Source organism: Betta splendens, chromosome 15 (genome assembly GCF_900634795.4).
Source record: "Betta splendens chromosome 15, fBetSpl5.4, whole genome shotgun sequence".
Classification (NCBI taxonomy): domain Eukaryota; kingdom Metazoa; phylum Chordata; class Actinopteri; order Anabantiformes; family Osphronemidae; genus Betta; species Betta splendens.
In genome coordinates this window covers 1,533,388-1,653,960 of record NC_040895.2, presented here as the reverse complement: position 1 = coordinate 1,653,960, position 120,573 = coordinate 1,533,388, and the positions used below count along the sequence as shown (strand labels likewise).

Below are 120,573 nucleotides of genomic sequence, written 5' to 3'. Positions count from 1 at the left end.
TGTTGATCGTGCACATCAACAAATCAAAAACCAGCTGTGGAGATCAGTGCACACACCACAAAGGTGTGATGCAAAGAGCCCACGATCCTCAAGTTGCTTCTGCCTTTTAACCCCTTTCTCTGGCTCTGGTGGAATGTCTCTCTGCAGCAATGGAATTGTTTGCGCCACCTTATCTTGGTGTGAGTGAGAATGTTTGCTTTCTCACTTCTGCATCGTCATGTCTTGTTATCCAAAGGAAGGAACACCGAGCTTCAAGATGCATTCGCTTTAACAGCCTTGGGTCTGGTGGGGAGTCAGATAGAATGGAGCCAGAGTCCGGGTGTAAAAGACAAACATATATCATAAATTATTAGTCAGTCAAATGGAACATCAGATGTTTAGACTTGATGTACGTCAGGGCACAAGAGATTATTTGTTTGTGTAAGAATGTTCAGTATTGTACCTAACCAGCACATGACGAGTGTGTTGGATAAGAAATAGCACAAAGGCAAAATTTTTTTATTACATCGATGCTCTGAGAATTGTTGCCATGCAGAATAAGATGGTGTTAGATTTGCTCACAGCTGGTGAGGGAGGTGTGTGTGTGAAAATTTGTATTGCATGTTGCACTTACATTCCAGATGAAGTTAACACCAATGTTTCAGCAGCCATTAGAGTGATGAAGAATCTGAGGAAGGCCATGTCAATTCAACTGCTATGACTGAACTCGACTTCAACTTTGAATTTAATTCTAGTCTTTAAAGGGTTTACAAAACATCTTACAAGGTTGATACAATGTTTTGACGTTCACATTGAAAACTGATTCAGAGAGATGTGATACTGATGTTTAATTGTCCTTGTAATGACAAACAGGGGGGATGTTGGAGAAAATATATTTTCATCTATTATTAATCTCATTTATCTTGTTTATTCATTATCTTTTACATTTAATCACATATATCATTTAACACATATAATCATTTACTCATTTATATTCATTTCATTTATATTCATTTATCTTTTTATGTATCATTTACCTTTTTTACATTTACCATTTATGGTTTGCATTTGCTGTGTCTTATAACTACATTGACCGTTGCACAGACTTCTAACCACATGCTCAAGGTCTTATACAAGTATTGTCATGTACTGTACGAAGAACAATTTTGTCACATTTGCTCTGTGCTCCTATTCAGGCGTAGGTGTTCAAAACCACAAGAGGTTTTGGAGGAGTATTGCTATGCCTAATTGTGTGTTTCTGCATGTTAACAAGTTCACCAGGGATGTGATGATGAAAGCGTGTACAAGCATCAATAAAATGTTATGCTTTGGGGAAGTTCGTTGGAGTTGGTTGGTTTCTGAGTGAAGCGCTTACAACGCTAATATCTCAGGCGAGCTTCCCTTGGCCAAGTAATAACTGGTTGGCTCTCAGTTGTGCTTTATTGTTCTCGTCTCTGTGTGTATCAGTGCTGTTGTGGTATTTTCAGATCCAACAACTCTTACAGTATCTTCTGGTGAATCGCAGCTTTGTCTCTATGGAAGGGAGTGAAGCTTACACGTTGTGTTAAGTTACCTAGGTCCAGACGTGGATTGCTACAACACCTTTGTGGTGTGTGCACTGATCTCCCCAGCTGGTTTTTGGTTTGTTGATGTGCACGATCTGCTTGATTTGCTTTCCCCATTACTTTTTATTTTCCTTTATTTTCATAATAAATCACACAAAAGAAAACTCTCTCATCTGCCTCCTTATGGGAAATTTCCACCACACAGATTAAGATCAGACCAGCTCCGAGAAAGAAGTTACTGCAACTCAGCACTACAGTTTGTTCAGTGGTCTCACATAGACATTTAAGATATAGTAAAATTGAACTGAGTTCATATCAAAGCCTAGAGTTTGCTGAGCAGTAATTCAACTTGAACTGAATGTTTATAGAAGATCATAAAATTGAGGGCTATTTATAAAAGGTTTTAATTGGATGCAAGCCTCGATATTTTGTCAACATATTTGATCATTAAATGTCTATTTGGACGTTCAAACCAACATTGAAAGAAGCAGGATGTGGGACGAGCGATTATCAGGACCTCGCGGACCTGAACAGCTGTTTGGCCACCGAACAAGGCACTTGTAAGGTAAGCAGTTCATTTAAGGAGGTACTACTTAATGCAGCAGATTAATCAAGTGTCATTGGTATGTGTATATCTGCAGTGCACGGAGGCACGCGGATGTGTGCGAATCAGAAGCGACAGTACCTGTGTTAGTGCATCAACAAAAAAGCTCATCGTTGCGATAAGCCAGGCGTGGTTATTACGACATTACAGCACTAAGACAAGTTTCAGCTCAGTATATAAGCTGCGCCGTACAGTACTCAGTGTGGCCTCATTAAATGGTATGTCTATCTACCAAACGATGCGTGAGTTACAGATCCCTGCAGATTTAGTTCACCAAGCATTTAAACACAGTTTTAACACAGAGTTTTTTTCAGCTTTCTATCCTAGCACCAACCGCATCATTCGGTCTCCAAGCAGGTGTAAGTGGCAGCGATGTTTCTCGATAAAATACTTTGTTAAATAGCCCTTAATATTTTAATTAGCGCAGAATAGCCCCAGATTTAGCTCACAGGTAAAAACAGGAAATAAAATTTAGACTTACTTACTGTAGCTTGTGACCAATCAGAAACAAGACCTGGTCCCTACCCTTTCTGTAATGTTTAAATGTTGTTGTGTTTTCTGTTAATGTCATTGTGTTTCTTGTTAATGTTGTTGTGTTTACTATTGATGGTCTGTGTCCAGAGAAAACAGCAAAAAACAGCAGTACTATGTTCTGTGGCTGAAAATGGTCAAATCCTACAACACACAGAATGTACAAACCTCCCGAACTGTTGTGATTGGAAAGTACCTGACTGCTGGGCGTGTTACTCCTCCAGTTTACAGACAAGAGAGTCACCGATTCTTCATTTAGCCCAAACCCTCTTGTTAGTGGCTGGAAAAATAAGACTTTTCCAGAAGTCTCTCTGATAATAGAGATATTACATACAAAAGGATTAAATGCTCCAGCCACATACTGCACGTTAGCAAAGTAAGCTAACGCTAGTACTACCGTGTCTAAAACACGGCTCAAAGCAGCAGCTCATAACTGTCGAATACATTTCGACAGTGCTCATTTGACTGTTCTGTCCCTGCAGTTTTTTTTCTCACTGTCCATGGCATCTGTAATGGAAAAATTGTGCCTTTGTGCTTTTTCTTATCCAACATAGTCGTCATGTGCTGGTTAGGTGCAACACTGAACATTCTTACACAAACAACTGATCTCTTGCGCCCTGTCGTACATCAAGTCTAAACATCTGATGTTTCATTTGACTGACTAATAATTTAAGATATATGTTTGTCTTTTACACCCGGACTCTGGCTCCATTCTATCTGACCCCACCAGACCCAATGCTGTTAAAGCGAATGCATCTTGTCTTGGAAGCTCGGTGTTCCTTCCTTTGGATAACAAGACATGACGATGCAGAAGTGAGAACTTAAACATTCTCACTCACGATGAGATAAGGTGGCGCAAACAATTCCATTGCTGCAGAGAGACATTCCACCAGAGCCAGAGAAAGGGGTTGGGCTCTTTGCATCACACCTTCGTGGTGTGTGCACTGATCTCAGCTGGTTTTTGGTTTGTTGATGTGCACGATCAACATCCATGTTTTGATTTGCTTTCCCCAATTTTATTTTCCTTTATTTTTTATAATAAATCACACAAAAGACAACTCTCTCATCTGCCTCTTTATGGTAAATTTCCACCACAGCATCCTGAAACGTATGTCTTTCCACCTCTTGAGACGTGCAGACATGTTTTCTCACTGCTCCCACTCTACTTTGCTTGTAGTGTCCTTGTCATGTCTTTTTCTGAGCACTCTGATCTGCTATTCTGGAATAACTATTTTTTGAACATGAAGCTAATCAACTGGTCACTCAACGCATTGGATCAAGTTTTCTTACAAAGAAAAGAATCTCAGAGACAGCTACTCTGCCCCTCTGGGCCTCCAGCTACATGCGGGACGCTTGGAATTCCTCGTGCCCCATGTGTCTGGAGCCACTGTCCATCGAAGATGTGGAGGATCTATTAATATTTTGGAATTTGATAACAGGGCAAATCATAATTGGTTTTGGATCTGCGGCGGGCTCATTGGCACTTGCCGTGGGGCCCATGGTTACTCGGCTGACGTAATTAACCGGAGGATGGCTCGGATTGCAGGACTGACCAGTAAGATCTCAGCCTGTTCGGAGGAAGACAAGAGACAGACGGATAACATCTGCAGACAGACTGAACACTTGGTGAATATGGTGACAGCCTTGTCTGACAGGCGAGGAGATGTCACGGGTACCACATGGACCCACAAGAGGCGATGAAGCCCTGAATCCTGACTATTTGGATGATTGATCTGGACAAATTAGTCATGGATTGTTAAACTGCTTTTAGAACTGGCTGTGTGTTTTCTGTCCCTTCTCTCTCACCCCTCCCTTCCCGGGTCCAATCTAGCTCACCAGCTGTGCCTCTATCTTCTTTCCCTTATTGTGTCTCCGTTCAAGGACAACTGTTGGACTGACCTGTAAACATCTTGGTCGGCCTCGGTCCCCCCCCACTCACACACACAAACACACACGCCTTACAGACTCACCGTCTGCTCTCCAACCTTATCTTACCTTATGTCCAACTCACAGACAGGCTGATGAAGCTGCCTGGTTTGCTCATCAGTCTCAGTTTTGATTTGAACTCACGCTTGCTTATTTTCGATCTTGTTGCGATACTGGATGAAAGCTGCAACTGTAGCAGCTGCTGATGTGATTGACAGAGGTTAGAAGCCAATCAGCTACGAGTGAAAACAGTTTCTGGTGATGTGTGCGTCAGTCAAAATGAGGTGTAAAGATGATGAACAGCAGTGTTAAAATTCCCGTGCTACGATATCGTAGAATATACAGACCCGAAAACTATAAATATATTGTATACATATTATAATTATTGTATGTCTGCAGCACAGATTGGCCAAGCAATGTAGTGGGATCATCTGTGGTTAATGATCACCAAGCGGGGCTTGTCATCATGAGTCATATGAGTCAAATGCGTATCTCCATTTTAATTCAATTCAATTTTATTTATATAGCACCAAATCACAACAAAGTTATTTCAAGGCACTTTACAGGGTAAGGTTTAAGACCTCACACAACTAAACCCAACAAATCTCACATACAGCAAGCATTTAATTTGACAGCAACAGTAGAGAGGAAAAACTACCTCTCTAACGAGAAAGAAACCCCTAGCAGAACCAGACTGGATGTGGGCGGCCATCTGCCTCGACCGGTTGAGGTGAGTGGAGAGAGAGAGAGAAAGCACAGCAACAACGTGAAGCAACAACAAGCAACAACACAGCACAGGCAGGATGGTAGGGCCAGGGACTGGATACAGGCAGGATGGTTGGATCCGCAGCTGCCCATCACAGACACCAAACTTAGAGTTCAATGATACCTGTAGGTGAGGAGAGAGAGAGAGAGAGAGAGAGAGAGAGAGAGAGAGAGAGAGAGAGAGAGAGAGAGAGAGAGAGACCTTTAACAAGACGTTTAATTCACACGTAAATATTTACAGGAAAACATCACTTTAAAAATGTGATCAAAATAAGGAATCAAAAAACACTTTTCAAAATAAAAACTAATCATAATAACAATCATAATAACAAATAATCTGTCAGTTTCTCACCCATTCAAATTTTGTCAAAATTTAAGGACAAGGAGGCCTTGATTCACCGAACACAACACACCCTTATATCCCCAATGAAAAACAAAACTATCTAAGTCTGACACCATCTTATAATAGGCAAACTCAACTTTTAACCTTGAGGCCACCAGGCTTTTAAACAAAAGTTCAACGTCTGAACATCCCACCCCTTTCATTTTGTTCCTTCTTGTAATCCAAATGCTCATTTTTGCCTGTCCAATGAGGAAATTTAACAGACAGACCCTCTGTTTTTGGGAAGCCCTGTATACGGGACCAAAGATGAAAACTTCCCTCTCTAGATCTTGCTCCATCCCCTCGAACCACCGTGCTAATAGGTAAAAAACAGAAGTCAGTCTGGGACAGTCGAGCCAGAGGTGCTGCAAGCTCTCCTCTGTTGAACAAAAAGAACACTCTCCACCCACTGTCCTATCAAAATGTGCCACATGTCTGTTCGTAGCCACAGCCCCGTGTATAATCCTCCACTGTAGATCTGCAGTGCGCTTCTCTATAGGAGGCTTATACAGGGACCTCCAGCTGCCTCTAGGAGAAGAACCTGGCGGCAACACACCCGACCACCTCGACTCTGGCAAATTCACAAGACAGCCTCTGTTGTTTACCTTCACTGCTAACCAATAAAGGGATTTCCTCAGTGTCGTTGATAGTTCTGTAAGCTCAGGTGCCCGAAAGGACAACAATGCCCCCTCTCCCTCACCTCCTTCCCCTGTGGCAGCACTAACTCCCAATGGAGGAAAGTCTGGCCAGTCGATCAGTTCGTCCTTCGCCACAGATCTTCCTATGGCTTCTCTAAAAGGACCAGGCAGACTGGCCCTCACCTCTTCCATCAACTTCTGCAGAAACCTTGTTGATCTGGACCCTGTCTTCTGGCTCAGCGTTGTGGCAGCGATCCAATTCCCATTCCATCAGCCCCTGCAACTTTGTCACCCCGGCCGACACCAGCATCTTCTGTACAGTTACTGACAAAAGGCTCCTGCACTGGATTAGCGGGTTGAAGAACAGGGGCTCCTCTGCCACACATCTATAGAACATTTCGCAGTCTCTTAATCTTTATTGTCTTCGTCCACACCCGAATCATTGACTGATAAAAGGGTGAAGCCCGGAAGGATCAACTTTACTCAAATCCAGTAAAAACAAGTGTCTATCATATTGTAAATCCATTACTCTGCGGAGGAGTACCGTCGCTGTTTCCGTCCACATTTGCGGATCGTGGTATAAGTACCGTTGAGCACTCTGCAGGCGAAAGGCTGCCACACGACTCTTCAGGTCCACCAATCCCTGGCCTCCTTCTGACAATGGCAAATATAGCATGCCGCCGAGTCCAGTGCACACCTCCCCAGAAGAAATCCACTAGCCTCTTCTGGATTTCTTTCACTAGTGTTTCTGGAGGCTCCATCACAGTGAATTTGTGCCAAAGCATGAAAGCAGCCAGGTTATTAACCACCAGGGCTCTTCCCCTGTAAGACAACTGAGGGCGGATCCAGGTCCACTTAGACAGTCGGGCACTAACTTTTTCAATCAACCCTTCCCAATTCTTTTTCTGAAAGCCTCCACTACCAAAAAAAACACCCAGGCTTTTTATCCCCTCTGTGCCCCATTGCAGCCCTTCAGGTAAAACTGGCTGCGCTTTACCTCTCCAACCTCCCAAGATGAGACCTTCACTCTTGGCCCAATTTACCCTGGCTGAAGAAGCTTGTTCGTAAACTGCCAATTTCTGTTCGAGAACCTGAATGTCCCTCTGTCCTGTTATAAAAATGGTGACATCATCCGCATAGGCTGATAAACTGACCCTGGATGGAAGGTCCTTGTGAAGACACACCCCCTCAAGATCCTGTCTAAGATGATGCAAGAGGGGCTCAATTGACAGTCCGTATAGCAACCCCGATAATGGGCACCCCTGTCTTATCCCCCTCTGAACCGGTATCGCTCTGCTAAGACCTCCTCCGACCTTGATAAAGACACTAGCCTCGCAATAGAGTATTTTTAGCCAAGAGATAAATTTCTCTCCAATTCCGAACGCACCTAAAAAAGATACCCATGGTCAACTCTATCAAAAGCCTTCTCCTGATCTAGTGAAAGAACACCCACATCCAAATCATTTACTTTAGACAGGTCAATAATATCACGCAGTAAAAACAAATTGTCCATTATAGTCCGATTGGGTACGCAATATGATTGGCTCTTATGCACAATCGACCCAACGCACTCTTTTAGTCTGTTTGCAAGGCATTTGGCAAATATTTTGTAATCAGTACATAACAGTGACACTGGTCTCCAGTTCTTCAACAGCCCAAGGTCTCCTTTTTTGGGCAGAAGTGTCACTATGGCCCTTGTGCAACTGGTCGGCAGCCTCCCAGAATCCATGCAGTCTACAAAGACTTCAACCAAGTCTTTTCCCAAAACATCCCAAAAGCACTTGAAGAACTCCGCAGGGAGACCATCTATCCCCGCTGATCGACCGCTGCCTAGCTGTTGCACTGCTTTAGCCATCTCATCCAATGAGATTCCTTGCTCCAGCACGGAAGACTGGCTCTCTGTCAGCTTTGGCAGTCCCTCCTGGAGCGCCTTTGCACAGTCCGGTCTGCAACTGCCTGCCCCGAACAGCTCCGTGTAGAAGTCAATGGCGATTCTTCTCATCATGGCAGGCTCTGTAGTTATTGATCCATTCTGTAGTTTTAGATGTTTCATCACATTTTCCTCCCGCACTTTCTTTTCCAGATTAAAGAAAAAAGCTGTCGGGGCATCCATATCTCTAACAGTTGAAATTCTATTCCTTATTAAAGCCCTCTTAGCTTTCTCATTCATAAACTGGCTTAATAGGTCTTTCGTGGTCTTCAAAGTTTTGCTGTTTTCTCTCGCCCCACCTATTAACTCTTCCTCCAACACCCTTATCTCTTTCTCCAACTTGTTTATGTAGTTTCTTTCTAGATTTGAGGTATGCATCATATATTGTTCACAAAAGGTTTTGATCTGAGACTTCCCAACCCCCCACCATAGGCCCAGATTCTCAAATTCTCCCCTCCTCAGCTTCCACTGACTCCAAAACTCAGCAAAAGCTTCACAAAAGACTTTGTCATGTACTAACTTAACATTGAACTGCCAATAAGGACATCGCTTACGTTGTGCAACCAGCGACAGGTCTGTTATCATCAAATGGTGGTCCGAAAACCCCACTGGTGATATTGTGGATGCAGTCAGTAGATTACAGTACTTCTTGTCCATATAAATCCTGTCTAATCTGGCCGCCCTAACACTTCCTTCAGTCACCCTGACCCATGTGTATTGTTTAACATCTAGGTTAAAAACCCTCCATACGTCCACCATATCTGCTTCAGTCATTACCTCCGACAGCAGGGAGGCAGATGGCAAATGTGGTTCCCCCGTATTCCTATCCATCTGAGGGTGTGTGGTACAGTTCCAATCGCCCCCTAAAATGACTATAGAACTGCCATCTACCTGCTTCAGGGTGTCACGCAGCTTCCGAAACTGCTCCAACCTGCGTGAACCGGAATTATGTGAATAAACATTTATAAACTTCAAAGATAACCCTCTAATTTTTGCCTCCACTACCTGAACCCTGCCAGACTCAACCTCACTTACTCCCACCTCTGTTAATTTTACAAATGGAGAAAAAAGGATGGCCACCCCTGCACTTAGATTGGAGCCGTGGCTCAGGAAAAGCTGCCCTTTCCACTCAGCTGCCCAATCGGTTTCATTTTCAGTTGTGCTGTGTGTCTCTTGTAAAAAAAGCACATCCATGCTTTTGGCCTTGATTAGCTCAAAAACCGTGGCCCGCCTCTCCCTGTCCCTCCCTCCATTAATGTTGAGTGTTCCAATCCTAAGCCTCTCCATGAAGAGTAGGAAAAAACAGAAACAGAAGGAACAGAAGGAAGCAGTGAATCCAGTGGGAATGCAAAATTTAGCCATGGCAACTAGGGTCGTTTAAGAATACTTTATACTGTTTTATTTATTTCGAAACGCTTGTCCCTCTTCTCTTTCCTTAATTTTGTCAGTAACTTTTTTAATCGGAATCTCTTTTGTTTACTTAGTTGATCGTAAGTGGCCTTTCTCATCTCTTTCATGACAGAGCGAATAAAAACGTCCACATTAGAGAAGAATTCGGTCACCTCTACCGACTGTCTGCCATAGGTCTCGTCCAAAAACTCATTAATCTCAGAAAATGAATACGATTGCACATCCTCCTGCGAGGCTACGTCAGAGAACTGTGACATCGTGTCAAGGTCAATCATCTGTTCTTCCTCGTTTTCCACTGTTCCTTCCCCCGTTTCATCCAACCCGACAACCTGATCCCCTGCAGCTTCCGCTTCCTGTTTACTGTTTGTTTCGTTCAGCGCCTCTTCGCTGCGCTCCTCCCCCCCTGTTCTGGATGTACCTGGGGTGCAGTTTCCCTGCTCCGTGTCACCCTGCGTTTCGCTGCTCTGACTCCCACCAGCACCGACGTTCTCCTCAGCAGACTGCTGCTGACCATCTACGTCTTCTCGCTCCCCATTGCGATCATTCTGCTCCTCCGACTGTCTGTCCCTCGCTCTGTGCGGACAGGACGTCCGCTTATGTCCCACATCCCCGCACTCAAAGCACTTTAGGCTCCCCGAGCTCGCATAGACCGTATAAAAACCTCCGCCGAACATGACTCTGAACGATACGTCCAGGTTTTGTCCGGGGCAGGTACATGAGCGCCTGTCTCCGCAGCGACTGGACGTGCTGCAGCCTCTCGTCCTTGCATCCTAGCCGAACCACTCTGAACTTGCTAGCGAACTTCCCACTCCGAAGCAGTTCCTTCTCCAGCAGTTTGTCGGGAACGAACGGGGGAACGCCTGATACGGTGACTCTAGTGGCCGGTGCAAAAAGCGGCGACACGCTAACGAACTCATCGCCGAGCACAACGCCACTCTCCACCAGTTGGTGCAACATCCGCTCCTCCCTGATAAACGCCACCACCGCTCTGCTCATCCGTGATCCATACATGATATTACAAAAGCCAACCTGTTCTCCGATCGCCAGGAGGACTTGTTCCACCGTGTAAGTGGGATTAGCCGCAACGCGAACCCCGTGTTTCAGCGACAGGGGAGGCGATCCCTCCCCTGGGAGGGACGCCATGACCACCTGCAAACAGCCGACTACCGCTCACACCTGATCCTCAAACAAGTTAGAAACAAGTTTAATTACCTTGTCACCGAAGAAAGAAACATAGAAAAGTATCCAGAAAGGTCCCGATCTCATTCACCAACTCCACACGCTCCACACACTCCACACCTGTTCGAACACTCGCGCTCTCACCACGCTCCCAGCATGCACCGCAGAGGAGAGGAGAGGAAGAGGGAGAAAAGCACAGCAGCAACAACAAGCAACAACAGAGCACAGGCAGGATGGTTGGACCAGAGACTGGACACAGGCAGGATTGTTGGATCCGCAGCTGCCCATCATGGATACAGCTTTGAGTCCAATGATAACTGTAGGTGAGGACAGAGTGGGGGAGAGAGGGGGGGCACAACTATTGGAGAGAAAGAGACAAGGTTAGTTGAACATAGAACAATGATGGGAGGCTATTGGACAGAAGAGGTAGAAAAAAAACAGAGGAGCTCAGTGTATAAATTAAGTCCCCAGCAGTCTATGTCTATTGCAGCTTAACTAAGAGATGGTTCCTGTGACTAACAATCACTGCCAGTGACCTGAACCATCTCTAACTATAAGCTTTATCAAAAAGGAAGGTTTTAAGATTAATCTTAAAGGTGGAGAGTGTGTCAGCTTCTCGAACTTGAAGAGAGAGCTGGTCCCAGAGGAGAGGAGCTTGGTAGCTAAAAGCTCTGCCTCCCGTTCTACATTTAAAGACTCCTATCCATCCTATGAGTAAGCAGTTACAATAGTCCAGCCTAGAGGTAACAAATGCATGGATCAGTTTCTCTGCATCGCTCTGAGAGAGGATGCTTCTGATTTTAGCTATATTTCTAAGATGAAAGTAGGCGGTTCTGGAGATTTGTTTAATGTATGAAGTAAAAGAGAGATCCTGGTCAAAGATGACACCAAGGTTCCTCACAGTAGAATCTGAAGCTAATGTTATGCGATCCAGGGTGGCTATCTGACTCAATAGTGTCTCTCTGTGATTTTCAGGGCCAACAATAAGAATTTCAGTTTTATCTGAATTTAGTTGAAGGACATTTTGGGACATTCAGGATTTGATGTTTTTTAAACAACTTTAAACTTTGACTAGTTGATCTGTTTCATTTGGTTCCAAGGACATATATACCTGAGTATCATCTGCGTAAAAATGAAAATTAATAGAATGCTTTATAATAATGTCACCTAGAGGAGACATGTATAGGCTAAACAAAATTGGACCAAGCACAGAACCCTGTGGTACTCCATAGCTAATCCTTGTGCATGTGGAGAATTTGTCGTTAACATGAACAAACTGGAATCTGTTCAACAAATAGGATTTAAACCATCCCAGTGCTGTACCTTTAATTCTGATGCTATGTTCTACTCTCTCTAATAGAATGTTGTGATCAATTGTATCAAATGCAGCACAAAGATATAACAGCACAAGGACAGAAACTAGCCTAATAGAAGATCATTAGTGATTCTAACAAGAGCTGTTTGTGTGCTATGATGTTTTCTAAATCCTGACTTAAAATCTTCGTACAGGTTATTCCCACTCAGGTGGTCAGATAATTGTTTAGCCACAATTTTTTCAAGAACCTAAGAAATGAAGGGTAAATTTGAGATGGGCCTATAGTTGACTAGTTCTCCAGGGTCCAGGGTTAGTTTTTTTCAATAGAGGTTTCACCACAGCCACCTTAAAAGCCTGTGGTACATAGCCTAAATGTAAAGATTGGTTGATTTGATTTAATATGGACGAGCTGATTAAAGGTAGAACTTCTTTGAGTAATCTGGTTGGTATTGGATCTAAAAGGCAAGTGGACAATTTGGATGAGTTGATTATTGAGGTTAACTCCATGTGAGTTATGGGGAATAAGCTGTCTAGGTAAGACAGAGGATTTGGTAAATTTTAAGTTGATGGATGTATGATTTCTGTCATTCGGAGGAAGACGCTGATCAATGTTTTCTCTAGTTGTGATAATTTTATTAGTGAAGTGGTTCATAAAGTCATTGCTGCTGAGACTTAAAAGGATAGTAGACTCAATACAGCTATGACTCTTAGTCAACCTGGCTACAGTGCTGAAAAGAAACCTGGGGTTGTTTTTATTTTCCTCAATTAGGGAGGAATAATATGTTTTTCTAGAAGCACAAACTGCTTTTTTATATTTTATTAGACTGTCCTTCCATGCAATGCAGTTTACATTTATTTTGTTGGAACGCCACTGTCTTGTGTCTTGACCTCCAACAAACCCGAGACTGATTAACTGAACTTCTAGGGTTTGATCGAAACCAGGTTAAGAAACGCTGCTCTAAAGAAATCTTGTTAGTTGATCATGAGTCAGAGTTTAGATTTATCAGTATAGAATGTTCTCATGGCTGTTTTTTTTTACCTAGGGTCACTGACCTTAACCTTGCTATATATATTATAGCTCCTGAGTGGAGATACCAATTATGTTTATAATTTATATTCACAAAATGTGGTTATTAGCTTAAATATCTAACTATATATGACAAAGGTATAGAGTTTGGTAAGTGAAACACAATTATTAACACTTATTATTACATGCTCAGACTTAAAGAATGCCTCTGTCGCAGTTCACGTCATTCAGTCACTGTTTCCATTCATTTACGGTTTTATTTTGTTACCTATATCCTGTTCCATCACCAGCAGATCCAGCTTTACTTTCGTTTCTAGTTAACTCATTTGTTTCTCATTAGTAATCCCCTCACCTGTAATGCATCAGCATATCACCTCTGTATTTAAGCACCAGCTCTTGCCCTGCCCAGTTGCCAGATTGTCTGCGTTGTACTAGCCAGACTCCAGCATTGTATTCCTATCTTGATCCGTGAATGACCCTGCTTTCCCTGACCTTGCCTCCCGCCTGCCTTTGATCCTGCCGTGCTGTAAATCTGACCCAAGCCTGTCTCTTGACCACCGACTGTCTGATCCGTGCCTGTACCGTAACTGCCTCCTTTGTGTATCGACCCTTGCCTGTCTGACCACGAGTACTATTAAACTGACTCATCCACCAAGTCTTGTCTCCGCTGTGCATGTGGGTCCCCTACCTCGAGCGTCGTGACAGCCTCTGCCCTACTGCTCAATCCTGGCGAGAAGATCCGGCGTTGTTGCGTGCGCGCTTGCGCTGTTGCGGTCCGGTTCGGTCCGGTTCAGGTGTGCGTTGCGGGGATTACGTCATGATCAGCTGAGGCTGCAGCGGGTGAGACGGTTTAGCTGGCGGTTTCCTGCCGGGTGGCTGGAAGTAGATGGGTGATCAGGCAAAAAAACTCATCATTATAAAAACAATGTATTGCTACAATGATATGAACCAGTCTTAACACTGAATAGGAGTTAATTTTTTTATAGCGCTGAACGCAGCAGGCTGAAGCAGGGGGAGAAAACTGAAAAATCAGCTAAAAGATTGAAAAAATTTGATGATGGAAGTGACTGAATGAAAAATAAAGTGAAAAGTGGAGAAGACATTGAAACTATTGGACAAACAATCTTCTGTAGTAAAAGGCAAAAGTTAGACATCATGGATGAAATGGATGTTATTGAATGATATAGGTAAATGTCTTTGAATGAATGGGGTCTGTATGTTGTGGATATTGAACTCCTTCCATTTACTACTGTTTTTTCCCTGTTCTAAGAAAAGTTGCGTGTCTTCAAAAGTAGAAATATTATAAAAACAAAACTCCTTCACTTGCATTCGTATCTTCCTGGACGTTATGCTGACACAGTCACTTCAAATGCTCAATACTACAGACTCAAATAATGACTGTAACGAAAGAAAGAAAGAAGAAAGGAGAGACAGGAACCACAGCATGGACCATAGTAGAGATATAGTAGTAATTATTATTATTATTATTATTATTATTATTATTATTATTATTATTATTATTATTATTATTATTATTAATGATAATAATAATAATAATAATAATAATAATAATAATAATAATAATAATAATAATAATAATTTATTCTTTCAAACATGTAATAAACTGTTGGTATATCAACACACACAATTTCACACATATACAAGAAAAAAATGCTAATCAGCTTTCAATTTGCTTGAACGGAGAGGGAAAAAGTTAACCTTATCTATATGACCTTACGTTTTAATGGATGTTTAAACCCATAATTATTAACCCACTCAAGAAAACACACTCATTACCATATTTACATATCATTAATTGTCTGGTGGTGAAGACTTAGTCTGGCCCGAACCCTAGATTGCCTGTATTGTGGAAATGTCCCATATAGTAGCTGAAGAGAGAGTTATCTTTTGTGTATTGTAATAACAAAGAAAGTACAAATAATGGGGAAAGCAAATCAAAACCTGGATGTTGCTCATGCACATCAACAAACCAAAAGCCAGCTGGGGAGATCAGAACAAACACCAAGAAAAAAGATCCCAAAAGTTGTTTCTACCTTTTGTCCCTTTGACTGCAGGTTGGAATGTCTCTCTGGTCCAATCAAATTACTGCTCTCACTCAGAAGTCATAATTTGTGGTGCTATTCTAATACCATCTGTAAGAGGCTGAGATGAAGGCAGCAGAGATGATGATGTTGAGGTTCTCCTTGGGTGTGACGAGGTTGGACAGGATCAGTAACGAGGTCATCAGAGGGACGGCTCACGATGCCTGTGTTGGCAACAAAGTCAGAGAGGCCAGACTGAGATGGTTTGGACATGTGCAGAGGAGAGTTAGTGAATATATTGGTAGAAAGATGTTAAAGATGGAGCTGCCAGGCAAGAGGACGGCCAAGGAGGAGATACATGGATGTGCTAACAGAAGACTTGAGGTTGGCTGGTGTGAGTGTAGAAGATGCCCAGTGTAGAATGAGGTGAAAAGGATAATTCGCTGTGGCGACCCCTGATGGGAAAAGCCGAAAGAGAAGTAGTAGTAGATTCTAATACTATCTGTACTGCTGGAGTCTCTGAGAGGGAACACAAATGTCATAAGATAGAGAGACATAGCTCCTTGGCCTTGGGGTCGGGTAGCAAGATAGGAGCCAGTTACAGGGACAGCCAGGGAGGAACAACCATAGAACCTCCCCGCAGCAGTCACAGAGACGACACCCTGATTGATATGTATTGATACAATATCAATTCATAGAGTATAATTTAAACACATCACAAGTACTCTAATAAAGAATTATTACAGAATGGTAATATTTGTACACCACTCCCACAATGTTCTATCTAATTAATCATGAGCCTGTTCTTGCCTATATCTTGATTGACACATGCTTTTATACTTGTGTTTAAAAACATTTCACAATTATATTACTATTTTTATGTCAACAATTTTCAATGGGGGTTGACCAAAACGATGTTGGGTAGTATTTAAGAATGTAGGGACACTCCGTACCCTCCATATTAACTATGCAGAGAACTTATCATTCCTTCCTCCTCCAACACAGCCTGGTGGATTATTTGCCTTGTGCTCACAGGCTACAACTAGTGCTTTCTGGTTTTGTCTGTTCCTTCCCCTAGCAATGGTTGAGCGGAGAGGGAGGGTGGAGCCAGGCGGAAAGAAGGCGGAGCCAGGCTGCTGGAGCTCAAATGCTCTGTCCACCAATGTTTTCCTTGCATACACGTACAGGACTAATATTCAATGGCCAAACAAACGTTCAGACATTGCTTTACATTGTTGGGGGACCTCATCTGTATAATCTGTTATTAACAGAATTATTATTAATGTCCCACATGCTCAAACAAAGGAGGTACTGCGGCCTGCATGTAAAGTCCTCATCCTGATAGTAGTGAGTGGGAACAAAGACATTTCAAATCTGAGCGCCAAAACCAGGCGCCAGGCTGGGGAACATCCATCCATCCATTTTCATCCGCTTATCCGGGGCCGGGTCGCGGGGGCGGCAGTCTAAGCAGAGAGTTCCAGACTTCCCTCTCCCCGGACACTTCCTCCAGCTCTTCCGGTGGGACCCCAAGACGTTCCCAGGCCAGCCGAGAGACGTAGTCTCTCCAGCGAGTCCTAGGTCTTCTTCTGGGCCTCCTACCGGTGGGACATGCCCGGAACACCTCCCCAGGGAGGCGTCCAGGAGGCATCCGAACTAGATGCCCGAGCCACCTCAACTGGCTCCTCTCGATGTGGAGGATCAGCGACTCTACTCCGAGATCCTCCTGGGTGACAGAGCTCCTCACCTTATCTCTAAGGGAGCGCCCAGCCACCCTGCGGAGGAAGCTCATTTCAGCCGCTTGTATCCGTGACCTTGCCCTTTCGGTCATGACCCAAAGCTCATGACCATAGGTGAGGGTAGGAACGTAGATTGACCGGTAAATTGAGAGCTTTGCCTTTTGGCTCAGCTCCCTCTTCACCACGACGGACCAATACACCGACCGCATTACTTCAGCCGCCGCACCGATCCGTCTGTCAAACTCACGCTCCTTCCTTCCCTCACTCGTGAACAAGACCCCAAGATACTTAAACTCCTCCACTTGAGGCAGGAACTCTTCTCCAACCTGGAGAGAGCAAACCACCTTTTTCCGGTCGAGAACCATGGCCTCAGATTTGGAGGAACTGATTCTCATCCCAGCCGCTTCACACTCAGCTGCAAACCGCACCAGCGCACGCTGGAGGTCCTGGTCTGATGAAGCCAACAGGACAACATCATCTGCAAAAAGCAGAGATGCTATCCTGTGGTCCCCAAACCAGACCCCCTCCGGCCCCTGGCTGTGCCTAGAAATTCTGTCCATAAAAATAATGAACAGAACCGGTGACAAAGGGCAGCCCTGCCGAAGTCCAACATGCACCGGGAACAGGTCTGACTTATTGCTGGCAATGCGAACCAAGCTCCTGCTCCGGTTGTACAGAGACCGAACAGCCCTTAGCAAAGGGCCCTGGACTCCATACTCCCGGAGCACCCCCCACAGGATGTCACGAGGGACGCGGTCGAATGCCTTCTCCAGATGCACAAAACACATGTAGACTGGTTGGGCAAACTCCCACAAACCCTCAAGCACCCTGCTGAGGGTATAAAGCTGGTCCAGCGTTCCACGACCAGGCCGAAAACCACATTGTTCCTCCTGTATCCGAGGTTCGACTATCGGCCGAATTCTCCTCTTCAGTACCCTGGCATAGACTTTCCCAGGGAGGCTGAGAAGTGTGATCCCCCTATAGTTGGAACACACTCTCCTGTCCTCCTTTTTGTAAAGAGGGACAACCACCCCGGTTGTCCAGTCCAGAGGAACTGTCCCCCTCCTCCACGCGATGTTGCAGAGGCATGTCACCCAAGACAGCCCCACAACATCCAGAGACTTGAGGTACTCAGGACGGATCTCATCCACCCCCGCTGCTCTGCCACCGAGATGCTTACTAACTACCTCGGTGACCTCAGCCTGGGTGATGGGCTAGTCCACCTCTAAGTCCCCTGCCTCTGCTTCCTCAGCAGAAGGCATGTCGGAGGGGTTGAGGAGATCCTCAAAGTACTCCTTCCACCGACTGATAACATCCCCAGTTGAGGTCAACAGCTCCCCACCTCCACTGAAAACAGAGTTGGTAAAGAACTGCTTCCCCCTCCTGAGGCGCCGGACGGTTTGGCAGAATCTCTTTGAGGCCGAGCGATAGTCCTCCTCCATGGCCTCCCCGAACTCCTCCCAAGCCCGAGTTTTTGCCTCCGCAACGGCACGGGCTGCAGCACGCTTGGCCTGCCGGTACCCATCAGCTGCCTCAGGAGTCCTACAGGTCAACCATACCTGGTAGGACTCCTTCTTCAGCTTGATGGCGTCCCTTACCTTCGGCTGGGGAACATGCCTGGCAACCCGCTGAGACATTGAACTCCTGCCATCCTGATTGGATCACACAATAGGACGGGCGTGACCAAAAACACGGTTATAAAAGCCGCCGTGTGTTGTGTTGTTTTCTTTTCCGGAACACGCGATCTGATCACTGTGTATTTCTGCGATCACATGACTGTAACGCTGTTATAGATCTGCGTGAATCTACTGTAAAAGATGCACGTTGAAGTGCTGTAATCTGTGATTTTGCTAGCTTAAGTGCTTTATTGTGTTACTGTGCGGTGCTCTGTTTCTGCTGCGACCACGCCAAGCGCACGTTTCAACCACTGCACACTTCCGTGATCACGTGACTATATCGCCGAATATAGCCCCACGTGTTTGTGCGACCACAAGCCTTATTCACGCTAGTCCCACTTCACACTCCTTTACACGCTTCTTTCCCTGTGAGCGCCAGACACGCGCGCTCCATTCAAAGTGCTCACCGGCACACGCGCGCAGCTGTGCCACCTCACCACGCCCCTAAAGGGGGGCGCGCTCCTCCTCCTCTCTCTCTCTCTGTCTCACTCACACACACACACACACACACACACACACACACACACACACACACAACACACCTCGTATCTCAGGTAACGCGCATACACATACAGTACGTCCAAACGAACACACCATACGATTAAGTTATGCTTTGCTGAGTTATTCAAGATAGTGTTGACACTGGAGTTAATATTAATTGTTTAATAAAGCGTTCATAATTTAATTAATCGGTCGTTGTCTGTGATTATTTTTATATGGTTTTACAGCACTGGTGAATTGAGTCGGCTATGGTACGGAGCTCATCCTTCAACCAACCTAAATACAATTGAGACTGTATTGGCTATTCCAAATTGGTTATTGTCAGGCTTAGGCAGAGATCGGACCCACATGCACAGTGCGAGTACACAGAGTAGGTGGTAAAATCAAGGTTTAATCCAGTAATTCTTGGTACAAACATCCAGGTCATACACAGTGAATCTCGGATTACCGTACAGAGGGAGCAGGTTGAGTCAGGTCCAAGGACATACAAGGGTTCGGCAACAGGATCGACAAGGCTACAGTACCGGTGAGGAGCAGGCGATCTCGAGGTCAGATGATCAGATCAGTATCACAAATTCTTTCCAGGCAACGGTATCGTTCTGGAGCAGACAGGAATCGGAGGTCAGGAACAGGAAACAAGATCATGAACACGGTAAGCAGAATGACGGAACGCTGGAATGTGATGACTGGCATACAACAATCTGGCAACTGGCTGTTGTGACTAGTGGTGGTTAAATACACAGGTGAGTAATGACTCATATGAGACAGGTGTGCGTAATAGAACCGGGACGTGAAGCGGGAACTAACATGGCGTGACCAGAAACGGATCTCTTTTCAAAATAAAACAGGAAATAAACCCAGATCATGACAGTTATTGGTCCCTGGTAACAGGGTGGTGCCCCGTAAATTAAGTATTTATTAATTCAATTAATAATTTTTTAATCAATAATAGTTAAGTATTTCACTTATCAAACTATAGACCTTTGTCATATTATTATATATTTAAGCTAATAACCAAAATTTGTGAATCTAAATTATGAACATAATTGGTATCTCCACTCAGGAGCTATCAATCCAATTATTATAATTTGTGCTCCTCGCATATCCCCAACATAATTGGTGCAAACCTGTGTGAGGTTAATCAAACTCAGCCCTTTCTGAGACTAGGTGGTGTTGCTAATTCACTTGGCACTACCACAACCCTCACACTGCCCCAACAACATTTTAAACAAAAGGTTATATTTGACTGTGTGTTTGAATAAAACACGTTAGCAACGTAAGCTAGCACTTCTCCCGACAGTCCAAAACACAAGCAACAGGTCATAACTGTGCACAGTGCTCATTTGATAATTCTATCCCAGCTGTTTTTTTCTGGTCTGTCCGGAGAGAGACACGGTGCATCTGGGCTTTGGCTCTGCTCGACGCCGGGCTCTCTGCTGCGGGTGCCAGTTCCTTACGGGCAGCCTCGTTCTACTCCAAACGTTGTAACTCATTGGTGCTGTACTTTGGCTCATACAGTAGGAGTGGTGCATTGATCCACCAGGTGGAGCAGTGATGTGTGATACAGGCATATAGATATACAGTCGTAGCACTTCAGAGCGACCAGATACTAAACTGTATACTGTACAGATAAATATGTGTGGCGATTATTAAGCACAAAAAACTTCATTTTTATTGTATCATTAAATGTAGAGTAGTTCATTTTTAAATATTATAGATTATTAGCGTCTTTGCTCGCTAGTGCGCTAGTGTTTGTTGTCAATTGCCGAAGCTGCTGATGTTTTTATACAGTTTCCAGGCCAGCCGAGACACACAGTCCCTCCTCCAGCCAATCCAATAGAATAATATAAGTATAATAACATAAAATAGGAATCTATATTTATTCATCAATCTGTGTTATAAATGTATTTTATATGTATATCTGTACTTGTCTTCTGGTTTGGTTGGTCATGAAGAAAAAATACAAAACAAACTGGATTTTCGCTTCTTTGAGCGACAAGCGTAATTTAAGTGTTTTTTGTTTACACAAGGCATGGAAATGGACTTAAACTGTTTTTTCTTTTTGAGAAAAAAGCAGAGTACGAAAAAATTAGTCGTTCTCTTTTAAGTTGGTGGAGAAACCAAACTCTTAAAATTTACACAGAGCGCAATGACAGAGCGCAATGAGCGCAGAGTTTGCTCTGACTCTGAACGTAAGAGCCCGAATGACAGATGATGTGTCCAGACAGAGCTTAACCAGAAATGTATGCATGTGATAATGCAGGCAACGACAGAATCGGGGAAGTGGCGTCACCGTCTGAAGCAGAGTGATGTGACGTTCCAATGATGGTGCTGAGGAGCCACTTATTCATAGGCGGATGACTTGGATCAAGTTGTCAATACGCGCTAGTGTTTGTTGTCAATTGCTGCAGTTGCTGCTGTCTTTCTTTCAGTATGTCCTGGTGTTTAAGTACTGTGTCCCGTCTTTGTTGATTGCACACAATAAAAGAAGAGGCACACAGTGTGTTTCCAATTTATTTTGACTGTGGGTGTCAGTGCAACTGAATGGGGGGCTGGGATGACTTAATGGCCTATAGTTTCAACAACCAATCAATGACTCTGAATAAAACGTAGGGGAGAGCGCCAATGACATTTGATGTGTTTTGAAATGATATGTCCAGATAGAGCATGACCAATACACAGAAATGTATGCATGTGTAAATGCAGGCAACGAGAGAATCAGGGAAGTGGCGTCTTCGTCTGAAGTAGACAGTGATGTGACATTCCAACGATTTGGTGCAATTTCCGGACCAGCTGGCTATTGTTGTGCAGATCTGTAGTGGGTCTTCTTCTGTGGTGGATTGCATTCTCAATGTCCCACTACTGCCACCTATTGTATCGTAACCGTGCGGTGGCTCGTATCCATGGAGCCAATTAAAAAAAAAAACAACAAAAAAGGTGTGCGCTTCCGCACAGAGGTGTAGCGAGCAGCTTCGCTTGCGACACGCCCAGAAAACAGTGTTTACTGATGGGGAGTGAGAACCACATATTGACAGGGGCAGTGTGGACGATCTAAAGGGTTTTATGGAATGAAAATTTAACTTACTGAGACATTGAAGTCCAATATTCTGTAGAATGAAAAGTATGATCAGTCCCCTTTAATGGGGAGTTAAGTTGTTAAGTTAAATAGAATATTTCTGTGGCGCCGGTGGAGAATTAGTTGGCTAACTGTACTAGCTAGCCGAAGTTACGTCCATGCTAAAAACAGTTTCCAGGTCAGATGTGGACGGGGTTTGCGCTGTTTGAGGTGTTTGATTTTGCATCTCTGATCTGAGACCAGCGCTGTTTGAGGGTAGGGGTACTTACACATTCATGAATATTCAGTCTTACACTCGGCGAACATTTAACAATTACATTTAACATTTAACATTTACATTTACATTTAACATTTACAATTAACATTTAGACTTTTGCACATTTAACTAAATGTGAGAAAACATGTGTCATTTAGTTAAATGTGGGAAAGCTATTTATTATTTAGGTGCTCCTTTTACATTCGGCGCCCCATATGCATGATGAGCATAGGTGGTAACAGGAAGAGTCATGAACCAACTAAAGAAGAAACAGGAACCACACTAGAGACGGGAACCACAGTAGGAACAGGAACACAGGAGGAACAGCAACCACATTAGAGATAGGAACCACAGTAGGAACAAGAACCATAGCAGAGACAGAAACTACAACAGAGACCTTTAACAGGACGTTTAATTCACCTAAAAATATTTACAGTAAAACACAAAGTTAAAATACAGACACCAACTATAAAATCTGACACCAACTGCTGTCATCAGCACAAATTATTCAAAACAAATGCTTTAATTCCTCTAAGGCCAGTGATTATGTCACAATAATAACACTCATTAAAAACCTTTGGTTAAACCCTGTGTTTTCAGTAAACAGACCGACCACCATTAATTCAAAAATGATTTTATTATTAAGGTTGATTCTCTCCCCCATTATTAATGCAAGTGTGAATGGATGTGGATGTGCCAATCATACCCTTCTGAATGCATTAAGTAAAAAGCTCAATTGAACAGTGTCATGTTTCAGCTGCAAGCTTGTACAACTGGCTGAGCTGCTTGGAAACTGATCTCAGTCAGTGTGAAAACAGGCTGAATGAAAGAGCAGATGCAGGAAGATGAGAGCTTCTGCAGGGTCACACAGGCAGAAACAGGAAATGGCTCTACTGTATTGCATTATTCTATTTGTGGTCACACACACACACAAACGCACACACACATCCTTTTACTTACATGGAAGTGAGGACCTTCATTGACATAACGCCTTCCCTAGCCCCTTACATCACAACTAAAGGCAGACGTCTAACCGTTGCTCTAATCCAAATCAAACCTCAATTCTAACCTCAGCACCAAAATCACATCTTACATTAAAATGTCCTCCCTTTGTTAAAATGTCCTCCCTTTGGTAGGAAAATACATTTTGTGGTTCAATTACAAATACACACACACACACACACGCATGCACACGCACACACGCACACAAACACCAAACAAGCAACAGGTCTTGTGACACTGACTTGTGAAACATTGAAACGTTCCATCACTGACACTAACAGATTTTCTGCAGCAGTTATGTAAAGGACTACTTTCAGCAGCACATTATTTCACATTATGTGTGTGGTCAAGTCAATTCAAACTACAGACTGTATTAATGGTAACAAAATCAAATGGTCTAAATCAGTGGGGAGTAAGGCTCTTAGATGCTTGGTTTCTTTTTTAAGCACGAGCAGTGTCAGTGTTCTCTACCAGCAAAGCAGTGATGGGAAGTCCGGCTATTTTCACAGATTCAGCTCTTCTGACTCGGCTCTCCTAAAAGAGGCTCTCAATCGGCTCCTAATTTATTATCACTTTGCGCCTTATCTTTTAGCTGAATTTAGCAATTATCAATGGTTGGTGTGTTCCTAAGAATTTGTTTATTTTGTGTTTTCATAAAAGCCTTATTTTAATGCAGTCTTCTATTTAAAAAAATACACAGTCACGACTGTTTGACATTTTATTTCAAACCTTCAGGTCTTAACATTATAACACTTAATAATAGATAATAGTGTTAAATGGAGGTTGACAGATATTTGCATTTTACAAAGTCTGCGCTTATGTTTGCTGTCTCCAATATCGTTGAAATTCACCCAGATGCTGTTTCTTTTTCGACTGTCGGTCATTTTTTACTTGCGTTTGAACCTGGCTCCCCGTCTGTGTGACCTGACCAATGGTGTCTGAAGATTTGGCTCTCTCCAGCGGCAGTCGGCTCTTCTCACACACATCACTACAGCAAAGCTCAAGCTGAGCAACTGATTCTTACTGGATTTGTAGAAATAGTTTACTATATTAGTCTAGGCAGCATGTTAAAAAACATGCACTATTCTGTCTGTGCTGCCCATAAGAAGAAATGTCCTCATGTTAGAAATGATGCTTAAATACTTAAATGGCACCAAAAGAAACGTCATTTTCATACTTCTGAGTCATAATTTACTGTGATGTCAGGGTCAACTCAATAACTAACAACAAATAAAACTACCGTTATTGAGCTTTATTGTAATAATTCTTAGCTCCAAAATGTTCCAGTTTCAGGGCAAATTCGTAAAGAAATGAAGTGATATACAATACATGCATTGAGTGTTTCAGTTCTGTAACAAGTGAGGCATGTATTTACCACCCATCACAGCAGATCGTACAGGTTGATTAGACGTGTAAGGCGCCAGCAGATAAAGGTCGAGGCGTTCTTTTGTGCATTTGAATTTAATGAAATAATGTTAAAACACTCAGTAGCAGCAAACCAAGCGTCACACTGACTGTCTGTAGTGTAGGCTGAGCCCCCTCTCTGATTGACAGCTGGGAGAGGCTCCATCCTCCCGTGACCCTCAGAGGGCTAAGCGACGGAGAGCTTCACAAACATTCATTAATGTGAATCGTTAACGTTACCGACTTCGTGCCTCCCTCTAAATAACACATCCCACAAAAGCGCACGCTTTTTTCTTATACCCCGCATTTTGAATGTGTCATTACCTTGCACACGTTCCCATCTGCAGACTCCGCAGAACGTAACGTGAAGCACTGTCTGTTGACGCATCAGCACCAACCAATCGACTGTCGTATCCAGAAACCTCAGGACCAAACGGACCAATAGGAAGAAAAGGGGCGGGATGCGTTCAGTGCCCTCACACCTTTACATAGAAAATCAGTGGCGTAGCTGAACGGAGAGAAAGAAAAGGAGGCAGAAAGAAATAGCAGATAAACACGAAGACCCCGAGACCCAGAGGCTGCCTTTCAGGGTGTTAGGGTGCTGTCACTGAAATGGACGCGTTAGTCTGATGTCCGATCCACACACGGTTCCGCTGTCCAGCATTATGTCGACGGCAGACGCAGCCGGTCAACGCGAGGAAGAGGAGGAGTACGGAAGGGCAGCAAAGAGACTGAAGACTCACGACGGGGAGACGGAGGCAGGCGAGAGGGAGGAGGGGGAAGAGGAGCTGGAGGAGGGGGAGGATTCCGACTCTGGTTCGCTGCCCGGTAACGGGGAGACTGCGACGAGCAACCGGGCAAGATGGAGCGCGAGCCCCTACGAAGCAGGACGACGGGTAAGAAGGAGAAACAGAGCACCGTGTGTGTGTGTGTGTGCGTGTGTGTGTGTGTGTGTGTGTGCGTGTGTGTGTGTGTGCGTGTGTGTGTGTGTGTGTGTGTGTGTGTGTGTGTGTGTGCGTGTGTGTGTGTGTGTGTGTGTGTGTGTGTTGCTGCTGTCTGAGCATCTCCCACAGACCCACAATGTTCTGGAGCCAAACCGCGCTCACCCAACGCTGGCTCCATGTGTTGTGGGTCGATGGAATCAGGCCCCACATTAATAAAGTATATCACACTCACAACACCTGGACCAGAGCCGCTGGTTCCTGTCTGCAGGAACGTTCTCAAGTTCCCTTTGGAAAATGAAATATATAAAAAGTCTTTCTCTTGGCTTTGCAGCATAGCGTCAGTCCACCTGCACTCAAAAAAATAATCAGGCCCAAAACATGGACTTTATGTAATTTAATTACATGTAAATCTCCATATTATTTGACTTTAAAGGTAAAGTCTTTTAGTCAGGTTAGGTGAATGACATTCAATTACATAGCTTAAGAATTTACATAAAGCAATGCAATTTTACACAAAAAACTTTGTTGTTTTCCAGATACCTCATGCACAGATAATGAGGAACTTCCTATTAACTTTAACTATTTCATCAGTTTATGATTATGTGGTATAATTACATAAAATAAGACAGAATGTAATTTGATTCTTGCAGGGAAATCATGTTTTCTGCATTTGACCTGTTCCCTCACTGGCGTAGTAAGCAGCCACATACATACATACACTGTATGGGGCACAGTGTATAGTGTCTTACTGAAGGACGTGGTTGAACTAGCAACCGCTTGCTTCTCAGACTAACCCTAACCCACTGAGCCATCACATGTGAACATTTTTTAAATGTTAAATACATATAAAAGTTTAAATGTATATGGTTGATTGGTTATTTATTAAGACTAAAATATAATATGTAAATACAATACAAATACAAGTGCTAGTGCTTTTGCAATCAAGTACCAACTCCTTGGACACCTCTGCAAGTAGTGTGCAGTTGGCTCAGTGGGCTCTCATAGTTCTGAGAAGCAGGAGGCTGGGGTTAGAGCCCAGTTGACTCTACTGAAGTTCTGCTGGTTCTCTTTAATCTTGTTTTATGTAGCTATTTCACAAAACCATAAACTGATGAATTAGTTAACATTTATGAAATTAGGTATTTGAACAAAACATTAGGTTATAAATGCAGTAAAATTGCATAAACTTGTAATCCTTTATTCTTAAATTATATAATAATTAAAGGCATAACCTAACTGTTCCAAAGATTTCAAGTAGGTTTTTTGATGTTTTTTATCTAGTATATTTTTGAGCATATTTGCATTATGTTTATTTGAATTCCTATTTTTCATGTATACAATACTTGAATGTTATAAACAAGATTTATTAGGGACAAGAATTTTTGTTTGATTGTTTGAGGACAGAATATTTCTACGTTGATTGAGTTTTACGGTCTGTCACACAATCTTATTATTAAGCTTGTTATTTAAGGTGCACAACAGGCTGGAGACACGTTGACACTAAAGTTTGTGGTTCTTTTTTATCAGTGCTGCAGTGATAAGATGTTTCACAATAAACAAGAGGGAAGAGACACCAGTGTAAACACCTCTCAACTAAAGGAGTGACTATTACAATTAATGTAATGTTAATAGTGTTATGTTTCTGCACAACGAAGGCATTAGGACAGGATTACAAGATGAATAGGAGGTAGAAGTTATTAACTGGAGGACACACGACTCAGCAGGCTGCACGGAGGTGACCCGCTGTGCTAGCAGTGTCAGCTGCTGCTGATGGTTGGACCTCCTGGATACTTTCCATTTAATCTGTGTTACCATCTTCACACTCACAGCACCTTTACAAGCACATGTGGTATGGATGGTGACACATCAGTTCACAAGTGGGCTGTTAGATTTGCTAAATAGAAAGGTCGCACGGGTAACATCATTGCTCAGTGAGCCTGATAAGGCAGATACTGTGATAACTAAGAAATCCGGTAAAGTTCACTGTAAAAACAGGAAATTAATAATAATAAAGGCATGATGTTATAATGCCTTTATAGCGTTATTGTTGTATTTGTTTGAACATTTATATTGCAGACAGTGGTGTGTGCATGGTCATTAATTATACAGTAATTGACAAATAAAGTTCCAAAGTACCAATCCACTGAAAAAAAAGAACATGGACCCATGATCATGATGGAAAAGTATCCTAGACACTAGAATTTGATTGTGAAGACCTAAACCTATTCTTTAAAGTGACAATATTATACCTTGTATAATATGTATTTATGTATTATTATATATGTATCTATATCTATATTTATGTGATTTAATCAGCCAGATTAGTGTTTTGAGTAATTGAATGAACACGATTGTCTCACTCCTCAGAAATACATCTTTTTGCAGTTGCAGTGGAGGGCACATGGTCACCGACTGGTGCCAGACTCTCTTTGATTTATGCGTTAACACCATAAACTACCTCTGTTGCAGTAGTGTAGTCACACTGGTGACCCAGAATCAGACTTTACATGTGTGCCACAGGCTATTTCTCTGTAGTTAGTACTTGTTCTATTGACAATGATCAGATTAAGACAGATAATTAATTATTAATTAATTATATAAATACATTGACCTTCTTTTTTAATGAGTGTGGTAGAACAGACTTCAGTTCATCTTTACAACCAACAACTCCGCTTCGCTTCATTAGCTGCCATGTTGTGGAAATCAGTATCTAGTGGTCTACTGGTAAAGGAACTGTGGCCAAAAGCAAAGCTGTAAAGAGAGGTTTCGTGCTAATGCTAATTGGGGAAGAGGAGGAGTGACTGACACTACCCTTGCTGAAATAACATCTTCTTTGCCACAAGAAACAAATAAACTGTCCATGTAATTAAATAAAAGAACATAATTTATTTCATGAAAAAACTCTACAGCTCTATTACTCTATTCCATCCTAAGAGTCAGATGCTTGTTACACACAAATGGTTGAGGGTGTTTAAATACAGTTCTGAATAAGACAAATTACCAACAGGAACTATTTTTTTTGCAGTCATTCAACACAGCAGTTTTACCCGCTGTATTTTCTAACGGTGTGTATATATAATAATATGGTTGAAGATCATTACCACAATTATATTCTATATATCCAGGAGGGATTTGTTTTCTCATGTGTTAAACCTTGTAAAGTCCCTCGATAAAACTGTTGTGAATTGGCGCTATTTGAATAGAGTAGAATAGGATAGAATGAAATATAGCTTAATTCCGTTTTAGAATGTAAAATGATATTATGCTAATAGAAATAGAGAACAGAGTGTGAGGGTTTATATATTTTTGAGCGTGTGTCCTGAGATAAAACACCAGGATAGTAAAAAGAGAAGTGACCATTGGAAGAGTGTAACATTATAGCAGTGGCTTCATTATCAAGCACACGGGTAGTTGACTGTAGTTTCCTTCTCACTGTCTCACCATTACAGGATACACACACACACACACACACACACACACACACACACACACACACACACGCACACACACACACACACAGATTCCTGAGTGAACATGGTATGGTATTGCATGCATGTAGTCATTAATATTACACGTCTTCACACACGTCATCTGATCATTTGAAGGTGATTAAGCTGATGGATGCTGCATATACAGATACATTCCTTTAGAAATTATTCATAGTCAGACACATTGCCCAATCCTATTTGGTCTGGCTAGTAACAAAACATATACTGCCTATTGCATTGTGCTTTTCTTTAGCACCCAGGTCTTCTGTCCGCTGTCATGTTACTCTGTTCGCCTGCCCTCCAAGGCCTCGGCAGAATGCTGCGACTGCTATGCTTCACGTGGGGATTCTTTAGGTTTTTAGGTTTGTACCCACTGTAATCGTGTAATGATTTAAATTTTTGGTGTTGTCAGGCCGTAGAACCTTTGTCCAGTTGACTGGTTCTTACTGATTCCAGGTGGGCCCTGGTCCTAGTGTTTTATAACTGTACTGTATGTTTAGTAACATCTTTGTTTCTTACATAGGCGTGTCCTCATGTACTCCCTGAGTACTGATTTGCCAGATACAGATATATTTTTACAGCTTTAACTAATTTGCACTTAAATTTATTTTACTAGAGCCTAAGCGAGAAAAAAATAGGTAAACTTTCTCGGGATCTCGACAAACTTTTGCGAGATCCCAAGAAAATTTTGCAAAATCCCGAGAAACATATTGTCTCTATGGAAACCACAGCACATAGCACACACGTGATGTTTAGAATTTAATAGACAAAAGGTTGTAATATATATATTTTAGTTTAAATAAAGACATTGTTTCACAGTCGACTTTTTATTTGGAATCATTCATCAATCATGGTCATTCCACTGTTCTGTCCCGGCTGATTTTTCTGGCTTGTCCTTAGTTTTTTTTTTTTTTTTTTTTTTTTTTTTGTTCTGTCCAGCAGTTAAGCAAGCAGCATATATTACGCTGAATGCCATATTGTGATGGACAGCTTTGCTTTAACAAGAAGAGTATATATAGAATATATATACTCTTCCTGATTTATGGTTTATTTAATGGTTTATTTAGCTAATCCAAAATGTGTGTGATGTTGCTGTGTTGGTGGACAGGTTAGGTTTCTGCTTTAGGGTGTGTATGCGGGAGGGTGGGGGGGGGGGGGGGGGGGGGGGGGGGGGTTGGGGTAAGGAGTGCAACCAGCTGCTGAAACCAAGCAAATCTGTTAAGTAAACAATCGGAGCAAAAATAAATAAATAAATAAATAGAATAAATAAATAAGAAGCATGGATGTACCTTAGGCTAACACATTCATAACTAAACAATTTTTGTGCTGTGGTTTACCTTGGAGATTAATACCAATACCAATAATAGTGCTAAGGTATGTGCACATACTAATACAAACATATACATACAATATACATACATATGTGCATTATTATACATATCCCATACTACTTAATAAAGGTCATGACATACAACACCACAAATTCCATATTCACACATTATTCATATTGGTAGTGATAAGTATCAATAATACTTACAGTTGGATTTGGAAAGTGTCCCACTACAAGGTTAGTAAGGCTGTAGCTTAACATTATTCACCCAAAGGGTGAGGCAGACGTTGGTGCATGAACAATGCCACTTGTGGAAGCCAGGGTGATGTGAGGGGCTCCGCCACTACGCCCATCCAGCAAGCAGAGGAATGAATCCCAGCAGCCAGGGAGCACACACACCTTCAGTTCCAGGAGGGCAGGTGTTGCGACCCAAGCCGCCCACACAGAGCCCCCCAGGCAGAGCTGCAGCAGCCACAGAGACAGCACCCGAGGCCAGAGTGGGCCACCGGGGGTCAACGCTGTCCGCCCCATGAGAACCAGGGGCAAACACTCCCCCCGGCGGGAGGGTCGGCCTGAAAGAGTAGAGCCCGAGGACCCACGGTCCGTAGGGAGCCCGCCAGAAGATGCCCCCGCGCCCAGAGTGGGGCCCGCCCCCCAGTCCACCACCCCCGCACGGGCGGAGCGGGGCCTACCCCATCGGCCCGACCTCATCCCCTGGCGCTACAGCGGCCTGCAGCACAAGGCCAGCAATTGGTGGGGTCAGCAGAAAAGAGACCACCCAGGCAGACGATCATCGTACCCCGGGCGAAAAAACCGGACCCCCCACACTTCAACCGCACCACACGCATACCAACTCACACAAACACAGACGCATACACCCACCCACATGTGCAACACACATCATCACATCAACACACACACACACCATAGACTCTCTCACAACAAACTAGTCAATCATACGTGAACCAATGCACTCTCAGATACATTCTCCCACCCCACACCATTCGCTTGATCACATTCGTGGGGAGGGTAGGTCTCCGGCCTGCCGTCCATGTGGCCCCAGGCAGGGACCGCAGCTCCTCCCGAGCCCCGACCAACCCCCCCAACCCGGGGGAGGCAGAGGGCAGTAGAAAAAGGCACCCCAGAACCCTGCAACCCAGCTTGGACGTGAGTGTGTGGAACTAAAGTGCACTGAAGGTGGGTGACACCTCCAGGAGCACAACCGCTGGCTGACGGTGTGTCCCCCGGACAGTGCCCCCCCTCGCCCTAAATGTCTTTTTGCAGTTAAAACTGGGTGGTGATCTCTCCATCAGGGCCAGTGGCCGAGGCCACAACTGGCCTCAGCCCCAGGCCCCAGTGAAAGAGCCCACCCCCGGCCCTAAATGTATGTGTATGTAGCTAAGTATGAGGAACTTTGGGAGATACCCAATTCTCCGGCGGGTCCAGCAGACAGAGCCATCAATGGGAAGTCTACTGGCCCCCCCGAGGAGGAGCCCCCAGATTCCTGGACAAGTGTGTATGACTAATGCAATTAAAACTGCAGAGCATCCCACTTGGAAGGGACGGAACCACTTCCCAGTAGCCCTGGTCCCTCCATCAGCAGGACGCCCCTTGCAGACCTAAGTGGATGAATGCGGAGAAATGTAGTTGGGAAGCAGAGCTCCAGGGTCCGCAGAGCCAGGTTCCCGACTGGCTCTGCTACCTATCCCACCACCCCCCACAACCCCCAGCCAGGAAGGGACAGCCGAGACCCAGGGACCGCAGTACTACTGCCCAGGCGCCACACGCAGCACAGCCAGAGCCATCCTCACCCTTCTTTCACACTTACCCATTCTCTCGCTCAAGTATGCCCATGCTCGCCCCGTGTAGTGTGACACTCAAACCCACACACATACTCTGCGGTTGTGCATTGAGGGCCAGCCTCCGCCCAGGGCCCAATGAAGGTTCTAGCCTGAGTAGTCCGCCAACCCCCTCCTGCAACAGGCCCGAGCAGTTACCAGAGGGCGTCGGACCGCTAGGGCAGGCAGCGCCCCACCCGAGCAGGGGCAGCGCCCCAGGGGAGAGACACCCCTCCGGGCACAGGCAGGCACCCCCAGAGGGAGTCCCCCGGACGCAGGTTACCCAGGTCTCCACCCCCAGGTCCGCCCCCGCACACCGGCAGGGAGGCCCGCCTCCGGCTCCCCGGAGACAGGCACACGCCAACCCTCAAAATGGTCCCACCCCGGCACAGGGCCGCCGGTCCCAGCAGCCACCACACCCCCGCCGCAGGGGACCCCTGCGGCCAGCCCTGAGTCCACCAACCCGTTGTCCCGGTTCCTTAGGCAGGCAGGCACCACCAACCACTAGTCACCCCCCACCACTGTGCCAGACATGACGCAGCACCCGAGCCCCACGCATCCTTACCTGGAAATGGAATCAATCAGAGTATAGTTTTGGTCATTGATTTGATGAAGCAGACAATGTGTCTAAGGTGGTATAATCTAACAAGCTGTTCAGGTATTGAGTAATGCTTAATTTTTTTTTAGTTTTCCAGTTCATGAGGATGATTTTCTTTGCGACACAGAGGGCAGAAAGAAGTGTGTGTGATGAGTTTGTCTCTAGATCAAGCCCACTTAGATCTCCTAGAAGACAAAGTGCAGGGGCTGCTGGGATTGGACAGCTTAACTGGGTTGACAGGTGTTCACATACTCTTTGCCAAAATTGCTGCACAGGTGAGCATGACCAGAATGCATGTAGGAATCTATCTGCTGTGTTATCTTTACAGTGAGGGCAAATATTTGAGTTTGTGAGACCCATTTGGAACATCCTTTGTCCTGTATAGTGAGTTCTATGAAGAATTTTGTATTGTATTAGTTGTAAATTTGTATTTTTGTCATTCTGAATAAATTAGAACATATGTTATTCCAGAATGTGTAATTAGTGGTGATATTGAGATCAGCTTCCCATTTAGAGATCGGAAGGCTCACTGTCTGGTCTACATTGGAAATTAAGATATAGATTTTGGATACTGTCCTTTTCCCTGATATATCAATAAATCGCTCTATTACTGGTGGTGGTTGCATGTGGATGGCAGTATTCTTACTCTTTGCATTAAGTATTGACTTTAGTTGTTGGTATTCTAAGAAATTGGCACTAGTGATTTCATAGTGAGACACTAGTTCTTCAAAAGAGGTAAACTTGTCTCTTGTGAAAACATGTTTCAGATGTGTTATCCCTTTGATATGCCAAGTTGGAAAGTGTATTGCCTTTTTGTTTTGTATGATGTCTGGATTGTTCCAGAGAGGTGTGTTTTGGCAAAGAGTAAGCGAAGACCCATTAATTTTAAGAAACTCCCACCAGGCTTGCAGAGATGCTTTTATGCTAATGTTCTGGTAACAACTATGATGTTTGATTTTGGTGCTGATAAAGGGCAGATCTGCAACTTTAATATTTCCACAAAATGTTTGTTCAATGTCTATCCAGGAGGAGTCTGCTGGCATGGGTTTTATCCATTTGTGGACATGGTTCAGTCTATTGGCAAGAAAATAGTGGTGGAAGTTAGGTAGTTCTAGGCCGCCGCAGCGTCTGGATTTTTGAAGAGTTTTTAAACTAATTCGTGGTGGCTTGGTTTTCCACAAAAACTGTGAGATGTAGGAGTCTAATGTCTTAAACCACGCCTGGGCTGGCTGAGTTGGAATCATTGAAAATATGTAATTAATTTTTGGCAGGATCATCATTTTTATGGTGGCAATTCTTCCCATAAGTGAAATGGGTAAGGACTGCCATCTTTTGAGGTTGGCTTCTATTTGTTTTAATAATGGATTGTAGTTTAGATCAATAAGCTCTGATAGCCTAGACGACAATTCAATGCCCAAGTATTTAATGTTTCCTGAATGGAGTGTGGTAGAGGAGATGTTAGTCACCTTAAGGTTAAGTGGTAGCACTATAGATTTGGTCCAGTTAATAGAGTACTCTGAAAGTCCTGAGAATTCATCTATGAGGCTGATAGTTGTAGGAAGAGACGTCTGTGGCTCAAGGAGAAACAGTAACACATCGTCAGCATATAAACTTATTTTATGATTTACTGATTTGGTCGATATTCCAGTAATTCCTTCATGCTGTCTTATTGCTGCGGCTAGAGGTTCAATAAATATTGCAAATAGTGATGGGGACAGTGGGCAGCCCTGTCTTGTCCCTCTATGCAGATTAAACCTTGGTGAGATCTGGTTGTTTGTTCTGACTGCAGCGTTTGCTGAGTTGTATAATATTTGGATCCAGTCTATGAATGTTTCCCCAATGCCGAATTTGTGCAGAGTGGCTAAAAGAAACTTCCAGTTTACTCTATCGAAAGCTTTTTCTGCATCTAAGGAGACGATGGCTGTCTCTAGTTTATGGATGGTGACATAATCAATTAAATTAATTAGTCTGTTCATATTGTTTGTTGACTGTCTACCTTTAATGAAGCCTGTTTGATCAGAGTGAATTATATATGGAGTGATTTTTTCTAATCTTCTAGCAAGTGCTTTACACACTATTTTTAGATCTACATTTATTAGTGAAATTGGTCTATAACTCGATGGGAGTGTAGGGTCTTTCCCTGGTTTTTGGAGCAGGCTTATGAAGGCAGAATTCATATTTGTGGGTAATGAATGTTGTTTTTTAATTTCAGCTAACATTTTGTAAAAGCTGGGTGCCAGCATGGACCAGAACTCTTTATAAAATTCAGTTGGGAATCCATCTGGTCCTGGAGCTTTTTTATTGGGCATCTCCTGCAGAGCTTCATGTAGTTCTGCCAAAGATAACAATGAGTCTAGAGTTGTAGATTGTTCTTCATTTAGCTTTGGCAGTTCTAGTTTATTCAGAAACGCCTCTATGGCTGAGGTGGGTGGATCTATTTGGGACGTATATAACTCTTGGTAAAAGTTTTTAAAGGTATCATTTATTTCATGGGGATCACGAGTAATGTTGCCTTCCTTATTAGTTATTGAATGGATGATTTGTTTCTCTTTATTATTTTTTAATTGGTTAGCTAGAAATTTACCACATTTATTAGCATGGTCAAAGTTCTCCCAGCGTAATTGGTCTATCTGAAACTGAGTTTTGCAATCAATTATATTATTTAATTTCAGCTTTAGATTCTTTAGGTCTTCTAGGACATCATTGGTTGGAAAGGCTGCATATTTAATCTCTAGAGATTTTATTTTTTGCTCTAATTCTAATTCAAGTAACATGTCCTTTTTTTTCTTGTGTGATGAATATGAAATAATTCTACCGCGCATAACTGCCTTCCCAGTCTCCCAAAGAACACAGGGTGAGATTTCCGGTGTATCGTTGATTTCTATAAAGGTTTTCCATTCTCTCCTGACATAACTGATGAAGTCTTGATCATTGAGTAATGATGTATTAAACCTCCAATTCCTGGTTGATGGTGTGGCTGTCTTAATCAACGAAATCGACATTGGTGCATGATCACTGATTGTGATAGAGTGAATATTGGTGTCAGAGACATCTTGTAAGACTGAGTTATTTACTAAAATATAATCTATACGGGAGTGAGAGTGGTGAACTGGCGAGAAAAAGGTATATTCCCTGGATGTAGGATGAAGAGAACGCCATGTGTCACAGAGACCAAAGTCATCCATGTACTGTTTTAAGGTCTGTACTGATTGCCAGTTCCTGTTGCTCACAGCTTTGCTTAGCCTGTCCAACTCTGGGTTAAATACTAAATTAAAGTCCCCTCCTACTATAAGTTTGGAACCAGAGTGAGCAGACAGTGATGTGAAGAAGCTGTGAAAGAAAGAGGGGTCGTCAGCATTAGGGCCATACACATTAGCTATGCAATATTCAATGTTTCCTATCAAGATATTAATGATTATATATCTCCCATCTGGATCTACAATGGTATCGTTATGCGTAAAGTTAATCTTTTTATTTATCAGGATGGCGACCCCTCTTTGTTTAGAATTGTAACCGGCTAAGTAAGCATGTGGGAACTCTGCTGATGCCAGAGTGTAATTTATAATTTTGGGAATATGAGTTTCCTGTAGTAAAACAATGTCTGCTTGTAGGGTTTTCAAATGGTTAAATATTTTAAATCGTTTCTCCTTCTTATTGATTCCACGTACATTCCAAGTGACAATCTTCAGTGGTGTCATATCTTACCTGACTGCTGTGGATCACTAGTCTTGTGTGTATATAGTGTGACAGACTTTAGGTGTGTGGCTAACCTTAAGTACCTGTGTATTCTGAGTTGTGTGTTATCTATGTATGTGCACGTGATTCCCCTGTGCAGTAGATGTTTGTGTGTGGCTGCTGGAGGGCTACATAACTGGCTGACTACGTGGGAGACGAATAGAGAAAAGAAGGATGTAAACAGTGTGGAGTGAAAGTAGGTGAAGGAAAAAGAGTAAAGGGAAGGAAAATTAAAGTGAAAGGAAAGTGAGTGATTACGTATGGTGAGCGCTTTGCAAAGTGAGTGAGTGAGTGACATTAGAATGACAATAAACATTTATCTGAAACATCTGCGAGAGAACGAGTTTGAATACTGGATGTAAAGTTATAACACATAGTTGCATTGCATCTATTGTTTTTTTTAACAAACCTTTTATATTAAACCATTGTTGTTACATACCACCTGCTAGTAGAGCCACGGAGTTGCTTCCCGGTCCCGGTAGAGCTCTCCGTTGACGTACAGTTTGTCGACGCTGATGACAGCCCTGCAGCCTTCTGCCATGAACCTCTTACGGATGGGGAACAGTCGGCGGCGGCGGTCGAGGATCTCCTTGGGGAACTGGTCGTTGACGCTGTAGTCGGTTCCCTTCAGCTGTCTGCCCCGGCTCTTAACCAGTTCCTTCTGCTTAAAGTCATGAAACTTGGCAACGATGGGTCGAGGACGCTGGCCATCCGGTCGTCTTCCTCCAAGTCTATGCGAACGGTGGAACGCCATCTTGTCGACAACTTCCGCTGGGATCTTCATCTGTTGTTTAATGAAGTTTTTAATTGTGGTTTCCGTGTTTTCCTCCGCCTGTTCTGGAATCCCCGAGAACACCAGGTTGTCCCTCATGCTGCGGGCCTGCAGATCGATGATACCTTCTTTTATTTTTTTATTTTCGGCCGCTAGCTGAGCCACATCCTCCGTCAGGGACTGCACCGTTCCTTTCAGGGCCTCGTTCTCGGTGGCGAGAGAAATCACCTGCTGCTGGCTAAATTCCAGGGAGTCGCGGAGGGCCATAAACTCTTTGTGGAGGAGTTCCACTAGCGCCAGACGTGCGTCGAAACTTGTTATTTTTTTTTCGATGGACTCCAGGATGTCCGTGATGTTTTTGTCCGCCGAGCTAGCTCCAGGTGACTCAGGTGAGTCAGACGGACGGGAACGCTTGTTTGGAGCCGTCTCCTTTTTCCCCATTACCAGACGCTCGAAGCACTCGTCGATGTACTCGAAACTTTCTTCGGTGTTATCCAGAATGGTAGGGTGGTTGATTATTTTCCGTAAAATAAGGTAGTTATTTATTTAAATTGGCGGATAGTTTGTCGCGCTGTTGTTTACTAACGGTGTCGCGCCGCCTTGTTGAATTTCTCGTGCTGTTCTCGCAGAGTCTCGCGTTCTCTCACAGCATCGCTTGGCGCTGCTCTTGGCTCTAAGGCTTGTCCTTAGTTTGACTGCTGCTTGTTTGAACTAATGATCCATCACACACACATGTTCTCTCATCAGCAGATTCCCCACTTCACCCAAGATGAATCGGCAGCGATGAAGCTGATATTACCTACAAAATGAAGTAGTAATATTGAATTAGTTGCTGCCAGCTACTCAGAGCTAATACACAAGCTAGCGTTAGCAACATAAGCCATTCTTCCGGGCATCCTGAAGCTACTTTTTAGCTCCTCTGTCCAGTCCACATTAAGCAAAACCTTCTCGGGATCTCGCAAAACTATCTCGGGATCTCGCAAAAGTTTCTCGGGATCTCACAGATTTTTATTCACCAACAGCATTACTGCTGCCAATCTGTGTGTTAATCTTACATTTCCTCATGTGCGAACAAGACCTCAGTATACTGCATCTGAGGCAAGAGCTCTGCCCCAACCTGGAGAGCAGGTGAACAACCTTGGCCTCACACTTAGAGGTGGGGGTTGTAGCTGCAAACTGCCCTGATGAAACCAGTAAGACCACATCATTAGCAGACGAGCCCACCTTGAAGTTTCCTGCCTCTCCTTCCCTCTACTGCTTGAGAGCACACAGCTTTCCACCTACAACGTAATCGATGCTGTTGGATGGCTCCTCTTGCTGAGGTGCCTAATAGTTTGACAGAACCTCTGAGTGATATTTTTCCACCATTGCTTCCTGCAACCACTCCAAGGCCTGGCATTTAAATGAGATCCATCCAAATGAAGCCTCACACAGAAACAGAAACCACAAAAAAACACTTCACTGGCATGTACAGGACCCCAGGCCCTGTTTTCTATACAAAGCCATCCCCATCTTATATATTGCATGAATCCTGTTTAGATAAAATTGTGTTTAAGCGGGCCGAACATGAAAAATCCACTTTTTCAACATTTTGGAGCATTCCTATGACTCTATTGGTCACGTTTACAAACACTGAGCACGGTAGAAGTGCATTTCCTCACATTTTGAGACTTCATCCAATGGAGACAGAACTCCTCCTGTTCTGAAACCATTCCTCCCATTTCATCACAGATAAGGGACTCCTCCCTGCAAATCCTGAACCACCACCCCCACAATGACACCGAACCAAAACTGGACTTCCGCCATTTCCCCCCTCTCACTCACCGTGAACAGACGAGCACAGCAGCACCCAAGTCCTCCCATAGAAATATTTCAGTTCTTGGGTGTTAACCAACACCAAAGCCTATTCACTTTACCAAGGGATCAACAAGTGAGGACTTTGTAGGTCACTTTTATTTTAAATGGACCGGTGCCAGAAACACTGCCTCAGCACTTATACGTATGTGCATTTTAAACAAGGGTGCGTACAATGCTGGATTTGTTTCACGGCTCCTGTTGGGAAAAAAAGGATCTATTCCTACAGTCCGTCATCCACTCACTGAAGTAAGTACATGCTTGATACTTATAATGTTTTAAAATGTTAGTTTGTCTGTTTAAAATGTAGTAAACCACATGTGACGCAGGCTAATAGCTAGCTATGCTACGGCTACAGCCATTCGACCAAGCCTTTGTTCCCTTGAAATGTGCTCATGTGGGCTCCTGCAGCCACACACCTGTGTGGAGAAAAGCTAATAGCTATCGGCCTTTGAGCGGCTACAGGCAGGGAGCGGTGGATCTAGCTCACTGTAGTAAATACGTGCTTAATACTTGTGATGTCTTAATATGTTAGTTGGTCTGTGTAAAATGTAATATCCCACATGTGAGGCAAGCTAATGACTAGCGTTGCTAATGGCTACAGCGAGTCAACCAAGCCTTTGTCTCTTTCAAACTTGCTACTCTGAGTTGGTGCAATCACACACCTGTGTGGGGAACAGCTAATAGCGATGGGCCTTCGATCGGCAACAGGCAGGAAGCGGTGGATCAAGCTTTTGTCCTGTTGACATGCTTCCGCTCCTATTTGTGTGTTGCGTTAGCCATTAGCGCGCCATTAGCTCTTTTCATGTTAGAGCTACAGCTGGTAAATGGCTACAATAAGAAACTGCAGATGAACGCGGTTATGTTTATTACCCCGGCCTGTGTCACAGCCTAAATCAACTTGTGATTTGGGGTTATGTCATTGTTCTATCAAATTCTAACATGATTAGTTGGAATGATTACTGTGTTGTGTTGCAAGCTTAGTTGCTAATTAGCCACATCTCTACAATAACTGCTGCTTATCTGGTCAGTTACCTATAGCTTGTACCATAGCCATTATATTTGTAGGACCAATACAATTTACAGTAAATTTAACATTGTCTTTTCTATACTGTAGGGGGACACATCCCAGTTATCCACATGCAAGGAGGCTGTCAAACAGAGAAATCACTGCAGACTGTTGGTACAGACATCTGCTGCCCAGCTCAGGAGTGAAGGTATGTACGTTTGTATGTACTAACAGTAAGATAGGCAATAGAAGATTTTAATTGGTATATACTGTTTAGATTTTATATTTGAATTGTAACAACTGTTTATCTGTTGTTTTTGCACAGACAGGCCTGTCCTCTTGTTTGATTTAATTTTTTGTCTGGTATTGTGTATTCTTACATTAGAGAAGGTTTTGACTTACATAATACTGAACATGTCACTAATCTACAATTCTGATTGCAGTACCTTTGTTTTGATGAGGTGATGGTGAGGACAGCCACAGCTTCCATCTGGTAGAGGACTGCTTTTGCTCAGTCTTCCAAATAGTGATGAGAAAAAGGATCACCACATGTCCGTGGTCATCTGTCTACAACTATACCTGTCCTGCTGGAGAAACAAATCTGCAAAATAACCAAGTGTACCCCCTACCCAGGACATGGACTGTTTACCCTACTTTCATCAAGCATTTTATATGCAAGGCCCTGCAAAAACCCATACATTGCACATTGGAGTGTGAAGGTAACAGTTTGTTCTAGCTTTGGAGTAGCGGTGCATTTTTTTGGTTGACAATAAAGTTGGCTTTAACTATTATGTATTTCACTGAACTCTGTTTTTCTGAGGGGAAAACACTTTTATTCAGGAAATCATAGTATTGCAATTACATGTTTTTCTCTTTCTAATATGGTAAGCAATAAAGTTGAACCGGCCATAAATAAAAAGCACATAAATTATATATAAATTTAAAATGAGTATTGCACTCACAAAAAACACATTTTTACTCAAATGGTAAAGGAGTTATTCCACAGGTGGTCTACATCCATCATACAATGAGTGTTTTGGTGTTTTATTCATCAAGAAACTCCGCCTTCATCTACAACCCAAGCATGAAGAGATGGCAACTCAGATTCTTCAACCCAGGAATCCCCAGCACCAACTCACTAGCCTCTGTAGACTAGATACCTGTAACAACTTCAGAGACAGAGACATATTACTGTCAGATTTATCAAGAATGATCAAAAAACATAATTAAAAGCAGTAAAAATACGTCAGGTCAATATATAATTTGAACCAATGCTTTTTGTTCCCAGGTAGGTCATGCAGTGATTGCTCTGAATATTAATGCACATTTTTTAAATAAAATCATGTCAGAGCAGCAGCACAAGTAAGACAAAAACATTGAAATGGGTAAATGTAAAATGTATTTATATTATTTCAGCTATGCTCTCAAACTTTTATTTATTTGTATAATGTAAGCTAAAGCAGTGTTTTCTATTAGCAAGAGTTTTCCAGGTAAGTCGTGTTGTGAATATTCAAGCTGCACAGGCCATTTAGCATTCGCATTAGCAACCGCTAGTCGCTTTGCAAATTACATAAATCAATTAAATTGAAGTAAATGCGACATAACCAATGAGACACATCTTGCATCAGCTGAAATGTGGTGACTTCAACAGCCTCCTCTTCAGCTTCAGGGTCAGATTCGGAATCGTAGACGTATGGTTCTACTACGCTACGAACCAGCTGGCTAATGTTGCACATTGTGCAAGTGGGTCTTCTTCCGTGGAGGATTGCAGTGAATTGAATTCTCAATGTCGCACTACTGCCACCTATTGTATCCTAACCATGCGGTGGCTCGTATCCATGAAGCCAATTAAAAAAAAAAAACACAACAAAAAAGGTATGCGCTTTCGCACAGAGGTGTGGTGAGCAGCTTCGCTTGCGACACGCCCAGAAAACACAGTGTTTGCTGATGGGGAGTGAAAACCACACATTGACAGGGGCAGTTTGGACGATCTACAGGGTTTAATGGGATGAAAATTTACAGAGACCTTACTGAGACATTGAAGTCCAATATTTTTTAGAATCAAAAGTAAGATCAGTCTCCTTTAAAAAAGGTATGCGCTTCCGCACAGAGGTGTGGTGTCACGGAACGGCAGAGAGAGGACCCAAATGCACAGTGCTGAGGCAGCGGACAGATGTATGAGCAAAAATGTTTAAGAATCGTAGTTACAGACAGTCCAGGCCATTCACGTGTAGGCACAAGGATTGAGACACAGAGGGAGCAGGCTTAATCACGTCCAGTAAACAGGCAGGGTTCGGCAACAGTATAAACAGACTACGGTACCGGTCAGGATCAGGCGGGAAACGGCGGTCGGGAACTCGGAACAGGGATGAAGACAAGGTAAGCTGAACAGGAACTGCTGGAAGGTGACGACATGCGTGCAAACGATCTGGATAACTGTGGTGACTACTGGTGCTTAAATCCGGGTGGCTGATTACTGATCTGAGACAGGTGTGCATTGTGAACCGGGAGTGACAGGGAACAGCTGTGACATGAACAAAAACCGGAAGTCCTTCAACCTAAAACAGGAAATTAAACTGGAACCAAAAACATGACAACTAAGTCCCTTCAAAACAAAAGCGGAAACTAACCTGATGAACAGAAAGCGGAAGTGTTACCAAATAAAACAGGAAACAAGGCCAAGACCTGACAGTACCCCTCCCCCTAGGGCGTCTACCACGGCGCCCACGGAGCCCCCCCCCCCTCAACCAGGGCGGGTAGAGGGTGGTCTCAGGAGGAGGGACCGAACCCCTCCCCGCCCGGGCAAACAAGCAGGGTGGGCGGAGGGAGGACCGGAGGAGGGCCGAAACAGAACACAACAAGATCAGTACACAGGGCAGGAATGGGAGTCCCATGAGGGTGAAGTCCATGACCAGGAAAAACACAAAGTCCAGATATTCCCTCACGGAGGGTGGTGGCGAGGAGAGGGACGGTCGCGCGGCCGCAAGGTCGAGACGGCACTCTCCATGCCCAAGAGCAAGGCTGGCGGAGTCCGGGAGGGCGGAGCCAAGTCCAGCTTCCTCCCGACGGAGATGATTCGAGGATTCCAAACGAGGCGGACGACGACGGCAGAGGCCGCACCATCGTCGTGGCAGGAGGGGACGTTCCCCAGGCGAGCGGCCATGACGACGGCGGAGCCGAGGCGGACGGCGCCGCAGGAGGCAGCGCCACCCAAACGGCAGGAGGTGACGAGGGCGAGGCCACCAGTCTGGCAGACGAGGCGAGAACCGACGTGGAACCAGTGACGAAGACAGATGTGGAGCCAGAGCCGAGACCAGAGACGAAGACAGACGTGGAGACGTGGCCGGAACCAGAGACGAAGCCGGAACCAGAGACGAGGACAGACGTGGAGACGGGGCCGGGACCAGAGACGAAACCAGGACCAGAGACGAAGCCTGACGTGAAGACGAAGCCGGAACCAAAGACGAGGATAGACGTGGAGACGTGGCCGGAGCCGGACCACCAGGAACCGATGCCGGCGTGGCCTGAACAGGAACTGCTGGAAGGTGACGACATGTGTGCAAACGATCTGGTGGATAACTGTGGTGACAGGTGTGCATGGTGAACCTTGGAGTGACAGGGAACAGCTGTGACATGAACAAAAACCGGAAGTCCTTCAACATAAAACAGAAAATGAAACTGGAACCAAAAACATGACAACTAAGTCCCTTCAAAACAAAAGCGGAAACTAACCTGATGAACAGAAACTGGAAGTGTTACAAAATAAAACAGGAAACAAGGCCAAGACCTGACATGTGGTGAGCAGCTTCGCTTGCGACACGCCCCTAAAACAAAGCTTTTACTGATGAGGAGTGTTGGGGGACCTCATCTGTATAATCTGTTATTAACAGAATTATTATTAATGTCCCACATGCTCAAACAAAGGAGGCACTGCGGCCTGCATGTAAGGTCCTCATCCTGATAGTAGTGAGTGAGAACAAAGAGATTTCAAATCTGAGCGCCAAAACCAGGCGCCAGGCTGGGGAACCATACCTGGCAACCCGCTGTGACATTGAACTCCTGTTGATAAAAGCGACAAACGGAGGAGAAACTTGACAGAAAACATGGTTATAAAAGCCGCCGTGACCGAAGACTCGTCCCTTGTTCTCTCCGACCTTCTCCCGTCCCTTCTCTTCTCGCCTTCGAGACCACTGCAGACCTTTCATCTTTCCGTCCACCCGGAGCTCCCCTCTGCACCGGCACACCTGGAGCCTCCACCGCAGCCAGCAGCTGAACTAACGTGGACCTCGTCACGGAGAACGGGCCTGATCACCCATCTACTTCCAGCCACACGGCAGGAAGACGCGCTCCTCCTCCTCCTTCTTTCTCCTTCTCTCTCTCTGTCTCTGTCTGTCTCTCTCTCTCTGTCTCGCTCTGTCTCTTACTCACACACACACACACACACACACACACACACACACACACACACACACACACACACACACACACACCTCTTATCTCAGGTAATGCGCACACATACAGTACGCCCAGACGGACACACTATAAAACTAGGTCGTGATTTGCTGAGTTATTCAAGATAGTGTGGACACTATAGTTAATAATAATTGTTTAATAAAGCGTTCATAATTTAACTGGTCGTTGTCTGTGATTATTTGTATGTGGTTTTACAGCACTGGTGAAGTGCTATAAAATGGTACGGAGTTCACCCTTCAACTATCTTAAATACAATTGAGACTGTATTGGCTATTTCCAAATTGGTTATTGGTCCCTGGCAACAGGGTGGTGCCCCGTAAATTCATTAATTATTAATTCATGTAATAATTATTAATCAATAATAGTTAAGTGTTTAACTTATTAAACTATAGACCTTTGTCATATAGTTATATATTTAAGCTAATAACCAAAATTTGTGAATCGAAATTATAGACATAATATATCCACTCAGGAGCTATAAATCCAATTATTATAATTTATGCTCCTTGCATATCCCCAACATAATTGGTGCAAACCTGTGAGGTTAATCAAACTCAGCCCTTTCTGAGACTAGGTGGTGTTGCTAATTCATTTGGCACTACCACAACCCTCACATTTCCCCAACAGGAGTGAAAACCACACATATGGACAATCTAAAGGGTTTTATGGAATAAAACTTTACAGACCCTCACTGAGACATTGAAGTCCAATATTCTTCATTACTCGTGTTTCTTGCTCACAGGTCAGTTTGAGTCCTAGTTTATGCATCTCTGTGTCACTTCCTATGCATGTTCTCTTCAATGTTACCTTCTTTATTTCATGTTCACATAATGTGGTACTGTCTGTGCATGCTCAGTTTGTCTCTTATGTATGGAGCCACAAACATGACATCTGGAAAAACAGCATTGTGACGAAAATAAAAACTCGCAAGCAGCAGCTCCTAACTGTACTCAAACTGCAAGCTAAAAACAATAAATGGTTAAATATATTACTTACTTAGTGCTCATTTTACCATTCTGTCCTAACTATTTCCTCCTGGCACCCTGACGCTACTTTCCAGCTCCATTGAACGTATGTAATCCAAAACTGATCACGGCATATATACACACAGTCAGCAGGAGAATCTGTAACTTCACCAAAGAGAAACTAGCAGCGATAGATTCACTGCAGGACTGAGATATTCAGTTGTGCCTCTGTTGGTTCAGAGATACGATGCATCTGGCTCTTGGCTGTGTGTTGCAGAATGCCAGCGTTTGGCTCTGCCAGACTGAGGGCGCCGCAGGTGCAGGATGACAAATGAAGGGAAATACGCAACTAACAGAACTAACTGAAAATCACGGCAGTGCACGGGAAACTAGTCAATAAATCAAAACTAGGAACATGTAACAAACAAGGACAAACACATATTGAGAGTCTACACATCTTCCAGCATTGGCAACTTAAGGTTGCTTGTGTGTGTGTGTTTACTCAGGAATGTGTGTGTAGATGTATAGCCAGACAGTGTGATTCACCGGCGCAGCTTCAGGTGGCACTTGACTCACACCTTTTAGCTGAATGGTTAACCCAGCCTCGTCTCAGTGCGTATGTGTGTGCACAGGGAGCACTTGGAGTTCCAGTGTTTCCTCCTGAACTCCTTAACAATCACCCAGTCCCCTGGTTGGATGGTGTGTAATGGTTCTATCACCTGTTTTCACTTGTTGGGAAATCTGAATTGTGAGGAGAAAAAGTGTTTGGGCGGCACGGTTTTCTATCAGGCCCAAACCAGGCTCCATGGCTACAGGTGGAACCATTCGTCTGCCAGAGTCGGCATTCTTGTGAGGTAGAAAATGTTTAAAGCACAGGAAGAGATGAGGAAGGAGAGGGTGGAGAGAGTTGGAGAGGTAACCAAGATCATGAGACGGATCAAGCATCAGGAGAGGGAGAGGGTTGCCGGGCAGCGACCTTCGCAGCAACGTCGTGTGGTGGAAATTTCCCATAAACATGCGGATGAGATAGTTGTCTTTTGTGTGATTCATTATAAAAGTAAAGGGGAAAAAATAATAAGGCAACTCAAAAATTGTTGATCGTGCATATCAACAAATCAAAAACCAGCTGCAAGCACCATCTCATCCCTGTTGCCGTGTGTGTGGAGACAACCTTTGAACAATATAAGTGAAATGTCAAATACATAAAACAGATGTAAGACAAAATATAAGATATTTATTGCAGAACATAAGTCATAATCATATAATAACCACATAGAATAAGGAAGAAACATTTTTTCCATTACAGCGAACAGAGAATTTGCACTCCGGCAAGCTGGCCCCGCTCCCTCTCATCCTGGCCCCACCCCCTTCTCAGCCTGACCGTTGCTGGGCAAGGTAAAATTCAATTCAATTTTATGTACATAACGCCAAATCACAACAAGGTTATCTCAAGACACTTTACAAGGTAAGATTTAAGACCTTACACAACTAAACCCAACAAATCCCACATACAGAACAATGATGGGAGGTTATTGGACAGAGGAGGTAGAAGGAAACAGAGGAGCTCAGTGTATAAATTAAGTTCCCCAGCAGTCTATGTCTATTGCAGCTTAACTAAGAGATGGTTCCTGTGACTAACAATCATTGCCAGTGACCTGAACCACCTCTAACTATAAGCTTTATCAAAAAGGAAGGCTTTAAGCCTGCTCTTAAATGTGGAGAGTCAGCTTCTGGAACCTGAACGGAGAGCAAGAGCTGGTTCCAGAGGAGAGGAGCTAGACTTTAGGAACCACAAGTAGCCCAGAGCTCTGAGAACGAAGTGTTCTGCTGGGAGCAGAGGGATTATGAGGTCTTTAAGAAGCTTTATCGTACTTTGTAGGTGAGTAGGAGAATTTTAAATTCTATTCTACATTTTACAGGCAGCCAGTGCAGAGAAGCTAATGTAGGAGAAATGTGATCTCTCTTTCTAAGTCCTGTCAGGACTCTGGCTGCAGCATTTTGAATGAGCTGTAGGTTTTTTAAGGAGCTGTTAGGACATCCTATGAGTAAGGAGTTACAGTAGTCCAGCCTAGAGGTAACAAATGCATGGATCAGTTTCTCTGCATATGGAGAGGATGCTTATGATTTTAGTTATATTTCTAAGATGAAAGTAGGCGGTTCTAAAGATTTGTTTAATGTATGATGTAAAAGCGAGATTCTGGTCAAAGATGACACCAAGGTCCCTCACAGTAGAATTAACTCAGTTGATCTGGTTCCAAAGAGGTATATAGCTGAGTATCATCTGGATAACAATGAAAATTTGTAGACTGCTTCCTAATAATCTCACCTAGAGGAGACATGTTTAGGCTGAACAGAATTGGACCAAGCACAGAACCCTGTGGTACTCCATAGCTAATCCTTGTGCATGTGCAGAATTCCTCATTAACATGAACAAACTGGAATCTGTTCAACAAATAGGATTTAAACCATCCCAGTGTTTTCCCTTTAATTCCAATGCTATGTTCTAGTCTCTGTTGGGGGACCTCATCTGTATAATCTGTTATTAACAGAATTATTATTAAGGTCCCACATGCTCAGACAAAGGAGGTACTGCGGCCTGCATGTAAAGTCCTCATCCTGATAGTAGTGAGTGAGAACAAAGAGATTTAAAATCTCAGAGCCAAAACCAGGCACCAGGCTCCCCCGCTGACATCCAACTCTCGCTGACACAAGCAATAAACGAGGAGAAACTTGGATGTCAGCCCTCCTGATTGGACCAAACAATAGGACGGGCGTGACCAAAAACACGGTTATAAAAGACTCCTCCCTTGTTCTCTTCGACCCTCTCCCTGCCCCACCTGGAGCTTCCCTCTGCACGCCTGAAGCCTCCACCGCAGCCAGCAGCTGAACTAATGGGGATGTCGTCACAGAGAACGGGCCTGATCACCCATCTACTCCCAGCCATCCGGCAGGAAACCGCCAGCTTAACCGCCTCACTCACCGCCGCATCAGCTGATCACGACGCGATCACCGCGACGCACACCTGGAACGGACCGGACCGGACCATAACAAAGCACGCATGCACGCAACGCCGGATCTTCCCACCAGGATTGAGCAGTAAGGCAGAGGCATTCTTAAGTCTGAGCAGAGTAGAACTCTTAGGGGATCAGTATTTTTTTATTGTTGTGTTGTTTCTTTTCCTGCACACACGATCTGACCACTGTGCATTTCCGTGATCACGTGACTGTAACGCTGTTACAGATCTACGTGAATCTAAGGGGTGCATATTTGTAATCTGTGATTTTGCTAGCTTAAGTGCTTTATTGTGCTACTGTGCAGTGCTCTGTTTCTGCTGCGACCACGCCAAGCGCACGTTTCAACCACTGCACGCTTCCGTGATCACGTGACTATATCACCGAATATAGCTCCACGTGTTTGTGTGACCGCAAGCCTTATTCACGCTAGTCCCACTTCACACTCCTTTACACGCTTCTTTCCCTGTGAGCGCCAGACACGCGCGCTCCATTCAAAGGACTCACCGGCACACACGCGCAGCTGTGCCACCTCACCACGCCCCTAAAGGGGGGCGCGCTCCTCCTCCTCCCTTCTTTCTCTCTCTCTCTCTCTCACACACACACACACACACACACCTCGTATCTCAGGTAACGCGCATACACATACAGTAAGTCCAAACGAACACACCATACGATTAAGTTGTGATTTGCTGAGTTATTCAAGATAGTGTTGACACTGGAGTTAATATTAATTGTTTAATAAAGCGTTCATAATTTAATTGGTCGTTGTCTGTGATTATTTGTATATGGTTTTACAGCATTGGTGAATTGAGTCGGCTATGGTACGGAGCTCATCCTTCAACCAACTTGAATACAATTGAGACTGGAAACAGGGTGGTGCCCCGTAAATTAAGTAATTGTTAATTCTATTAATAATTATTAAATCAATAATTGTAAGTGTTTCACTTACCAAACTATAGACATTTGTCATATAGTTATATATATTTAAGCTAATAACCAAGATTTGTGAATCTAAATTATAAACATAATTGGTATCTCCAATCAGGAGCTATAAATCCAATTATTATAATTTGTGCTCCTCGCATATCCCCAACATCTCTGTAATAGAATGTTGTGATTAGTTATATCAAATGCAGCACTAAGATCTAACAGGATAAGGACAGAAACTAGACCATTGTTCGAAGCTAATAGAAGATCATTAGTGACTCTAACCAGAGCTGTTTCTGTGCTATGATGCTTTCTAAATCCTGAGTGAAAATCTTCGTACAGGTTATTCCCACTCAGGTGGGAATAACCTGTATTTCTAAGGTGACCTTTATTTCTAAGGTCACCTTAGAAATAAAGGGTAAATTTGAGATGGGCCTATAGTTGGCTAGTGCTCCAGGGTCTAGAGTAGGTTTTTTCAATAAAGGTTTGACCACTGCCACTTTAAAAGCCTGTGGTACATAGCCTAGTTGTAAAGATTGATTGATTTGATTTAATATGGACGAGCTGATTAAAGGTAGAACTTCTTTGAGTAATCTGGTTGGGATTGGATCTAAAAGACAAGTGGACGACCTGACGAGAGTTGATTATTGAGGTTAACTCCATATGAGTTATGGGGAAGAAGCTGTCTAGGTAAGACAGAGGATTTAATAAATTTAAAGTTGATGGATCTAGACAGTGCTTTCTGTCATTTGGAGGAAGTTGCTGCTGAGTGTTTTTTCTAATGGTGATAATTTTATTACTAAAGTACTTTATTAAGCCATTGCTGCTGAGAATTAAGGGGATAGTAGACCCAACACAGCTATGTGTTATGATTTCTGGGGCCGTTTGGTATTTCCTGCTTTATTTTGTTGGCTTCCTGTCTTTGTGTTTTTGTTCCAGGGTCGCTCCTGGTCACATGACCCCGCAGCCGGTTTCTATCTTGTAATCAATCAAGGTATAAAGGCTCTGGCACTCACCTTATATCTCTGCCAGATTGTTGCGCGATATACACCACATTCCAGCATACCTTTGATTGTCTACTTAGCTCGAGATCGTGTTTCCGTCCCTGACTTCTGCCTGTGCCCTGCCTGTACCTTTGCCTTGAACGCTGGTAACGTATCTGATTGTCTGACTCTGAGAAAGCCTGCTCCTTACCTGGTACCATTTCCGTGTCGAACTGTTACCGAACTCCTGCCTGTCCCTGGACCCGATTGAGCCTGTTCCTCCTGTACTTACCATTCCAGAGTTTTCTGTGTATGACCTGGACCGTCTGTACTAAACATTGTGGAATAAAGACTGAGCATTCTACGCTAACGATACGTGTCTCCTGTTGTCCGCCTGTGCATGTGGGTCCGACATCTGCCAAAACCCGACACTATGACTCTTTGTCAGCCTGGCTACAGTGCTGAAAAAAAACCTGGGGTTGTTTTTGTTTTCCTCAATTAAGGAGGAATAATATGTTTTTCTAGCAGCATGAAGTGCTTTTTTATTTGTTCCATGCAATGCAGTTTACATTTGTTTTGTTACAGTGATAGCAGTTCAAAGTGACTAGCATTTTTACTGCAGTACCGTCGCCACGGTGCAGCGGATGCGACGCTTGATTAAAGATTTGTAATCCTGAAAAATTAGAACGCTAGTCTCATTTTAACCACCAGGTGGCGCATTAATTGGATGCTCATGGCTAAGTATAGACGTAGACGCAGTCCATCTGCGACTACAGCCGCTTATTTAGGTTTTAAACTTCCACAATTTGTTAATAAATGTTTTCCAGTAGTTGTAGATTTTACGTAAATAACCGTAATAATGATAAGAGTTTGTTTTACTGCAGTTTGACTTGTTTTGACTGTGTGTGATATTGTAACTGAGTGGCTGAGATCACTTAATCAGCCTGTGTACGTTTCAACATTTTGATTTCCCATCTGTCTATCCATCCACGTTCGTTCTCGTGACCTCTGCTTATAATTTGGTTGAGACATCAAACTCTTAAAAGTTACACAAACCTTAATGGCCTATACTTTACTTATACGACCAATCATTGACTATGAATAAAACTCAAGAATCCGGATAATACGACGTTTTTCTGAGTCCAGACAGAGAGTGACCAATACACAAATGTATGGATGTGCAAATGCAGGCTATGAGAGGAACAGGGGAGTGGCGCACTAGATCTAGGGAGAATTTGTTTTGACTGTGCGTGTCATTGTAACTGAATGAGTGGCTGAGATAACTTATTCGGCCCATGTACGTTTTAACACTTCATCCACCTTCACCGGCTTTCTCCTTTCTCTTGCTATGGGCGGCAAACAGATTTGCATAAAAGCACCGCTTACAAACCAATAAACCAAACATAAAAAATATTTTTTTAACAAAAACAAACAAAATTGGATTTAAAACTGTTTTTTTGTTTAGAGAAAAACCGAAAACAAAAAAAAGTTGTTCTTGTGTTACCTCTGCTTTTAATTTTTAATCAAAGCTCATCCGGGGATGGGTCGCGGGGCAGCAGTCTCGAATGAAACACAAGATCAAATGATAGGTGATGTGTTTCATACTCAGATGACTCCGATCTGAGTTATATGCTTCAGCTCCAGCACAAAGCTCCGTAAGAGACTGGTGTGGTGGAAATTTTCCATAAAGAAGCAGATGAGAGAGTTGTCCTTTTGTGCGATTTATTGAAATATTAAAGAAAATAAAAATAATGGGGAAAGCAAATAAAAAGCATGGATGTTGAACGTGCACATCAACAAACCAAAAACCAGCTGGGGAGATCAGTGCACACACCACGAAGGTGTGATGCAAAGAGCCCACGATCCTCAAGTTGCTTCTGCCTTTTAGCTTCTCTGTCCGACTAGGGTGGAATGTCTTTCTAACCCAATCAAATTACATGCACCATCTCCTCCCTGTCGCAGTGTGTGTGAAGATATTTACGTTCTCACACCTGAATCGCTGACGTCCAACTATCTGTGAGAAAGGAGCACCAAGTCTCAACAGACAGAGACACAACTCCCCGACCTTGGGTTTGGGAGCTAGAGTTGAGAGTCTCTCAGGCAGAGACAACCATTGAACAATCTAGGTGAAATGTCAAATGCATACAGTAAGACAAAACATAAGATATTAATTGCAGAACATAAGTCATAAATCATATAATAACTGCATAGAAAAAAAGGAAGACACATAGAAATAAGGAAGAGACATTTTTTGCCATAACACTGGGCAGCATCGGGCGGCGTGATTAGCTGCAGGTCTAAGACTCATTAATTCATTTTACATGTTTACTCTGCAAAAATAAACGTATGTATTTATCATAGCTTTCTGGTCTAATTTATTTGTAGCACTTTGTTTAAAATATGCAGTGCATTTTAAATTGAAATTATTAATATTATGATTTATTACCTTTTTTCTATTGTAAACACACTATTAATTGCAAAATTTGGAGTGGCGATGATTTGCACTTCTTCCATAATAATCATGGATAATCAAGGAAGAAACTGCAGTTCATAGATGTTATTCAGGGATGGTTTGGTTAAGATTCAGTGTGTTTTTCAACTGAACTGTCAGCAAAGGTACGTGCATTATCAAATGAATGCGCCTGTCAGCGGGGAAGACATCAACTCTATTCAGTCGCTCTTCAGTCGCTGCTGCCGTCTCCTCCCCAGTTCACACACATAAAGTGTCCTAATGAATGCGTTTCCAGACACTCATTGCAGAGTGATTTAAATCTGGGGTCTTGAAGTGTTGCTAGGGTCAACACACTGGTTGGTTTTGTTTAAATAGAAAGGTTCCGTCAAACAAATACAACATTTAACCTGTAGAAAATAATGAATAGTAAACTAACAGACACTTTGAAATTGATTTGAATTCAGATAGATCAAGTGGAAACTTGAACAGGATGAAACAAGGAAATCAAAAGAGATACCTTATTTTTTGATCAAAATAGTCCCACACGGAGGAAACCTTTCTTTTGGCTTGAGGCTGCTTTGTAATTGTTTTTTTTTTTTTTTCACGATCTATGACAAATGCTCAGCGATTCCTTTTGGCAGATGCAGCCCAACACTGGACCAATCACTACCACACAGAGGTCAAAAATACCAAAAGCTGAGTCCAAGTACCAAGGGAGCCCAAGGGAGCAGGCAAGGCAGGGTCGAAAAGAAGATCAAGGTTCGGTTCACAGGCAAGACTTACTAGACAGGAGGGCTGGAGAGTTGGCATGAAGCTCAAACAATATGGCAACTGAACTGGGTGAGTAAGGGAGACTAAATACTGGAGTAATGAGTAACTGACAGCAGCTGGTGAGACACATGACCAGCTGTGAAGCAGAACAGACCTAATACAGACAGGAACTAAACCGGAAGTAACAAAATAAAACAGGAAACTAAACAAATCCAGAGCTAAGAAGCAAGATCTGTGACAGAACCAAACATGACACCACAAATGAACAAACAGGGCAAACACTGGATGAAACAGCACCACTTGGCTCCTGGAAGACAAAGTCGAACACAAACACTTAATGAAAGTTCCATCTTTGTTCCACCACCACCCAACCTCTCTGGTGCATATGTGTTCATTGTTTTCCATACATTCGATGAAGTTGTGATGACAGCATCTAAGGACAAAAATCAAAACACACATGTAGATCATTTTCATAAACTCTGTACATTTGAACCAATGTAAAAAAATTCAAACACTTCAAATATAACCTTGGACTAACAGCCCACTAATTTGCTTAAATAATTTTGACTTACCATTTAAAAGTAGCTGCTACGTTGCTGTACTCTTTTGTCATGATCCGTGTCTTTGTTTCTAGTTGTTCCCTGTTTTCACGTCATGTCCTGCTTGTCTTATTTTGGTTCCAGTTTCCGTTTCCTGTTTTATTTTGGTAGTCTCCCGGTCTCTGTTTTGTGTTCTAGCTTTACTTCCGGTTTCTTGTCTTGTCACAGCTGTCCCTGCTCATTACCCACACCTGCACTCTGTTAGTCATCAAGTCACTGTGTATTTAACCACCACCTGTGTCCTTAGTTCCCTGCCAGATTGTCGTATTCGAGTTCCCTGAGTGTTCGTGTTTCTTGTGAGTTGAGCGTCCCTAGTCTCCTGAGTTCCCTGCGTGTTCGTGTTTTTCGTGTTTATTCCTGTTTGCACCATGTATCCTGCCTGACCCTGGAGTATCTACTGACCGTGAGTTTTTGCCTGTTCCCTGCCTGTACTTTTGTCGAGCCATTTCGTGTATGACCTGGACCGTCTGACCGTGCCTTAAGAATAAACCTTTCTGATCGTAATCCTGCCTCTGTGCTGTGCATGTGGGTTCGCCGCCTGCCCGAGTCCCTGACAGAACAATCTGGCCACACTTGGACCCAGCCAGCACTTAGCCTCCGGTCAGGTCAGTGACTGTTTTTCCCCTTGTTTTTTACGGCAAATATAACTCCCCCGCGGAAGTATGGTTTCGGTTTCATCCTCTCCGCCTCGTCGGATCGTCGTGCCTGCACCAACCTGCCCAGCTCCATGGTTATTTCCCTGGGAGGATTTCCTGCTCTCACGCGGTCCTCAGCCTCCAGTTCAGCCGCGCGCTGCTCAGTCTCCCGTTCAGCCGCGCGCTGCTCAGCCTCCAAGTCAGCCGCGCGCTGCTCAGTCTCCAGATCAGCCGCGCGCTGCTCAGTCTCCAGATCAGCCGCGCGCTGCTCAGTCTCCAGTTCAGCCGCGCGCTGTTCAATCTCCAGCTCAATCGTGCTTTGCCCAGTCTCCAGCTCAATCGTGTTTTGCCCAGTCTCCTGCTCAATCGTGTTTTCCCCAGTCTCCAGCCCAAGCTCCAGACGCCGCGGCCCCGTTTCACCATGCGGATCCCGGTACAGAGGTCCGGTCCACACCGCGCCCAGCGCCTCAAACGACGGACAGTCGCAGCTGCTCCGGACGGCGACGGCGGCGGCGCGGGTCCAGGATCCCGGGTCCCGCGGTCTCGGTCATGGGGACCGAGCAGCCTTCTTCCCCGACAGAGGAGCCCCTTAATTCTCTGACTGACTGTGTCCCTCTGATAACAGGCATCCCAGACAGCGTCGCCCGACGGGTCCACCTCCTCTGCTCTCCTCCAGTTGCCTTTCTCTTCGCCCACCTCATGAACACCGCCAATTCGGCTACAGACCAGGGCGCGAGAGAACAACTGTTCGAGGAAGCAGCCGCTCTCGTCCGGAGGGAGCCTGTCCTGCGTGAGGCCCTGCAACTCCCGGGCCTGCAGCCAGCGGTCGCTTCATGCCCCACCTCTCAGTCAGGTCAGCCGTGTGTTACTCATGCCCCGGTGCAGCCCTGTCGTCTCCAGGTCCCAGCCCAGTCGAACCTAGTCCAGACCCCAGATCAGCCGTGTGTTGCCCAGACCCCAGATCAGCCGTGTGTTGCCCAGACCCCAGATCAGCCGTGTGTTGCCCAGACCCCAGATCAGCCGTGTGTTGCCCAGACCCCAGATCAGCCGTGTGTTGCCCAGACCCCAGATCAGTCGTGTGTTGCCCTGACCCCAGTTCCGTCCTTGTCCCCGTCAGAGGGCGCCGTCCGTCTGACGACTGTTAACCCCACCCAATCAGGCCCGACGTCTCCCCCGTCGAGCTCGGCAGCTGTAAGCTGTCACGCCAGCTCCGGAGGGGACGCCGCTCCAGTCCCTGTCGGCCATGTTGCGGCCGTTCTAGTTCCTGTCGGCTCCTCAGAGGAGGACGCCGTCCCTGTTCCCGTCGGCCATATTGAGGCCGTTCTAGTTCCAGTTCCTGTCGGCTCCTCAGAGGAGGACGCCGTTCTAGTTCCTGTCGGCCAAGTAGAGGTCGTTCCAGTTCCTGTCGATCCGTTAAAGGTCGTTCCTGTCCCTGTCGGCCATGTTGAGGTCGTTCCAGTTCCTGTCGGCCATGTTGAGGTCGTTCCAGTTCCTGTCGGCCATGTTGAGGTCGTTCCAGTTCCTGTCGGCCATGTTGAGGTCGTTCCAGTTCCTGTCGGCCATGTTGAGGTCGTTCCAGTTCCTGTCGGCCATGTTGAGGTCGTTCCAGTTCCTGTCGGCCATGTTGAGGTCGTTCCAGTTCCTGTCGGCCATGTCGAGGTCGTTCCAGTTCCTGTCGGCCATGTCGAGGTCGTTCCAGTTCCTGTCGGCCATGTCGAGGTCGTTCCAGTTCCTGTCCCTGTCGGCCAAGTAGAGGGCGTTCCCGTAGGCCAAGTAGAGGGCGTTCCCGTAGGCCAAGTAGAGGGCGTTCCCGTAGGCCGAGTAGAGGGCGTTCCCGTAGGCCGAGTAGAGGGCGTTCCCGTAGGCCGAGTAGAGGGCGTTCCCGTAGGCCGAGTAGAGGGCGTTCCCGTAGGCCGAGTAGAGGGCGTTCCCGTAGGCCAAGTAGAGGTCACCCCTGTCTCTGACCCCGTTCCCGTCAACCCTGTAGCGGTCGTTCCAGTCCCCGTTCCTGTCGACCCTGTAGCGGTCGTTCCAGTCCCCGTTCCTGTCGACCCTGTAGCGGTCGTTCCAGTCCCCGTTCCTGTCGGCCCTGTAGCGGTCGTTCCAGTCCCCGTTCCTGTCGGCCCTGTAGCGGTCGTTTCAGTCCCCGTTCCTGTCGACCCTGTAGCGGTCGTTCCAGTCCCCGTTCCTGTCGGCCCTGTAGCGGTCGTTCCAGTCCCCGTCACCCGTGGAGCCGCAGCGCCCGCCGGTCCCCAGGAGGAGGTCGCGCCGGCCGCAGTTCCTGCGCACCTCCAGGAGGAGGTCGCGCCGGCCGCAGTTCCTGCGCACCTCCAGGAGGAGGTCGCGCCGGCCGCAGTTCCTGCGCACCTCCAGGAGGAGGTCGCGCCGGCCGCAGTTCCTGCGCACCTCCAGGAGGAGGTCGCGCCGGCCGCAGTTCCTGCGCACCTCCAGGAGGAGGTCGCGCCGGCCGCAGTCCCGGCGCACCTCCAGGAGGAGGTCGCGCCGGCCGCAGTCCCGGCGCACCTCCAGGAGGAGGTCGCGCCGGCCGCAGTCCCGGCGCACCTCCAGGAGGAGGTCGCGCCGGCCGCAGTCCCGGCGCACCTCCAGGAGGAGGTCGCGCCGGCCGCAGTCCCGGCGCACCTCCAGGAGGAGGTCGCGCCGGCCGCAGTCCCGGCGCACCTCCAGGAGGAGGTCGCGCCGGCCGCAGTCCCGGCGGACCTCCAGGAGGGGGTCGCGCCCGCCGCAGTCCCGGCGGATCCCCAGGAGGGGGTCGCGCCCGCCGCAGTCCCGGCGGACCCCCAGGAGGGGGTCGCGCCCGCCGCAGTCCCGGCGGACCCCCAGGAGGGGGTCGCGCCCGCCGCAGTCCCTGCCGACCTCCAGGAGGGGGTCGCGCCCGCCGCAGTCCCTGCCGACCTCCAGGAGGGGGTCGCTCCCGCCGCAGTCCCTGCCGACCTCCAGGAGGGGGTCGCTCCCGTCGTAGTTCCTGCCGACCTCCAGGAGGGGGTCGCTCCCGTCGTAGTTCCTGCCGACCTCCAGGAGGGGGTCGCTCCCGCCGTAGTTCCTGCCGACCTCCAGGAGGGGGTCGCTCCCGCCGTAGCTCCTGCCGACCTCCAGGAGGGGGTCGCTCCCGTCCCGGCTCCGGCCGCATCTGCATCGGTTCCTGGCGGTCCGGCTCCGGTCGCATCTGCATCGGTCCCTGGCGGTCCGGCTCCGGCCGCATCTGCTTCGGTTCCTGCCTCTCGTCGCGGTGGTCCAAGGAGGACGCCGCTGGTTCCTGCCTCGTCTCTGCCTTTGCTGCCGGACTGGTGGCCTCGCCCTCGGCGCATCCTGCTGCTGGGATGGCGCTGCCTCCTGCGGCGCCGTCCGCCTCGACTCCTCAACCGCCTGGATCAGCGTTTTTTTTTTTTTATTTTCCTGTTCATGGACTTTGAGGTTTTCGTGTGGACTCTTGTTTTGGCCCTCCTCCGGTCCTCCCTCCACCCACCCTGCTCATGTACCTTGAGGGGTAGGGATTCGGTCCCTCCGCCTGGGACCACCCTCCGCCCGCCCTGGTTTGGGGGGGGAGGCTTCCGTAGGCGCCGTGGAAGGCGCCATAGGGGGGGGGGTACTGTCATGATCCGTGTCTTTGTTTCTAGTTGTTCCCTGTTTTCACGTCATGTCCTGCTTGTCTTATTTTGGTTCCAGTTTCCGTTTCCTGTTTTATTTTGGTAGTCTCCCGGTCTCTGTTTTGTGTTCTAGCTTTACTTCCGGTTTCTTGTCTTGTCACAGCTGTCCCTGCTCATTACCCACACCTGCACTCTGTTAGTCATCAAGTCACTGTGTATTTAACCACCACCTGTGTCCTTAGTTCCCTGCCAGATTGTCGTATTCGAGTTCCCTGAGTGTTCGTGTTTCTTGTGAGTTGAGCGTCCCTAGTCTCCTGAGTTCCCTGCGTGTTCGTGTTTTTCGTGTTTATTCCTGTTTGCACCATGTATCCTGCCTGACCCTGGAGTATCTACTGACCGTGAGTTTTTGCCTGTTCCCTGCCTGTACTTTTGTCGAGCCATTTCGTGTATGACCTGGACCGTCTGACCGTGCCTTAAGAATAAACCTTTCTGATCGTAATCCTGCCTCTGTGCTGTGCATGTGGGTTCGCCGCCTGCCCGAGTCCCTGACATCTTTCTACAACAGTTGCGGGGTGTCTTCTCTGCTGCAGCACCCATTTTCCCATCACTTTCCCCCACAATTATGTTATGGAGACTATAGTCTAAATAGTGGATAGATTATGAGAACCACATACAATCTATGAAGAGAGCGAAATAAAACAACTAAAAATGGAATGCATGAAGATACATTATATTAAATACAATATTAATATAAAAAATATTTACATCTAAATAAAGTCTAGCTACAGTAATAGTATTTGTTTAAGACAATTTTAACATACATTTTTTAAGTTCAAGTAGGTTTTTTAGCCTTTTTACAACCATTAGCATTAATGATTCAATGTTTCATCAACGTCACAAAAACAAATGACATTATTTTAACCACATGTCAACGCTGAAGGTCGGTTGTGTACCTGCTGTGTACAGAGCATAATAATTTACTTAAATTATTTATTTACTGCTCCACAGAATTTTTTTAAAAAGACTTTACAGTGTGACATATATAACTGAATACTGAAGACTATGAGATATTTCTGTTACTTGGATTTACTGTTTCAGATACTCTGCTACTCTATAAGCTGTTATAAATGAACTTTGAAATGTGTGACTCACATTCACTATGTGTGTTGCAGGAGGATGTTGAGGACTCTCATCACATCTCCCCAAGTCCTGTGGTCCATGTGCGTGGTCTGTGTGAGGCTGTTGTGGAGGCAGACCTGATAGATGCCCTGGAGAAGTTTGGATCTATATGGTAGGACTGCATTCTCTGCCTCTAAAGGCTGTCACATATCATGGTGACAGATCGTGTACTGTATGTTTCAAGGCCAACGTGTTTGTGCAGAGTGACTGTTATAGCTATGTTACCCTGGTTCAGTCTGGAGACTTTGCCTGATTCCAAATGTTGTATTAGTAGTTCAATAGTAGGTGTTCAGTTATGTTTGTGTACAGATGGATTAGCCCACTCTGATGTTGTTAAAGAAGCCTGATTCTCCATTGTGACAGACTTAAACATAAAGCCTGATTCTCTACTGTAACGTAGTTAAAGGAAAACTTGACCAATTTTCAGTGGGGGTTAACCAAAACAATGTTGGGTAGTATGTAAGAATGAAGGGACACGCAGATTCCTCCATATTTTCTATGTCGAAAAATTATTATTTATTCCTCCTCCAACACACCCTGGCGGATTGTTTGCCTCGGACTCACAGACTACAACTAGTGCTTCCTGGTTTTCTCTGTAACTGCCCCAACAATGGTCGGGCTGAGAGGGGGCGGAGCCAGGCTGAGATGGGGGTGGAGCCAGGCTGCTGGAGCGCAACTGCTCTGTCTGTCATTGTTTTTCCTCGCATATGTGGACAACACTAATATTCAATGGCTGGTCCTGTAAGTCCTGCTGTAGATTATTTAAAAGACAGCCACTACTTCAGCACGCACAGTCAGATATTCGTGGTTAGCTGTATGGGCCAGAGTTCAGCACCGACAAGTTACACAGTATGGAGGAGCAAATTAAAACAATAAAAGGTTGAATATATTACCTAATCTGTGCTCATTTGACCGTTCTGTCCCAGCTTTTATTCCCAGTTTCTTCTCGGTATCCTGAAGCTTGTTTCCAGCTCCTCTGTCCACTTGTAGCCCAAAACTGATGGTTTGTCATCAGCAGTAGAATCTGCAGCTCCATCCAAACAAAATCAGCAGCAGTGAAATTCAGCACAGGAATATTCAGTTGTTCACATTGGCGTTTGGTGCAGACCACCAGCTGTTTACTGCACACAGCTTCTGTAAGCTGCGCTGCTGTCGTATCTCCCCACCTCGCTGTCAACTCATTGCAGGCGCCTTTCGGCTTCAGCTTTGTCCACTCTGCATAACTTGTCTGGGCTGCACTCTGGGTCATACAAGTAACCCTGAATATCAAATTGTTCTAACACTGTAGAACTTGCTGTCTACTAAATAATTCAGAGCAGGTCTTCTGGCCATTGAACATTAGTGCTGTTGAAACAGAAAAAAGCTTTATTGCCAGGTCCTGTACAGTGCACTTTACAGAACTAGGAACTTGTCTTGGTGTTGGCACACCCAGGCAGCCATTTGCAGCGCCACGTCCCAAGCTGACAGTGGAAGCAAGTTGCAGTACAAAACAATGCAATACAGAATCAAACGCATAAACACAGTGGCACACAGTACAAGTGGAAACCTTGCTGGAATTCTTTCCTAGGTTCATCAGGACAGATAGATAAGGTCGGAGAGCAGACAGAGAGACAGAGAAACTGTAAGGCGTGTGTGTGTGGGGGGGTGTATCTGCGCCAGTGTAGTGAAGTTTTGTCTATAGATGTATGGCTGAGGCCGACCAAGATGTTTACAGGTCAGTCCAACAGTTGTCCTTGAAGGGAGACACAACAAGGGAAAGCGGATAGATAGAGGCACAGCTGGTGAGCTAGATTGGACCCGGGAAGGGAGGGTAAAAGGAAGAAGGGACAAAATAATACACAGCCAATTCTAGTAACAATATTTACAACAATAGTTAACATTCCATCACTAATTTGTCTAGATCAATACTCCAATCGGTCAGAACTCAGGGCTTCATCGCCTCTTGTGGGACCATGTGGTACCCGCAACATCTCCTCAACCTGTCAGACAAGGCTGTCACCATATTCACCAAGTGTTCAGTCTGTCTGCAGATGTTATCCCTCTGTCTCTTGTCTTCCTCCAAACGGGCTAGGATCTTACTGGTCAGTCCTGCAATCCGGGCATCCGAATGGGCTGTGATGTTACTAATCAGCCTTCCATCCGGGTCATCCTCTGATGCATATCATCCGAACGAGCTGAGATGTTCCTTGTCAGTCCATCAATCTGGGCCATCCTCTGATGTAGTTGCATCAGCCGAGTAACCATGGCCCCCACTGGCGTCCACGGCCGGTGGAGTCCAAAATATGAATAGATCCTCCGCATCCTCGATGGACAGGTGCTGGTCTCGGCGCCGCCCACCCGGACACCGCTGTTCGCCCCTGGACAACCTGTCTGCCATTCCTGCCCAGCAGCTGCTGGGTCGGGAGTCTCTTTCCGTCACCACCCTCCATGAGAGGGGGTTTTTGGGCCCTGTGAGGGCCTCCTTTGTGGAACTATGTTCTTGACTTTGTGCGATGGACTCATGGTGGACTTGTGTTTTCATTGGACACCTTGTTTTGGTCCTGACCTTGTTTTTGACCGTCGTTTCTGAATCCTGCCTGATCCTCGTCTGCCTTGTAACCGTGTCCGCCTGGTAAATATCCTTCTTGTTTTTTGACCCGAGTCTGCCTTGCCCTGATCTGTGCCGTAGCCGAGCCTGCCTGTTGTTGAACCTTGCCTGCCTTTTTTGACTGGAGAATGCCTTGTCCTTATCTGTACCGCAACCAAGCTACCTGTTACTGGCCTGAACTAAAAGGCCTGAACTGACCTGTTTGTGCTTAAATAAAACCCTTTACATCACATCCTACGACTGCTTGGAGTCGTGCATGTATGTCCGTCATCTCTGCGCCATTGACAGTTTTAGCCTGAATCTATTCAGTGCTGTTTATTTATTTTAACCTGCAGGGTACAGTGCTGTTTAGTATAGCTCCTAGCTGTCTCGAGTCATTGTCCTGCGTTTCCATGCTTAGGGTTTATGTCGCCGTAAGAGACGGAGCGTTTGTCAGGTTTTCGTTCTTGGTTTCATTTTGAAAGGACTTTTCTGTTTTTGATTCCAGTTTCCGGTTTTATTTTGTAAGCACTTCCGTTTCTTGTCACACCACAGCAGTTCCCGCTTCACTCCCGGTCCTCATTACACACACCTGTTTTGTATCAGTAATCAACTTCTTGCATTTAACCACCACCTGTCGCCTTAGTTCTCCGCCAGATTGTCGCACGTATGTCAGTACCTACCAGTGTTTCACCGTCTTACCTGTTTTTGCCTCGACCCTGCTTCGTGTTCCCGACTCCCGATTCCTGCCTGCTCCTTACCGGTACCGTAAACCTTATCAATCTGGTTGCCGAACCCTTGCCTGTCCCTGGACTTGTTTTTGCCTGCGTCTGTTGTACCTCAATCTGAGATAAAGTGTGTTTTGATCTGGACCGTCTGTCATAAGGAGTTCTGTATTAAAGCCGTAAATTTCACCCTCTGTCTGACGTCTCGGTGCTGTGCATGTGGGTCCGTTCTCTGCCGCTCGGTGACAGCGTTAGTGTAGATAGTGTAGTTTATTATATCTGTTCCTGCTAAACAGCAATTTTAAGTTTGATTTGTGACAGCCTCCGCCTCCGGAGTTGGGTTTGGGTGCATTTCTTTTTGCAGGATCTAAGGAGTGGAGCTGTGTTGGCATCAATGCAGCACACCTGTGCTGGAAGGTGGAGCTGTATAAAAGGTCCTCGCTCCCTAACTGATTCATACCTCACTGGCATCCAAGCACTGCATTCACACTGATCTGCTCACCAACATCTCTTTGTGTCCTCATCAACTTGCATTAAATAACATATTGAAATCCTTGAACCTATGTGTCACCTCCTTCTTTGTCACATTCAGCTGAGCCAGTCTGTGACAGGTTTTAGTTCTGAGCTTGCCCTATGCAGTGACTTTATGTTCGACTATTTATGTAGTGAGTTCATGTTTGTATCACCGTTAAATAAACGTGTGTGGGTTGTTTGTGATTGGGTTCTTCCCCTTTCCGCCTTAACCTGGTCGTGCACACGACCAGTGAATCATGTTAAACATTAGCGTTAATCATATTTGGTAGCGCGACATAGTCATGTATAGAAAGTAACTTGATATAGACATGGGGACAGCACCTAAAAATATTGACCCTTATTATCATATCATCATAATCACCTTATTATCATATTTAATAAAGTCAGTCAAAGTCAAAAGTAACATTTAAAAAGAGAAAGAACTATGTGTCACACTGATAAAATATAATCAATCTGGTAAAATGCACAATCTGTCACAATAATTACAAAGTCCCACCTTGTTTGTGTCTTCTCAGTTACGTGATGATGATGCCTTTCAAGCGTCAGGCCCTGGTGGAGTTCTCTGCGGTGGAGGGCGCTGACCGCTGCGTGTCCTGTGGAGACAAGGAGCCAGTGTACATAGCAGGTTTGATTCACAAACCTTTTTCCAGCTCGTTGAATCCTTACATGTTTGTACTGTTTACGTCCATTTCTTGTGTCTTTCTGCTCATCAGGCCAACAGGCATATTTTAACTACTCTACATCTAAGAGAATCACAAGACCAACCAGTGCTGACAACCCCAACAGTGGCAATAAGGTTCTCCTGCTGTCTATTCAGAACCCTCTCTATCCTATAACCACGGTAAACACACATGCTTGATGGAACCTCAAACATACATACAGACCCCAACCTTAAGACAGGTGTAGAGTCAGAAGCTGACCAGGTGTCAGTTGGCTCATCCAGCCGCTGACGGACTGAACATACCTGATGGAGGTTATCAGCAGCAGCTGGAGCAGGGAGAGCTGGAGAAGTGGCCCTGGATGATGCATCTAAAGCTTCTGCTTATGTCTCATTCCTCTCAATTAAGAACTCAAAAGATATGTTCCTTTCTCTCTCTGGGCATTTTTTTTGGCCATTAAACGTTGGTTAACCTGAAATGTAAATATCATTTCTTTTTTAGTGAATAATTGAATTAAACATTACTGTTTTTGTGGGCAGCACTTCCAGCTCATAGCCAGAAAGTGAGCCCTGGGGTCGGCTACTGTTCAGTAGATACAACTGTATTCCACACAGCTGAGTGTGAACAGTAGTCTGAGCGTTTTTTTTAACAAATTATTGTTAATACAAATTATTGGGAGCAATGTCAATGGCGCTTATTATGCAAAGTTCACTTTTGTGTCACTTGTGTAGACAAACACCAAGGAGTTTAGAAGTGCACCCCCTGCTGTTTGATAGAGTCCTGCCAACAGGATTTGTGATGTCATAGAATAGTCACATGCCTCTCACCTGGCTCCAGTCTTTTGTGCATAAATTATACAATGCATGAGAGATGTGATGCTGGGAGCTGGAGTGTGTCTTTACAGAAGGGGCAGTAACTAACTGACACATTGTGGAGATGTCAGGGCCTGTTCTATAAAGGAATATAACACTGTTTTTTATTTGGATGCAGGACGTATTGTACACCGTGTGTAACCCCATTGGCAGCGTGTTGAGGATTGTCATCTTTAAACGGAACGGAATCCAGGCCATGGTGGAGTATCCTTACTCATGTGTGTCTATGTGGTGTGTCTTTGTGTGGTTGGGCAATTTCCTTCCTTACCGCCGCCTTTAGGTTTGAGTCAGTTCAGTGTGCCCAGAAGGCCAAAGCAGCTCTGAATGGAGCCGACATCTACGCTGGCTGCTGTACACTCAAGATTGAATATGCGAGGGTAAGGCACGTAAAACACATCAACATTAGTTATGGAGACGCACACACGAGTAAAGGCCTAACTAAATGTATTACTGACTGAAAACCTGGGAGGCCGGGAGGAGATTTCCATTTCAATAAGTTGAGGTGCTGCTTCCTGCAGCAGGCACAGAGAGAGGACCTTACGTCTGTCGTTGCACCAGTGTGTGGTTTGGCATATGCTTTGACTAATATCGTATCAGGCATCAACAGTAGTACTTTAGCAAACACATGCTCTATTTCAGCGGACCCCCAACCTTTTTTGGGCCACAGACCATTTTAACGTAACACAGTATCTTTGTCTCTGCGGTATGGAGGAAATTGTTGGGGGACCTCATGCGCACCTTAAACTGTATTATCATCATCATGAATTATTATTAAGGTCCCGCTGTTGTGAGTCAGCTTCCAGACAGCCAGAGGGCACTCTGGCTCACGTGGCATTAAGGCCCTCTTGGTTGGTTCTTTGTTTTTTCATTTCCTGTCATGTCATGTCCTGTTATTAGGTTAATTAGAATCACCTGTTTTAGTAAGTATTTAAGTTTCTGGTTTGGGTACAGTCTTTGTTGGTGCATTACTGGTTATGGGTTACTTGTTACGTGTTGCAGTGTCGTTGTGCTCTTGTGCTCTGTCCAGGTTTGTGTGTTTGTTCACTGTTTGTGTTGGATCCTGTTGTTTGCATGTTTTGTGTTTTAGGATAGTTTATTTAGTTTCCTGCTCTGCAGTGATCTTTTGTTTTACCTGTGAGTTATATGTGTTAGTTTGCATTTTTTGTTTCTGGCTTATCCTGCAGTCGCAGCGTCCTTAGTTTGTATTGTTCTCAGTCTGTATGTTCTATTTATTTATTAAATCACTTATTGTCAGTCCTGTCTGTGGGTCGTGCATTTGGGTCCTCCCTCCAGTTCAGTTTGTAGGCCATTGTAGTTTGTCTCCCCGCTCAAGGAGCGTGTTTTAGAATATCGTGAAGTCTAGTTTGACCCTCGTCCGTAACACCCACATGTTCAAACAAAGGAGTCACTGCGGCCTCCATGTACAGTAAAGCCTTCATCCTGTTCGTAGTGACTTTAAACAAAGGATATGGAATGCTTCCCAGCATCTTGAAGATAAAAGCATTTTTGCGCTCTCCTCTTTCCCCCTTCCTATCGGTGACCTCAAGCCCAACGCTCTTCTCTTTTCCTGCATTGGTGGCCACCTGGGACCCCTTCCCCTTTGTCTCCATACTTCCTCGATAGTCACCACCAGGACCCTTGTCCTCCTTTGTCGCCTCCGTCCACCTGGAGCTCCCCTCAGCCCCCGACACGCCTGGAGCCTCCACCGAAGCCAGCAGCTGAACCAACGTGGACATCGTCACAGAGATGGGCCTGATCCCCCATCTACTTCCAGCCACACGGCAGGAAACCGCCAGCTTAACTGCCCTATCTCGTTCACCCCCGCTGCCGCCTCGCCTGCATGATGCTGGACCTAAGGCAGAGGCACTCTTTAAGTCTGAGCAGAGTAGAACTCTTATGGGATCAGTAATTGTTTTATTGTTGTGTTGTTTCTTTTCCTGTTGCTGAACACGTGATCTGATCACTGGGCATTTCCGCGAACACGTAACTTTACCACCATTATAGATCTGCGTGAATCTAAGAGGTGCACATTGAAGTGCTGTACACTGTGATTGTGCTAGCTTAAGCCTGCTTTATTGTGGTACTGTGCGGTGCTTTGTTTCTGCTGTGACCACGCCAAGCCCCTGTCACAATAAATCCATGTTTCAAGTAAGACTCTTATTATTGTCTGGTAAATGTAAGCTATGTATTTATGCTCTATTTGACAGGTAGCCAGTGAGTTCATACAGTCAGTTACTTTAGGAACTCAGCATTACAATAGAAAAAAGATCTAACTGAGTTTAAAAGGACACACATGGCAAAACAGAGAAACACAGAAGCACAATCACACATGTTTAGACATCACACAGTTCAAACATACAGCTTCAAAGCAGTCACACAAGTGCATAACGTCAATCTGCTGAATTGTTCTATACCCACGTGCTTGAAGTGATTTCCTGCTATAACGCACAGTATAGACCAGTCTGGACATTTACACATCACACTTGAAACAAACCATTTAATTACAGATAGATAATGGTTGATTAAAATATGCCAGAAATTAAAAAATAAACATACACGTAATCTCAGGCTTTTGTTGTTTCTTTGGTATTTCTTCGCTTTTTTTTTTTTTGTTCGGATTTAATGTGTAATTCTTGTTGTTGCATTTTCATTTTAGAAACTCTAAAAAGGCTTTTTATGGCTCTGTGTTCACTCAGAGCACTAGTACCAACCCGCTGTTATTTCAAACGGAAATCAGACTGCTCCAGTTGCTATTGGCTAATAGAGTCCGAAACTGAACCACATAATCCACCAATGGATGGTTGTTAGCCCACTACTAGGCATGCTACACAAACTACTGGGCCTCCTCCAGGCTCCAGTCCCATTAGCAGCAGCTGACTCCCATGGAGGGGAGAAGACTATCTGTGCTCTATAGGGAAAGTGGCAGAGTTCAAGCACAAAAAGAATGACTAAGCCCTGGCTCTATATCATAACGTGGCTCTTTCCTGTATTTAGAAATGAAGTTTCTTTACATCTGTCCTAAACGCTTCTTTAATTCTTTTGTCAACAGCCAACTCGTCTAAACGTGATTAAAAATGACAATGAGAGCTGGGACTACACTAAACCGTACCTGGTCAGACGAGGTAAGACACACACCGTCAGCCTGCAAACACTGTAGCCACCGTCTTGTTGGGAACTTTGTACAATATGTCAGAGCCTGTGATGATAGTGGCACCTTTCATTATACTGCATCCTACACATGAACTGGTCTATATCCAGAGCTTCAACCTATGGCTTGGTTTCCAGTGATGTTTCAGTGTGTAGTCATTTTGAAGCGCACAGACTTCCTCCTCCAAACACTCACTCCAGCCAGTCACCAGCGTCTCACAAGCCTGCACCGTCGTCTCACCACGGGGAGAGAACGAGACACAACAAAACAAAGACGGACGGACGTCAGGCTGACCATGCACAGCAGCTTTCCTCCATCTTCACCTTCTTCAGCCCAGCAAAGCAGAGATGGATCTCAATCCTGCTGACCACCATGCAGCTGCTGCTTCAACATGCCCAGGAGGCCTTAGTCTGGAGGACTGTAGCCTGTTCTTAAACTCCTTGTCTTGTCTGGAGTAGTTGCCTTAATGTGGTTTCATGTGTAGTCCACGCTGGCTTCACTGTAAAGTCTGATACAAAGATCCTTAGCATCAACAGTGTGGCTCAGAAGTGGCTGTACATAATCTTTGCCACCAAGGTTTACTTCCTCCGAATTAGAGCTGTCGCAGTGTTTGATTCTCACAGTTTACAGACCAACAGCAGTTTGAAGGTGACTGCAGGTATGCGCTGTAAACCTGTATAGGTTATGTTCACTTAAAAAAATGGAGGAAATGGTGAATGAAAACTTAAGTGAACTCAACTTAAAAAATAAGGAGACTGAAATTTTTATTTTGAGTGCAATACACTAAATACAATGTTCATTGAACTCAAAGTCTTATCTGCTAAAATACTCCACTTAAAACTCACTTAAAAGTTCAGTTTATACCATTTATAATATCAACTGTGTCATTCAATGGCTTCCCCTAATATCTTTAATTAAGTCAGCAAAGATTTAAATAAATCATTAAACCCGATGACTGAAATCATAAAAAACAAAATACATTCAAAACAAATGTATTCTTGTTCTTCATTTAAAAAAAATCTGAATTTACAAGACTGGTTCAATACAGGTTATAAAAGACATGGTTTCACATGCCACTCATATGAATATTATGATGACATGCAACAGTCTAACACGCTACCCTGGCTAACCCGTGCAGTTATGTGTCCTAGTTCTGAGCCCTGTCAGTGAGCATATCTCTGTCCTATACGCCGCACGACCCTAGATTCCTCGTAGCAGCAGCCTCAAGAGAGCAAGAGCGAGTTTTTTTTGGAACACCTGAACACATCACACCTGAACACATCACAGGACCGTGAACCAACAACGTCTTCCCTCACAGTGCTGCACAACCCACACATCCCCCACAATGCTCAGCGACCCGGAACCCCCGGCCACTACAATCTAATAAACAGAAGCCCCCATTGTAATGCAACTCTCCACCAGACGTAACTATGCCATACAACATAGTATGCATATAGTAGCAAACAGCTGTGTAACATCACAAACTAAGAAATAAAAATTGCAGCATTATATTTCATTCAAAAGTAGTCATGCATTGATTTTTCAGTTTAGAAAAGAACTTCAGTCAGCTAGCAGTCAGTGAGAAGAAAAGCTTAAAGTCCAAGATATTGTGACAGCTCTAATCTGATGACTGTATAACCTGCACAGATGTGTCATTAAACCAGTTCCTTTTCTGCCCAGACCTGTGTACAGTCAACTGCTGTGTTCTTTGTACCGTGTGACTGAAGCACTGGTAGTGATCCTATTGAGTCAGTTCACTGTGATTTCAATCAATTTAGGAAGCAGTATTTACAGTTTTGTGTAATCTACTCTGAATGTGTAACTGGGTTGCTTGTTTCTGAATGATTCCTGAAATGACTGATAACCACACGAACGGGTTTCTTCTGAATATTCAACACACACATTAACCTCCCATTTACGGTAAAGGACTCATCTCACTTGTGATGAGGTTTCTGCTGCTCTGTGTGTGTGTGTGTGTGTGTGTGTGTGTGTGTGTGTGTGTGTGTGTGTGTGTGTGTGTGTGTGTGTGTGTGTGTGTGCGTGCGTGCGTGCGTGTGAGTGCATGCGCGTGTTTGTGTGAGCATGCGTGCGCGCGCGTGTGTGTGCGTGCGCGCGTGTGTGCGTGTGTGTGTCTGTGTGCATGCGGGTGTTTGTGTGTGCATGCGTGTGTTTGTTTGAGCATGCGTGCGCGCGCGCGTGTGTGCGTGCGCGCGCAAGTGTGTGTGTGTCACATCCTAGTATCAGTCATCTGTTCTTAATGACTATTCTATTGTTTCATAGCTTTGTAGTGCTGGGACATCATGTTCTGTTTGCTTCATTGGATTTGACTGTATTTAGCTCTTTTACCACTATCAGACCATTTGAACCAGTCCTAACAGTAATGAATGCTCACTAGCATCCATGTGTTATTATTAGTTTGCAGTCTGCAACAAATACTGTATAGTCGACACCTCCCTGTGACCTCACGGCCTCACTCCTTTTCAGTTAGATTTCAGTTAGAAGCCGACTATTAAATGTTCCACTTTTATATACAATGCAGTGCTTTCACTTTGCCTGTGTGACGTGTCTCTCTATCTAAAAGGCATCACAGATCAAGTTGTTACCACAGTATTTGGAGTCAGTAGAGATGTTATCAAGAAGTCTAGTGACATTTGTATTGTTTCTTGATGTTTACAGTATAAAAAACCATCCTCCCCTTTATCTGCTTCCTGTATGTGCTGCACATAATAGGTTCCTCTGCAGCCTTAGCCAGGCTTGCTGCTGTTTAGCTGACTGCTGTTACAAAGGTCAGATATTGCATCTCACTTTAATAGACTATCTTCAAAACCTTCTTTCAATCTTAGTTGTGTTTCCTGTGTTTATATTACACCAACAACGACATGCTTCCTGTTTCAGTGGATGTATTTATCTCCAAACCCTCTGGTCTATGTTCAGATGTTTGCATAAACAATAACCTGCAGATCGATCACCTGCTGTATCTTCATTACAGTGTTGCCAATGTGTAAATGTGCTTGACAGCCTAGTGATGATTGTGACTTGATGATGATGATGTAATGCAGGTTGATGTTCTCTCGTGCTGAGGGAGAAAAAAGAGAAAGCTTGATGCCTCAGGTACTGTCTCCTTCATATGTTTATTCACTACTCTGTATCATTTACCTGCTGCTCTGAATAAAACCACCTTAAAGCTCTTCATTTCTTCCTTACTCACCCACATCACTAGAATGCTTTGATGTTTTACTTTTCTGTAAAGTAACTCATACCTCATTACAGTTTAAATTCTTTTTTTTAGTCAGTGTCTGAATATGACAGATGGAATGCAATGAGGTAAACTTATGCCCAGTGTTTTCCTGAACTCTGTCAGTTTGTGTGTATTTGACTTTGATTTTCCATTACTGTGATTTTGCACATTGTACAAGGACGAGAATATTTCCTTGTTCAGCCGAACGTCAATGTTGTGATCCAACTCTAGTCTAGATGCTCATGGTTTATGAATAGTGATGCTGTGTTAGTGTTTCTCTACAACCACTGACTTCACCATGTTTTGTAACTGTCTCCTTTGCAACTACAAGTGAAGTAATGTGTCACTATTCTTCTACCTTGGATTTTTTAGTTCTGTTGTTATAGCAAGAACAATAACACCATTTTCAGATTAACAAGGTTTTAAAGGTTCAGTGTCTGTAAACTAACCGCCACAGTCTGAGAAAAGAAAAGTTGGCAGAAAAGTGTTGTTGGTTGTGTAAGACGACAAGCTGACACAGTAAATACACACCTGAGTGTTGTGTGTGTGTTTCAGATCGTGGCAAAGGAAGGCAAAGGCAGGCCATTTTAGGAGAGCACCCTTCATCCTACAGTGAGAGCGGCTTTGGTGAGACTCACACACGCACACACACGCACACACACACACACACACACACACACACACACACATTCTTGTACTTACAGTACATGCAAGTGAGGGCCTCCATTGACATAATGCCTTCCCTGGGCCTTTATCCTCACCCTATCCATCAGAACTAAAGGCAGACGTCTAAGTCTTGCTCTAATCCAAACCTAAACTCAATTCTAACCTCAGCCCTAAAATCACAGTCAAATAAAAGTATCATTTGCATTTCAAAACCTGTTACAGTTATAGTCTGACTGTAGTTTACCAAGTTCCACATACCTGCATGACCCACAGGCTGAAAAGTTCCCACAGTGACTGAAAAGAGTGTGTGAGCCTCCTGCCTCATCAGTTAATTTAAAGGTGAGGTTAAAGTCATTATATATAAAAGACAAATATTAAAGTTGTGTCCACAGCAGCACTAATTATTGAGTTTTTTCTTGCATTAGTTAATAACCAGAGGAAACTCTTGTGCAAAAGAACATTGCTGTGAATCTACAATGTAGTGACTCAGGGATCCTGAAATCAAATGATGTTTTTTGTTTTGTTAAAGTAGAAACTTGAGGGTTTTTAAATGATTATGGTAAAATCCTGACACATCCTGAGCAAGTGTGTAAAGAGGTAAGACGGGCAGTGGATGCAGGATGCCAGTGACTGGGAAATGTAGCCCATAGTAACAACACATGGAATGTATGGGTTCAAACTCAAAACTGCTGTTTGCACCTGTTCAGGATCACCCTGTCCTCTGCTGCCTCTACCTGGCAACAGCAGGTACAAGCTCACTTCTGTGGACGCTCCAGACATGGTTTCCTACCCTCTGCCCCAGTCGTCTTCCTACTCCACTCATGCTCCTAGCTCTGTTGCCATGGTGAGTGGCCTCCACCCATCCAAGATGAACTGCACCCGCATTTTCAACCTTTTCTGCCTTTACGGCAACATTGAGAAGGTAAGCGTTTTCAGTTTTAGGAAGTGTGTTCTGAAAAGTCTTTTGTCTAAAATTGGAGCAAAGGAAGCACTTGGGGGTATTTTGGCATCATACATTAAGTCTAATCAACTGGTTCAGAGTGAGATATGTGTTGAAATGATGTAAAGTTATTTGACTGACTGTGAGTCGGCCCATGGCCTGTGAAGCTGATGCTTGTGTCTTTGCCTTGTAAGATGCAGCTGTGCACATCAGTGCACGTTAGTATGAACCAAATGTTCTTCTTTGTTCTGGGGTGGTAAAAACGGAACTGAAAGAAAAGTAGAAATGTTGATTATGCAATGCAGACCTACTACTAGGACCTGACTGCTGTTCTCAAACAGCATGGAGCACATCACCAAGCAGTTAGCAATCAGAATATTGTGTTTCTCCTGACTTACACTGTGTGGGGTTGTAGGTGAAATTCATGAAGAGTGTTCCTGGTACAGCGTTGGTGGAGATGGGAGACGAGTACGCTGTGGACAGAGCCATCACACACCTCAACAGCATTAAGGTGTTTGGCAAGAGACTTAATGTCTGGTGAGATATGCAGGCTCAGCTCACATGTTCTGATGCAAACTGATGGGCTGACACATGGTAACACAGGTGTCATGTTGTGATGTGCAGTGTGTCTAAGCAACATGCAGTCATCCCCAGCCAGGTGTTTGAGCTGGAGGACGGCAGCAGCAGCTACAAGGACTTTGCAATGACTAGAAACAACCGCTTCAGCAGTGCCGGACAGGCCTCCAAGAACATCATCCAGCCTCCGTCTGCAGTGCTGCATTACTACAACGTTCCACCGTGCATCTCACAGGACCACTTACTCAGGGTAAGCTGCTCCAGGACCAGCCCCCCTGTGACGGTGTGTGGCAGTGGGATGTTTTGCTGCTATGTTGGGTTGATGACTGACATCTTTACGTGTGGGCTCATATGTTGTGCCTGGTGTCTTTTGTCAGCTGTGTAAGGAGCATGATGTCCCTGGCTTTGTTAAATTCAAGATGTTCGATGCCAAACGTAAGTAAAACCTAAATTTGTGACTCTAGAGTTTACAAAGTTATGTTTTTAATGATCATTTTATTAATGACCAGCTTTCATTTGATTCTCTGTGTAAATGCCTGCTTTCTAAGTGACTTAATTCAGTAAATGAAAAGTTCTTATCCTATTGTCTGTTACACACTCACAAACAATAATCAGACTTTTTGAATCTTTCTTTCAGCCTCCTCCAAGACCATCTCTGGTTTACTGGAGTTTGACAGCAAGACAGATGCTGTGGAGGTTCTCACTGTCCTCAACCACTACCAAATCAGGATCCCCAGTAAGTGAAGCCTCAACTACAAGCATCAGACCAAGCACGGTTATATCCCATCACACACACACACAGACACGCTTTGGTCTGAGGCTAAGCTTTACAGTATATGCTAGTTTCAGGTCTACATGTAGGTCACAATGATTCAAGTGATGAAAGCCATTGTGAAACAAAGTACATGCAGATGAATTGTGTGTTGTGCACTTTGACAGGTGAGTGGCTAGAATAAATACAAAACATAATTACAAACAGGAAACAGCTGAGGCAACACCTGACAGGAAATAAAGATAAAGCAACCGCAATTTAAGACCAGACTGGATTTTCGAAATAAAACCGAAAACTAGAACAGAGTGAGGCAATGATGCTTGATCCATGACAGAACAGGGTGAATTCCCAGGCGCCCACAACGCAGGTCAGAACACTAGCAGGGGGGCGGAGGGAAGACTGGATGAGGGCCAAGCAAAAACAAGACAAGGAAACCCAGGTCTTTGCCTTTGTTCTGGGAGGCCAGCGTCGAAAGAAGACACCTCTGGGTGCTCGCAGGGAGCGACAGTGTCCTTCAGGAGTCAGGGTGGCCGGGGGAAGTCGCCGAGCTGCTGGACAGCAACGATGGGCAGGTTAAGGACTGGAGAGCAGGACGGACGAGCAGGTCCCGGGCTCAGAGAGCATACGGAGCAGAGGAAGGGCAGCATTCAGGAACCCATGGAGAAGCCCCCGTAGGTGCAGGAGTTGAGGGGAGGAGCTGAACAGCCAAAGTGCTGCCACCAGGAATCCCGGGGGAACACCTGTGGACACAAAAGCAGAGGACACAGGAACGTCGGTCCCCAGGTGCAGGACAGCAGCCAGACTGTCAGGTTTTTGTGTTCACTTCTTGTTTTATTGTCATAGTCCCGGTTTCCAGCCTTTCCTGTTAACGCTAGCATAACTTCCGGTTATCATTACACGCACCTGTCTTGCATTTACTATTACTTACCAGGATATTTAACCACCACCTGTTACCACAGTTATCTGTCAGATCGTTGAATCTATGTCTTCATGTTCCAGCAGTTTCTCGTTCAGCTTATCCCGTCTCCGACCCAGTTCTGTATTCCTGACCACCGCTTCTCGTCTGATCCCGATATTGTAAATCCCTGACTCTGTTGCTGAACCCTGCCTGTTACCGGACCTGTCTAAGCCTGCTGACTCAAACACGGAAATCTGAGCCTTCTGGTATTGACCCACGCCTGTTATCGGACCTGATTACGCCTGCTCCCTCTGTGCCTAAATTCTGTGCTTGCCCGTGTATGACCTGGACTGTCTGTGACTCCGATTTCTGTATTAAACCCTTGAATTTTACCATCTGTCTGCTGTCTCATCGCTGTGCATGTGGGTCCGATCCCTGCCGAAGCCTGACGCTGACAAGGATTTGAAAGCAGGACAGGAACTGGAACTGGTATCGCCAAACCAACAGGGAGGAGGGCAGGCGTGGTCTCCTCCGGACCACCAGGAACAAAGACAGGCATGGCTGCTTCCAGACTGGCTGGAGTGGTCCCTTCCGGACCATCAGGACCAAGAAGGGGGGGGGGGTCTGCTTTACCGGGCCACCAGGAACAAGGGCTGGGTCTTACATTGATTCCCATGTGATCTTCTCAGTTACTATAACTCTCTGTTAGACTAAAACATCTGCAGAAAAAACTAAATGTTGATGGAGTCTGTCCTATATGTGTAATTGTTGTACAGTAACACAACAATACAACACAATTCTATTCAGATTAAATAGTACTTGGAAAAATAAGACACAAATATTACAACGTATTATCCAACTTGGAGCCAAATTAATTGGGTGTATTGAATCAATGAATATTTGTTTGAATGTTGGATCTTCATTTCTGTTCTGTGTATGGTTTCAGATGGATCTAACCCCTACACTCTCAAACTGTGCTTCTCCACCTCATCTCACCTGTAAAGTGCTGCAGAGTGTCAAGCCCAATTCTGCTGGCTGTCAATCAAGCTGTGGTCACTGTGGCCAGGACGAATGAATAGCTAAATAAATTTAATGCATTAGCACCTCCTTTATTCCTAATAATATTAAATTATATTGTCACCTGTGTACAATAAATGTGCTTTACATGATTTAAATGATTTCCTTCAAATTAACTTCTTTTTAGTGTTTCTCAAAAGCTCCTCCAAGGCATCAGTAATGGAGCATTTGCAGTCAGCACTTCAGTCTGTGACCTAAAGGCAGCGCATCCTGTATATTCCTATTTCTAGTGAACAGAATGGTGGACATACTGAACGTATTGGCAGCGTATTAGCACCTCCTTTTCTCTTTGTCAGATAATTGCTGCTTTTTCTCATCAGGTGATGTGTTTATGAGTGTAAGGCCTGCACAATAACCATTGTTGGAGTTTGTTTCAGTAAAGCTACAAGAAAAAACTAAACAGTGTCTGCGCTCTGTATTAAAATAGACTTTGTGTTAACCAATGCACGAACACGCACATTCTCTGATTAAAGCTGTAAGTCTTTTATTTATATATATTTTTTAATGAATGCTATAGTTTTTGTGGTGTTTTACATTACATTTAATTCATTTAAAGCTATTTTTAGTCATGTGCTTAGGGTCCTAAGGGCATAGATGGATGCCAAATGGTCACCCAGTACTGGTCCTCTTCATGTAATGTCAGTATGCACAGCTCCTAAAAGTTGAAGGGACACGTGGGTTGTCTTGTCCTGGTATTAATGGACGAGTGGATGTGCTGGAGAGCTTTGAGGCCACTTCTTTTGGAAAGCACAGTACAAATCCTGGCCTTTTTCATATTGAACAAATTTCACTGCTCCGGTGCTTTTTTTATTAGTGCACTAGAATCTATTAAATGTGAATTAATTGGAATGTGCATTGTATATAACATGTAAATAAGTAAAGTAGTAGGAACAGATAAATCCCTCTCAGTCTGCTGTAAAATTGGTGCTGTAGATGTTGTGCAGTTGATTGAACTCTGACATTGATTTGTATGTCATAAAGAATTGGATTTTACTGTATTTCTGAGAAGGACTTTCTCATTTATTCTCAAGGTTTTTTTTTTTATAAACGTAAACCGTTAATCGCAGGATGGATGAAGCACATCTACAGGTATTCTATGATTGACAATGATTGATAGAGACTGTAAATGTAATATTGTTAATGGTCTGTAATCACTGACATGTGCATAAAACTACAATGTTCCATTCATTTACAAATAATATATGTTGTTGTAAGTAAGGAAGAAGGAGCCCATCTGTTCAAATGGAATAAATTCAGTTACGGGGCTGTTACGGGGCAACTTGACTCAGCTGTCTCCCACCTGTGTTCATTTATGGCATCACATGGTCTGTTAACACTGACGTTCAGGGTAATGCCATCAAAATGACACTGCAGTGCTAAGAGTTGTTGTTGTTTGTGCTGTTTTCCATCTATGCTGATAAAGTTAAAAACCTCAAAAAAAACATATTTGAATTATGTCTTTTTTTATTTAAACACATTTAGTTTTCAAAAGGAGCAGGAGTTCAAACATGAATGAAAATTATAAGAAAAGAATGCAAGATGAATAACTGCTAATTAATAGCAATAATTGTAGTTATTATTAGGGCATTAGTTTAAAATCATTTCTGCTTGCAGAACTGTGGTGGAAATTTCCCATAAAGAAGCAGATGAGAGAGTTGTCTTTTTGTGCGATTTATTGAAATAATAAAGAAAATAAAAATAATGGGGAAAGCAAATAAAAAGCGTGGATGTTGATCGTGCACATCAACAAACCAAAAACCAGCTGGGGAGATCAGTGCACACACCACGAAGGTGTGATGCAAAGAGCCCACGATCCTCAAGTTGCTTCTGCCTTTTAACCCCTTTCTCTGGCTCTGGTGGAATGTCTCTCTGCAGCAATGGAATTGTTTGTTCCACCTTATCTCGCTGTGAGTGAGAATGTTTGCTTTCTCACTTCTGCATCGTCATGTCTTGTTATCCAAAGGAAGGAACCTAATCATGATGGGAGATAGGTTTGCAATCAGACTTCCAAAGCTTCCTATGCTTCCACAGAGCATCTGTGAGTCTGTGTAGATGGTAACAGACTCTCCTTCTGCTAGTTTACTAGCTTCAGTCAACGCGATCAACTCTGCAGCCTGAGCAGAGTAGTGTCTTAGCAAAGAGCCAGACTTCAAGACGGCCTCTTGATAGTAACGTTCAGCATGTTGAGCAAGGTGGTGTTGCATCTAAGCCGTCGGGCTGTAGAAAGATGTGATCTATTTCAAAAGAATCAAAGTATGAGGACAAAAGAACAGAAGTCGCACAACCTGATTTCTCATCCACTGTTTGAGTGAAAGGTCGCATAGGGTCAGATCAGGAAGACCCAAAGTAGGAGCCGACTGAAGAGCAAGCATGAGGTCAGTGAACGTTGTTCAGCCTCAGACGTCCACGTGAGACAAGAAGTGGACGATGAAGACGTCTGCATCAGAACCCTGAGTGGGGCCTCAGAGACAGTAAAGTTAGGACTGAAGGTCCTACAATAAGAACAAAGACCTAGAAAAGACATCAGCTGTTTTTACGTGCACGTTTTAGGCAGGTTTCAAATTGCTTCAACTCTGTTGGGTGAGATGGATTTGCCATCAGCTGTAATTACAATGACCCAGAAAATAACCTTTGTCTGAACAAACTGTAATTTAGACAGGCTCTCTTTGTGGCCTGTAGCATCCAATGATTCAGTAGCTTAGTGGTGTCTGCAGTAAGGCCATCTATGGCTTCCTTTAAGAGGGTGGTGTTGTTTACATGGTCTGTGGTCAGATTTAGGTGTGATGACCACTGGTTCACATCCTCTGATCAAACCTACATCATGTCTGTGTGTGAGCCACAGGGAAGCAGGGCTTCCTGTAAGGCTGAGTGTTGGGTCAGAGCGTCCTCTGAAAAATAAAAATAAAAACAAAAGCATGTAGTGTGTCATTAGAATGTGGAGGTATCAAGTTCACTGTTTGTTGCACATGACGGAAGAATAAAAAAAAAGTTTTCTAAAAGTATGCAAAGTAGGTAAATACGTCACATGGGGTCAGAAGTCGTTCACCAGTCTCCACCCCGTTCACATCTGTTCACGAAAGGACCCACGTCCTGCATCTGTCTCCCTCATGTTTTCACAGAGGGACGTGTGGAACTGTAGAATAAAAATAAAAATCTTTTTTGTTCGTTAGTAAGAGAAATCGCAAGCGCAGACCTGTGTTCATCTCAAAAGAGGGAAGTTGAGGTCAGTTTGAGTGTGTGTGAAATCATAACTCTTCAAACTCATCATCAGGACCAGAAGACACATGTGCTGTACAGGACAGGTCAGATGCGTCTCTGGAGGTCGTATCACATGGAAACAAGCTGTGATGCAGCCTGTGTGAGGGCCTCAGTTACAGCCCCCCCTCAGCAGCCAATGATAAGAGCACAGCTGAGCTGAAGTTAACACCAACAAAAGAGGGATTATTTAGATTGTCTGTAGATGTGACCTGCACTCCGTCTGGAGTGGAAATCAATCAAATACCTAAACTACACATGAGATCTCTACCTAAAAATGTAACTGGGCACAAGTTTGAAAGCAACAATAAATCTCAAGGTTTCTTGCTGTCAGATGTTGCACAAGACAGTGAAACAGTATGTCTTTCTTTAATAGTCTGGTACGTACAGTCATTATTATTACTTCTCTCTAATAGTCGTCTTCCCTTTAATAGTCATTAATACTGTTTCAGTCGGTCTCAGTCGTCCTATAGTCTGGTTTTGTTTTTCTACAGTCTGTTTTGTTTTCTTTTTCTACAGTCTGGCCAGACAAACCTATATTGTGCACAAATCTTTTTAGAAACATGGAGGATTTTATTACTGAATTTGTTGCAAATTGAAATAGTTTAAACCCATCAGACAGTAAAGTCATGCAGCAGTTGTCATTTAGCTGTTTGTCATCATTTTAAAATCACTCTGGGATTTTTTTAAGCAAAAAGCGATTCTTCATTGCGAGCAGATAAGCATGAACATGAATTTGAGCGTGTATCAGCTGTAAGCGTGTTTCTTCATTGCGTGTATGAATGTGTGTGTGTGTTTGCGGTACCGTCTTGTACGTCACGTGAAAAGGAACCGTCACCTTCCTCCTTCCCCAACCATCAGTCTGATGTGAGCGCCAGTGGGTGAAGCCTTTCAATGGGACAGTTGTTCCTCGATGACAGACCTTTCCTGGATCCTCAGATGCAGCTCTTTTGGGCCGATCACGTCTGAAGCCTCTCCTGTTGTTTCCACCAGTGTCTGTGTCAGAGTACGTCTTCTCTGCTGTTGCTCTGTCCTTGTTTTCCTTTGCTGATTGTCATAAGCAGGTGTCTGTGTCAGACACACACGCTTGTAGTAGCTGGTTCATCTGATGAGCCCAGAACGTGATGGCTGCAGACGTTGTGGGAGTCTGTGAGGCGTCCATGCTGTGGTCTGTGTCCTCCAGCTGCTGTGGTGTCAGAGCTTGCAAACAATTCTTCCCCAGAGTTGTTATCTCATTTTTTTTCTGTTACTCTCATCACTCTTTTTCTTTTAGGGCTTTAGTTTTGATAGTTTTGCTTTTTCAAATCTCATCTTTTGTATCTAACTTTTTATGTCTTTTACACTAAGTGATTCTCCTTTTGAACCCCCAGTTTCCCACTCATGGAAACATGAAATGCACTAATAAAAACCATATTTACTTTTCACTTTTAATTACTTTTACTTTTGTAATGCTGCAGTCTGGTGGTGGAGACTTAGATCGCCCCAAACCCATCTTTCAGAGTCCCGGCGATTTCCTGCCTTAGACTTTTTTGTGTTCCGGCCGGAACCTTTTTTCGAAATTTCTCTTCCACGGACCGCTCAGATCAGCGACAGGGTTCTCGGAAGTGGTCCCTCACCGTCAGGCCCCTCTAAGACCCGGGTCCCTCGTATCTCAAAACCACTTCCCCCTGCAAACGCGCTCCGTATTTCAGAAGCCGTCTTTTATTTCCTTGTCCACACCCTTTGGACTGCGCTCAGATCTGCACACTGGTCTGTATCCTCAGTACAGACAAAAACAAGCTCGGTCCCATGAGCCAACCCTTAGCAACCACCGTCTCGGCCACCAGGGCAGACTTTGACCTAATTAATTTTTTTTTTTTTGGGAAAATTTTGTTCCTAATATTATATTTTAGATGTTTTCAGCCAAATAGTCGTTTTAGAAATATTATTATCTCTAGTCCTAATTATGTTTTCTTTTGTTGTTGTTTGTTTTAGTCTAGTTGGGGATGTTTTAGAATTAATTTTTATTTGCCTTACTTTCCCTAAACCAAATGATCAGAGCCAAGTAAACCCGAATACCTGAAACCAATTTCAAACCCGTTTTTTTTTTTTCTTCAACAAGTCGCAACACAACGGAATCTCTCTCACCGGGCCGAGTAGAGGTTGGATTTTGAGTTGGATCTCGTCAGAGGCGATCCAGACGGGTGAGCAGTCCTCCCACTCAGAACAGCTGTAGAGGTTCGGAGGCTGAGCGACCCTAGTCCTCAGGACTATCGTCCCTGGTCACACCGTCCAGACGACCTGCAGCGAATCCTGTTCGTGACGCCAATTTCTGTGGTGGAAATTTTCCATAAAGAAGCAGATGAGAGAGTTGTCCTTTTGTGCGATTTATTGAAATAATAAAGAAAATAAAAATAATGGGGAAAGCAAATAAAAAGCGTGGATGTTGATCGTGCACATCAACAAACCAAAAACCAGCTGGGGAGATCAGTGCACACACCACGAAGGTGTGATGCAAAGAGCCCACGATCCTCAAATTGTCTCTGCCTTTTAACCCCTTTCTCTGGCTCTGGTGGAATGTCTCTCTGCAGCAATGGAATTGTTTGTGCCACCTTATCTCACTGTGAGTGAGAATGTTTGCTTTCTCACTTCTGCATCGTCATGTCTTGTTATCCAAAGGAAGGAACACCGAGCTTCCAAGACAAGATGCATTGGCTTTAACAGCCTTGGGTCTGGTAGAGAGTCAGATAGGATGGAGCCAGAGTCCGGGTGTAAAAGACAAACATATATCATAAATTATTAGTCAGTCAAATGGAACATCAGATGTTTAGACTTGATGTACGACAGGGCACAAGAGATTATTTGTTTGTGTAAGAATGTTCAGTATTGCACCTAACCAGCACATGACGAGTGTGTTGGATAAGAAATAGCACAAAGGCAAAATTTTTCCATTACAAGAACACATCAAGTGTTTAGTTTTTATCTGAAAAGTACAGAGTTAGTTTCAACTCTGTGAACCCTCTGGTCTCTGTGGCCATTTTTTGCTTTTTCACTATTTCTTTTTTTGATCATTTTATCTGTGTTTTTGTCATTTGAATGAAGTTTCCCAAGTTGTGGATCAGATCTTTGACTTTGTAGCTTCATATATTTAAATATATCAATATTAAACATTGTAACTATTGTTTCTATTGTGGCCATTTTTGGCTAATTGATTTCTATTCAAACAACCATTTTAACAACCAGTTATTTACAGTATAAAATTAATCACTTTAGATAAAATTTGTTTCATTGTAACAGTAACTAACAACATTTTTTTTATTTTTATATAAAATATTTATTATTTATATATTTTGTACAAAATAATATAGTTTGCCCAATTTTGGTCAAGGTAGCAATAAGTTGTAGTTCTCTTAGTCACCAATAGGGCTGGTTGCTGGCTTTCTGCATCCCAAGCATCCATTGAATTGCATTTTTTTTGTGATCACATCTCAGTGATAAGTGTTTGAAACTTCAACACTAATATGTATTTGCAGGAGAGAGGTTTCATATGTTCATAGTCATGCAATACTGGTGCAGGGTTTTGAGCTGTGACTTTCCCAATTAAACCTGGCTTTGTTGCATGTGATGAAAGCATCTGTAGGTTTGTGTGTTACACACCTCTACTCTTAGCTCTCATGTCATTTGGTCTTTTGGATTAGGGCAGATGCCCCTCATGAAGACAATATACTGTATATGAGGGTCACAATCACCCTGACAACACACACTACCATGTGTGGCAAATGTTTTACATCAGAGGTGCTCAATCCTGGTCGTCGAGAGCTACTGTCCTGCTAGTCTTCCAACTCTTCCTGCTGCAGCTAATACTGATTATCTTGACCATGTGTGTTTATCCAGTCAGTAGCTTCCTGACACACCTGATCTAGGTAACCAGCCGGGAGAGTTGGAAAACCAGCAGGATTGTAGCTCTTGAGGACCAGGATAGAGCATCCCTGTTTTACATGGTTTAGCTTGACAGAAGAACTCCTCTGAGGAAAACTGGTTCTGGTTAGCACAATTAGGAGAAAGAGACCAGAGCTGATTCCCCGGCACCTCCAGCTGCAACAGAGGCAAATTCTTTCATCTGCCTTCACCAAAGCTACCATGGTGGGATCGTACAGTACACAAAGGAAGAATGTGCTTCTTTTGAGCACAAAGCATCGAAAGTGAAGGGATAAGAGGAACTCTGAAGTTTTATGTGGCCTGGTAGCTCCGTAGGTAGAGTATTGGCCTGAGAAGCAGAAGTTTCCAGGTTCAAGCACCAGGTGTGTTATTGAAGACATTTCATTTACTGTGCATGCTACACAAATCACCTTGGCACTAAGAATATACAACATTTTTATTGTTCTATTTTTTCCTATCAGATTCCTTTCCTGAATCGTCTCTGCAAGAATTGTAGTTACAGTTGTTCAGGTTTTTTCCATTTCCTATTTTGGTTTCTCCGGGTTTTTAGTTCTTGTTTCACATGCTCCGTCAGCTGTTTCTGTTAAGTTCCCCAGGGTTTACCAGCTGTTTCCATTCAGTAATTATTCCCCAGCATTTAAGCCCCAGCACTCACCTGTTCCGTCAGCCAGCCGTAATCAGACGGGTGTTTTTCTTTTTTTCTCCCGGTTTTCTTTTTAATGGAGCGTGCTTGTTTTTTTCCTTCACCATGCCGTTTACCTGCCCTGGATTACCGGAGGACCTTCATTGGTGCTTTGCGGAGCTCGCAAGGGAATACGCGGAGGCATCCGGCTTAAAGGCACGTCTCCGCGTGGTGAGACTGGCAGTGGAGATCCTCGAGGAGGAGCACTGGTGGTTTCACTACCCTGGGGTAAGCGCGTTGTTCATCAGGCTCCAGGCGCTGTGGGCAGACTTGACACACGCTTGGTCTTACGGCGTCCGCCCATCATTTTTCCAGTTGCTTCTGCCACTGTTCTTCCCAGCACCACTCCGTTGTTGCAAATCTCTGTCGCTGCCAGTACAACCAATGATCCAGACGCCACAGAACATCACCTCCAGGAAGCAGCAGCCCTGGTCCTCAGGATTCCTGTGCTGTATAAGGCCTGGAATTATGTGAAGCCACAAGCGGATTCTGCATCAGTCCCTGTGCCACAGTCCACACCAGCCCCTGTGCCACAGCCTACACCCACCACATGGTTCTCGCCTGTCCTGTCTGTTGCTGCCTGGTCAAGCCCAGCTCCACCCCAGTGAAGCCCAGCTTCTGCCGCCCAGACAAACCAGGTCTCGACTCCATCCCCTGTCCAGAGGAGGCGATTCCTGCCCCTTTCAGTTCAGGGAAGGCCGTCCCTGCCGGCTCTGAAGAAGCGGTCGTTCTAGCTCCTGTTGGCTCCGAAGAGGAGGCCATTCTACTTCGTGTTGGCCCCCCGAGGGGGTAATTCTAGTTACTGTTGGCCCTGAAGTTCATTACTTCGTGATGAACATATGGATATGGAGAGAGCACGATTGCTCCCAAGGTTATCAGAACCTTATCCATGAAAACTGACATTACCATTAGTATTTGCTAACTGAATATGAACATATATAACCACTTAGTATCTACATCATATTGGAACATATATATCTGCATAACCATGTATATTATTAGTGTGACAGAGACCCCAAAGGATAACAGGATGCTACAAAGAGGAGAAAAACACTTGTACAATGGACTTCAAGGGGACTATGGACACAGTAACTCCATAGCCCACCTGCTTCGGATGTTATCAGCCATAACGAATGGGCTGATCAGAACTTATCAGCGCATTCGTACGGGCCAGTAGGTGCCTGCTCTGCCTACTCGCTAACAGCTAACAGCTAGCTAAGTTGCTATGTTATGCAGCTTTAGAGGTTATTGTGGTTAGAGTTAGGGCTGGATAACGGATGGGGGGGTTTAGGTTAACAGTTAGCTAACACAATACTGCTAGCTATTTGCTAAGTTATGCTCGTTAATAAATCAACATCAAAAACTTTGATCGTCCCGTCTGAACAACAACCGCTCAACAGCTTCAGAGGGTATTGTGGTTAGGGTTAGGGCTGGATAACGGGTGGGGGGTTCAGGTTAACAGTTAGCTAACACAATACCGCTAGCTATTTGCTGATGTGACGGTCCTCCTCGTCCACTCACCTCAGTAACAGACGGAGACGATTGGTGGAGGTGATAGGGGCGTGGTGAGAGCCTGGCTAAATGCAGGTGCGTCTAAGCGCCAGTTCTGTCTTGCCACTTACAACGCACGTAGCAGTGAGGCGTGTGTGTGTGTGTGTGTGTGTGTGTGTGCGCGTGTGTGTGCGCGTGTGTGTGCGCGTGTGTGTGCGCGTGTGTGTGTGCGCGTGTGCGTGCGTGCACTGTCATGTGTGTAAGGAGGAGACCCTCTTATGCAACAGAAGTGTAGTACCACCAAGACCATTAAAACTACAGTGTGTTTTACTGACCTAGATAAGGCAGGTGGGAGGAGTGCAGCTTCTGCTGCAAGCTCCTGACCTACAGTAACCTGACCTTGGGAAAGTGAAGGTTTGGAGGGGAGCTGCCCCGCCCGGGGAGAAAAGGGCAGAGCAACAAGTGTCTTCACTTGGTTTGGGATTATGATTGGGTAAAAATATAATAAAATAATGGTCAAAAACACCCTAAAAGGTCAAGATGATGATCTAACGTCCGGGGAGCTGAATCCCACCCCGTGAGCAACAGGTATATAAGGTGATGTTGTGATCAGCAAGTGAGCTCCTCTGTTTCCTTCTAACTCTTATATCCAATCACCTTCTATGATTATTCCATGTTTAACTAACCTCGTCTCTTTCAGCTTTGTGTCTGTGATGGGAAGCTGCAGATCCAACCATCGTGCCTGTGTCCAGTCCCTGGTCCAACCATCCTGCCTGTGCTCTGTTGTTGCTTGTTGTTGTTGCTGTGCTTTTCTCTCTCTCTATCCTCTCACCCCAACCGGTCGAGGCAGATGGCCGCCCACATCCAGTCTGGTTCTGCTGGAGGTTTCTTCCTCGTTAGAGAGGAAGTTTTTCCTCTCCACTGATGCTGTTAAATTATAATTATTACAATTAAAGGCTTGCTGTGTGTGGGATTTGTTGGGTTTAGTTGTGTGAGGCCTTAAACCTTACCTTGTAAAGTGCCTTGAGATAACTTTGTTGTTATTTGGGGCTATATAAATACAATTTAATTGAATTCAATACAATGTGTGATGTCCCCTGATCTGAGTTGGTGCTATATGAACAAACAAACGTTGTGGTCCCGGCTCTATGTGTACAGACGTATGATCACACATAGAGAGAAAGCACAGAATGCGGTGCTGTGTTGTCGTTGACAAATTTAAATTTAATATGTCCAACAATGAAAGACAGGATGCTAGAGATGTACACCACTACTGAATATGCAATCGGACAATCAAGATGTGGTCAATCTGTCAAGTAAAGAAACATCTAATGAAGAATAGGGTTTAAATCTGTTTTTAGTTTTATGACCAATTATTAACCTTCATGGGGTCTGCATGGTCCCTGTGTGGATGCGTTGGGGGCCTGGAATCCTTGGACTGATCTCATCTGAATTCAAACTTTAGTAATATTTAGATTGCCTTGTCCCTTGTCGGGGCACAGAGCAGAAATGATGAACGTATGTGTGTAATCGGCTGTTGGATGATGTGGGGACACTGAGCAGTCATACCAGAGGTACCATGTTTCCCTGCCTCACACCTGCACTCATTTATTTATTATTATTATTCATTTATTCTGCATCCTTAGAACCATTTGTTAATATAATAATGACAAGAAAATGAGACATGCTGCTTATTTAGAGGAAAAACAAACAAAATACAAAACAGTTCATTCATTGGATGTGGATGTGTCAGTAAACTACCAGCCTGACTGAGGACACCACCACCTGCTGGTCAGACTCTGCATTGGACTGTCCTCTATACGCTCCTCTGGTGGATCTACCAGTACTAACAGCAACTATCACAGAAGGTTGTGGTCACAAACTTGACTTTTAGTCATGGACCTTAGCAGATGAATCAAAAAATCCTCCTTGTTCCAAGGTCTGAAGCAGGGTACAGAACAAGGTCCAACATCCATCGAGCACCAGACACCAACTGTATGATACTAGATAGAAAAATCACAAGCGTGCAAATACTCACGCTGAAAAGAGGAACTGTGTGTCAGAGTTGTGGAGGCTCATGTCTGTAAATGCTGACACCTCTGAGTTCACGGTTGGATCCTGCTCTCACCGTTCAGTGCCGCATTCAGCACAGAGTTAGACCTCATCCTTCAGTCAGGACAGGGGACAAGGGAACAACTTACACGCCTGCATGTGAAAAAAACACGATGTCTAAACAGAGTCTACCTTCATGTTTTATACCAGCCCTCTTCTCCGAACGTTGTGATGATGTGTGAAAGGAGAATCAAAGACTTTAGACGTCGAAGCTGCCAACTAACACATCTGCAGAGAATCAGAAGGTCCAGCTCCTCTTCGATGATGATGGTTTCCAGATGTTCGGACTTAGTGACTGTGTTTTTGACTCATTGTTTGTGTGACTCTGCTGTAATCCCGTTCATGATTGTGCCCATACACAGGGACACTGGTTCCTGAGTCCACATGATGTCCAGGACCATCTTTAATGCAGCACATCACAGCGTCTGTTTTCTGATGGACGCTTTACACATCATCCCAGCTTTTCTAGGATGGGTTGTATTACTTTAACAGTGAGAAAAACAAATGATTTGCAGTTTTCCTCCTACCAGTCAAACCATTGACTGATTATGACCTTCATGTCATCAAACCAGTTTAATGTTTCAGTCATGTAGGTTCTTCATTATTGACTAATTCATGATCCAATAACACACTGACCACGGCAGTACTGTCTCAGGCAGCAACTCAACCAAAACATCTGGACCTGCACCAGTGGTTCAGCCGCCGTTAGGACACTTTGAGTCGGTTGTTCCAGAGGACGCCCTTCGAGCTGTGGGGGTCACATGACAGGTTCCTGTTGTTTGTCTTAGCAGCTGCAGTCATGGATCCAATGGAACAATGCATGAGGTGGCAGAGTTTACTGGAAATGGCCGTGGACCTCTGTGGTGCAGGAACCTGGAAGAACAGTGGTGCCGAGGGACAAAGTGACAGCGGTGAAAGGCTGGCATCAGTTTTCAGCCAGTGACAGCGCCAGAGCTGCCTGCAGCGCCGCCTCCTCATCAATACTGTAGTCCTGGAAGAGGACAGAGCTTTGATCATCTACTGCCAAGCTGCTGGATTTAAACTCACCGACACTGCAGACCTGTAGCAGACGCTGCCTCCAATTACTACAGATATGAAACCAAAACTACTCAAAGCCCAAAGATACAAAATAACAGGAACACGGCTTCGTTCTGTGTCATTCAATGGTTGTTTTGCAGAGTAAATAAAAAAGGTCATGAACTGAACTTACAACAAACGTGTCATAGGAGAACTTGTGTCTGTGGAGTAGATGCTGGAGAAAGTTGGAGCTCTTGTAGCTGGGGTCTCCCCACGGCATGGCTGAACACACAGGGCACACCTGGAGACACACAGCTCAGTCATACTGATGGCGAAGATGACCTCACACTTCTTGTCCCTGGATGAAACTCAGCGACTGAGATCTGCACTTTTCTGTGTATGAATGCTGTGGTCTGTTTCCCTTTAACTGCTTTGCTCATATCACACAGCAACACTGAGCCGTACAAGGCAGATCGTGTGCTACAGTAAGTCTCTTACCACTTTGTTGGGGTCATTGCGATGGCTGGTCATACAGTGTTTGAGCAGCTCCTGTTGGTCCAGGTTCCTGGCTCCACAGAATGGACACACAAACGTGGACCGGTTTGGAATATTGCTACGGGTCAACATACACAAAAACATAAACATGACACTTAAACAACCTTTAAGCTGCTGATTTACCCTCAGTTTTTATAAAGGGGATCCTCTTGACGTCCACTACTGTTCAGTTATAGCTGATAGCAAAGGTACGGTCCTGACATTTGGATTGTTCCTCATTCCGTTCGTGACACTGGGGTGAATGTAGAGAGCCAACACTCAGATGTCTTTGTAAGGTACTGTGGCTGTTCCTGGTTTAGTCGAGAACCTGAAACGCTGACATGAACACCTTGTTCTAGAGAAGGCCGTACCTTGGTATGGGTTGGGACGTGGGAACCACAGGGACAAACTTGGGACAGTTGGCTATTTGCTCCTGCACCTTAGAACAGGACGCAATGTGGGACCTCATCTTCACCAGAGCCACCTGAGAACAGATACACACAGAGCAGAGTATTGCTGCTCCCTCTGGAGGACAGGGAAGAGTTCTGGTTGCTCCATCCACTGGACCATGTCCCAGATACCTGGTCCATTGTGGTGGTAATCTTTTCCTATATTTTGCTATTGTTGATCATTGTTGTTGTTATGACACTGTTTATCTCTTGCTCCATCCAATGGAGCCAAATGGGCCATAAGAAAATTTAATTAATTTTAATTAATTTAAAAGGAAAACTTCACCAATTTTCAATGGGGGTTGACCAAAACGACCCTGGGGTAAAAACGAAGGGATACTCAGATCTATAGTTTCTTTGCAAAGAAGTTATCATTTATTCCTCCGGTAAGACACCTAGGCATGGTTTGCCGTGGGCTCAAAAACTACAACTAGTGCTGGTTTTCTCTGTACCCGCCCCAGCAACGGTCAGACTGAGAGGGGGCACAGTCAGGCTGCTGGAGCACATCTGCTCTGTCCGCCATTGTTTTTCCTCGCATACACATCCAGCACTAATATTTAATGGCCGAAGGTCCCACTGTAGACTATTTAGAAGACATCAAATTCTTCAGCACAGTCTTTGTGGTTAACCATATTCGTAGTTAGTTGTATGAGCCAGAGTACAGCGCTGTATGGAGGACGAGGCTGCCCCCTGCACCCTGCAACAGTCAGATGCATCATGTCTCTGTGCTAAAAGAAGCACAACTGAATCTACGTTCACTGCATCTTTAAATCATATAGCAGTGCATTTAAACACATTAAACATAAAAACCATACCTAATTTCAGTATTGCAGTACTTACAGTGAGCTTTTGATTCATCTCCCCAGACCGGTGCAATCCAGGTTTTGAGCTCAGACTCATTCTTCTACTCCCTTGTGTACGCTTTCTTATATTTTCCCCAGTTTGAAATTTTGGTGTTCTTTTTAATAACTCTGCCAGGGAAATCGCTGGTGGCAAAATCCCCACCGCTGGTGGGCACTGGATGGGCACGCACGCACGGTGATAGATGATGTTTTAAAATCCGAACACAATACGCTGCCTTAATTGTAGAGTAACCAATGCGGTTCTTACGCAGAGTTGCATTTAATGACCCTAAAACTTTCAGGTTGCTGTGTCTGGATAGAGTAACCAATCAGGTTCTACAGTGTGGCGTTTAATGACCATTAAACTTTTAAGTCTGCTGTGTTAAAATATGGTCAAATCCCGCCCGACTAAACAAAAAACAGCCCAAATTATTAATACTCACTCTATACATATGTTTCCCGCACAACACCATAAAAAAGAACCCAATCTGGCAACACTGATGGCGGACTGAGCAGTTTCGCTCAAGCATGTTGGCTCCGCCCCCTCTCTGCCCAATTGTTGCTGTGGCAGGTACAAAGGATACCAGGAAGCACCAGTTGTAGTCTGTGAGCCTGAGGCAAAAAAAGCTTCCGTCCTGTTTCAGACGCTTTTTACAGAGGACTAAATGATAATTTCTCTGCATAGATAATATGGAGGATATGGAGCATCCCTTCCTTTTTTTTACACATTTTATGGTTTTGAATTTCAAATATTCCTTTTTTACTTTCAGATTTGATTTTTCAGTTTCACTTCACAACTTTGGGCCCTGTTCTGTTTAGGAAGCAGGACTAACATGGTGGACCTACCAAAATAGTTTTAAGGTCATGTGGCCTTCAGGAGCTGTGTGAATTGGGAAAAATATGATTGTGTATTTTACTTTTAAATCATTTTTAAGACAACTTACCATAAAAACTCCTTAAAAGCCAATTGTAGCCTAGCATATCAACAATAACTTGTGTCTGTGAATTATGTTCTGCCACAATGAATGCAGTGATTGCAGCTCAGATACTTGGAAGGTTGAAGGAAAAAAAGTGTAAATATTTTTAAAAAATTAAGTTTAAACATAAATTTATACCTGAATGTTTTCATAGTTTGGTGACAGTATGTTTTTATTTTTTTCCAAATTTCAAAACAAGCTTCAAATAATTTCAGTTCAGGTCGGTTTTTCAAACAGACAAGCCTCGATTTGGCTCATTTTGGTTCCTGATGTTGATAGAAACTATATTCATTCTACAATAAGTATGTGTGACCAATCAACAGGGGCACAATACACCCGTGTGGATCAAATGCACACTCCACTTGGTGCATAAGCTAAGTTGTGCGCTCCATGGTACAGGACAGGACACAGTTACACACAGTGTAATAACGGCTCATTACCCACCTTCTTGCTACAGCCCCTGCAGGGGGCTTTGTAGGAGCCCAGCTGTTTCTCCACACTGGAGGAGCGATCCACTTTCTTAGGGTCAAAGGGCACACGACACAGAGGACAGAGGGGCGAGGTCACCTGAAGACATGGCTGCAAACATTCCCCACAGAACCTGGAACAGCAGACAGAAGGGAGGGTGGGAACCAAGGCTGCAGCTTCAGTTTGCCTGCTCACAGAGTATCAGGCCACATCCGCCACGATTAGTATCAGCCAAAGATGAGTTGTTAGCTGCGAACCTGTGTTACTGAACTCCTACAATTAACTAAATAGGAACTAGGAACTAAATATTTACAGTGCGTTTAACTGTGTAACTTGGAAAGATAAGTGTACACATTTTCTTTTTTACAAATTTAAAATTCCATCTACAGGCCGTAACATCATGGAAAGATGTTTTTCTGAGTAAGGGTCAAGGCAAGCACATTAAATGGATGCTCATGATGCCCTTTGGCAGCTGCTGCCACCAGTAAGTAGTCTTAGTTGATCTTAAAATAGAACATTTTATTTGTTTTCTGTGTCTGATCATCGTATTCTTTAATCGTAATCTTTAATATAGATTGTACACCATGTCCTAACGATTGGGGTGTAGTTTGGTACCTTTAAATGTTTTATGGTGAATAAAACATTGCCGTCAAGTGACATGGGTGAAGCCGAGTGTCAATGATCTTTTACGAGGAGATATAATAGTACTGCAAGGACCTAAGCCTTGGACCTAAGTCAGACTCAGCCAAAGAGCTGAGTGTGTAACATACAGTATGTGGGAAGAGTGCGTGTCGTAGTGTGACACTTTCCTGATGTTTCACCCATCCCCATCTGCAGCCGAGGTCTAAAAATAGCTGCATTTTGCACCTTAGCTAAAAATACAATGAAAGTGATGTGATGTCTGGGCTGGTTTTTGTTTTGACAGAAAGATTAGAAATGCGTCTCTGCCTTCTCCTCGCAGGGTTTTAATGGAGATAATGTCTCTATCTCATACTGACAAATTTCAGAAGCTTCGGTTTACTTCCTGTTTGTTCCTTCACTAAACCATCAACAACAAAAACAATACAAACATTAGCTTACGGCCTTGATTTTTGCCTAACTGTTGCATTCATGTTAGTTTTGACCTTTTTGCTGCTTAAAGCACAATGCGACACATAGAAGGTGACATTTGTGCTCCTGTCATGTATTGGAATAACGTGCTCTGCTGGTGTTGTGACGCGAGCAGGACGTCTGAGGTGTGAATGTTTGAGCGTCAAGGAGCGGATGCTGTAGCATCAGTGTCAGTGACGCCTGGAAACAGTAGGCGAAGATTATGTCAAATAACACACGTTTCTTTTACGTTCGAAAGACACGAATACAAAAGCTTCTCAAGCGAAGCTGGCTCGTTTGATGTTTCAGATGAAACACACAAACAAGGCAGAGCGCATATATTTGGACACGTGACGGGACCATTGCTTGGTGCCGCTCCAAACACACACGACGACGCTGGCCACTGAACGTTACTGCGCGTCCGCACACGCATGCGAACGGGAGGCGGCTACTTTACGTGTGCGAGCAGCCGGCGATGCTGACGGGCTTGTGGTACACCTCCAGGCAGATGGGGCACGAGAACTGGCTCTCGACGCCCTCGGCCGCGCTGGCGGACGGCTGCTGGGGCCGCAGCTGCGCGCTCGCCGAGACCAGGCTCCGGAACATCGCCATCATGGAGCTGGAGAGGACGCGTGACTGGCGACAACAGCTCAGTGCAGCCCGAGACGCGACGCTCCAACGGCTTCACGTGCCGCCTGCTCGTGTCTGATCCGTCGAGCAACGTCCATGTGGCGCGACCATAGCAGCGTGCTCTCAACTTCTGATCCAGTTCCTACAATAAAGCAGCGCGTGCATGCGTGCTCCACGCCGCAGACGTAAACAGTGGAAGCGGGGCGCACGTCTGTCTACGAGGATGACCTGGATAAAAACACAGATCTATGAAGCGGCGGAGTGTCGAAGCACTGCATCCACATGGTTGTCAGATTAGCGAACCCCCAACAAGCGCCCTCCACGCGCTGTGCTTCGTGGATGTTGTAGTCCGAGTGCGTATTCGCCTGCAGAACGAGGCGTTTTTAAAGACTACAATCCCAGACGTAGCGCAAACAACAGGCCCAGTGGAAGCCAAGGACCTGACGTTGACGCGTTAAATAACAGTAGCAGCTGGACGTGGGTGGAATCTGCCCATCAATGCAAAGTAAACTACGCGCATTAACGGTCCGTGTACGTTCTAACAGTTTGATCCCCCCACCAGAATAAAAGCTGGGAAAACGAGAAAAAGACTCGTTTTTATTTTCATCTTAATGAAAAGGATACCATGAACATAAGTGTATAGTGTAATGTGTAGAACTATGTTTATGAACAGCTGGAGCTGTTAATGTGTCTAAACATGCCAGAAGCACAGCACCTGGTTGTTTGGGTTGGTTTCCACGACAGGAAAGTCGTCAGGACCACAGCTCCCAGTAAGTCCAGTACATTGATACTAATACAGGTGACACGCTGAACACCAGTTCACAAACACTTCTGTCATTCACCCATTTTACCCATTGTAGTAAACCAGCCATTTTTTGTTGGTTGTATTTTGTGAAAGTGAAAACTACTAAAAGAAAATGAAAATTAAAAGTCATTTATTTCTAAACCAAAGGATCAGATGAGTTTCCTCTATTGCAAATAGTGCAGTTGTGTGTTGAGTGTAACTGCTAATTTAAAAAACTGCATGGAAACCAATTTCATTTTTGAAAGTACTACAGTAAAATGTAGTGTCACAAAATAAAAAGTTAAAATAAGTTTTCCTACCTAATGAGTTGTCATTTCTCACAGGACATGGCACACAGCAGCTCAATGTTTTTCCACATAATTGACATTTTGACACTGAGTTTGAAGGACGTACGGAGCTATAAATGGGCAGTGGGAATTGATATGCAAGTGAATTTTAGCAAATCATAAAAAAACAAACCAAACAGAAGATGAGGGGAAGGTGGCATAAACGTCCATCCATTTTCCAGCGCTTGTCCCCATGAGGGGACATGCGGGGTCCATGCGGGGTCCATGCGGGGACATGCGGGGTCCATGCGGGGTCCATGCGGGGTCCATGCGGGTCCATGCGGGGACATGCGGGGACACCCTGGACAGGCTCCAGTCCATGGCGCGGCACCTACGTGCAATTCAAACGTGGGAGGAGCCTGGAGAACCCAGAGAGAACCCACACGGACACGAACCCAGGAACGTAACACAGAACGTCTCTGTCTGTGAGCAGGGTCTGCCTGGGTCACGCGCCTGGGTCACGCGCCTGGTTCACACTCCACACCAGCTGGTGGCGGTAACGCACCAAGTTGTTGTTCGCCACAGGCCGTAGACGCAGAGAGGGACTGGTCGCTGCGCGTCAACCCGTCTCTGCTTCTTCCGTGGCGTTGATCTTCATCTCGACCCAACCCTTTGGTCTCATCACAATTGTTTGTTCGTCCTTGTGCCTTCGCTCCTCAGTTCATAGCACCATGTGCCAGGCGGAGGAGGAGTACAGTGACGAGCTGGGGAGCGCGCACGTGCCCAGGTGGGTTCGAGCATTACAGCGTGAACCAACCTGAATTCAATGCGCCGTTAAAACTACACAAACGCCGACTCAGGCTTAAAATGCCGGTGTTAAAGAATAACGCGTTTCTGGATTAACTGCTGACCGACTTGTGAATGCCCACTGGTTGCTCTCACTTAGGTAGAAGACAGCTTTGAAGCCAGTCACATGTCCTCGTCAGGGCCTTGACAATGTTTTGTCGTCTGCACGCGATCTAAACAGTCTTCAGTTTTACAAGGCGTAATCTGACGCACTTTGACCGTGTTGTAGATACAGAAGTAGGTAAAATACATGAAGGACTGAAAAAGTCTGCTGTTAATTGCTACGATCTTTAATCAATGAAATATAAATGTTGAACCTTTGCGTCCTTTCTTTGACTCTTGTTTGCGAAGCTTCGCTTATTAAAAAAAATCTCAAATATTCTGAGACATTAGCAAAAAAAATAGACAGACTGGTCAAAGGTTAATTTGTGTGTGTGTGTGTGTGTGTGTGTGTGTGTGTGTGTGTGTGTGTGTGTGTGTGGCATGTACGTTATGTACAAGAAAACGCATCTGAACATTTTCAGGGCTTCACGTAAATTATTTAGAAAGTCTTGAAAAAAAAGTCCCCCTGTAAATGTCAGAGTTTGAAAAATATGAAGAATGCGATAACAGAAAAAACAACCTTTATCATCCAGCCAGAGGTGTCCCCCTTGGATAAATGGACTCATTATCAGTCACTGTTAGTTGAACCAGATTGTCTGTCAACCTGTGACACATCTGAATCCATTCAGAATTCGATCCCACTGCCAACTTTTTTTCAAGACTTTCTATATAATTTACGTGGAGCCCTGAAAATGTTCAGATGTGTTTTCTTGTACATAACACACACACACACACAAATTAACCTGTGACCAGTGTGTCTATTTTTTGCTTATGTCTCAGCATATTTGAGCCTTTTTTTAACAAGCGAAGCTTGTAAACAAGACTCCACAGACAGGATGAAAACGATCAGCATTTTACATTTTAATGACTAAAGATGGTAGCAATTAACAGCAGACTTATTCAGTCCTTATTTACTTTTGTCTATTTCCGCATCTACAACACGAGCGATGATCAAACTGCGTCAGATTACGCTTTGTAAAACGGTAAAGCCTGTTTACATCATGTACAGACGACAAAACATTGACCAAACATTGTCAAGGCATCGACGAGGACCGCAAACCCGCTTTTCCCTGCTTCGAACAGCCGTAACTAAGAGCAACCATAACCGTTTGTTATGTGAAAACATACATGATCATGTTGTATAAAACCATCATGTCTGCATGTGTGCTTCGATTTTCTAGTGTTTCTAAAAAATGTGTTAAATGCAAGGAGGCAACTGCGGCGGTGGTGATCAGAGCAGGAGACGTGTATTGCAGGTAAGACTCGAACCCAAGGAACCCGGCAGATGATACGCTGCTCGTGTCGCCTGAATAGTTAACACCAGAAAGCACCTGTCTTTTATTGTGAAACTTTGCTTTTATTTTGAAATGCATTTGCAGGGATTTTGAAGTAGTAGGTAGGTAATAAATACAAGCTGATGCTGTATTATTCACTACCAGTGAAGCAGTATGGGGTTTCCCTTCAACTAAACCACATTGTCTGCCTCAGGGCCTGTTTCAAAGAATACTACATTCATAAGTTCAGAGCCACACTGGGCAAGAACCGGGTCATTTTCCCTGGAGAGAAGGTACGTGTGCTTCTGTGTAATACCGTTCCTTTCCTCACTTACTGAATTTTTACCACTACTACTGCAGCTGTCCTTTCTGGCTTTAGGTGCTGTTGGCTGTATCTGGAGGTCCTTCATCCTGTTCAATGCTCCATCAAGTCCAAGAGGTTGGCCTCTCCACAATCTGGGTGTTTTGGTAGACCGGCAGTAATCCACAGGTGCTAGATGTGGTTATTGGCCTTTAGATGCTTAGGTCTGTTAGTCAGCTTTAGAGCAACTTCACTGTATAGATGTGTTTTGGTCCTCTCACCTTTTGTTAAGTGCTGCAGTCATTGTATCATATACGATGCTCTAACATTGCCTCTCCCTCGCAGGGTTTGAGTCAGAGTGTCCACAAGAAATTGCGGTTTCTTCCTGGTATTGTCTACATTGATGGTAAGTGAGTGATGTCTAAGTTTTTAGATAATGTTTGACTCCTTCTGTGGCTAAATAATGTGTGTGCAATAATGTGTGGGTGCCCAGAGGGTGGTGCTGTTGGCCGGTCTGTGGAGGAGAGACTGAGGACAATGGCTGAGCTGCAGGCTGTGTTTAAAGCTACTGGTTTCCAGTTCTACATCGTCCCTCTGGAAGAGGTTAGTGACTGTGCTAGGAGTCCGTAACACCCACTGACTTGAACAGGACTGATGTAAGATGACTGTGACCACCCACACCTCATCAATGTAACCTGACTGAGGGGGTATTTGTGCCAAATCTGCCAAAAAGAATTTCCCTCAAAACATTATTGAACTAAACCTTTGACAACCTGTAGAACTGTAACCACTGATTGAATGTGTCCTTAGGTTTTGGACCTTCCCGGTTCTGTTGTAGTGTCAGCCCTTGCACCCCCAGAAAGAGCAAACAGCACCTACAAAGCAGAAGTGGACCACTTCATGCACAGCAACTGTAGCACGCGTTCAGCACCACAGGATCAGGACCATGAGGCCCTACCGGAGGTTCAGGAGTCTGCCACTCAGATGCTGCAGCAGCTGATGCTCTCAGCTAAGACGCTAACAGCCAGACAAAACCTACTCAACACATTAAGGTCAGAGAGAGTTCTTCCACTATTCATGATTCCTCTGCTGCTGTAGGGTAACAATCAATGTTCATTGTGATGAACCTGCGGGTGTGTACTCTTTCCTCACACTCAATGTAAACCACCTTGGCTCCTCCGTGTAATCCTCTTGAAGACAGCATTTGCTGGTTCACATGGCACGCACTAGAGGCTACAGCAAACTGATGCTGGGAGACAGCCGCACCCGACTGGCTGTTAAACTTCTGACAAGCCTCTCCCTGGGCAGAGGAGCACAGCTGGCCCAGGACACGGTGGGTAAAACCCAACTCTGGGTTCTAATGCAGGAGAGTCTTTCTGTGTGACAAATGACATTACGTGTGTGTGTGTGTGTGTGTGTGTGTGTGTGTGTGTGTGTGTGAGACCAGGGTTTCTCAGACTCCAGGTATGGGGACATAATATCGGTGAGGCCCATGAGGGACCACTCGGCTAAAGAGGTGTTCTACTACAACCATCTGTTCCACGTGACGTTCCTGTTCATACCAAGCCTGGACACTAAGGTAACAGTAGTAACAGTAGATCTACACACTGCAGCCAGGACAAAAGCACAGTACCGGTCTGCATGTCTGTAAGCACCACAGCACTGTGCCATGCACATTCACAGCAGAACTGCTGCTAAATAATGTCCCAACATAAGGAGGAGTTTCAGTATGACACTACCTAGAAAGGTTGAAAGATGCTGATGCTGCTTGTACAAATATCTCCTCTGTGTAGCTACAGCATAGTTTGGAAAAACGGCGCTGCCTGTGGTTCTGCTCCACTGTTTGACCACAGAAATCAGGTGATGTTTCACACAAAGCCTGCTCATGTGTGGGATGTCCAATCGACAAAGAAACACAGATAAATTCTGATCTGTTTGACTTACTGGGGCTGACATGTTACATTAAGCTTCCTTCTTCCAGATGGGAAGCTACGCTCTCTGGAAATGGTTGTTCTGTTTTCTATCATAAGCATCAGTGTAGGTCTGAGGTTTGTCTTCCAGCAGATGACAGACAAGGCGAGTGTCCAGCGTCTGACAGAGAGCTTTGTCACCAAGCTGCAGGAGGAATTCCCGTCCACAGTCAGCACCATCTACAGGTCGGTGTGATGCTACGTCACAAAGGTGTTGCCTTCATCACTGGCCAAAGAAACATCGCTAGATACTTATAGATTGTGTCCTGTAGGACCAGTGAGAAACTGCAGACAGCAGGTCGGTGCTCCTCCACAGGAGACCAATGTGAGCGGTGTCTGCTCTGTCTGTGCACCCTGGACACGGCTGTGGGTGAGTGATTCAAATGTTGTGATTTAGGAGCATGAATTTGTTTACTGTGAAACAGTGCACATCGTTTCCTGCTCTGTGGCATTCTTCATTGTGGCTTTGTCCCCTTTCAGACGATGCTTCAGCCTTCCAGGCTACACTGATTTCAGAGCAGCTCTCTCAGACTGCATGGCCAAGAGTGGACAGGTCGAAGGTTGCAAAGCACCAAGGTGAAGTCTATATTACGCGTCTCAGGCCCATCTGACAGATGCATGGTTCCCCACAGTAGTCCTCCAGATGTGAAGCATTAACCGAATGTGTTTCCAGGGAAGCCAGAGTCCACGTCTTTCACCGCACAGTATTGCTCTGCCAAAGCAGGAGCGCAGGACTGTGGTGGCTGCTGTTCTTTTGCCAAGTAAGTGCTGAGTGACTGACTTATTTGAGCAGTGGTGGGTCTGTTGTTATTAGCCACTGTATTTAGATTGTTGGGATGGAAGGAATCTGTCCACAATTGACTGCTTTTAACATGCTTTTCACATCCTCTGATTAACTGAAACCGTGATTATTCTGCACATTACAGGGAACCAGAGCCGATGGATCTGAGGAGCCTGTTGTGTTACAGCTGTCAGCTGACCATCAGAGACATGGTAAGTGGACAAACACTGCATGATGGCTCACAATCACAAATTATAAAGGAAAGTTTAGTCATCCCATGTCTTACATGGAACGTCTTGTTCATTTCCTCTCCTATCTAGTCATCAATAGAACATCTTCCTCCCTACATCCTGTCAGAGGCTCAGAGAAGGCACAGGAGGTGAGACCCATAACAAAAGATCATTTGTTGAGTCCATGTGCAAGATTTTCTTCCATAGGCGACACATTAAATTTCACTAATAAGAATATTTTGTCTTTTCTCCAACACTTGTAGGTGTGAGATGAGAGAGGAGATCAGCGAGTTCCTACTGGACAGTGGCAAAGATGATTAAAGGACTTTGTGAATTAACTTCTATCGTTAGCAGAAAGGACGTACATCATTTAACTCATTATGACATAGACATAAGTACCCTCCTATTTTAAAAGCATATTAAAGTCTGTTTTATTCTCCATCAAAAAAAAAAAAAAAAAAAAAAAGCTAAAGACTCTGTCATCTGTCCCTTTTCATTCATCATATATATACATATATATATATATATATATATATACATATATATATATATATATACATATATATACATATATATATACATATATATATATACATATATACATATATATATATATATACATATATACATACACTATGCCAGCCACTTGGTTATGGCGTTCCATGTATGCTTTCCCTGCCAGCATCTTACACCCTGCAGTTATGTGCTGGACCGTCTCTGGGGCCTCTTTGCACAGTCTACACCTTGGGTCTTGTCTGGTGTGGTAGATCTGGGCCTCTATGGCTCTGGTGCTCAGGGCCTGCTCCTGTGCAGCCAGGATGAGTGCCTCTGTGCTGTCCTTCAGCCCAGCCCTTTCAAGCCATTGGTAGGATTTGTTGAGATCAGCCACTCCAGTTATGTTCCGGTGGTACATCCCGTGTAAGGGCTTGTCCTCCCATGATGGTCCCTCTTCCAGCATCTCATCCTCTGTTCTCCACTGCCTGAGACATTCACTCAGCACGTCATCTGTCTGGGCCTTATCCTTGATGTACTTATGGATCTTGGATGTTTCATCCTGGATAGTGGCTCTCACGCTCACTAGTCCTCGGCCTCCTTCCTTGCGGCTAGCGTACAGTCTCAGGGTGCTGGATTTGGGGTGGAACCCTCCATGCATGGTGAGGAGCTTTCGAGTCTTAACATCTGTGGTCTGTATCTCTTCCTTTGGCCACCTTATTATTCCCGCAGGGTATCTGATCACTGGCAGAGCGTAGCTGTTTATTGCCTGGGATTTGTTCTTACCATTGAGCTGGCTTCTTAGGACTTGCCTTACTCGTTGGAGGTATTTGGCTGTTGCCGCATTCCTTGTTGCCTGTTCAAGGTTGCCGTTTGCCTGTGGTATTCCAAGGTACTTGTAACTGTTCTCAATGTCTGCTATTGTTCCTTCTGGGAGTGAGACCCCTTCTGTGTGGATTACCTTGCCTCTCTTTGTCACCATCCTCCCACATTTCTCGAGCCCGAATGACATCCCGATGTCCGAGCTGTAGATCCTGGTGGTGTGGATCAGCGAGTCGATGTCTCGCTCACTCTTGGCGTACAGCTTGATGTCATCCATGTAGAGGAGGTGACTTATGGTGGCCCCGTTCCGGAGTCGGTATCCATAGCCAGTCTTGTTTATTATTTGGCTGAGGGGGTTCAGACCTATGCAGAACAGCAGTGGGGACAGATATATGTATATCTGTACATACATATGTATATGTATGTATATATATACATATGTATATATATACATGCTCATCATGTATATATGTGTGTGTATATACATATATACACATATACATATATACATGATGAGCGATGCGCGTACCGAGGTTCGCTGCATTTAGGGGCGGGGCTGAAATGATGACCCCGATGCCTCGCTGTACCAAGTGACTGATTCAGAAAGCGGTTCGAATTTTGCCGCAAGTTTTGACAGTGATACAAACCCCTCAGCCTCCATTCAAGATGAGGGAGATTTAGGAGAGAGGGTCGGGAGAGAATGGAGCCGGTTAAGAGGAGGACGTCCCCTGTGTGGGAACATTTTGATCATCATGAACATTTCTCCTAACCAGGTATGCACAGCAATCACCTGCGCAACGCAATTTCCCTCTGGGATTAATGATGTTTTGGGAACAATGCAATTCATCTTCATCTGTCTTCGCTTTTGTACAAGGTGAAGTGTTGTTGAAGTGCCAGGGAGCTGGGTATAACAACAACACCTCATCCATGCTTAGGCACTACAGAGCTTTGCATGAGAAAAAGGACAACACCAAATGTGGCCCAAAACCAGGTGAGCCATTAAAAATGCAATAATATAGCGTGCAATATGTGGCTAACTGATATAACAATATTGTACAGCTGTAATAAGTTAATGTGTGTGATATTTATGTTTTTGCTTTGTTTTTATTTTCTTTCCTCAGGAGAAAAATCACAAATTAATGAAGACCTTGTTAGTGTTGTGGAGGACTGTGGATTTATAAAATTAGTTCAATCGTTCCTAGCTATGTTCTCCCCACTAAGAAGGTAATAATAGCATTAAAAATTGTGATTTTACTGAATAAAACCATTAACAATGTGGACAGGCAGGACTGAGGCTCAAACCTGAGTCCATCAGTCACAGGACAGCCACCTTGTACTTTTAAACTACCCTAAATGCTTTTTATTTCCTTCAGACTCTAAAAGCCATGGTGGAGGCTAGGTACCGGGAGATGAAGGAGAAAGTTAAGTCTGACAGCAGATATGGGGACCTCTATCAACACAGAGGCCTATTTTGCCATTTTGTTGATTATTCCAGCACATTAAATACAGTTGTTTTGGGAGTGCAACATTTTCCCGAGGTGCACACTGCAGAAAATATTTCACAAGTGAAAGGCTCACTGATGAGGGAATGGGGTATAACTGGAAAAGTTACATGCCTTGTAACAGATGGAGCTGCCAATATGGCGGCTCATGCAAGGAAGCTACGACTCAATCATGCAATATGCGTAGCTCACACCCTTAACTTAGTGGTGAAGAAGGCCCTTGACCAGACCCCTGAGCTCTCTGACATCCGAGCCAAGTCCAGCAAGATAGTGGGATACTCAGGAGCAGCACCACTGCAAAGTTAAGTTCTGTGGCTTAATTACTGTACAGTGTCTGTAATGCTACTTTTGTTTACAGTTCTGCTGCCTTGACAATTTAATAAATGCTTTTTTAACTGTATTTTTAAAAGGAGGGGCTTGCAGTGGTGCAGGAACAATTGGGGAAGCCTCAGCTCAAACTTATCAAGGAAGTGGAACTCGCTTGTACAGCTCTTACAATATGGTGCAGAGACTGTTTGAGCAAAGAGAGCCAATTGGTGCTGCTTTGGCAAGTCTCACAACAGACGTCTCACCTATTTCATTCATTGTCCTAGAACCATTTAATAATGCAACCACCGAGCTGTCTCAGGAACAAAGGGTGTATGTCTCAAAAGGTCATACCTTTACTTGCTATGATGGAAAAAACACCATCCATTGGGTCTTTTCTGGCTGAGAAGCTGAGGATGCTCCCGAGAGAGAGACTAGATCGGATCCAAACCATGAGCATTATGTTTCTTGCAACACTACTGGACCCAGGGTTTAAAAGAATCATGTTTCTCATCCCTGCAAGAACAGGTGAAGCAGAAAAAAGATTCAAGCAGAATGTGCTTCTACAGTATAATGAAGGCCAGCACCACCTCCTCATCAACACCACCACCACCACCACCACCACCACCACAGCCATCAACATCACAAACTGTTGCAGTTGTTTCCCAAGGTACTATTGTGATTCCATTTGGGATGGATTTATATGAAAAGTTAAACTCACAAAAAATGTTTCTATTTCTTAGGTAACAACCTGTGCCGGTGCCTGGATGACAGTGTCAGGCAGACACAAACACAAAATGTAATAGCAGATGCAACCATTGAGGTCCAACGCTACATGATGGAGCCAAATACTGGAAGACTGGAGGACCCCCTGCAATACTGGGAGAGATAGAAATATGTCTATCCCCATTTACGTAAATTAGCAGTGGCATTCCTGTGTACGCCTGCTTCATCTGTGCCCTGTGAGTGAGTGTTTTCCAAAGCAGGAGAAATATTGTCCAACAAAAGAAATCGCCTGAGACCTGCCACAGTGGAGAAACTGTTGTTTTTAAATGAAAAAAACAATGATGTTTTCCCTAAACCAGGGGTGTCCAAACTTGATCCTCAAGGGCCACTGCCCTGCTGGTTTTCCAACTCTCCCTGCCCCAGCTAGTACTGATTACCTTGACCAGTTCAGTTTATTCACTATCTTTCTGCAAAGTGCCACACGCTTCAAATTCATGCCAACTGTTTTGCCCAGTAGATGTCCTACTAGAGCAAATTAAGTTTCAAAAAGCTTTGTGCTGGAGTGAACAAATTGGATGAAAGGCTTCAGTGCTTCATAAAGCTTCATCTGCCCATCATTATCCGTCTATACTCTGCGCAGCTCCTCATGTCGCCTGAGAGAAAGGTCCTCTACTTTTTCATTGCATATTTAGAAAAAACGGATTAGAAGGAGCAGCTAAGTCAGGCCCGTAGATGCTGGAGGTGTCATTTGACTGGCCACGTAGCAGAATTTCTGACTTAAAAAGGAGTTCACGTATGAAGCTAAATTAGGGTCACAAGTCATGTCAACCTGACTTTCCCCAGTTTACTGCAACTGCCCAGATCTTACCCACCAGATTTACATCCAACCACAGCCTGTCTGATGTGGGACCACAGCAGTTTTATCCCGCAGTGAGCACACAGCACCATGCAGCAGCTCTCCTCCCCTAGGATATTGGTAAGATGTTAGTTTGGTCGGAAAGTGTCAATTTGACAGCTAGAAAACGAGGTTGTTAGGGAGACATTGTTATTAGCATGCTTATGATGTCAAAGTTTGGAATATAGTATTTCCATAATGCCATAAATGTAAGTGAATACAGCATTAGAGCGTCTTTTGCTAAGTGCTAATCGATGCAGAACTCTCTAAATGTCAAATGAATAACTGGCTCATTAAAATACAGGAAACCCATATTATTGAGGTTCTCACACAAATGCTTTATTGAGACGCCAATAAAAGGAAACGTCACTAATCTGGTCTACAACAGGATGTCTCACATGCACATACACACAAGTATTTACAGATAATTCATTGAGTATGTAAACTCTGCAAGGGTTTTAAACTTTGTTGCTGGTGGCTGCAGGCAAAGTGGATTTATCCAAATCATCGAAGTATGGGTGAGTCATGGCCTCCCGGGCAGAGATTCTCTTTGGAGGATTGTAGGTCAATGTTTTCTACAGCAGAGAAAAAAAATCTGATGAGTATGACCAGTCAACTGAAAACTGCCCTTCCTGTCAGCAGTATACATGACGCCTGTACGATTTGGAGCTACAAATCTAAATGTGATTATTATGGCTTGCGCGATACCTACACTACTTTACACACTGTGTAAAGTAGTGTAGGTATTGGTCTCCCAGCCAGCTGTGACCCATTGCTCTTCCTTCCCTTATTATCAAAAGACACTAACCAGGCTCATGTGACTCCTAATCTAGAAGAAGAATCTAGATTAGTGACTCCTAATCTAGAAGAATCCATAGAGGTAGAGTATAGAAATGCTCTAAAGTGCTGGTGGAGTTCTGGTTTCCTGGGTGATGTTACAGTAAAGTTATAAATGACTATTCTGGCACGTCATCTGTGTGTATGTATTATTTATTATCTAGTGTTACATTCTTGAGCTGCTTCCAATGCTGGTTAGAAAAAAATGACTATGTTATGCTGATGAAAACAAACATTTATCTACATCGATTGATTGTTTTATTTGTATTTTAACTTGTCAGAGAGGAAGAAAGAGGATTTATGTGAGACTTGCATAGTTACATGGGTAAACCAAAATCCTTCCAAATGCTGGTAAAAAGTGCATTGCTTAATAAACCTCAGCTTTTAACTTGAAATGAACAAATTCAAATAATCTATCAATGTCCATAGTTGGAAAAGGTTGCTTCATTGTTACAATCAATCAAAGCCTTCTATTCAACGACCACAAGCTTCATCTGGTTGGTTCATATTTGATTGTATCGTCTTGTCTGGATTCATGTGTGCATCAGTGGTGGACTGAATATTGTGTCTGAGCAGATAAGGGAAGAATCGTCTGAAAATGGTTCGTAGCATCTGACCCCCGATGCTTTCTAACAAGCCATGTTGTCCTGTGTTACATACAGGGTGAGCAGCAGCATCAGGCTTCCAGTTATCTTTTGCTTTTTTAATAGTTGGCTCAGCTCTTTATTGCCCCCTGTATAGAGCAGACATAGCACGTATTCAGCTCAGACAGCAGTTTAATGCTCGTTAATCATACATGCCATGGAACCACGCGTTAAGGCAGTAAAAGCAGTTCAACAGTTGCTGAGCAAGCAGAACCAAAAATAGCCTGACGACAATTTGCCTTAGTCCCATTCTTAGACCTCAACCATTAAAAAGTGCTTGATTAGTTCTTACCGCGAGTAGGTCAAGGCCATTCTTATCCAGGTTTTTTACCATTGATGACAGATTTCCAGATTTCCACTTAGGAAAAGTGTTTTTGTAGTCAGGAAGGCTCTCTACTTCTGGCCACACATCATTATTAGGAGTTCCCAAAGTGCTGTGGGTGGGGAGATGGTCAGTGCATATACAGCACAATTTATTTTATTTAGCCATGGATCATTACTGAAGAATGAAGTTCACACCATCACTGTAATGTGTTTAAGGATATTGATATTTAAAGATCTGATCTGTGCATTATATCAAAATAAAATAGCCAAAACATTACCAAGACACTATTTCTTTTTATTTGAAATTAATCTACTGAAATTGAGTTTACAGACTTTATATTTCTTTTCATAGTTGCAGTTTACTCTTCAGCCCATTTCTGCCATTTTAAGATGCCACGTAAAATTTTAAATGACTTCTTGTTACTGTAATTAACCATATCACCAATTTCATGCTTTTATTCCCATCAGGAAGTTCGACATCTGTGCACCTACCGAAAAATCCTGAAGAGCTGGTCTATTTCAGAGTCTCCGTGGAACAGGGGCTTCTTTGTGGCAAGTTCAGCAAAAATGGTGCCAGTGCTCCAAACATCAACAGGGGTTGAATATCGGGGTGAACCCAGAAGAACTTCTGGTGCTCGGTACCAGAGCGTAACAACCTGAGAAACACACAAATGTTGTTTAGCTCAATGTTCAGTTCAGTTCAGAGCATTTTCTTTACTATTGCTGTCAGTCAACTATCTCACTCTACATCTTTAATTCAGTGTTGCTAGCAATGTGTTGCTGTTGTGTGATCAGATCCTCACCTCATGTGTGTAGACCCTCACAGGAACACCAAAGGCACGAGCCAAGCCAAAATCAGCCAGTTTAATAACCCCCTTGTTGTCAATCAGAAGGTTTTGGGGTTTTAGGTCCCGGTGGAGGATGCGACGACAGTGGCAGAAGTAAATACCCTCCAAGATTTGATAAAGGTAGCTCTAAGAAAAGGTTTAAAGGAGGAGGGAGAATAAAAATGTTTTAATGGTCCCTTGGACCTCTCTTAAACTCAGTGACTTTTTTTAGAGAGATGTCTGTAGGCTTCATGCTTTATACAGTGTGTGTGTGTAGTCATGCAAATCACTACTTGACATATTTCCACAGCCCATTACATAATGAAAAACTTTACCTGCAATGAAGTAATTGTCACACAAGCACATGTAAATATCTATTCCTTGCACAGTGATAATCACAAATACAGTTACCTTGACCAACATAGGGTCCATGTACTGGCCAGAAGGAATGGAGTCCAGGTACTTCTTCAGGTCCATGGAAAGGAACTCAAAGATGAGGTAGAGACGAGACTCTTGCATCAGGACATCCAGAAGTCTGGAATCAACAAACAAGATTACACTGCCTTCATTTACACATTTTGGTAAAATGTGATGTGATCTCACATTTTATGAACGATAAACTGAACACCTTAGACAACATAGTGTGCTGAAACCACTTCAGTATGACACATGATTACTTTACTACTAATTAACATAGTAAAATATTTGTCGCAGGTTAATTTTGCAGAAATGTAAACTGTACTAACAGGACTATTATATTCTATATCTAACTCTTATACCTGTGTGTAATTCATTTGGCTCCAGTAGGACGACATAATCAGTTAATCAGCAGCAGTGTCTTTGAACTGTAGGAATGGAACGCCACACAAAGAAGGCATACCGTACAACATTGGGATGCTTCAGCTCCTGAAGCAGAGACACTTCTCGGACAGCAGTGCTGGGAACTCCCTCTTCCTCACTCTCCAGACGAATCTTCTTCATAGCAACAACCTGGCCTGTGGCCTTGTGCCTGCCCTTATACACCACTCCATATGTCCCTGCAACAACGGTAACAGTTCCAATGAGCACACCCAATGTTCCACAGCTACCTATAGCAAAATATTTGTATTTTCTAACAGTGCTGGACAGTTTATCAATGCTAACTGCACAACATTTCCAGTTATCTATATTCTAAATTATTTGGGTGGAAAAAACAGACACCAACCTTCACCAATTTTCTCTATTTTCAAATAATCATCCATCATTACCTGTCAGAAAACAAGCATAAAGAAGATTTGTAATATTAACACTTGTTAGAGTTAGCTAGGGTTATAACTTTAAAATATTAAAAATCTGTTTTTTGCTTGCTACAACGTTTTTAAACGATCGGTTGTCCAATACGTCAATTTACGAGAATGTTAACAAGCCACAGTTAACTGAACAAAGTTATAAGCGTGCTCGTGCTGTCAGACTGCCTTTATTTTCAAGTTTACCTTAAAATGGCTAACATGCTAACGCTAGTAATGAGTCATTATGCTTACTTTTTCTGATATTCTAACAGCCGACATTTTCGGTCCGTACAACCACCACACAGTAAAATCGCCCAAACAAACCGTGAACACATGTAAGACTAAAATATAATTACCTAACTGTGCCTCGTTTCATGCGATACGTTCTCTTCCTGCACAGAGCGCTGCTAGAATGACGACAAACTTTTAAAATTACCGCAATACAAAAACGGTTCAAAATTGGTGATGGGTTTCAAAAGCACCAATCAGGGACCAGGAAGCGTTGACGTAGCCTGGGCGCGAGAGAAGGCGCCGACGTTACCCCGCCCATATTCCCTGAACTCAATTTCTAGGAAGCACTTTCCCATTCATTTTTGCACTTCGAATGTGTTGTTGAGGGACGTCGTGGATGCAGCATCGATTTTTGAATTATACTGATTCAGGATTGTAGGCAGTTTATTTTTCACGTTCCCTGCTTGGTTTTCGAAACGGATTCACCCGCTTCCTGTCGTGGTTGTACTGTGTTTCAAAATAAGAGTCTCAGTTTCATAGGCCGCTCGTCCGGCGTCTAACGTGCGTACCGTCAGAGCAAACCCTACAGTGTGTGTGTGTGTGTGGGGGGGGGGGGTATTTCTTTTCTTACTTTCACTTAGGCTTCATCGACAGCTCCATTTGTGCAGCATGCTAAAGGAGTATTGTTGGGTGCAAAGTGTGCAAAGTGTGTGATTGCTCCTGTTCATGCAATTTGTAAGTTGGTGTTTTATTGTCGTACAGTAAGTTCATAAACACTTCTGTCCTTCACCCATTTTACCCATCATAGTGCACCAGCTGTTTTTTGTTGGTTGTATTTTGTAAAAGTTAAAACTAAGCTGTCAACAAAAAATGTACCACAGTAGTAACACTAAGTGCCTTAGTATTAGTCATGAGAAGTTCGTCACCCACCATCATTGCACGCTGCCACACTCACCATGTCACAGATGTGGCACTCTAAATATATGTACATACGTTCATTTTGTGGTAAATGTTTTCTTTCAGATATCAACAAGTGTGAAGAGGTGAAGAATACGTTTCAGGTGGGATTATTTCTTCCTTACTGTGTATTGTGCTGTTTTGTCAATTATTTCTAAACCAAAGAATCAGATGAGTTTCCTCTATTGCAAATAGTGCAGTTGTGTGTTAAGTGTAACTGCTAATTTAAAAAACTGCATGGAAACCAATGCCATTTTTGAAAGTACTACAGTAAAATTTAGTATCACAAAATAAAAAGTTAAAATAAGTTTTCCTACCTAATGAGTTGTCATTTCTCACAGGACATGGCACACAGCAGCTCAATGTTTTTCCACATAGTTGGTTAATTATTGTTGCAAAAATTGATGTCTACCTTATATCTTAAGACCACGCTATGAATATCAGCTGTAGGTGATGAAAACTAGGGCAGGACCACTGTTTAATTATTATATTCTGACAAGCTTGGGTGATAAACAGATCAATGGCTGTCAAAGCCTGTAATAATGTAACCAGCCAGTATTTAGGAATCTCAGTAACATTACACCCATTCATTCATGGACAGCAGCCAACTGCTAACAACAACCTGAACATGTTCCCTCTTGACCTGAAGGTCACGCAATACAGTGACTCAATGACTCTTACAGACATAAACATAAACATACATTCGCAAACATAAACATAAATGCGCAATAAACATGTGCAGTGCGAGCCACAGTTTATTTGTAGATTTGTGATTTATTTGCGTTAATAACAACAATTAAAACTGTAAACAATGTGTGTTTTTTGGCACAAGAGGAAACCACATATAATTCCTTGGTTGTCCTGTGCAGATTTGGCCATTAAAGCTGATTCTGACCTAGCTAATCTATTGTGCTGTTGTGGCTGCTGTTGTGGCTGCTGTTGTGGCTGCTGTGACCCCCACACACACCCTAAGATTTGTGCTGACAGTACACACAGACTCCGTGCGCCCCCTTAGAAAGCGAGACTTTTATTTTGAAATGGAGTACAACTACGACAGGATGTCGGAACTTATATGCAAATTAAGCAATACATTTATATTTTCTTCACTAACGATATCGACTGAAATCAAGCCGTCTTCCGGTTAATTTGTCCAAAAAATAAAATACAAAACACATCGGTTTTATCGTTTCTCTTCATAAAAGCAACAAATGGAATTTAATCAAAGTGCCATGTTAAAAACCCCATCCATCCATCCATTTTCTTAACCGCTTACTCCCTAGTGCGGGGTCACGGGGGTGCTGGAGCCTATCCCAGCTGGCTACGGGCGAGAGGCCCATGTTAAAAACCAATAAACGAAATGAAAACGGTGTTTTCAAAACTAGACACACAATTGGATTTAAAGCCATTTCCCATTTTCTCGCTCGAAACACCAGGAGCAACTTGAGGTTCTGTGTCTTGCCCAAGGACACTTCGACATATGGACCATGGCAACCTTGTGGTTAGAGGACGACCTCCTACCAACTGCGCTATTGCCAACCATCTAGACTAAATTGATTAGCTATATCAAAGTACTTTACAGGGATTAAGACCTTACATAAATAAACCCAACAAATCCCACACAATCAATAAATTCAGTATATAAGTATATACTGTATAAATGGTTGGACCAGTAACTGAACAGCTCTGAGTCCGATGATCAGTTCAGATGAGGACAAAGAAGAACAACTGGTAGATCAAAGCCTCAGTTGGGGAAGCAGAACATCCTAGGGTTAATCCTTGCCTCTGGCACCACGTGTGCTGGGATCAATGAAAACAAAACTGCAGAAGACAGGTTGGCAGATTAGTGGATGGAATAAATAGACAGAAACCAGAGGAGCTTTGTGTATGAAGGACGCCCTGCATCTTCGTCTACTGCAGCTTAACTAAGATGGTTCACACTGACCTCTAGCATCTCTGACCAGATTGAAGGTTCTATTCCTGGTCTTAAGGCAGAACCTGAACTGAAGCTGGTTCCACAGAGGAGCTTCGGTAGCTAAAGACTCTTGTCCTGTCCTTCTATGGTCTAGACCTGCCAGCAGGCCAGTGCTGAGAGAGAATTTGACTTTTAGGACAGAAAAACTGCTGTAGGAGAAATGTGACCTCTGTTCCTGAGTCCAGTCAGACTTTGACTGCAGCATTTTAAAGAGTCACCGGACAAACTATAAATAGGGAGTTAGAGTCATCCAGCTTGGTGGGAACTTTGTTTTTAGTTTAATATTTAAGCCCTAGTTTGTTTCCAGTCCTTTGTTGGTTCGTCATGGAGGTTACACACTATTGCCTTGTGATTCAGTCTTGTTCTTGTCCACGTTTGTTCGTTCAGGTGTTTTGTGCTGTGAACTTGTTTGTGATGTCTCTGTGTTTTCTGTTCGATGAATAGTATGTTGTGCTTGAGGTATTTGCCCTGCCAGTGCAGTGATTTTGTGTTGCTGTTAAACATTTAGATTGCATTTGGGTTCTCCCCTCTAGTTTTGTTCGCTGGCTTTACAGCCTTCCTTCTCCCGCCTGCAGTGAGTGCTACTCTATTCAGTTTGCCCCCGTAATCGACAGACACTAGTCAACATCCATATAAATGATAAATGTTGCGAATGATGCTTCATCAGTGGAGTTGACACATCTTCATCTGCTGCAGCAGGTTTCAGTCAGACACAATCGATCTGATGGTTACTGATCAAGTCATCTACTGAATGGTCTGATATTTAGCAAACCACATTAGATGAACTTGTTTTTTTTGTTTATTAAGTCATCCTTTTATTTATTTTTTATTTACTTCATCAGCTTAAGCAAAGCTTTACAGTTTTGTAGTACAAACTTTGATTCTGTATAACTAATATAATACTAATATGACACTAAATAGTGAAAATGATTCTCATGTTTAATCAATGACATTAAAATCTTCTCCAACTACTTGAAGCAAAATAAAACACTAATTCAAGTCATCGTATTAGACCTTTTATTAATCGTTTTAAAACTGGCGCCCACCCTCCTCCATGGTCCTTGATGAAGGCAGTTAGTCAATATGGAAACGTTTATGTAGAATCAATCAATTTCTATCTATGAGTCTATGGAACATAGAAGTGTCCCAATGTAGAAATATTGATGGAACCGGTTTGTACACGTCCCTCTGCCAATCCATTAAGTACTTGACTGTTGGACAAGGCTGTGAACACATCAGGCAACAACACGTTGTGCTGTATCCATTTCACTGCCCACCTCAGCATGCCAGGTGCTGCTTCCTGTCTCCCAGCCTGGCCTGGGCATGGCATGCACCTTGTACTTGGCTGGTTGGAGGACCACACCAAACTTGCCCTCCAGACTGGGCAAAGATTGTCCTGATGGGACAGACAGGTTGAAGCGCTGCAGGATCCAGGACAAGAAGAGGAAGAGCTCCATCTTGGCCAAGGCCTCGCCCAGACACACCCTGAGGCCGGCACCAAACGGCAGGTAGCTGGGAGAAGGGATGTTCATGCCCGTGCCCTCACTGTTCAAGAAGCGACCTGCAGCGAACACAGAGGGGTCTCAGAGAGGTTTGTAGAGCTTCTACTCCAAAACCACTACTTTTTCACTTCAGTGCAACGGCTCCACTCTTCTGTTTCTTAGCCATACTAATGATGCTCGTTTTAACAAATCGTTCACCACACAAACTGTTTCTCAGACCAGGCCTATGCACAATTTAAGGGCAGTGGCCCCAATCAAAAAAGGGCAGTTACAAAATATCCAAACAAAAGACAAGGTAATCTATTAATTTTCTGTCATAATCATATAACAATATAAATGATTATTATGGTGACCTCTCCTTCAATGGCCAACGCTTGTAGGCTGTACCAGTATTTGAATGTACAGTATGTCCATCATCCAGCCACACACTTTTATGTCAAACAATTGTCCTACATGCAACCGGCTGACGATCCCTCTCTCTGCCTCATAATTAATGAAGGCAATTGCATGCAATTTCATTATTACTGATACTACTTGACTTGCTATACAACACACACCTGGAGACACATACGTCCAAAAATACTTGGAGTAGACAAGGGAACTTTTGAAGACCTCGCCACGCTCGTCCCTGTCTCAGACCTTCTCTCGGGTTTACAAACAAAACCAATGGTTTAGATTGTTTTGTAAGTTTTCATACGAAGTAATCAGATTCTGTCTGAGTTATTTCCCCCTTCAGGGTCAAAAATGTAACTCCTAGCGCTTCAGATCTGCCATTTTAATTTGGGTATTGTTATGCAGGGGACTGATAAAGGGTTGAAAACTCACACCTCTTCTACTACTTCTAAATGAACCAGAAACACAGCCATTACCAGGGTCAAAGAGCTCAGGGTTCCTCCATTCTCTCTCATCATGGTGCAGAGACCATAGGTTGATGATGACCCGAGTTCCTTTCCTCACTGCAAAGTCTCCAATGCTGCAGTGAAGCACAAAGACACACAGAGAAATCTGAGGTTCTTTTGAGCGTGTCAGTGGTGTTTGTCTAGTTAATGTCTAGTTCTATGTTGATTTGTTAATGGTCAGCTGCATTTCTTCCATCCTTTTATAGCTCTTAGGTGTACCTAGTGTCGCTGAGGGCCACATGGGGGATCAGCAGGGGGGCAACGGGCCGAATCCGTAGCACCTCCCTGATGGTGGCTTCCAGGTAAGGCAGACGTCCTCTGTCACTCAGCTGGGGGGACCGGTCTGCCCCCACCTTACTGTCTAGCTCCTCCTGGATTCGTCTCTGCACCTGAACACAGACACACGAATTCAGACAGGTTCCTCTCAGAATGTGGTGCATTAAATATGATACATGTTATCGTGTTAAAATGAAAGGACTGATACATCTGCCAATCAGATAGTGTCCTATTTTGAAACTTTTAAACGTCCAGTGAAACAGACATTAACGTTGTACAGACTCGCCCCTTGTGGACATCAGATAAGCTGCAGACATACTTTGTTCATACGCGATCCCTGCTATGCTACTCAAACAACTAGACATGTGCTAGACTCTGATTAATGCATTAATGCTTTGATGCTAAACAAAAACATCACCTTACCCAAATGGGTAATGTATTTGCAATGTAAATGGGTAGTGGTCTCTGCTCATCCTGCCTTACTTGTGGGTAATGGATCAGGTAGATGACAGCCCATTTGAGAACAGTGGTGGTGGTTTCCACACCAGCTCCAAAGATGTCTCCCACAGTCATGAGGAGGTGGTCTTCACTGAGACCCACAGATTCCACACTAATCTCTGTTGTGTTGTTGTTCTCAGCGCTGAGCTTGGCTCTCAGCAGGGCGTCCAGCAGGTCTCTCTGCACATGGTCATTGTAGTTTGCCTGGGATGAGCACAGCAGGGGGCATGGGGTAATGCATGGTGCATTTCTTACGGTAGTGCAACTTAATAATCTTTAGCAAACACGCGAAAATCATGGAAATCTGTGTTCAAAAATGTTTGAATACCTTCCTGGTGTTCACTGACAGCACAGACACACACATTATACCAAGTCTACCTTATGTTCATCATATTTCTTCTGTAGAAGTTTGTCCCTGACAGAAACACACTGTCTCAGAAGCCGCAGGTCTGCATTAGGAAAAATCTGTGGAAAAGGTTAGACACACTGTTATATCACATAATAACCATGTGTCTCAATAGCAAGTTCACTGGAGTCAGCATTGTGCGTCCAGGAATGTGGTATGCATGAAGAGTCATTGTTGATACACTGCCCAATCAACTGGACCCAGTAATAGTGACATTTTGAGTACTGTACAGTTTCTAATACAAAATAATCAAACTAAATAAACAACAATAAAATCTTAAGAGGCCATGAAGAGGTGAAAAGGTCATAATCTGTTTGGTTGCAACTGTTAAAAAATTATGATGTAACAGTAATATTAATGCATAAATGTACCCAACTGTGTTTTCTCATTTACTGCCTCCATTCCCACGTTTGACTGAGCTGTACTGTGTGGTTGTCTACCTGTAACCAGGGGAAAATGTCCACCAGACTGTCTTTTGCCACAGTGTCCACAATGCCTTGGCTGTAGTGCAGCATGGCTTCAAACTCTGGGTCTCCTCTGCGGTAGGAAGAGTTGAAGCAGAGGGAGCAGATGACGTTTGTGACAGCGCGGGTCAGCTCCGGAGACAGGTCCAGGGCCCGGCCGGAGGCTGCTGCCTCCGACAGGATGGAGCACAAAGACTGGGCCTCACCACAGACTGAGCAGGACACATGTCAGAGAAGATGTCCTGTTAATGACATACATGTACGGACAGGTCTTCGCCCTCTATTGGTCTCTATACTCTGTGTAGATACAAAGATCAACATTCTCTAGCTTCTGGGCTAAAGCCAACGCAAAACAACATAAAATCCATTATATAATATTGAAAGCAAGAACTTATATATAAAATATTGAGGTCTGTGATATTTTAGGAAGAAGGATGGATATACTATTGTCCACAGTTTCCTCATCCTGTCTCACCTGCAGAGTAAGATGTGTACATACACAAAGGAACTGAGGGAAAGTGTACTCACTGATGTTCTCGATGGAAATGGAGCCCTCTCCAAACATGCACAAAGCTCCATGAACTATTTTCCTGTGGAACCTCCATGTAGAACTGTAATTTCCAAATGCAATGTCTTTCCCACCTCTGGTTAAAATGTCTGTTGTCACCTGCATCACATGGCACAAGAGTGCAGAAGAATGAAGCAGACAGTAGGAGAAGAAGACATAAGCAACACATATACCCACACTTCTGGGTCTTCCTGCAAAATCCTTCCCCCTCTTCAGCAGCACTTCCTTCGCGTGTATGTGCTGGTTGACAATGATGACACTGTGGGATCCCATCATCAGAGAGTACGTCTGTCCATATTTGTCCTGCAGTTGTTTCAAATAAACATGAGGAGGGTGTGGGCTCCGCAGACTAAGCAAACTGCCAATCACAGGTAGCGCTGGGAGGTGGGGAGGCTCCTGGGGGCCAAATGTGAACATCTTGAGATTCAGCTGCATTGCTAACAAAGCCAGGGCCACAGCCAGAAAGATGCAGAGACACAGAAACATGTCCATAGCAGAGGCTGTGCTTCACAGGGGGCTTTGCAGGGAGCCCTGAGCTGCTGCAGGGACAGACTTTTATGCAGCTCCTTCAATGCCAGATCCTTGACCCTGAATATGCAAGTCTGTGCCAACTTAAACAAGATAAGATGAAATGGGATTCAAAAAAAGGAACATGACCCAACATGTTTACATCACACTCATCAGTGCTGGAAAGTAACAAGGTACTTAAAGCTTTACTGACTTTAGCAACTTTGACGTATGGCTTTAAAATGAGCACAACCCAGAACAGCAACTGTAAAAACAACTAAAGACGTCGACCGTCTGTTACAAATAAACAACTTGGTGCAGTAGCGCATGCAATTGAACCACTGGCCCCCTGGTTTTAAATCGTATAACTTATGAAGGAAAAAAAAATCTGAAACAGTTCTGTGTTCTCCGCTTTTTTGTTTATTCTTTTAATTACTATTATTAATAGCATTGTTTCATCTGGCATACCATTATCATATCCAGCCTGTGACCTGAGGAGCCGAAAAGGTAACGTTAGGCTGCAACACAAAGACATTCATTAAGCTGTAGCTGACAGTGGTTTAACCAGTTTCATTGTCCTGCTGGCTTTAAATGTATGTGACCAGAAACATTTAACAGAATTTTTAACAACTGTTTTCAATTTGCAGGCTTATTATTATTACCATCGTATTATTTATTATGTATTTGGGAAATATAGACTGAGAGTTTGATCAATTCACTAAATTAATGCTGCAGCTTCAGCAACGTCGCTAACTTTTGAATGTTTCGCGTTTTAGGTATTTTGTCTCCGATCGCGCGCCGTTGTTCTTAATAACACAAGATGGCGTCAACTGAGCCTCAGCCGCGGTTTGGTCAGTCTGTCAAAGGGTTATTATCCGATAAAGTGAGCTCCTGTGGCGGGGACGTGATCGCATTGACCCGTCAAGTGCTTAAAGGATCCCGCAGCCAAGAGGTGAAGCGATACCAACGATTTTATCCTAAAATAACAGGCGCCACTTCTTTATTGCGACGAAGAGGAACCGGAAACAAACCACCTTTTCAGTTTTCAAACTACAAGCACTGATGCCGTTGACTATTTGAGGAGGGGTTTATTTTGTAAATAACAGTAAATCGAAAAAAAAAGTTTGTCTTCTGTTCTGTCGACAAAGATTTAGTTCAGTCTCTGAAGGAAAAAAGTCACAAGCTCCTATTATAGCTGAACATTAGGGTTGAATTGTAAACTATATAATAACAAACACAAGCCAAAGCTACAGCTGTAGTGTTAGGATTAAAGCACAGACGGTGGTTAAGATAGAAAAACCAAAACAAATGAACAAGTGACAACTTAAGACACGTCATCGTTCTCTCAGTAGATGAGATGTTCCCAATAGTTCCATTAACCAAGCGCAGATTATGCATGTAATTTATTTCAAAGACAAACAATGGAAACAATTGAGTCTGAGTTTAAAGTGAATTTGAATAATTGGTGTTTATTTGCTTGTGGCAAAACAAACGTGATATAGCATGATATCATTATTGTTTTTGCATCCCTAAATGCCAGAATAATGCTATGTTTTCTCCAGCTTCTTGGACAAGCAGCCAGAAATATGGTCATTCAGGAGGACGCCATCCTGCACTCTGAGGACGTGAGTATCTGCATGTGCAGTACAATGGACAACAATGGTACAAGATGCCATTTACCTCATTGAGCTTAGAGAAGCTAACATGATTGCACTTGGTTTCCATTATTTACAAAGAGACAAAATCTTTGTCATATGTCTTCCAGAGCCTGAGAAAAATGTCCATAATCACCACACATTTACAGTATCAGTGAGTATCAATCAGAGCTTTCAAATCACTCTAGTCTGTTGACTGCAGTGAATAGTAAGAGTCTATGTGTGTCTGTGTTTCTCACCAAGGCAGGAGGCCATCCAGAAGAAGTAAGTCTAAACACTGATCTGTTTATGCTTTGGTGCAAACTGCTGACATCACTGTCTCATCAGTGAGCCACAACACAGTGATGATGTGCATGTTGTCATTATGCAGCATAGAGCACTCGAAAAACCTGCAGGACCAACTGAGACACCTTCTGAAGTGAGGAGGTGTTGACCTGGTATCATTCAGTGAGGACACTGGATCTGGATGATCACACAAACGTTGCTTTTTCCTGTGTTACATAAAATGTTAAGCTCGGTTGTACAAAATGTATTTATTAAACACCTTTCCTGTTCTACTGATACCATGTAGTTCAAATAAGGAGAGCAAAATTATATGTATGTAATCATTTTTAAAATAAATATTTACTTTGCAGGTTTTGAGTTAATAAAGGAAGGTAATTGAAAAAATTCTGTATGGTGTTACCCAGTTTGTTTACGTCAGCTTCCCTGGGCCCCTTGTGCTTCAGCATTAGGCCTGTGGCCTGGTCCCCCCATACGCACTGTGTATGAGTGTTTTCATTTGATGTCAATTGTCATTATAAAAAGATGTTTAATATAAGCTATAAGCACAAATGAAGGAGCTTGTTATCTGTTTATTAATGAGTAATTGTAAGCAATAGATTTTTTTTGGCTGCATCATGAGCTCAGAGTTGCTGAAGAGCAAGGGGAAAAACTTATCTGCGGTGTGAAGGCGAAACATCTGCTTGACCCTGACAGCGTCCTTGAGGCTGTGCTGCTGAGCCTCCTTTCATAATGTCGCCCATGTTCCAAAAAGCAATATGCAGAGTTTTCAGTTGCCTCAGAGCTGGACACAAAGGGTTTCACTGATACTGCATGCAGCATGTTTTCAGTGTCCGACACCAAAAGGCCATACAGCTAAACATTAAGAGCCTCTGTAAGACCGGGCCA

At 44.2% G+C, this 120,573-nt stretch overlaps 6 protein-coding genes across 17 annotated transcripts; 3 read left to right on the top strand and 3 right to left on the bottom strand.

Annotated features, from left to right (window-relative positions):
• The first annotated feature begins 25,423 nt into the window (after nt 1–25,423).
• Nucleotides 25,424–78,230, top strand: LOC114841924 (heterogeneous nuclear ribonucleoprotein L-like). Of its 5 annotated transcripts, XM_041073925.2 has the most exons (15): nt 25,435–25,840; nt 53,968–54,166; nt 60,109–60,227; nt 64,456–64,565; nt 64,654–64,781; nt 65,590–65,675; nt 65,752–65,848; nt 68,521–68,593; nt 72,413–72,484; nt 73,231–73,445; nt 73,879–74,000; nt 74,088–74,289; nt 74,417–74,474; nt 74,677–74,775; nt 76,656–78,230. In XM_041073925.2, the coding sequence occupies exons 4-15, from the start codon at nt 64,463–64,465 to the stop codon at nt 76,709–76,711; spliced, it is 1,311 nt and encodes a 436-aa protein (XP_040929859.1). In that variant the 5' UTR covers nt 25,435–25,840; nt 53,968–54,166; nt 60,109–60,227; nt 64,456–64,462; the 3' UTR covers nt 76,712–78,230. The 5 variants fall into 5 exon arrangements, with proteins under 5 accessions (XP_028983041.1, XP_055358727.1, XP_055358726.1 ...); XM_029127208.3 differs by lacking the exon at nt 53,968–54,166 and having other exon boundaries at nt 25,424–25,840; XM_055502752.1 differs by lacking the exons at nt 53,968–54,166; nt 76,656–78,230 and adding an exon at nt 75,814–76,209 and having other exon boundaries at nt 25,424–25,840.
• A 9,105-nt stretch (nt 78,231–87,335) lies between these two features.
• LOC114841934 (E3 ubiquitin-protein ligase RNF166) lies at nt 87,336–95,108 on the bottom strand. 2 transcript variants are annotated; one of them, XM_029127228.3, is made up of 6 exons: nt 94,078–95,108; nt 92,508–92,664; nt 90,167–90,279; nt 89,760–89,874; nt 89,455–89,562; nt 87,336–89,117 (listed from the first exon to the last, which is right to left on the bottom strand). In XM_029127228.3, the coding sequence occupies exons 1-6, from the start codon at nt 94,233–94,235 to the stop codon at nt 88,950–88,952; spliced, it is 819 nt and encodes a 272-aa protein (XP_028983061.1). In that variant the 5' UTR covers nt 94,236–95,108; the 3' UTR covers nt 87,336–88,949. The 2 variants fall into 2 exon arrangements, with proteins under 2 accessions (XP_028983061.1, XP_028983062.1); XM_029127229.3 differs by having other exon boundaries at nt 88,975–89,235; nt 94,078–95,094.
• Nucleotides 95,109–95,892: 784 nt separating this feature from the next.
• On the top strand, nt 95,893–107,650 carry ctu2 (cytosolic thiouridylase subunit 2 homolog (S. pombe)). Of its 4 annotated transcripts, XM_055502756.1 has the most exons (20): nt 95,893–96,108; nt 97,451–97,525; nt 97,758–97,836; nt 97,923–97,982; nt 98,190–98,250; nt 98,338–98,447; nt 98,655–98,896; nt 99,042–99,177; nt 99,292–99,423; nt 99,906–100,000; nt 100,087–100,184; nt 100,295–100,390; nt 100,488–100,575; nt 100,741–100,807; nt 100,916–100,974; nt 101,089–102,912; nt 103,014–103,130; nt 103,261–103,363; nt 103,513–104,617; nt 104,691–107,650. In XM_055502756.1, the coding sequence occupies exons 1-16, from the start codon at nt 96,053–96,055 to the stop codon at nt 101,144–101,146; spliced, it is 1,512 nt and encodes a 503-aa protein (XP_055358731.1). In that variant the 5' UTR covers nt 95,893–96,052; the 3' UTR covers nt 101,147–102,912; nt 103,014–103,130; nt 103,261–103,363; nt 103,513–104,617; nt 104,691–107,650. The 4 variants fall into 4 exon arrangements, with proteins under 4 accessions (XP_055358731.1, XP_028983048.1, XP_055358733.1 ...); XM_029127215.3 differs by having other exon boundaries at nt 99,909–100,000; nt 101,089–103,130; XM_055502758.1 differs by having other exon boundaries at nt 101,089–103,130; nt 104,476–104,617.
• On the bottom strand, nt 105,883–109,921 carry cdk1 (cyclin-dependent kinase 1). Of its 3 annotated transcripts, XR_008692654.1 has the most exons (9): nt 109,721–109,822; nt 109,405–109,447; nt 109,081–109,237; nt 108,612–108,735; nt 108,177–108,347; nt 107,866–108,029; nt 107,342–107,483; nt 107,066–107,138; nt 105,883–106,143 (listed from the first exon to the last, which is right to left on the bottom strand). XR_008692654.1 is itself a non-coding variant. In XM_029127224.3 (8 exons), exons 2-8 carry the CDS (start codon nt 109,442–109,444, stop codon nt 106,027–106,029), a joined length of 915 nt encoding a protein of 304 aa, XP_028983057.1. In that variant the 5' UTR covers nt 109,445–109,447; nt 109,825–109,921; the 3' UTR covers nt 105,883–106,026. The 3 variants fall into 3 exon arrangements, 2 of the variants coding, with proteins under 2 accessions (XP_028983057.1, XP_028983056.1); XM_029127224.3 differs by lacking the exons at nt 107,066–107,138; nt 109,721–109,822 and adding an exon at nt 109,825–109,921; XM_029127223.3 differs by lacking the exon at nt 107,066–107,138 and having other exon boundaries at nt 109,721–109,813.
• A 3,710-nt stretch (nt 109,922–113,631) lies between these two features.
• On the bottom strand, nt 113,632–117,782 carry LOC114841926 (steroid 17-alpha-hydroxylase/17,20 lyase). The gene is made up of 8 exons (XM_029127210.3): nt 117,419–117,782; nt 117,202–117,340; nt 116,650–116,885; nt 116,182–116,268; nt 115,789–116,007; nt 115,249–115,418; nt 115,000–115,103; nt 113,632–114,189 (listed from the first exon to the last, which is right to left on the bottom strand). The coding sequence occupies exons 1-8, from the start codon at nt 117,731–117,733 to the stop codon at nt 113,864–113,866; spliced, it is 1,596 nt and encodes a 531-aa protein (XP_028983043.1). The 5' UTR covers nt 117,734–117,782; the 3' UTR covers nt 113,632–113,863.
• A 756-nt stretch (nt 117,783–118,538) lies between these two features.
• On the top strand, nt 118,539–120,072 carry borcs7 (BLOC-1 related complex subunit 7). 2 transcript variants are annotated; one of them, XM_029127239.3, is made up of 5 exons: nt 118,539–118,700; nt 119,311–119,373; nt 119,514–119,557; nt 119,651–119,667; nt 119,774–120,072. In XM_029127239.3, the coding sequence occupies exons 1-5, from the start codon at nt 118,569–118,571 to the stop codon at nt 119,776–119,778; spliced, it is 261 nt and encodes an 86-aa protein (XP_028983072.1). In that variant the 5' UTR covers nt 118,539–118,568; the 3' UTR covers nt 119,779–120,072. The 2 variants fall into 2 exon arrangements, with proteins under 2 accessions (XP_028983072.1, XP_028983071.1); XM_029127238.3 differs by having other exon boundaries at nt 118,541–118,700; nt 119,647–119,667.
• Nucleotides 120,073–120,573: the final 501 nt, after the last annotated feature.

Excerpts from the sequence above, each read along its gene's own strand:
- cdk1 (XM_029127223.3), bottom strand. The coding sequence starts at position 109,747 with ATGTCGGCTGTTAGAATATCAGAAAAA. Across the intron at positions 109,238-109,404 it reads AATAGAGAAAATTGGTGAAG|GGACATATGGAGTGGTGTAT; the intron begins GTTGGTGTCTGT and ends CCGTTGTTGCAG. Across the intron at positions 106,144-107,341 it reads ATGGCCTTGACCTACTCGCG|AAAACATTGACCTACAATCC; the intron begins GTAAGAACTAAT and ends TCTCTGCTGTAG.
- LOC114841924 (XM_029127208.3), top strand. The coding sequence starts at position 25,574 with ATGTCCGATCCACACACGGTTCCGCTGTCCAGCATTATGTCGACGGCA. Across the intron at positions 65,676-65,751 it reads GGAATCCAGGCCATGGTGGA|GTTTGAGTCAGTTCAGTGTG; the intron begins GTATCCTTACTC and ends CGCCGCCTTTAG. Across the intron at positions 73,446-73,878 it reads TTTACGGCAACATTGAGAAG|GTGAAATTCATGAAGAGTGT; the intron begins GTAAGCGTTTTC and ends GTGGGGTTGTAG.
- LOC114841926 (XM_029127210.3), bottom strand. The coding sequence starts at position 117,733 with ATGGACATGTTTCTGTGTCTCTGCATCTTTCTGGCTGTGGCCCTGGCT. Across the intron at positions 117,341-117,418 it reads TTGCAGGAAGACCCAGAAGT|GTGACAACAGACATTTTAAC; the intron begins GTGGGTATATGT and ends CATGTGATGCAG. Across the intron at positions 116,886-117,201 it reads CATTTCCATCGAGAACATCA|TCTGTGGTGAGGCCCAGTCT; the intron begins GTGAGTACACTT and ends TGTCCTGCTCAG.
- ctu2 (XM_055502756.1), top strand. The coding sequence starts at position 96,053 with ATGTGCCAGGCGGAGGAGGAGTACAGTGACGAGCTGGGGAGCGCGCAC. Across the intron at positions 97,526-97,757 it reads GCAGGAGACGTGTATTGCAG|GGCCTGTTTCAAAGAATACT; the intron begins GTAAGACTCGAA and ends TGTCTGCCTCAG. Across the intron at positions 100,975-101,088 it reads GCTCAGAGAAGGCACAGGAG|GTGTGAGATGAGAGAGGAGA; the intron begins GTGAGACCCATA and ends CAACACTTGTAG.
- borcs7 (XM_029127238.3), top strand. The coding sequence starts at position 118,569 with ATGGCGTCAACTGAGCCTCAGCCGCGGTTTGGTCAGTCTGTCAAAGGG. Across the intron at positions 119,374-119,513 it reads CCATCCTGCACTCTGAGGAC|AGCCTGAGAAAAATGTCCAT; the intron begins GTGAGTATCTGC and ends TATGTCTTCCAG. Across the intron at positions 119,668-119,773 it reads CAGGAGGCCATCCAGAAGAA|CATAGAGCACTCGAAAAACC; the intron begins GTAAGTCTAAAC and ends GTCATTATGCAG.
- LOC114841934 (XM_029127228.3), bottom strand. The coding sequence starts at position 94,235 with ATGATGGCGATGTTCCGGAGCCTGGTCTCGGCGAGCGCGCAGCTGCGG. Across the intron at positions 92,665-94,077 it reads ATCGCCGGCTGCTCGCACAC|GTTCTGTGGGGAATGTTTGC; the intron begins GTAAAGTAGCCG and ends CTGCTGTTCCAG. Across the intron at positions 89,875-90,166 it reads ACGTCCCAACCCATACCAAG|CAATATTCCAAACCGGTCCA; the intron begins GTACGGCCTTCT and ends GTTGACCCGTAG.